General features: G+C 39.0%; 1 protein-coding gene across 1 annotated transcript; it reads right to left on the reverse strand.

Moving 5' to 3' along the window:
- Positions 1 to 8,392: 8,392 nt before the first annotated feature.
- LOC102389804 (histone H3.3-like) lies at positions 8,393 to 90,006 on the reverse strand. The gene is made up of 2 exons (XM_044934610.2): positions 89,931 to 90,006; positions 8,393 to 8,743 (listed from the first exon to the last, which is right to left on the reverse strand). The coding sequence occupies exons 1-2, from the start codon at positions 90,004 to 90,006 to the stop codon at positions 8,427 to 8,429; spliced, it is 393 nt and encodes a 130-aa protein (XP_044790545.2). The 3' UTR covers positions 8,393 to 8,426.
- Positions 90,007 to 144,179: the final 54,173 nt, after the last annotated feature.

Below are 144,179 nucleotides of genomic sequence, written 5' to 3' on the forward strand. Positions count from 1 at the left end.
AGCAGATCCCACCTGGACACAATTTCTTTTGGTATAAGGAATGAGGACAAGCCTACAAGTATCACTCATATTTGAGGACTTTGAGAACCTGGGCTTCCCTGGTAGCTCAGATGGTAAGGAAGCTACCTGCAATGCAGGAAACCTGGGTTCAATCCCTGGGTCAGGAAGATCCCCTGGGAAGTGAATGGCTACACACTCTGATATTCTCACCTGGAGGATTCCATGGACAGAAGAGCCTGACATGCTACCGTCCATGGGGTCACAAAGAGTCAGACATGACTAAATGACTAACACAATCATATCTTGAGAATCCAAGATGGAGATGACCTTATAAATGGGAATAAATGGAGACAACCTTATAAATTGTGGAATATGGTTGTCCATCATCCTTAGGGCACATGTCAGAGGTCACACTGTAAAAGTTCAATATATGTGTTAAAAATATAATGAATGTGTTCATTCCTCATCCATTACCAAACCTGTGGAAACTCCCAGTGGAGAGAAGCCTTATGAAAGTGTGGAAAGTGGGAATGGCTGTTCCTACAGACTTAGAGTGCCCATAAGAACACATACTGGAGAGAAGGCTTACGAAAGCAGGAGCTCTGGGGAAAGTTCTAAATGAACTATCAAACTTGCTATGTGTGTAACAAGAGAGAAACATGATATAAATAAGGTGTGTAAGAAAGTCCTGGCCCACGTTCTTTTGAAAATACGTGAGAAATTCACAACAAAAGAAAACATACAAAGATAAGTTATGTAGAAAAGCTTTCACTAATTATTCAAATTTCACTGTGTGTGTGTCTCACATTAGAGAGGTACCTGAAAAGTATAAGAAATGTGGGAACATCTACACATCTTTAAATTTTACTTTAAAATTCAACTAAGATTACTTGAGCTCACATCCAGCATAATACAGGAATTCAAGGATCATTCTTACATACAACAGCTCTGCCTATTCCCAAGGGGTTTATGTTTTCCTGGGAACCTATTAACCCTTATTTCTTTCTTCCAGGGAACCACCACCTTCTTCATTTTTTGTCTGCCATGGATGTCATTTTCTCTCTGTACTACTTTGAATCATGCTAATCACTGCCTCCCTTCCTGTATTCCACAAAACCAAAACTAACAGATAATAAGGAACAGATGTTTACTGATGGCTAAATTAATAGGGGTATTTTACAGTACAAGCCAGTAGAGAAAAGAAAGTTAAAATAGAAAGCTTCATTGCTGGTGGGTATGCAAAATAGTACCATTTTGGAAGCTACTTTGGAAGGCAGTTTGGCAGTTTCTTTACAAAACTAAACATATTTTACTATATGATCCAAATAATCATGCTCCTTGGTATTCACCCAAAGGAGCTAAAAATTTATGTTCAAGAAACTGCACACGAATGTTTATAGCAGCTTTATTCATGACAGTCAAAACATGGAAACCATCAAGACGCCCTTCAGTAGGTAAATGGATAAATAAATGGTAGTACATTCAGACAATGGAATATTCAGTTCAGTTCAGTCACTCAGTCATGTCCGACTCTTCGCGACCCCATGAATCGCAGCACGCCAGGCCTCCCTGTCCATCACCAACTCCTGGAGCTCACTCAGACTCATGTCCATCAATCAGTGATGCCATCCAGCCATCTCATACTCTGTCATCCCTTTCTCCTCCTGCCCCCAATCCCTCCCAGCATCAGAGTCTTTTCCAGTGAGTCAACTCTTCACATGAGGTGGCCAAAGTACTGGAGTTTCAGCTTTAGCATCATTCCTTCCAAAGAAATCCCAGGGCTGATCTCCTTCAGAATGGACTGGTTGGATCTCAAGAAATAAGTTATCCAGCCATGAAAAGATATGGAGGAACTTTAAATACTTATTACTAAGTAAAAGAAGACAATCTGAAAAGGCTACATTCTGTATGATTCTAACTAGATGACGTTCTGGAAAAAGCAAAACTCTGGTGACAATAAAAATGTGTTTTCCAGAAGCTGGAGGGAGAAAATATGAATAGGTATATGACAAAGTAATTTAGGAATAATGAAACTATTCTTAATGTTTCTAATATGGTGGATACATGTCATTATACATTTGCCCAAACCCTTAGAATCTGTAACACCAAGACTGAAATTTAATGAAAACCACAGACTCTGAGTAATAATGATGTGTTGGCATTCAACAATCATAACAAGTATACATGTCTGCTGGGAGGGAGGGTGCTGATAATGGGGGAGACTGAGGAGAGGGAATATATGGGAAATCTCTGCACTTTCCACTAAATATTTCTGTGAAAAATCTAAAATTTTCCTAAAAAATAAAAATTATGTAAAACAAAGTTGAATGCTACACATCAGATTTACTGAAGTTGCTTGGTCGTGTGACATTCTTTTTACTGCGATCATCTCCAAGACACCTAGTTGCCACAACTTGATTTGTCTCTCATCTCCTCCTTGTAGCATGATCCCTTAAAATCCAGGTGCACACAGGTAACCTCACATTGTGTAACAGTAAATTATGTCACCAAGCAAAAATCTAACCCGAACCCCAGAAGGGCTTCACCTTCTCAAATTCTGAAAGGTAAGCACTTAGTAAGACATCTTCTTTAGGTAAATTCCCAACTCTATAAGGACTGTGCTCTTGCCTTAGAAAAAATTGCTTCTCTTTTTCTTCAAAACAGCTTTAAGAACTAAATCCCATGACTACCTCTATCAGCAAAGGAATCCAGGTAAGTGCATGCATAAGCCTCCCAATATTTACCTTAAAATGAAGCCAAGCAAGAAAGAAGTCTTAGCTGGCTTTTGTGGGGTCAACCCTTTGGCAAACTTAGTAAAGCATTACATTCAGATTAATGGTTGTTTTTGTTCAGTCAATAAGTCATGTTCAACTTTTTGTGACCCCATGAGTGGGTTATGCTATGTAACCATCTCATTCTCTGCTGCCCCCTTTTATTTTATTTCAATCTTTCCCAGTATCAGGGTCTTTTGCAAATCAACGGGGAACACTGTAAATAATGGAATTTATGCAATTATCTGTTTATAGGCAAAATGTAAGGTTAACGTCACTCATCATGTCATTAAAAAGCATTCCAGATTAATTAAAAGAATCACAGAACAAAAATATAAAGATATAGGTAGTCATACTGAGTGAATAAATCAGGCAGAGAAAGACAAATATCATATGATATCATTTATTTATAGAATCTTAAAAAAAAGGGTACAAATGAATTTATTTACAAAACAGAGTCACAGGTATAGAAAACAAACTTACAGTCACCAGGGAATAAGGGAGGAGGGGGGGATAAATTCAGAGATTGGAGATGATATATACACACTACTACATTTTTATATAAAATAAGTCACTAATAAGGATCTACTGTAAAGCACAGGGAAATACCCAATATGCTGTGATGACCTATATGGGAAAAGGATCTTAAAATAGAGTGTGTGTGTGTATATATATATATATATATATATATATATATATATATGATTCACTTTGCTATACACTTGAAACTAACACAACATTGTTAATCAACTATAGTTGATTATAGTATACTCCAATTAAAATTTTAAAAGATAATAATAATATCACTTAAAATGGGTCAAAATTATTCTATAGGCATATCCATGCTCGCATAACATGTAAATACTATGATCTTCAGTTTTTGTGACAAACAGAAATATTAACAATTATGAGATTAAAAACAAAGGCATCTTTCCAACCGTCTACTTTGTATGATGATTTCTGAAGTATGCTAAAAAGTTTGTTTTTTTTTAAAGGATAAAGGATAAATGTTGCTGAAGCTACTCATTCTCTTCAAATTTTAAGTGAAGTAGAACTGGTTTAACTGAACACAGTTGCACATAATAGTTGGTTACAGTCACTTAAAATATCCACTGGGAATGCCCAGTGCTTATTTTAACACAGAGCGCTTTGGTTAATAGAAGACTGCTGCATCCTTCCCCCTTCATGTTTTTAACCTTTAAGGAAGTGCCATGTGGTTGAGGCTGTTGTGCTGCAGAGCTGGTCCTGTGGTCCCACCTGATGAGCGATCACCGCCATCGTTTGGTGTGGAAAATTCCTCCCACACCGGGACCACATGCCCTCTGTGACTCACAGGATTAAAACACTGCTGCCAAGTAAACTGCCAAAGTCCATATACCAAAATCTATATTATACTGGGTATTATAGCAGTGAACAAAACAGACAAAATTTCACGGAGTGCATATTCCACTGGCGGGGAAGACGATGAAAATGTGTGAGTAAACAACACAAGAACCGTAGACACTGAAAAGGGCTAAGCAGGAAAGTGGAATAGGGGGAATGGTGGTGTTAGTGACTGCATCCCTGTGAGGTCCTGAGAAATGCAGCCAGCCACGCCATAACCTGAGGTAACAATTGGTTGGGTGTTGTTTTCAGAAACTAAGCTTGGGGCTATTTGTCATGCGGAGAAGGCAATGGCACCCCACTCCAATACTCTTGCCTGGAAAATCCCACGGATGGAGGAGCCTGGTAGCCTGCAGTCCATGGGGTCGCTAAGAGTCAGACACGACTGAGCGACTTCACTTTCACTTTTCGCTTTCATGCATTGGAGAAGGAAATGGCAACCCACTCCAGTGTTCTTGCCTGGAGAATCCCAGGGATGGGGGAGCCTGGTGGGCTGCAGTCTATGGGGTCGCACAGAGTCGGACAGGACTGAAGCGACTTAGCGGCAGCAGCAGCAGCGGCTACCTAGTACACACATTCTTTTAGAGGACTTGCATATTCCAACTCCATTTTCCAGTTGAAATGCAGCATGGTTTCCCTTTTTCTTCAACCTGTTTCTCCAAATGACTATGCTTTAGTAAGATGGGAGCACAAGAAACAACAGATTTTCTTAAATGCATAGTTTCATCTATGTGAGGAGACGATAGAGAGATAGGTCTCTATATTGTTGTTGTTCACTCAGCTGTGTCCGGCTCTTTGAGACCAACTTTTGTCTGACTCTCTGCTTGGACTGCAGCATGCCAGGCTTCCCTGTCCTTCACTATCTCCCAGAGCTTGTTCAAACTCATGTCCATTGACTTGATGATGCCATCCAACCATCTCATCCTCTGTTGCACCCTTCTCCTGCCTTCAATCTTTCCAGCATCACAGTCTTTTTCAATGAGTCTGAATACATGTATGTTTTTTATTCTTCAGATTTTCTCTTCTAAATGAAAAATTATATGAATTGAATTTGGGCTTCTTTCAATAGCCTTGCTTATTTCTCCCCAAAGTTAGTTCACTTGAATTTTACAGCATTTTATCTCCTCCACGCACAATCCCAAATCTACTAGTGTTTTCTGTGCATCAGGCTGAAAATACACTCTTTCCTCGTTGAAGCAGTAGACCAAATCTGGTGAACATGTTTTCCTTTCTTCTGGAATGGTCTGAACACCATCTCATTTGGTACTTATCACATTACATCTTCATTGTGTTTACTGCCCTTATTTCTTTTTCCCCTTCTCAAATTTTACACACTTAAAAAATATTGTCATGACTTGTTGACCGCCTTTATCATGGGAGCCTCACTTTTATTTGGTGATGATGTAACACAGCCAGCTATCTTGCATTTCCCAGAAAGTTGGCTCTACTATCCTTTACCATGAACCCTAAAATGCATTGTCTCTTTTTCTAATGTTGCAAGTAACACAAAATTCCAGGAAAGGCTAAATTAAAAAGGCATATGTCCCCTTCTTGTCTTTCGTTTGTTTTGGCTGCACGGCCCGGCATGTGAGATAGTACTCTCTGACTAGGAATCAAACCCATACCCCAACAGTGGGAGCATGGAGTGTTAACTGCTGGACCACCAGGGAAGCCCTAGAAGTGTATATTTTTAATCTATTCTATTTTGTATTGACCATATCAAACCACAGTGAAATCTCTATTGTTGTTTAGTCGTTAAGTCATGTCAGACTCTTTTGTGACCCCATGGACTATAGTCCACCAGGCCCTTCTGTCCATGGGATTTCTCAGGAAAGAATACTGGTTGCCATTTCCTCCTCCAGGGGATCTTTCTCACCCAGGGATGGAATCTGCATCTCCTACATTACAGGCCTATTCTTTACCACTGAGCCACCTGGGAAGCCCCTAAATCTTTATGCTGGTGTTGCTGCTAAGTCACTTCAGTCGTGTCTGACTCTGTGTGACCCCATAGATGGCAGCCCACCAGGCTCCCCCGTCCCTGGGATTCTCCAGGCAAGAATACTGGAGTGGGTTGCCATTTCCTTCTCCAATGCATGAAAGTGAAAAGTGAAAGGGAAGTCACTCAGTCGTGTCCGACTCCTCGCGACCCCATGGACTGCAGCCCACCAGGCTCCTCCGTCCACGGGATCTTCCATAACAAGATTGAATATTTCAATATGAGATGAGACTCATCACTGCCAGTTGTCTCAGAATCATTTCACCATCATTAGTCTTTAAGTCCTTAACAATTTTTCCTTTACAATTGATGCTTCTTCTAGATTTGTTGCTTCCACCTAGACTTTTTCTATTTTCTTTTCATGAAGAGTTATTTAAAAGGAAGTCTTATGATGGCATTAATATCATAGACATCAAAAACAATGTCCAGAATTTATTGCCCTGTTTTGTGGTTTGAAGCGCACTGAATGATAACAACTAGAAGTAGTGTCTTTTAACTGGATTTACATTTTGTATTCAAGTATCTCTCAATACCTCTGTCCTCCTGGAGTCCCCACTTTGAAAGCTAGTTTCTTGCACCACCCCTGCCTACAGAGACTGAAGGTGACATTTAAGACAGAGAAAGCCTCCAAGGCCCACACGAGCATAACTAAAGGAAACTGGCTTTCAGGCCCTGAGAGAAGTTGTGCTGAGGGAACTGAAAGCAGGGTGCCTGAACTCTATGAATTGAGTGCAGCTCTGAGTCTGCTCAGTCAAACCTCCCTGTACCATAAGCCGACTGTGGGAATGAGCAGGTTCATTAACATCTCTGACGTTCAGTTGCTTCATCTACACAAGTAAATCTGTGATGTGTATACGTCATTATTATAGATTCAAAACAATTCTTTGAACATTTATTGATTCCCTGACAACTTCCAAAACTTTACATTTGCTTAAAAGAGGCATACAAAACTGAACAAATAAAAGTAAAAGCCCTGAAATAGAAATACATAAAATGATGGAAAGGAAGGAGGAAACAGTCTTAGGAAACAAAGAGGACCAAAAAATCAGTTTAATTTTGCTTTTCCAAGAAGATAAAACTGAAACATGATTTTAGGTAGATTTCATTCAAAAAAGAAATATGAAAGCCAGACTGTGTGTGAATATATACATATATGCAACATACTAAGTAGATACACATGGTATTCAATGTTTAAAAAATATATATATGGTATAAAGCCTTAAGAGACACTAACTACTGTACTGGGTAATGTCGATCTGCACTTTGCTGAAAATAAGATAATTTTCTCCATGTGGCTATTCCTTAAAATAATCTTTGATAAGAGACAAGGGCACAGCTAGCTGTCCATGGTAGTTCAATTAAGGCATTATTGGTGAGGCACCAAGCCAGTGAAGCCCAGACATGAGGTTTAACTGTATGTAGGAAAAGAGTGGCAACCCACTCCAGTGTTCTTGCCTGGAGAATCCCAGGGACGGCGGAGCCTGGTGGGCTGCCGTCTATGGGGTCGCACAGAGTCGGACATGACTGAAGCGACTTAGCAGCAGCAGCAGCAGCAGGAAAAGAGTTTAGAGGACCTATGTTATAGAGTGGGCTTTGCAGGTGATGATAGTGGTAAAGAATCTGCCTGTCAATGCAGGAGACACAAGAGATGCAAGTTTGATCTCTGGGTCGGAAAGACGCCCTATAAGAGGGAAAGGGCAACCCACTTCAGAATCCTTGCCTGAAAAATTCCAAGGACAAGGAGAGCCTGGTGGGTTCTAGTCCATGAGGTCACAGAGTTGGACATGACTGAAAGACTGAATACTCACACACACACACTCACACACACACAGACACACACACACATGCATGTCATAGAGTAACGTCCCATGATGTGTCTGCATCTCTTTGACAACAGAGCTTCTCTTTCTTCTCAGTTTCCATCCCAGTGAGCTGAGCAGAAAGAACAATTTCCTACTCCTGCATCTCTTACCAGCAAATGATTCATTTATACCATTTATTTCCTTCATGACAGTAAAAACCTTATTTTTTTTCATTTTCTTATAAATGTTTAAACAATCAACTACAAGATTATGGAATGCCCATATTTAAGACAAATAGTAAAACTTTGTGACTACAATCCTTGCAGATTTGGGGAATCAATAGTTTATATTAATACACCTGTTAACACCAAAACATGAGCAGCTATGTGATACTGACATATAGGTGGACAGGTGGGTACTAGAGTCTGCTGGTGAGGGAGGGGTTTACACTTCGCACTCAAATGGAAAACAAGTTTATGCCCTCTCCCCGCGGATGCGGCGGGCAAGCTGGATGTCCTTGGGCATGATGGTGACTCGCTTGGCGTGGATGGCGCACAGGTTGGTGTCCTCGAAGAGCCCCACCAGGTAGGCCTCGCATGCCTCCTGCAGCGCCATCACGGCCGAGCTCTGGAAACGCAGGTCGGTCTTGTACTGTGCCATCTCGCGCACCAGCCGCTGGAACGGTAGCTTGCGGATCAGCAGCTGTGTAGACTTCTGGTAGCAGCGGATCTCGCGCAGGGCCACGGTGTATATGTAAGCACTTTCTGGACCTAACAGTCTCACAGTTCCTGCTGCAAATACCTAGAAAGTTCATGTGTTAGTGACCTTCTTCCCCTGATGCCCCATGCCAAAGGGAACCCCTTTTCATACCATAATACAGAGGCAATTTCTTGATCCCCACCCCAGAATTTTGGAGAAGTAGAAAGAATTTAGGACTTCCCAGGTGGCTCAGTGGTAAAGAATCCACTTTCGAATGCAGGAGATGTGGAGGCGTGGGTTTGATCCCTGAGTGGGGAAGATCCCCTGAAAGAGGAAATGGCAACCCACTCTAGTCTTCTTGCCTGAAAAATCCCATGGACAGAGCATGGGCCACAGTCCATGGGGTCACAAAGAGTTGGACATGACTGAGTGAGTGAGCATGCAGAGAGAATTAAAGGAAGAAAGAAAAGTAAGCCCTTTCTTTCCATAGGAAATGAAGATGTCTTTCTTTCAATCCCTGATAGGCTTAATGAAGGCACATTTGAATTGTATACTCACTTAACTAACTTACTCTATGTATATAGAAGTCATCTGAACATATTTCCTTGGAGGCTGCTTGACAGCTTGTTCAAATGGTGACATTTTTCTGACCTTGGCTTTTATTTTTTCCATTTCGGAATCACTTGGGAGACACCATGAGACATTTTAATTTGGGCTATAAGTGTTCTCATTCTGTCACACCCCCGACACACAGCAGATGCACTGCTGAATGACCTAGCTTTTGGTTCAATCTTTTCAAGAAGAAAAAGTAAAAACTTTTACATTCACAGCTAATCTGTCAATAACAGAGAAGTCACATTATATTTTTTAAAGGATATTTTCAAGCAAGAAAGCCGACTTTATTTTTTTCATACACCTGAAATATTTTCTCAGTGAGAGATAGCTCTTTTTAAACTAGTTTAATATATGGTATATTAAAAATGTCATGAAGATATTATTAAGGTTAAAATCAAACAAGGCTTGGATTTCAAAATACTATTTATCTTTTGGAAATTTTTATTTAATAGCTACCATAAAAATTTTCCTCTGTATAATTTAAATTTTTTAAATTATTATGGATGGTGCTAACTACTGAATTCATGAGATTGGGTAAAATTGCTGAGCAGTTGAATCTAGTTTTTAGAGTTATTGCAATATGACAGAATAGTACCTTGACAGCCTTAGCATTTTCTCAATACAAGTAAATTTGGAGAAAGTATTCATGTGGTTTGGGAGCTCGATCTGGGTGGTTTTGAAATGGACCTTACAGGTTGGGTTATTGCTTGGAAATGGGAAGAATTTATTATGTGCTAGCAAGGCACAGAATGGTGTCCTGAAGGGTATCTTGATGATACCCTCTTAGCCTCCAATGTTTTAATATACTTCATACGTGTGTGTTTAGACCTTGTTGTTGTTCAGTTGCTCAGTCGTGTCTGACTCTTTGTGACCCCATGGATTGTAGCATGTTGGAAATTTACTATAGAAATATTAGATAAACCTTGTACCATTTTGGATGTTCAGTTCAGTTCAGTTGCTCAGTCGTGTCTGACTCTTTGCAACCCCATGAACTGCAGCACACCAAGCCTCCCTGTCCATCACCAACTCCCGGAGTTTACCCAAACTCATGTCCGTTGAGTCGATGATGCCATCCAACCATTTCATCCTCTGTCATCCCCTACTCTTCCTGCCCTCAACCTTTCCCAGCATCAGAGTCTTTTCCAGTGAGTTGGCTCTTTGCATCAGGTGGCCAAAGTATTGGAGTTTCAGCTTCAGCATCAGCATCAGTCCTTCCAGTGAATATTCAGGACTGATTTCCTTTAGGATGGACTGGTTGAATCCAGCACCACACTTCAAAAGTATCAATTCTTTGGCACTCAGCCTTCTTTACGGTCTAACTCTCACATCTGTACATGTCTACTGGAGGAACCATAGCTTTGATTATAGTTAAATTATAGTTAATATTTTGAGCTAAAGTTCCAAGTAAAATTCTCATCTAGTAGATATTTTTATATTATACTTGCGTAGGTTTTTAGACTTTGCATGTTAAATATGAGTGAGGGTCACTGATCTTACTACTTTAACAAATGGTAACAGTTTTTTACCAACCATATTGATTTTCATGTATACACATTCATAGCATGTAACTGCTATATCTAATATTGTTTTCACCATTAATTTTTTTTTCACCAACTTTAACCAAAGTATGCAACTTTTGTTTATATGGCCACAGAACAAAACTAGAAGGCAAGAAGCAGAAATTGTCTAGCTAATTGCTTTTTTATGAGCATATGTTTTCTATCACTTTAACTAATTTCAAGGCTACAGATAAACATATGTACACATCTCTGTGTGTGAGAAATGGGCTCTTTCCCCAAGCATAAGAGTGTTGACGCTAGTTCATCAGATGATCAAAAGTTTCCTTTGAGAAAAGGAATCTACTAAAAAGAAATGATACAAATGAACCTATTTATAAAAGAGAAACAGACCCACAGAGAACTAACTTATCATTGCCAGAGGGGAAGAACTGGGAGAAGGGTTAGTTAGGGAGATGGGATGGACATGTACACATTGCTATATTTAAAAATGGATGACCACCAAGGACCTACTCTAGAGCACTGGGAACTCCGCTCAATGTTATGTGACAGCCTGGATTGGAGGGGAGTTTAGGGGAGAATGGCTACATGTATATGTATGGCTGAGTCCCTTCACTGTTCACCCGAAACTATCACAATGTTATTAATCAGATATACTCCAATACAGAATAAAAAAAATTTTTTTTAAGACTAAATGAAGGCACTAATGAGGAAACAGGCAGATTTCCTTTGAGCATGTAAATTACAGGCTACTTTCTACCTGTTTAGATTACCCATTTGACCACATATCTTAACAGAAGGCATTCAGTATGCCCAAAGATAGGTGTCAATATGAGCGGAAGTGTAGTTGGCTACAGATACAGAAAGGGGAAAAGAGGCAAAGAGGAGATGCAGGAATATTGTCAAAGCAAACGTTGCACAGAGTAGATTTGAAGAGGCAAGGAAGACTTTATTCATGGTTACTGCAATAAAGAAGAGAGAACTCAGTCTGAGCTCAGATTTACTGCAAAAGGAAAGGGCTGGAGAATTTTTAAGAGCTAGGATTGGGAAGTGGGAATCTTAGGCCATCTGTGTTTCCTGATCAAAGGAGAAGCAAACTTTCCCGTCACCATCACAGAAGATAGGTTTACAAGTTGGCAAGTGAGGCCCATTAGAGGGAGAAGGCAATGGCACCCCACTCCAGTATTCTTGCCTGGAGAATCCCATGGGCAGAGGAGCCTGGTGGGCTGTAGTCCATGGGGTCGCTAAGAGTCGGACAGAACTGAGAGACTTCACTTTCACTTTTCACTTTCATGCATTGGAGAAGGAAATGGCAACCCACCCCAGTGTTCTTGCTTGGAGAATCCCAGGGACAGTGGAGTCTGGTGGGCTGCCATCTATGGGGTCCCACAGAGTCGGACATGACTGAAGCGACTTAGCAGCAGCAGCAGCCCATTAGAGGCCAATGTTCCCCATCCCACAGAGACTGAGATGGAGGTGGGGTCTTCTTTCCTAAGGATCACACCTCCTGGAGTGGATCCCAGGTCACTGAGAAAGGCATTCCCTGGGTCTTGAAACTGCCAAAAGATTTTCTTTAATAGATTTATATCTCAAAGAGGCAGAGAAAATTTAAAAGTTATCTGAAGTAAACGCTCTCAGAAAAGGGAGGTCTGGATCTTAGAATAAAGAAAGTGACAGTGAAAATGTGAGTCACTCAGTCGTGTCTGACTCTTTCTGACCCCATGGACTGTAGCCCACCAGGCTCTTTGGACTGTGGCATGTTCCAGGTAAGAATACTGGAGTGAGTTGTCATTTCCTTCTCCAGAAGAAACTTACCTAGTGAAGCTGAAAAAAACATGGAGGCTTGGATGTTGATGGGGAGATGGGAAGTTAAGTATGGGTGTGTTGGCGGGGAGGGGTCAGGAAACTGTGTATATACTTGTTCCGGGACAAACTGAGGATCACATCAACCTACTTCTCAAATTTTGTCCCTGTTGTCAATGGTGTTGGAAATAGTCCAGGTTATTAGAATAATTGATGCAAAAGCATTGATGACAGTTATTTCCTTTTCATATTTTTCCTTAATTGGTAGTCACGCTCCTTGAATTTGTCTTCAAGGACTATCCTGTAATATCTTGTCCAGAGGTAATGTAGTTAAAGATTTTATTTCTTGGCATTAATGGACAAAGTTGCATAAAATTTATGAGATAGTGTGTTAGAAATGTCTTTAAAAATCAATTATAGGAAAATAACATTATAAATTATCTAACAAATATATACAAAACAAATTATTTCATGGATAATAAGACATTATTTTGATTTAAGCTATGATCTCACCAGTTCTAACATCCTAAATGGTTCGAGGTTTATCTAATATTTCCATAGTAAATTTCCAAAGAAAACCCTGGATTCAAGATTCAGGTGGTATTATTGGTTTGTTTACAAATCAAACACACATAAAGAAGCCATGACTTGCTTTCATTTGAAAATATAGGACCTTGTAAAAATTATTCATAGTCTTATTACAATCCCTATCAAACAAGTATGTGAAAATATACAATATAATTACTACAGGTACTACTGAGATTGTAAAACTAACGTCTAAGCATAGAGAGTGGGGGCATGCACCAGACATGTATAATTTTGTCTAATCTTCATCAAAAATTGCAATAGGTTACTTTTAAGTGCCATGTCATAGCATGAAATAATGATACATGTTAGTCAGTGAGAAAATATAAGTTGTAAACTCATGCCACATAAACAGTGATGCCAGTGGGGTAATTACAGTCATTTATATCACTTTCAGGAAAATGAGTCATTCATATAAACACATGTTTACAAATGTAATTCATCTAATGAACACACAGATTGTGTTATCTCCTCACGCTGTTTTCAGAGACAAAGTATGATTAATTAACAGAAGCCTAAGACGCTATGAAGTCCCTCCATACAGAACAAAAATATGCATCCTTTATATCAATAAATACTTTAATATGATCTTATTGATTTGTCTCTTTTCAATGAAATTGATACAAAGCCAGGTTATCCCATTTGAAAATTATGAAATTAAAAAACACTAATGGATGACAGTAAGCTGATGCATTTAGTTAGAATATACAAAGCATTTTTTACTGTAAATTGAACAGCGAAACAACTGCATTGTACCTGATAAATTCTATAACAAGATCTTTAAGAAAATTATAAATAGCAAATGTATTGTTTCTTCAAGTTTCTATGATACATATTAGTTTATACAATCCCACTTAACTGTGGAAATAGCCTTAATAAATTGTAGTTGAAATGTGATTCTACTCCTCTTGTGAAATGACTGAAACCAAATGAAAATTAAAACAAAAAGTTAGCAACTCACAGCTTGCCCAGGTCAGTTAGGAAATGAAAAACAATCTTTCCAAACGAAGGTTAAAAGAAAGATTTATTTAGTTTTACTTTATTGTATTTTTAAAGTGGAACAGCTTCTATATTATAGCTAAAATATAGAAAAATAAAGTAGATATGGAAATGTGTTTAATGATCAAAATTACACAATAAAAATGAAAACTTGAAGGATGACATAACATTAGAATAATAATCTGGTGAAAATGTTATCAATTTTCTTAGCTTTAAAGGTAATAGCAGTTTGAAATAATTAATTAACTAAATTAATATAAGTAAAAGGGCAAAAATAATGACCATCATATTAAAAGTCAATAATTATTATCCATTATTCTTAACATCATCATTATATTTTTTAACAGTTATAACCTAAACTGAGTATTGTTCATAGAGTTGAATAAATGATAAAAAAAAAAAGTCACTTATCAGAATCTGCTGCTGCTGCTGCTAAGTTACTTCAGTCGTGTCCAACTCTGTGCAACCCCACAGACGGCAGCCCACCAGGCTCCCCTGTCCCTGGGATTCTCCAGGCAAGAGTACTGGAGTGGGTTGCCATTGCCTTCTCCAATGCAGGAAAGTGAAAAGTAAAAGTGAAGTTGCTCAGTCGTGTCCGACTCTTAGTGACCCCGTGGACTGCAGCCTACCAGGCTCCTCCATCCATGGGATTTTCCAGGCAAGAGTACTGGAGTGGGGTGCCATCGCCTTCTCCGTATCAGAGTCTACATACTCTTGCCTGGAAAATCCCATGCTTGGAGGAGCCTGGTAGGCTGCAATCCATGGGGTTGCCAAGAGTCGGACACAACTGAGCAACTTCACTTTGACTTTCCACTTTCATGCATTGGAGAAGGAAATGGCAACCCACTCCAGTGTTCTTGCCTAGAGAATCCCAGGGACGGGGGAGCCTGGTGGGCTTCCGTCTATGGGGTCACACAGAGTCAGACACGACTGAAGCAACCTAGCAGCAGCAGCAGCAGCTCTAAAATACAGGGAGTAATTAATTTACTTAAATACTTATGTGTTATTGCACCCCAGCCCTGGACATGAGCTCCACTAGGTGACCTGCAAAAAGGAACAAACAACAAAAAAATCATCTAAGCAAAACATAAAGTCAACCACACTACTGTCTCACATTAAGATAAATCTTTCTGTGGCAACAAATTTTCCATTTGGATGAGAAAGTTGCAAAATTATAACACTTTTTGTCCTGCTTTCCAATAACTTCTAAACTGCAATCCACACTTAAAAGTCCTACCTTGAGTGTCCACCCCAGCAAACATCCTCTCACAATGATCTAAATCCCTGTAAATGTGTCTCCCGCCGGTGCAGGTTTGAAGCACTGTTCCTTGACAATAGTACTATGACTATCCCCTCAACTAAATCACATGTTCCTAAAAAGGCACAGATGACTGTGTTTTATATCCCACATAACACCTGTATTCACATGTTTGATATTTTAATACAGATACAAATTATTTGGAGCTTCCCAGATGGTAATAGTGGCAAAGAATCCATTTGCCAATGCAGGAGACACAAGAGAGAAGGGTTCAATCCCTGGGTGGGGAAGATCCCCTGGAGAAGGAAATGGCACTCCACTCCAGTATCTTGCTTGGAAAACTCCATGAACAGAGGAGCCTGGTAGGCTACAGTCCATGGGGCTGCAAACACATGAGCCAGACACAAACACAGAGCCAGACACAATTAAGTGACTGAGCACACACATACAAATTAATTAATAAAAGTAAATCAATAGTTAAAGAGCAACAGTTATAGATACATTAAATTTTGTTCCAATTTATGCTCTATTTTTATAAGAAGGGGAGGAGGAATATGATATTTGGATGCTAGAGCCTATCGGTAGGTTAAGTTGATATCAACTCTAGGTAAGAAAAGGACGTACGTACACAAAAGAATTCAATGCAGGTGAAGGTGCACAGAGAAGCAGAGATAAAGGCTGTACATCAACAGTGCGCTTAACAGAAAGCTCCCCTCCAAACCCTGACTTCTGAATTCAGTGGATTTTAAGTAGCAGGTATATGTGAATCTTAGTTCTGTGGCTGAGAAAGGAACAAAGATATTTTAAAATAAAAACATCCCAAAAGACAGGCACAAGTAAAATGAGTCATCAATAGGGTATTTTTCCCCCACTAAGTGTATAAAAGACAAGATGCTGTTATGTCACACTTCTGGATCAGGAATGAAGTCACTCTTCACCACCCATGCCACAGCATCATCGTTTTGCTTCCTCCAAAACCATTTTGGAAACTCCCTCTCTCCCATTCTGAATCATTGTTTAGATGGGTCTGTTCTCACTCCCAAAGCCCCAAGGCTGAGCTCAGTCACTCCAGTGATTGGATCAGCAGTTGGTGGGTGACACCTTGTAGATCAAAGACAATTTTATAAGGGAATTTTGCAACTGATGTTTAGAAAAAGATGCTTTCTTGATTCTCTATTGCTTAATAAGAAGGCAGTAAGATGAGAACTGCCAGTGGCCGTTTTTCCACCACTCTGAAGGAAACTGAGAATAAAATGAAGTTCTTATGAGAGTGACAGAGGGAAGGAGGAAGGAGAGGGGAGAAGAGGGAGGAGGGAAGAGGAGGAGGGGGAGGAAGGAGAGGAGGAGGGGAGGAGGAGGGAAGAGGAGGATGGGAGGGAGAAGGAAGGAGAGAGAGAGAGTGTGGGAGAGTGGGTGAGTAGCAGAGAAAGAAGACAGTAGAGAGATGCATGGATGGATGGATAGGTGATGGGTGATACACAGATGATAGAAGATAGATAATAGATGACAGATGTGTGTGTGCATGTGTGCTCAGACATGTCCAACTCTTTGTGACCCACCCCATGGACTGTAGCCCACCAGGCTCCTCTCTCCATGGGGTTTTCTAGGCAAGAATAGCGGCTGCTGCTGCTGCTAAGTCGCTTCAGTCGTGTCCAGCTCTGTGGAGTGGGCTGCTATTTCCTACTCCAGGAGATCTTCCTGATCCAGGGATCCAACCCAAGTCTCTTGGGTCCCTTGCATTGGCAGGCAGATTTGTTACCACTAGTCCTACCTGGGAAGCCCAGAGTATAGATAGATAGAAAATAGATAATAGACAGATAGATAGATAGGTGACAGGTGGATAAATAGTAAATTTTTATAACATTGTACATTGTTTGCACCGCCTTGTTCAGGTCTTATTGAGTCAACCTTATCTTTGTATTTCTTGGTTTCATGAGTCAGTCGATCCTATTTGAGCAAGACTGGCCATCATTTGCAATTGAAAAGTTTTGGCTTTTATAGCAAGGCTCTATTTATATATGTGTATATTTATATATATGTGTGCTGGTCTTTTTATTAATGTACAAAGGGGTCAAAATTAATCTCACAAGAAGGGCACAATTTGAAAAGTTTAAATGGGACATCATTTATTTTAATTCTTCTCAGATTATTGGAAATGTTCTCTGCCTTAGAGGTTAAATACACTTGAATCATGCTATCTGCCCTTTACAAGATTGATATCTACAAAATAATGCCTTCAAAAATACGTTGCATTGATCCATTTAATGAGAAATCTTGGTCAAGGGGCTACTGTGTTGAGGCTTCACGAATACAAGTACACTGAGAGTCAAATGTTGATACGTCTTTTACCCTTACAGATTTCATAGTTTGGTAGATGGAATAAAATCATGTAAAGTAGATGAATAAAATCATGATATGTATTAATGAAAACTACAACTATGTTTAGGATATTAGGATTTAATGTAATCAAGAATCTTAAAAAAACTTGACTTTTCCTGACGGGTACATTTAAGCAAAGTGAAGTCCCTCAGTCATGTAGGACTCTCTGTGGTCCCATGGACTGGAGACTGCCAGGCTCCTCTGTTCATGGGATTTTCCAGGCAAGAACACTGGAGTGGGTTGCCATTTCCTTCTCCAAGGATCTTCCTGACCCAGGAATCGAATCCAGGTCTCCCACACTGCAGGCAGACTTTTAACCATCTAAGCCACCAGGGAAGCTCGGGATATGAGGATTTAATCTAATCATGAAAATCAGGAAAACTTGACTTTTCCTGATGGGTACATTTAAGAGATAATTATAACTGATCTGAAGAAAGAAACAGTGCAACATTCTCTCCGAGGACATAAAACTGTCAAAATATAAATATTCAATGCAGCAACTAAAGCATCAAGGATATAAAATTAAAACACTTCACTTAGCCATTGGTAAATACGCTCTACAGCAAAATCTATATGCTTGCAAGGCATCTGTGTTTATTTTCTTTACTTTTCTCAGCCTCATTGACCATGGTCAATATAAATAACTGAACTTATTTACATTAAAGCATTTTCACTAAGAAATCAAAACCTTTCTTAACAATGTTTCAGAAAGCATGTGTTGAGATAATTTGTTCAAAAATATGTTCTAGATTCAGAAGGAAAGCAAACTAAGATTCCCTGTTAATTCCCCAACTCTTAGAATCTATAGATTAGATACACACATATGCACATGCTTTTAAACACATTACTTACACCTAGAATATATTGTATGAATCTTATCAACCAGGAGTATGCATAAAAGAGGAAAGAATGAAGTTTATGGATTTCAAGCTTGAGCAAGAAATAAGTTCTCATTATAAAGGTTCAGATTTTATAAATCACAATATAACCAAACCTATCATAGTATCATGTACCTATGGCTGAAATAATCCTCGTTTGGGTGTCAAAAGTCTAGGCAAATTTGGAATTCATGGAATTAAATATAAGTGGAAAATATGAAAATAAATTAATTGAAAATTGCAAGTCTTTTGAAGCTTTAAATAGAGAGCAGTTCGGGGACCTCCCTGGTGGCCAGTGGTTAAGATTCGGCCCTCCAAGGCAGGGAGTGTGGTCTCCATCCCTGGTCAGGGGACAAGATCACACATGCCCTGGGGCCAAAACAGCCAACACATAAAACAGGAACAACACCGTCACAAATTCAATGCAGACTTTAAAAATGGTCCACATCAAAAAAAAAAAAAAAATTCTTTTTAAAGTAGAGTGTACCTCCCAGAATGAATGTTTGCACAATGTGGAGAACATGAGGTTGGAAGAAAGAGACTAAGAAAGCTGATAAGAGACAGGAAATTTGAGTAAAAACCATCTGGATTTCTGTCCTGCTAAGAATTATGTGTCAGAGGGATAGCCAGATGATTTTCTCTAGCAGTTTAGACTTTAAAAGGGTAAGACATTTATCTCACAATGTGGATTTTCTAAACACCTGCAAAGGGATCATCATTAAAGAAGGGATATTAGTCACTCAGTCCTGTCATGGACTGTAGCCCACCAGGTTCCTCTGTTCATGAGATTCTCCGGACAAGAATACTGGAGTGGGCAACCTTGCCTTCTTTGGGGGATCTTCCCAATCCAAGGATCAAAAAATGGGTGTCCTGCATTTAAGGCAGACTCTTTACCATCTGAGTCACCAGGGAAATCCTGAAGAAGGGTTGGAGGGAGGTATAACAGTGAGAGGGAGTATTTAAGAGGAGAGAACTCAGAAAATGGCAGGGAGGAGTCAGTGAGGCAGCAGGTGTGACCTCAGTGCATATCCATGGTCAGTCAGGTTGCAAGTGATACGAGTATGACTGAACAAGCAGCAAGCAAGTCAGTGCAATCAGGGGGACTGAACCCTGACAGTTAGACACGGAAGCTTTGCCCGATCCATCAGCTATCTTCAGGAAACCTCCAAACTGAAGCCCATGCTTCTGATGAAGGAAAACAGCACTCCAGTTGAAGCACAAGCACTAAATGCTTTAGGGGGAGGAGGAAAATTAGGTGATCGATGTGCAATTTTCAAGGATGCGGCTACTCTATTTTAACATGGGAGGGAGCTGTAACTGAACATCAACATACTTTTCAGGACAGAAACCGCCCACTCTAGAGTAGCCAATAATCCTTGAAGAAATTGTGAGGATGACAATTCCATCATGTAAAGAATTACAGCCAGGCCATCCTTTTAGAAGCTGTATTCACCTGTGCGTCTAGATCAATCTCACAAGGAAATTGCCTGTCTGGAGATATTTCTTATACAATAGCATGGTGATGCAGTAATCAATCAAAAATGCATAACTGCTGGCAGCCCAACACCTGTGTTTTTAAGGTCTGCATTCAAAATCATGGCACACGGCACAATAAAGATATCTTGAGTGGATTGCTCTTAACTCTTGAATTACTTTACATATATCTATGTTACTAGTCACAGAGTATGGCGTATGGAAATGCTTGCAAGCTATGGCATGGGGAATAAAAATGGAAGTCATCAAACATTCAACTCTATGTCATTTTATGCTTTGAATCTTATATAAATATAGTTTGAGATTTACTTGAAACTCATCATGAATTTTTCAGAACTGAGTAACTTACATAGACTTGTGCCATGGAAATATTTTAATAATATAAGATGACAATTAAAAGAAAGTTCAATTGTGCATGTCTAAGCCTCATCTTAAGTTAAAAATCAAGTCCAATTCTTTGTTACAGAAAAAGGATTGAGACTGTCAAAACACAGAAGCAACATTAGAATGAAATAAAACAACTTCCACTAGACATAATCAGAGAAAAAAAAGACAATATAAATGTGATAATTAGAATATGACTTTTCATGGGTGACAGCATTTCTAAATTGCAGCCAAATCTAATTTTGTGCACTTTAAAATCTCTGCTCTAGATTGTCTGTATGAAGCAGACAAAAATATTGGTGATTTGATAGAATTAAATATGAGCTAACCTGGTTTCTGAGAGTGTCAGAATTTACACACTCTATGAAATGACAAATACCTCTGAACATTGGTAATGTTGACTTAGATCTTCCCATTATAGCAAGCAATCATTGTGCTTAAGTAAAACATTTTTGTAAACATACATCTCCCCATCAGTAACAGGGAGCCTGACCCCTTATATTCAGTGAAAGAGTAATTGTGAGAGAGAGAGATACAGAGAAAGAGAAATTCCAAGTGGAACCTAGAGTCTACGGAGTCCAGCTACAGAGAACCTGTAACAGTCAAGGGTTCACATATTTGGACTTCCCCAAGCTTGTTGACTCTGCCTGGGTCTGACTACCCCTGAAACTAGGAAGAAAGAAGGAAGATGAATTTAGGCTTTTTAGGACAGAATGATGTCAACCACCAGTAATTATTCCAAAACATTGTCTTCAGTGCTAAATAATCAAGTAAGAATTTTAAATCATGCTTTATTGGAAGACAACCAGGATGGGTAATAGAAGCATCTATTAGTAAAAAAAAAAAAATGAGCCAAAATGTCCTTTCTCCCTATAGTAAATATTATTATTCCATTTACTAGACGAGGAATCCAAGGCTCGAATTGTTGATGCAGCATTCTGAAAATCAAAGAATAAACAACAGAATTGCATTCAGACGAAGACCTTTTTAACTCCTGCCTTTTCTGTGATTATGATGATAGATAGATAGAAATCATTAGATAGATATGCTCCTCACACACACACACGCCTGTGGGTGATAAAATTAAACCTGAAATGAACTGTCTTTGGACCAAATAACCGATTTCTTTTCATTCTTTCTGTTAACAGAATTAGCACTTGGAATCAGGAAAAAGATCTAATGAAACCAGGAAAAGAACTAGTGATAAGCAAGGCACCATAGAAGCTTTGCCAATATGAATTTTGTGTTTCCTTTCAGTTCAAAAAGAGAAAAAAATGTAAAAAGAAGAAACCTATTCTTTCTGCCCTCTCTTATTTCTACCAGTAAAGACTGACCCCATTCTTTAAGAAGAGAAATTCAATTTCGCATTTAAAAAATGTCTCAGAAAGGCTGTCACTGAAGGATGAGTGCTGCTACTGCTAAGTCACTTCAGTCGTGTCCGACTCTGTGCAACCCCACAGACGGCAGCCCACCAGGCTCCCCCGTCCCTGAAACTTATCTACAAGTGTCATGTCAGGCTCGCTGGCTTCAGGCCCCTGGTGGCTCAGAATCTGCCTGCAATTCAAGAGAGCAGAGTTCAATCCCTGGGTTGGGAAGATCCCCTGGAGAAGGAAATGGCAACCCACTCTGGTATTCTTGCCTGGGAAACCTGATGGACAGAGGAGCCTGGCCGGCTACAGTCCATGGGGTCTCAAAGAGTCAGACACGATTAAACAACAAACAACAATGACATGAGAAACCACACACAAGCGAGGAGGCGGGGCAGAGCGCTGGTGGATGGAAGGTCTACCCCGTCTAATACCACCTGGCAGGAGGCTTCACACATTTTGTGAGCAGCTGTTTCGATGGACCAAGAAGAGCTCTGTGGGCAGCTGATGGGTTGGCCCAGGAGTCCACCACACTTGTCCTGGCATCCTGGATCTTGGCAGGCTCCTCCTGTCCCTCCCTGGAGTTTCAGAGCCACTGAAAGCATCACTCCGTCTCACTGTTATTGTGGAGGTTGAGATCCTTGTGGTTGAAGTCCTTGCTAGCAGGATTTCTAGCGAGTCCTGCTGAATGGAATAATCTTCCTGCCTTGCATTACTGCCAAGAGGTTAAGATAGTAATGAGAATAAAAATATTATTGTGGGATAGGAACAGATAATTTTTTAAAAAAATTTTTGGCTGCACCACACAGCATATGCGATCTTAGTTGCCCAACCAGAAATGGAACCTGAGTCCCTTGCATTGGAAGCACAGAGTTTTAACCACTAGACCACAAGGAAAGTCCTGATAATTATAATTTTTTAAAATAAAATAGCAACTTATTGGCTTTTATGTCTTCACTGAAGAGCTGAAAACCCTAGAGAGCATCAAGTAAAATCTTGAAAATGGAAAGTGAATGTAATGAGGTAATTAGTAATAAAATTAATATGCAAAAATCAATAGTAAAAATGAAACAACCTTTAAAATAGAATTGAATTAAAAATCCCACTTACAACAGTAAAGAAAACACATTGAAAATCAAGATTGTCTTACAAAACGAAAAAATAAAAAACCCACAAAACTACCACATTAGCTAAATTTACTGAGCACTCATTGCCAGGAAATAGTCTATATAGAAACAACTTACACAAATAAAATTTTAAAACCTTTTGTTTGAATCAAAATAAAGATGTAAATAAATTTTAAAACATAGCTTGCTCTTGGAGCTGATGAAATGAAACTAACAATTATCTCCTAATTGTGCTTAAGGATAACAATTTAACTAAACAGGGTTTGTTTGTTTTGTTGTTGTTCTTTTTTTTCTTGAGGGTATTAAATTAATTTGCTTTTCTGGAAGAAAGAACAAATGAGAAGAGACAGAAAAAGTTCAAGAAATTTTCAGTAACAGAGAAACTTTTTTTCTACCATGTTTTATTTTTAAAAGGTAGAGTGACTTTAAAAAGGGCTTCCTTGTTGGCTCAGCAGTAAAGAATTTGCCTGCAAGGCAGGTTCAATCCCTGGGTGGGGAAAATCCCTGGAGAAGGAAATGGTAACCCACCCCAGTATTCTTGCCTAGGAAATCCCATGGACAGAGGAGCTGGCTGGGGCTACAGTCAGTGGAATCTCAAAAGAGTTGGACAGGACTAAACAACAGCATTTAAAAGCTGGTAAGTGTGGAGGGATAAAAGAATAGTGCATTATAGCAGCATAGATAAAATGGGAGCTAAGTGGGAATTATCCTATTTATTTATTGCTGTAAGACACTTCACCTCAAAAGTTCCAGCAACAAATTTGCAATTGGGGCAGGGCTCCAAGGGGCAGCTGCCTTCTCTCTGCTCCTTCTGGTATCCTGGGGATGTTACTAGCCTGGTGGCTGCAGCCACCTAATGGTGTTCCTGCTCAGTGTCTGGCCTCGCACTGGGGAGACTCAGACTGCTGGAGCTGGAACACCTGAGTGCCCTCACACATTTCTCTCTCTTTGTCTATGATCTCACCACTTATCTTCTCCACTGATGGCTGTAGGATGCTTGGGCTGACTTTGGAGTGCGTGACTCCCAGGGTACATTAGCCCAGGAAGAAGCTCTATTGCATATTGAGACTGAACTGCAGAAGCCACTCAGTGCCACTCCTGCCATCTTCTACCAGCCATGCTGGATACACGGGTGTTCCCAGTTTGAAGGGGAGGATACACAGACCCATCTCTCAATGGAGGAGAGTCACTGCCATGTAGAAAGAAGACGTTAGAGAGTGGGATTATATTGGTGTGGTTACCATTGAAACATAAAATCTGTCATGGACATGTGTGAGCAATTTGATCATTTCAGATCAGTGAAGAAAGGTATACAATAACTAGTGTGTCTAGCTACAGAAAAAAAAAAAAGGAAGAAGAAGCTCCTTGTTCATAAATAAGTGTAAAGACTCACAGCAAAATAATGTTCACATCAAATAGCTAAAATTAAATAAAAGGAAATCTTCAACATACAAGAAGTAATTTAGATACATTTATTTCTAGTTCTGAAGTGCCCATGACTTTTCTAAGAAGACATGAAATCCATAAAAAGACTAAATTGCCTCCATATCAATTAAATCTTATATAAAGAAAGTTAAAATAGCTAAAACAAAATGAAACAAGACACTGAGAGAGGTTTTTAAAAAAGTAAGACAAAGGATTTATATCCTTACTTTACAAAAAAGTTTACAAAAAGATTTTTTTTAAATGTACAAAGTAAAAAGTTTTGTAAGGGATACAAGCAATAGATAGAAAAAAATTGGATAGAAAAAAATTGGAAAATAGATAGGTTTTTATAAATCGCCAGAAAATATAGAGAAAGTACGGAAACCACTCATAATCTAAGAAATGCATATCAAAATCAAAGACTGCATTTTGCTACAAAGACGTTTTCAAGTGTATCCACGTATTTTTTAAAGAGCAGAAGTAATTTCAGGGTGGTTGTATAGTATTTGTTCATCTATTTATAAGACCAAACCTTTGCTTTCTTGCTCTTTTGCCCAGGTGAAATATTATTTCACACTGAAAGGACACTGAATATTGCCACATTTGACATGTGAATTGAAGGCTATTTAGATACTAGGGGAGGAAGTCATGAATATTTACATGGAAAATTCTAGTTTGAATAATCTGAGAATAAAATCTGGGTGCTATAGAAAATGTTCAGGCGGACAGAAAATTCAGGCAGTTTCAAATCTCGAGACTTCAAAGTTTTAGTTCCTGGAACAATCAATGGAAAGCACAGAGAAGAATAAAGCTGAGTTTGTTCGTGAGACTAAAATGCTGTGATAGTAAATGTAGATTACCAATAAGAGAAGCTGAGGTTGAAAACATCTGTTTCATTGTTAACTCTGAGCAGCTGGTATTGAAGAGCTTCTTTTGTTATTCATTTCTGTAGTGTGCACATCCTTAGATTTAAATAACAAAAATAGATTATTATGATGATGCTGCTAAGTCACTTCAGTCGTGTCCGACTCTGTGCGACCCCATAGATGGCAGCCCACCAGGCTCCCCCGTCCCTGGGATTCTCCAGGCAAGAACACTGGAGTGGGTTGCCATTTCCTTCTCCAATGCATGAAAGTGAAAAGTGAAAGTGAAGTCGCTCAGTCGTGTCCGACTCTTAGCGACCCCATGGACTGCAGCCCACCAGGCTCCTCCATCCATGGGATTTTCCAGGCAAGAGTACTGGAGTGGGGTGCCATTGCCTTCTCCGATTATGGTGATAGATAGATAAATATGCCCCTCCCATATGCATGCCTGTGGGTGATAAAATTAAACCAGAAATGAACTATCTTTGGATCAAATAATCAATTCCTTTTCATTCTTTCTGTTAACAGAATTAGCACTTGGAATCAGGTAAAGATCTAATGAAACCAGGAAAAGATTTAGTGATAAACAAGGCACCACAGAAGCTTTTGTGTTTTGAATTTTGTGTTTCCTTTCAGTTCAAAAGGAGAAAAAAAAATGTAAAAAGAAGAAACCCATTCTTTCTGCCCTCTCTTATTTCTGCCAGTAAAGACTGACCCAATTCTTTAAGGAGAGAAATTCAATTTTGCATTTTAAAAATATCTTAGAAAGCCTGCCATTGAAGGATGATTAAACTTATCTAAAAGTGTCATACCAGGCTCACTGGCTTCAGCTCCCAGGTGACTCAGATGGTAAAGAATCTGCATGAGCTGCGGGAGAGCAGGGTTCAATTCCTGAGTTAGGAAGATCCCCTAGAGAAGGAAATGGCTAACCACTCCAGTATTCTTGCCTGGAGAATCCCATGGACAGAGGAGCCTGATGGACTAAAATCCATGGGGTCACAAAGAGTCAGACATGAGTTAGCAACTAATGTTTCCTTGTAAAAGTAAAACTGTCTACTTATAGGGCATTTTTACTTGCATAGGGTCATCTCTTGAACATCTCTATTATATCTTGATTTCTAATGCATTTCTTTTTTGTCATTTACTTCATTTCCTATGAGCATATTCTGTATCTTTTGCATCTTTCCCTGACTTCTTCATTTGGATGTTTGCATAATAATTTTTAAACTTGAGTGATTATTTATTTAACTTATACACCTAAAACTCTAAATTTCCACAGTATCTTAAACTACATCTCTGAAGTTTTGATTGGTAGCATTTTTGTTACCTTTCAGTGCTATCTTGTGGAAGAAAGGTTTGAGCTCCTCGTCTTGTAAGTAAGCAGAAAAATGTTAGCCATGTGGCTCTTATTCAGCCCAATTCAGTGAAAACACAGAAATCCAGGTCTTAGATAATGCTCATCTATTAAGATGCCTTAATGTAATTCCAGAGGAAATGCCTTCTGTCAGATGCTGACTCCCCAGAAGCCTTCAAAAACATGTTAATCAAGAAAAACTGAGCTTATTAGATTTGTTGCAGTAAGGGAGAACACTACTTGACAGAATCTAAATAGTGTCTCATACTGAGGAAATTAAAGAAGAAAATTTGCAAGGATTCAGGATCTAGGCTGGACAATTCTTTACAGACACATCTAGTTGGGTTTGGGCAGAGTTTATAACACCCTGTAACTTCAATGTTATTTCTTACTTATTTTGTGAGACAGTCTGAAGTTTGGTTTTCTTTTGGAGTTCAAGTGTAACCTTAACTTTCAGTTATTGATTTCTGGCCAATTGCACTCTAATCAAAGAAGCTAACTTCTTGTGTGACGCTTATTTCATAAAAACAGCTTAAGATTTGTGGCCTATTGGGTAGGCAATTTCTGTCATTTGATGCTTGGGGAAAATTTACATCCTCTAACTTGGCAATATACAATCAAGTTGCATGTTGTTTAAACAGTCTTTAACCTTAAGTACTTTTTGCCAGTTTAAAAAATTATCTGCAATAATGGTGAATTTGTCAGTCTCTCCTTATGGAGATGATAGCCCTCTGTATTTTGATACAATGATACCTCTATGTATTTTTGTCATTATTTTTTATTTTGTCTTTATTTTCATTAGTTCCTCAATTTCTCATTTTTTCCTCATAATGTTTTATATACTTTTTTATGTTTCCCAACAATGCTTGTAACTTATAAATTCTACCTTGATTATTAATGGACTTAATCTTGAAATTTTGCTATGCATGCTTAAATTATTGAGGACTAAAATGATTCATTATTTCTACTCTCCTTTTTTAAATTTATTTTTTAATTGGAGGAAAATAATTTTACAATATTGTGTTGGTTTCTGCCATATAACACAAATCTGTCATAATTATATATATACATATCCTCTCTCTGTGTATGTATATATATATATACATATATATATATAGATAGATAGATATAGATATAGATCCTTTCCTCTTTACTCTCCTTTTAAATAAATCAAGAATATTTAAGTTATCTTACTCTAAATTTCTCATTCCAGTTTACCTACCTTAAAATTAGGATGCTGTTGTTCAGTCGCTAAGTCATGTCCAACTCTTTGCAAACCCATGGACTGCAACATGCCAGGCTTCCCTGTCCTTCACTATCTCCCAGAATTTGCTCAAACTCATGTTCATTGAGTCAGTGATGCCATCCAATTGTCTCATCCTCTGTCATCCCCTTCTCCTCTTGTCCTCAGTCTTTCCCAGCATCAGGGTCTTTCCAATAAGTGGGCTCTTTGCATCACGTGGTCAAAGCACCAGAACTTCAGCTTCAGCATCAATCCTTCTGATGAATATTCAAGGTTGATTTCCTTTGGGATTGACTGATTTGATCTCCTTGCTGTATGAGGGACTCTTAAGAGTCTTCTCCAGCATCTAAAAAAAATGGGATGAAGTCTTTATAAATTCTATGTCTTATTATTAATGTAATGTTTGATATTATAATGTATTTCCTTCCTTTCATTTTTTTTTTAACATGTATTATAGGAGCCAATTGGGAGAAACCTCATTTGGGAATGTCAACTAGTTCTCATCTTGAAATAAATCACTAATTTAAAATCTTTCTCCTTGTCTCCAACGATGCAGCATCATAAGTGTCTGTGTCCCTTGGCGTATCGTAGGTGTGATGTGGTAGGAATTGATACCAAGTCCAGATAAGAACAGGACTTGTTGTCTTTAAGACCTCAAATCTGTATAGCCACATTTTTTCATTTGAGTTTACAATTTTAAAGAGTGTGAAATGTGAGGTGTAATGATTTCTACTTTGTACAAATTATATACAATCTTTGAATATTTTCTAACTTGAAATTTATTTTTCTAGTTTAATTTTGAGTTGCTGTCTTTAAAACAAATTAATGACTCAAAACATAAACATTAATGGACCAATGTATTAGCTGTCAAACGTATAACTTTTGCCAATATTTTGCTTTTAGTATTTGTCTGTTGTTTTTGTCACTAGGTCGTGTCTGACTCTTGGCCACCCCGTGGACTGTAGCCCACCAGGCTTCTCTGTCCACGGGATTTCCCAGGCAAGAATACTGGAGTGGGTTGCCGTTTTCTTCTTCATGGGACCTTCCTGACCCAGGGATCAAACCTGTGTCTCTTATATTTCAGGCAGATTCTTTACCACTGAGCCACCAGGGAAGCTCAAAGACTGGTAACCTGTCCTTTTATTCCTTGATAAAGTAACCCATTCCTATCCAAATGTAAATATTTTGGTTGTTATTTCAGTATGTGCAGTAACCAGAGTTTAATAAAATATAATGTCAAGGCATGAGTTATTCTTCATCAAATATGTACCTCCCCTTCAATCCCTCTGGCTTCATGGGAAACCATAAGGAGTTCAAAAAACAAAACAGACAAGTAGATCAAGGAATAAAAGCCAAGAAAATATGAGGACAGACTGTCATTCAGTCAAGATTCAAGGACAGAACTCAAGTCTAAATAGAAAAGCGATGTTGCCTCAAAAATCAAGGAGTTAGTTGCCATTTAACTATGTAAACCAATGTAATAGCTCCAAGAAACCAAAGAATCAAAATTCAAAAGTCTAGGCAGATATAGAACTGTTGGTTAAAAAGGGCATACTTCTTATCCTGCAGGAATTTGGAGAAACTTGCAGTTATCTCAGTGAAAGCAGCCACTAGCTTCTGATTATTCTGAATTCAATAAGAATTTCATGTGAGAGGCCCTTGTCAACATGGAAAATATTGATCTAGTGGAATTTAATTAATTAATAGGGCAAAAGTGGAGATAATTGAAGCGACACCTGTAGCTCTTTGAAATACATGAAAACATTTTATGATCATTACCTAAATAAGTTTGTCATACAGAGCAGAAGATATTCAAAGTAACCTGTTCTTGATGTCAACAGGCTAAGTTTGCTTTTGCTGGGCTTCAAAATAAGACATCTAGTGATTTTATTTTTCCCAAGCATGATTAGCTTCACAAATGTCAGCTGTTAGGAATTATAGAGTTATCTGATATCCAGTTGTAACCTGGCAACACATTCTAGAAATTAACAAAAATTTTCACTTAGATTAAAAAGAAACTTTTGGAACAATGTTTGAAGGCCCAAAGGTTTTAATACAACAGATGGACTGAGAATATGTTTCTGTGTCAGAAGATTATTTACTCATTGTGTGTTGACCTTTTCATTAATTAGTGGTTTAAATGGTTTTACTTCATGAAGTAAATAAACTCAAGGGTGAGTGTTATTTTGTTACAGTAAAGTCTTAAAAATATGTTAACTGTTGGAACTAGTGTTTGAGAATTGAGTATTTCGGACACAACTGAGCGACTTCACTTTACATGCATTGGAGAGGAAATGGCAACCCACTCCAGTGTTATTGCCTGGAGAATCCCAGGGATGGGGGAGCCTGGTGGGCTGCCGTCTATGGGGTCGCACAGAATCAGACACGACTGAAGCAACTTAGCAGCAGCAGCAGCAATAAGACACGTAACATATTTTTCTCTTAAAATTATCACAATACTAATGAGATAATTTTACTCAGACTGAGCACAGTACTTACATTCATGTTAATGTAAAGCAAAATGCAGATGCTTTATATTTCATCATGGAAATTAATCCATTTTTAACAAATGCTTTAAAAGTCTCCAGAAAATGTGTAGCTACATAACACCTTTGATGTTCTTTGGTCGCTAAGTTGTGTCCGACTCTTCTGCAACCCCACTGACTGGAGCCTGTCAGGCTCCCCTGACTCCGTGGGATTTCCCAGGCAAGAATACTGGAGTGGGTTGCTATTTCCTTCTCCAGGGGATCTTCCCAACCCAAGGAAGGAACCTGAGTCTCCCACACTGGCAGGTAGATTCTTTATCACTGAGCCACCAGGAAAGCCCACAGAACACCTTTAGGTCTTCTCTGCTTGTCATATATAAACACCTGCTGCTGCTCCTGCTGCTACTGCTAAGTCGCTTCAGTCGTGTCCAACTCTGTGTGACCCCATAGACGGAAGCCCACCAGGCTCCCCTGTTCCTGGGATTCTCCAGGCAGGAACACTGGGGTGGGTTTCCATTTCCTTCTCCAGTGCATGAAAGTGAAAAGTGAAAGTGAAGCCACTCAGTCCTGTCCGACTCTTAGCGACCCCATAGACTGCAGCCTACTAGGCTCCTCCATCCATGGGATTTTCCAGGCAAGAGTACTGGAGTGGGGTGCCATTGCCTTCTCCATATAAACACCTACTATTAATGAATTAGGGCTTCCCTGGTGGTTCAGAAGGCAAAGAATCTGCCTACAATGTGGAAGACTTGGGTTTGATCACTGGGTTGGGAAGATTCCCTGGAGGAGGGCAGGGCAACCCATTCCAGTGTTCTTGCCTGGAGAATCCCATGGGTGGAGGAGCTTGGTGGGCGGCAGTCCCTGGGGTTGCAGAGAGTCGGACATGACTGAGCAACTAAGCACACAAGCACAATGTATCATATGTGCAGAACACTGAGCCCAGGGCTCAGCACAGTACTCCGTTCATAATTTAGCTGACACAATTATAATTACAGTCAAGACTCTGCCTTCCAGAAAGGATAAAATAAATGTGCCTCATATTATAATACAAATCAGCTTTTAAAAATTTTACAGTAAAGAATTTCAATGATGCAGTCTCTAGAGATCACCATCCTGGGATATAGACTAAGGCACAGAAGGTTAGCTCAATCGAGTTCAGTGCAGTTGCTCGGTCGTGTCTGAGTCTTTGCAACTCCATGGACTGCAGCACACCAGGCTTCCCTGTCGATCACCAACTCCCGGAGTTTACCCAAACTCATGTCCATTGCATCCATGATGCCATCCAACCATCTCATCTTCTGTCATCCCCTTCTCCCAACTTCAGTCTTTCCCAACATCAGGGTCTTTTCCAATGAGTCGATTCTTCACATCAGGTGGCCAAAGTATTGGAGTTTTCAGCTTTTGCATCAGTCCTTCCAATGAATATTCAGGACTGATTTCCTTTAGGATGGACTGGTTGGATCTCCTTGCAGTCTAAGGGACTCTTGAGAGTCTTCTTCAACACCACAGTTCAAAAGCATCGATTCTTTGGTGCTGAGATTTCTTTATATTCCAACTCTCACATGCATATGTGACTACAGGAAAAACCATAGCTTTGACTAGATGGACCTTTGTTGGTAAAGTAATGTCTCTGCTTTTTAAGATGTCTCTCTCTCTTTTTTTTTTAATAGGCAGCTCCCCTGGTGGATCAGATGGTAAACTGTCTGCCTGCAATGCGGGAGACCTGGGTTCAATCCCTAGGTCTGGAAGATCCCCTGGAGAAGGAAATGGCAAGCCATTCCAATATTCTTGCCTGGAAAATTCCATGGACTGAGGAGCCTGGTAGGCTACTATCCATGGGGATGCAAAGAGTCGGACACGACTGAGCAAGTTCACTTTCTGCTTTTTAATATGCTGTCTAGGTTGGTCATACCTTTTCTTCCAAGGATCAAGTGTCTTTTAATTTCATGGCTGCAATCACCATCTGCAGTGATTTTGGAGGTTAAGAAAGCCATAAAGAAATATGAGAAAGCTGAGTGCCAAAGAATTGATGCTTTTGAACTAGGGTGTTGGAGAAGACTCTTGAGAGTCCCTTGGACTGCAAGGAGATTCAACTAGTCCATCCTAAAGGAAATCAGTCCTGAATATTCATTGGAAGAACTGATGCTAAAGCTGAAAAACCAGTACTTTGGCCACCTGATGTGAAGAACTGACTCATTGGAAAATACCCTGATGCTGAGAAAGATTAAAGCAGAAGAAGAGGATGAGAGAGGATAAGATGGTTGGATGGCATCACCGACTTGATTCACATGAGTTTGAGTCTATGAAGGGCAGGGAAGCCTGGTGTGCAGCAGTCCATGGGGTCACAAGAGTCAGACATGACTGAGTGACTGAACTGAACTGAACATTGACTTGATCTAAGATATAATCAATGTTTGTATGCTGAATTTGGTTTTTATGTTTGGCTATTTAGTGAGTCTTAACTACAAAATTCACCCAATGTTTTCCCTGACAATATATTTTGAAAGGCAAGGTTATTCTAAATTGTTAATTTTATTCTAGTGTTCTGGGTGTGTTTGTCTCTCACGACTGGGTTTCAGACCAACAAGAATTCCTCAACAATACTGGGTAATTGTTTGCTGTTTTTAAGTAGTACATAAAGAAGTCTATCATCTGGAAAATGTTGGCCATGCGAAGTTTGCTCACTTGGTTACCATGGTGGTCACAGGCTCTCCCCAAATACAGGTAAATGTTTCCCTTTGTTATTAATGACTAAAACCTTGTAGGTAATTGGGTCCCACTTGAATAACTTTTTCAACCATCTCTCTTCCTGTCTTTTACTATCTGTTGATGGTTTTCACCAGAATCAGTTTTTGTATTGGTGGCCCTGTGATGATTTTTCTAATCTATCTTTACTTCTACATTAAATAGATGAAATTATTTTTATGGATCTGAAATTATTTATATATTTTAAATTATATTTTAAAGGAGAAAAGGAAAGATATACCCATTTGAATGCAGAGTTCCAAAGAATAGCAAGGAGAGATAAGAAAGCCTTCCTCAGTGATCAATGCAAAGAAACAGAGGAAAACAATAGAATGAGAAAGACTAGAGATCTCTTCAAGAAAATTAGAGATACCAAGGGAATATTTCATGCAAAGATGGGCTCAATAAAGGACAGAAATGGTATGGACTTAACAGAAGCAGAAGATATTAAGAAGAGGTGGCAAGAATTCACAGACTAACTGTACAAAGAAGATTTTCATGACCCAGATAATCACAATGGTGTGATCACTCACCTAGAGCCAGACATCCTGGAATGTGAAGTCAAGTGGGCCTTAGAAAGCATCACTATGAACAAAGCTAGTGGAGGTGATGGAATTCCAGTTGAGCTATTTGAAATCCTGAAAGATGATGCTGTGAAAGTGCTGCATTCAATATGCCAGCAAATTTGGAAAACTCAGCAGTGGCCACAGGACTGGAAAAGGTCAGTTTTCATTCCAATCCCAAAGAAAGGCAATGCCAAAGAATGCTCAAACTACTGCACAATTGCACTCATCTCACATACTAGTAATGCTTAAAATTCCCCAAGCCAGGCTTCAGCAATATGTGAACCGTGAACTTCCAGATGTTCAAGCTGGTTTTAGAAAAGGCAGAGGAACCAGAGATCAAATTGCCAACATCTGCTGGATCATGGAAAAAGCAAGAGAGTTCCAGAAAAGCATCTATTTCTGCTTTATTGACTATGCCAAAGCCTTTGACTGTGTGAATCACAACAAACTGTGGAAAATTCTGAAAGAGAGGGGAATACCAGACCACCTGATCTGCCTCTTGAGAAACCTGTATGCCTGTCAGGAAGCAACAGAACTGGACATGGAACAACAGACTGGTTCCAAATAGGAAAATGAATACGTCAAGGCTGTAAATTGTCAGCCTGCTTTTTTAACTTATATGCAGAGTACATCATGAGAAACCCTGGGCTGGAAGAAGCACAAGCTGGAATCAAGATTGCCAGGAGAAATATCAATAACCTCAGATATGCAGATGACACCACCTTTATGGCAAAAAGTGAAGAAGAACTAAAGAGCCTCTTGATGAAAGTGAAAGAGGAGAGTGTTAAAGTTGGCTTAAAGCTCAACATCTGGTCCCATCACTTCATGGCAGATAAATGGTGACACAGTGGAAACAGTGGCTGACTATTTTTGGGGGGCTCCAAAATCACTGCAGATGACAATTGCAGCAATGAAATTAAAAGACGTTTACTCCTTGGAGGGAAAGCTATGGCCAACCTAGATAGCATATTGAAAAGCAGAGACATTACTTTGCCAACAAAGGTCTGTCTAGTCAAGGCTGTGGTTTTTCCACTGGTCATGTATGGATGTGAGAGTTGGACTATAAAGAAAGCTGAGCACTGAAGAACTGATGCTTTTGAACTGTGGTGTTGGAGAAGACTCTCAAGAATCCCTCGAACTGCAAGGAAATCCAACCAGTCCATCCTAAAGGAGATCAGTCCTGGGTGTTCATTGGAAGGACTGATGTTGAGGCTGAAACTCCAATACTTTGGCCACCTGATGTGAAGAGCTGACTCATTGGAAAAGAGCCTGATGCTGGGAAAATTGAGGGCAGGAGGAGAACGGGACATCAGAGGATGAGATGGTTGGATGGCATCATTGACTCAATGGACATGGGTTTGGGTGTACTCCGGGAGTTGATGATGAACAGGGATGCCTGGCGTGCTGCGGTTCATGGGGTTGCAAAGAGTTGGACACAACTGAGGGACTGAACTGAACTGAATTTTTATAGAGAATTGTTTTCCTTTTCTCGTCTTCTCTTTTTTTTGTGTGGCATTAATTTCATGAATAATCTAAATTGCATGCTGCTCTGAATAAACATGCTTTTTATTGTTCCAGAACAAAGAGTAAGGTTTTTCAGTACTTAAGTGATTTTACTTGAAATTTCCCCACTGAAGTGACCATGAAGTACTTGACAGTGTGACTCAGGGGAACCAGCTTTTTAAAAAAAAAAATCACAAATTACTGGTTGTGTATAGTAATTTAAGGGAAATTTTTAAACAGACTTACTCAGACAAACAGATCCTTTTAAAGGATTGTGAATCATGAGCTGCTAAAATTCAGACAAACATTACTTAAACTATTCAAAATGTTCAGTTTATTTCTTGTTGTGTTTACATATATTTATAGGGACATCTCACCCACTGAGTTACCTCAGTTGTTTTCAACAATCAACTTCCTGAATTTGAGTTTTCCAAATTAATGGTACAAAGTCCTGATAGTTTCTGAAAGCTTCAAATAGAAAAAGTTGTGAACACTGAAGTGATGTCTATACATTTAGCCACAAAATTGATAGAATAAAAGTACATGAAAACTCTTTATTTCACTGTTTAATTTGTATTTTTGCTCTTGCAATAATTTTAAAATAAATTTTAATTATTTTGATAAAAATAATACATTCTAGTGGCACAAAATTAGATAGGAAATCTCCTTCTCACCTCCTTCCACAGACATTTGACCATTCAGTTATCTTTCCCAGGACCTTGGATATCTTGAGTATTGACTATGTACACAAATATAAATGTATTTGTATGAATATGTATAAATACATGGACACACATGCTCCTGTTATTTTTCACAAATTATAGCAAACAACTGAGTGACTAACACTGACGCTGATAGCAAACTGTACATAATTATCTGTGTCTCACTTGTTTAGTTATCAGTATATTTTAGAAATTCTATGAGAGAATATGCATGAAGCTGAGAATTTTTAGCAGCTGCATGGCATTTTATCAAAGCATCATAATTCACTTAAGCCGTTTTTATGAGATATTTTGATATTTATAGCACTCCTAATCTTTAATATTTTAAAGAACACTTCAACAAACATTCAAAAAATAAATTCTTAGAAATGGCATTTCTGAGTGAAAGAATTTACATTTAATTGTGCTGAGTCTCTTCAAATTCCCTTCCCATGGAAGCTCTGTCATGTCATCCTTTCACCATTAGCCATGAATCTCCTTGCTAATAGTTTTTATATGTTACACTTCTCTCCTTCAAACAGCTATTAAATTACGATCTGTGTTAACTCATTGTTGTTGCTTAGTCACTCAGTCATGTCCAACTCTTTTGCGACCCCATGGACAGTATCCTGCCAGGCTCCTCTGTCCCTAGTATTTCCCAGGGAAGAATATTGGAGTGAGTTGCCATTTCCTTTTCCAAGGGATCTTCCCAATCCAGGGACCAAACATACATCTCCTGCATTGGCAAGCAGATTTTTTTACCTCTCAGCCATGAGGGAAGCCCTATGCTTACTAAAAGCATACATTAAAGGTTATTCAAATTTTACCAAATATCATTTGACTATTACCTGGTGCCTGGCATTGAGGAAGGTGCTCACAACACTGTTAACTTCCTCCATTAATCAGACACATGTTGGTGTTATGAGAAGAACCCAAAGACCGTGTTAATGTTATGATTGACCCCGTCCGTTTCTATGTCAGAGTGACAGCTGTGAAACTGGGCAACAGTAGTGGGTGGAGACGAAAGGGTCTCACTGACAAACAACTCTAATAGAAGCGCTTGTTGCCATGAGTGCAATGGACACTGCTCAAATCCCCCTATATTAATTTTGTTCCTTTCCAGCCAGAATAGAAGAGCTATGTTTGTGTTCCCCATTCTTCTCTGACCCCCGGAGACATCTCTTGGGAAATCATACAAAATTTCATGAAAGGTTTAATGAATCTCTGTCACTACCAAGCAATTTTCCTGTACAAACAAAAACTCTTTGCTCCCTAGAGCCAACCCCACTATTTCGTAGTAAGGTTGCAATATCTCAGTTTTCATTTCTGTGGCAGAATGTCTGCCAGCTGATCTTACAACTGGGCTTACAAGATTTTAAATTCCTCAATGTATGTAATGTTCCCTGATAGCTTGATAATTAGCAAATACTATTTTTTGAATTATTGAACACCATCTCTGAAATAATGTATAATATTAAATACTGCTGTGCTTGCATATACTCTGTAGTCATTGCTAATAAGAAATAATTGTGGAAGATAACAAATTGGTTCAGTTGTAGACTACTGGGAAAAATTCCAAGCATCACACAGTGCATACTATATTCTTTATTTATGTATGATGACCTGAAAAATGGGGGAAAATAACTAAGCAATTAAAAACAAACACATATCCTGTGCTAATCAGTAAATTTTCTTCCACAGAACAGAATGTAAAGTTTATAAGGCCTGTAACAACATCTAAGTACACACGTATCTCCAAATAAAACAAAAATAAAATACATATACATATTTTGAAATTAACTTTTCTGCTTGACCTCAACTCACTTCTTATACTGATGAAAAGAAAAAAATGATACCCATAATTGAGTGGTTTTTTTTTTTTTTTTTTTTTGTCATTTGAGCACAAGTCTTTGAAAGTTTCGAAAACTTAAAACTGAATAATAATGCCATGGTTTCTAGAAATTATCGTTTCCTTATTCTGTTTCAGTTTGACTCAGCTCTCAAGTGATGATGGAAAAATATAGACTCAAGTTTGGACCGTTTTATGACCAAAATATTTATCTATTTCTCAAATTTTCAATGTATTGTAAGTCAATTCTGTGCCATGACCACTCTCTCAGGAAGAAGTTAGAAATGCATACAAAACCTGTGGATTCAAAAGTGCTATTTTAAAGTGGGAATTCTGTGACTGCAATTCAACAGTAGGATAATAGTATGAATGCTTAAGATAACAGAACATAAAAAATTAAAGTCAATTAGTTCTTTGAAGAATATTTGGAAAGCCAAAGAAAACACGCAGAAAATGCATCTGTCTGGACATTTGACTAACAGACTCTGAAATTCAAGGCTGATAGTGATAATCCCCACCTCCCCCGCAAAAAACAACAAGAGAATGCTATCCATTATAACATTCTCCCAGCAATAGTTGTCACATTGGTTATATGATTTTTTCACATTGTCTCCCCTCTTAAAGTAAAATACAGAATGGAGACCATACTTGAGAATTCCCTGAGCAGACAAAACCATTCAAGCTATGTAAGCAAAAGTCAATCTAGCTTGATTCATGAACTTAGCATTATTTCTTAAATGCCTCTGATCATCAGAAAAGAAATGTAAGTCATCTTCATAAAATGGTATAAAATAACCACTTTTAACCAATCCCATTCCAGCTGAAAGCCCCCACTGGAATAACCAGTCATGGTAGATATTAAACAGCCTCCTCATTTTCACTTTATAATTCATCTTGTGACATTCTTCCCTTGTGGCTCAGCTGGTAAAGAATCTGCCCAAAATGTGGGAAACCTGGATTCAATTCCTAGGTTGGGAAGATCCCCTGGAGAAGGGAAAGGCTACCCACTCCAGTATTCTGGCCTGGAGAATTCCATGGACTCTATAGTCCATGGGATCACAAAGAGTCAGACACCAACTTGAGCAACTTTCACTTTCATGACATTCTGCCTCTGAACTTCATAGCAGGTTGGGTTCTAGAGCTCTCAATTCTTTAAACTGTTCTTTTATGCCCAGTAAAACAAACCCACTTTTACTGCTCTGGTGATATTAATTTTGCTACTTCTAGATTTTTGGCACACCTATGCAGGCCAATAGTTACGAAGCAGTTTATGGTCAGTTAAACTTTTATATAAAGACATTTTTGTGCTTCAAACCTATGAAAATACAGTTATTGTCATTATTCATAGATTCAGTGATTATTTACCAATCTGCCTGTCAACAAAATGCATTTTAGCCTCAAATAATGTATGCGCCACTTTTCAGATCATTTGCAGACATGTGCAGAGGGGTAAGAGATTTGAATAGTCCCACATGATCTTTCCCACTTCACGTTTCAGCTCATACTGTACATGTCCCTTTCTTGGTGTCTTTTGTGCCAGTGTTTTTTTTTTTTTTTTTTTCCCATTTTTGTGGTTTCTGTTGGGGATTCATGATTTTAAATGGCCCATGAGTGTCCTGATGAAGTGTTGTGTGGGATTCCTAACCACAAGAAAAATACGATGAACCTTAGGGAGAAAACACTTGGATTTGGATTAGTTAAGCTCCCTCTGGGCATGAGTTACTGTTCTGCTGTCTGAGAATTCAGTGTTCATGAATCAACAATAAGTACTAAATAAGGTGTCTTTAAACAGAAGCACACATAAAGCAAGGTTATGTATTGAATTGATTTGTTGTCAAAAAATATTGTGACCAGAGGCTGAAGGAAACCTGATTCCTTCTCCTTGAGGAGCAATAGTTCAATATTCACGAATTCAGTGTTTAAGGTGACTTCATAGACCAGAAGAATAGTGGATAACAAGAATCATTATATTTAGATATAGTCAGATTATTTTTCAGGTTTTATACAGAAAGTCCTTACACTCTTTATTCTTTTAAATTTGTTTTCCATCTGAATTTCTCTAGGATTTTAAGCTTTGTCTAGAGGATATTGAAGTCTTTTTTCTCTCCTTTCTCATGTCTACCTTAGTGTCTGACATGTAGGGCTATGGGCTGAATGATGAATGTCTTAAAAGCACAAAGCTTTAAAAATATTAGCAGCATGCCCACAAAACATACACAGATACCAATAAGGTTGGCTATTTTCACTTGCAATCAATGTAATTCTTAGTTTGAATCAAGGGACAAAGTTGAATCTTATGTAAAATTATGACATACACAAAATGTATACTTCCATCTCAATAAATTGATATGTGTCCCACCTTACTCTTAGAATGTTAATCATTTTGAAAATCCTACTTGAGCTAAAATACTCATGATGAGTACCTCTTTCAAGGTCACATATTTATGATTTAATCATAAGCTCAAATTTTAAAGAAATCATATAGGAATATTTAGTTCAGGAGTTGAAGGCAACTTTGGATATCAACTAGAACCTAGGGCCAAAAGTATTTCTTCATCAGGTATTTCCCAGAAAAGGATTTATAAAGGGCCAGTGATTATAGAACTCCAGGCTCTCTACCAATGGAAGAAATGTCAATAAAATAAAATCATTGGCTATGTTTTATTGATTAATCTGACTGTTTAGAGTATTTTAAAAATAAACATCAATAAGTACATTAAATACTCTTTTGAATATATGAAATATTTCATAATTAAAACATTAAAGAAATTCAGGAAGAGAAACCATTCTTTAGAAAAAACAACTTCTGTAGGAAGCTTAATTGTTTTGTAACTCCATATTTCACATAAATGAATAGCTATGTGATTTTCCTCCTAATATTCCAAGAAGCTGGAGAATAGAGATGGAAAATCTAATTTTAGTACATAAGTCACACAACTGTATGACAAGAGAGGAAGTGGAAATCGGAGCCTGCTATTTCTAAAAGAAATTAGAAATAAAGCCTAAACATCTCAAGGCAATATTTTCTAAACTTCTTACTTGTGCCTTTTTCTTTTCTTTTCCTTGAATGATTCACACCCTATCTCTGTGAATGATAGAGATCTATTATAGATACTTCTTAAATTAAATTAAAATTGCAGAGTGGCATACAGTGACTTACCTGCTGAAGATTACTTAATTTTGTCAATAACATTTAAGAAAGAAAAAAGAAAAGGAAGAGGGTAGAAAGGAAGGAAGCAGGGGAGGAATGAGGGGAGAAAAGGAAAGATGACAGAAGGGGTGGCCATGCCCAGCGAAGGATCGGGCATCTCTCCAGTGAAGGGTTTCCAGTAATAATCCATCAGTGACTCTACTATGAACCATGGACAATAATAGGCAAAGACAAAGGCACTTAGTGGTTCTTGGCCTTGACTAGGCGTTAGCATCTCCTCAGGAGCTTTGAACCTATCTCCACTCAGTTAAATCAGTCTTTGGATGTCAGGCTGAGGAACCAGTGTTTTGGTTACAGCCCTCATTGTGCTAAGTTGCTTCAGTCATGTGTGACTCTTTGAGACCCCATGGACTGTAGCCTAAGAGGCTCCCCTGTCCATGGAATTCTCCAGGCAAGAATACTGGAATGGGTTCCATCTTCCCAACCCAGGGATGGAATTCGCATCTCCTGCATTGCTGGTGGTGTTTTTTTTTTTTTTACCACTAGCACCCCATGGGAAGACCATAAAGCCCTAAAATTGATGCTAATTTGCTAAAAGGCTTGAGAAATGCTTTAGAAGAATAGCTGAAAGAATACACACAATTAAAAATAAAATTAGGGCAGTCCTAAGATGGTGGAGGAATAGGATGGGGAGACCACTTTCTCCCCCAAAAATTCATCAAAAGAACATTTAAACACTGAGTAAATTCCACAAAACAACTTATGAATGCTGGCAGAGGACATCAGGCATCCAGAAAAGCAGCCCAGTGTCTTTGAAAGGAGGTAGGAAAAAATATAAAAGACAAAAGCGAGACAAAAGAGGTAGGGACGGAGCTCCATCCAGGGAAGGGAGTCTTAAAAAGAGAGAAGTTTCCAAACACCAGGAAACACTCTCACTGCTGAGTCTGTGGTGAGCCTTGGAACTACAGGCGGCAACATAACTGGGAGGAAAAATAAATAAATAATTAAAACCCACAGATTACATGCCCAATGGTAACTCTCCTAGCGGAGAAGCAGTGCAGATGCCTGCACCCGCCACTAGCAAGTGGGGGCTGGGCAGGGAGGCTCGGGCTGCATTGCTAAGAGTAAGGACCAGGCCTGAATGCCCCAAGGGCAATCTGAGGGAACTAACTTGGGCTAGCAAACCAGATTGTGAGATAACTACCACACAAAAAGCCCTAACTGAAGACACCGCCAGGCCCCCTCACAGAACAAATGACTGAACAGAGCTAGCCTGAGGCAGACCATCCCCCTCTGGTGACAGGCAGCCAGAGCCGGAAGTAGGCAATTGCAGCCCCAGAGAGACATTATCTACCAAAATGCAAGCAGGCTTCTTTCCTAACTAAGACTTCTTGGGGTTCTGGACGGTCAACATCCGCCTGAGAAGGTGCACTGGTTGTACACCCAGAAAACCGAGAGGCAGGAATGAGGGAGGCGCATGCAGCCCAGGGCCAGCCTCGGACGGTTCCCGGAGCAACCTAGAGCCTGAGCTGTGTGGGCAGGGAGGGTACATGTGTGGTGAGTGGGGGCAGGCCCAGTGTGGCTGAGACACTGCGAGCACACGCCAGTGTTATTTGTTTGCAGCATCCCTGCCTCCCTACAGTGCGACTGAACAAGTGAGCCTAAAAAAGTATCCACCACCGCCCCCTTGTGTCAGGGTAGAAATCAGACACTGAAGAGACCAACAAACAGAAGAAGCTAAAACAGAGGGAACCACCTTGGAAGTGACAGGTGCAACAGATTAAAACCGTGTAGTTAGTACTGACTACATAGGAAGGGGCCTATAGATCTTGAGAAATATAACCCAGACCAAGGAACTATCCAAAAATGAACTGACCCCACACTGCCCACAACAATACCAGAGAAAGTCCTAGATATATTTTTACTATTTTCACTATCATTCTTATTTTTCAATTAAAAAAAATTTTAAGTCCTCTATTACTCCTTTAATTTTCATTTTTAAAACCTACTATTACTTTGCAAAAAAAAAGAGACCCTATTTTTTAAAGCAAACTTCATATATATATATATATACACACACACACACACACATATTTTTTAATAATTTTTGTGACCTTTTTTTCTTTTCTTTAATTTTGTAGTTTTGAAAGTCCAACCTCTACTCTAGATTTTTAATCTTTGCTTTTTGGTATTTGTTATCAATTTTGTACCTTTAAGAACCCAATCTTCAGTACCCATTTTTACTTGGGAGTAAGATCACTGGCCTGATTGCTCTCTCCCCCTTTGGACTCTCCTTTTTCTCCACCAGGTCGCCTCTATCTCCTCCCTCCCCCTTCTCTTCTCTACCCAACTCTGTGAATCTCTTTGTGTGTTCCAGAAGGTGGAGAACACTTAAGGAACTGATTACTGGCTGGTTCTGTCTCTCTCCTTTTGACTCCCCCCTTTATCCTCCTGGCCACCTCTGTCCCCTTCCTCCCTCTTCTCTTCTCTGTGTAACTCCGTGAATATCTCTAAGTGGTCCAGGCTGTGGAGCACACATAAGGAAGTGATTACTGGCTACCTTGCTCTCTCCTCTTTTGATTCCACCTCATCTCATTCAGGTCACCTCTAACTCCCTCTTCCCTCTTCTCTTCTCCATGTAACTCTGTGAACCTCTCTGGGTGTCCCTCACTGTGGAGAAACTTTTCATCTTTAACTTAGATGTTTTATCAATGGTTGCTGTATAGATGGAGAAGTCTTGAGACTACTGTAAAAATAAGACTGAAAACCAGAAGCAGGAGGCTTAAGTCCAAATCCTGAGAACACCATAGAACTCCTGACTCCAGGGAACTCCTGAGCTCCAGGGAGCTCATCAAACACCTCCATACCTACACTGAAACCAAGCATCACCCAAGGGCCAACAAGTTCCAGAGCAAGACATACCACACAATTTCTCCAGCAACAGAGGAACACGGCCCTGAGCTTCAATATACAGGCTGCCCAAAGTCACTCCAAACCCATTGACATCTCATAACTCATTACTTGACACTTCATTGCGATCCAGAGAGAAGAAATCCAGCTCCACACACAAAAACACCAACACAAACTTCCCTAACCAGGAAACATTGACAAGCCACCCGTACAACCCCACCCACAGTGAGGAAACTCCACAATAAAGAGAACTCCACAAACTGCCAGAATACAGAAAGGACACCCCAAATCCAGCAATATAAACAAGATGAAGAGACAGAGGAATACCCAGCAGATAAAGGAACAGGATAAATGCCCACCAAACCAAACAAAAGAGGAAGAGATAGGGAATCTACCTGATAAAGAATTCCGAATAATGATAGTGAAAATGATCCAAAATCTTGAAATCAAAATGGAATCACAGATAATAGCCTGGAGACAAGGATTGAGAAGATGCAAGAAAGGTTTAACAAGGACCTAGAAGAAATAAAAAAGAGTCAATATATAATGAATAATGCAATAAACGAGATCAAAAACACTCTGGAGGCAACAAATAGTAGAATAATGGAGGCAGAAAATAGGATTAATGAAATAGAAGATAGAATGGTAGAAATAAATGAATCAGAGAGGAAAAAAGAAAAACGAATTAAATGAAATGAGGACAATCTCAGAGACCTCCAGGACAATGTTAAATGCCCCAACATTCAAATCATAGGAGTCCCAGAAAAAGAAGACAGAAAGACCATGAGAAAATACTTGAGGAGATAATAGTTGAAAACTTACCTAAAATGGGGAAGGAAATAATCACCCAAGTTCAAGAAACCCAGAGAATCCCAAACAGGATAAACCCAAGGTGAAACACCCCAAGACACATATTTAATCAAATTAACAAAGATCAAACACAAAGAACAAATATTAAAAGCAGCAAGGGAAAAACAACAAATAACACACAAGGGGATTCCCATAAGGATAACAGCTGATCTTTCAATAGGAACTCTTCAGGCCAGGAGGGAATGGCAGGACATACTTAAAGTGGTGAAAGAAAATAACCTACAGCCCAGATTACTGTACCCAGCAAGGATCTCATTCAAATACAAAGGAGAAATCAAAAGCTTTACAGACAAGCAAAAGCTGAAAGAATTCAGCACCACCAAACCAGCTCTCCAACAAATGCTAAAGGAGACAGGAAACATAAAAAGGGTGTATAAACTCGAAGCCAAAACAATAAAGTAAATGGCAATGGGATCATACTTATCAATAATTACCTTGAACGTAAATGGGTTGAATGCCCCAACCAAAAGACAAAGACTGGCTGAATGGATACAAAAACAAGACCCCTACATATGCTGTCTACAAGAGACCCACCTCAAAACAGGGGACACATACAGAATGAAAGTGAAGGGCTGAAAAAAGATATTCCATGCAAATAGAGACCAAAAGAAAGCAGGAGTAGCAATACTCATATCAGATAAAATAGACTTTAAAACAAAGGCTGTGAAAAGAGACAAAGAAGGACACTACATAATGATCAAAGGATCAGTCCAAGAAGAAGATATAACAATTATATATGCACCCAACATAGGGGCACCAGAATATATAAGACAAATGCTAACAAGTATGAAAGGAGAAATTAACAATAACACAATAATAGTGGGAGACTTTAATACCCCACTCACACCTATGGATAGATCAACTAAACAGAAAATTAACAAGGAAACACAAACTTTAAATGATACAATAGACCAGTTAGACCTAATTGATATCTATAGGACATTTCACCCAAAAACAATGAATTTCACCTTTTTCTCAAGCGCACACAGAACCTTCTCTAGGATAGATCACATCCTGGGCCATAAATCTAGCCTTGGTAAATTCAAAAAAATTGAAATCATTCCAAGCATCTTTTCTGACCACAATGCAGTAAGATTAGATCTCAATTACAGGAGGAAAACTATTAAAAATTCCAACATATGGAGGCTGAACAACACATTGCTGAATAACCAACAAATCACAGAAGAAATCAAAAAAGAAATGAAAATATGCATAGAAACGAATGAAAATGAAAACACAACATCCCCAAACCTGTGGGATACTGTAAAAGCAGTGCTAAGTGGAAAGTTCATAGCAATACAGGCATACCTCAAGAAACAAGAAAAAAGTCAAATAAATAACCTAACTCTACACCTAAAGCCACTAGAAAAGGGATAAATGAAGAACCTCAGGGTTAGTAGAAGGAAAGAAATCTTAAAAATTAGGGCAGAAATAAATGCAAAAGAAAAAAAAGAGACCATCGCAAAAATCAACAAAGCCAAAAGCTGGTTCTTTGAAAGGATAAATAAAATTGACAAACGATTAGCCAGACTCATCAAGAAACTAAGGGAGAAAAATAAATAAAATGAAAATCAATAAAGTCAATAAGATTAGAAATGAAAATGGAGAGATCACAACAGACAACACAGAAATACAAAGGATCATAAGAAGACTATTATCAGCAATTATATGGCAATAAAATGGACAATGTGGAAGAAATGGAAAAATTCTTAGAAAAGTACAACTTTCCAAAACTGAACCAGGAAGAAACAGAAAATCTTAACAGACCCATCACAAGCACTGAAATTGAAACTGTAATCAGAAATCTTTCAGCAAACAAAAGCCCAGGACCAGACAGCTTCACAGCTGAATTCTACCAAAAATTTAGAGAAGAGCTAACACCTATCCTACCCAAAATCTTCCAGAAAATTGCAGAGGAAGGTAAATTTCCAAACTGATTCTATGAGGCCACCATCACCCTAATACCAAAACCTGACAAAGATCCTACAAAAAAAAGAGAACTACAGGCCAATATCACTGATGAACATAGAGGCAAAAAATCCTTAACAAAATTCTAGCAATCAGAATCCAACAACACATTAAAAAGATCATACACCATGACCAAGTGGGCTTTATCCCAGGGATGCAAGGATTCTTCAATATCCACAAATCAATCAACGTAATACATCACATTAACAAATTGAAAAATAAAAGCCATATGATTATCTCAATAGATGCAGAGAAAGCCTTTGACAAAATTCAACATCCATTTATGATTAAAAACTCTCCAGAAAGCAGGACTAGAAGGAACATACCTCAACATAATAAAAGCTATATATGACAAACCCACAGCAAACATTATCCTCAATGGTGAAAAATAGAAAGCATTTCCCCTAAAGTCAAGAACAAGACAATGGTGCCCACTTTCACCACTACTATTCAACATAGTTTTGGAAGTTTTGGCCACAGCAATCAGAACAGAAAAAGAAATAAAAGGAATCCAAATTGGAAAAGAAGAAGTAAAACTCTCACTGTTTGCAGATGACATGATCCTCTACATAGAAAACCATAAAGACTCCACCAGAAAATTACTAGAGCTAATCAATGAATATAAAGTTGCAGGATATAAAATCAACACACAGAAATCACTTGCATTCCTATACACTAATAATGAGAAAACAGAAAGATAAATTAAGGAAACAATTCCATTCACCATTGCAATGGAAAGAATAAAATACTTAGGAATATATCTACCCAAAGAAACAAAGACCTATATATAGAAAACTATAAAACACTGGTGAAAGAAATCAAAGAGGACACTAACAGATGGAGAAATATACCATGTTCATGGATTGGAAGAATCAGTATAGTGAAAATGAGTATACTACCCAAAGCAATCTATAGATTCAATGCAATCCCTATCAAGCTACCAACAATATTTTTCACAGAGCTAGAACAAATAATTTCACAATTTGTATGGAAATACAAAAAACCTCGAATAGCCAAAGCTATCTTGAGAAAGAAGAATGGAACTGGAGGAATCAATCTGCCTGACTTCAGGCTCTACTACAAAGCCACAGTCATCAAGGCAGTATGGTACTGGCACAAAGACAGAAATATAGATCAATGGAACAAAATAGAAAGCCCAGAGATAAATCCAAGCACCTATGGACACCTTATCTTTGACAAAGGAGGCAAGAATATACAATGGAGAAAAGACAATCTCTTTAACAAGTGGTGCTGGGAAAACTGGTCAACCACTTGTAAAAGAATGAAACTAGAACACTTTCTAACACCATACACAAAAATAAACTCAAAATGGATTAAAGATCTAAATGTAAGACCAGAAACTATAAAACTCGTAGAGGAGAACATAGGCAAAACACTCTCTGACATAAATCACAGCAGGATCCTCTATGACCCACTTCCCAGAATATTGGAAATAAAAGCAAAAATAAACAAATGGGACCTAATTAAAATTAAAAGCTTTCGCACAACAAAGGAAACTATACACAAGGTGAAAAGACAGCCTTCAGAATGGGAGAAAATAATAGCAAATGAAGCAACTGACAAACAACTAACCTCAAAAATATACAAGCAACTCCTGCTGCTCAATTCCAGAAAAATAAATGACCCAGTCAAAAAATGGGCCAAAAACTAAACAGACATTTCTCCAAAGAAGACATACAGATGGCTAACAAACACATGAAAAGATGGTCAACATCACTCATTATCAGAGAACTGCAAATCAAAACCACAATGAGGTACCATTTCATGCCAGTCAGAATGGCTGCTATCCAAAAGTCTACAAGCAATAAATGCTGGAGAGGGTGCGGAGAAAAGGGAACCCTCTTACACTGTTGGTGGGAATGCAAACTAGTACAGCCACTATGGAGGACAGTGTGGAGATTCCTTAAAAAACTGAAAATTGAACTGCCTTATGACCCAGCAATCCCACTACTGGGCATACACACCGAGGAAACCAGAAGTGAAAGAGACACGTGTACCCCAATGTTCATCGCAGCACTGTTTATAATAGACAGGACATGGAAGCAACCTAGATGTCTATCAGCAGATGAATGGATAAGAAAGCAGTGGTACATATACACAATGGAGTATTACTCAGCCATTAAAAAGAATACATTTGAATCAGTTCTAATGAGGTGGATGAAACTGGAGCCTATTATACAGAGTGAAGTAAGCCAGAAAGAAAAACACCAATACAGTATACCAATGCATATTATGGAATTTAGAAAGATGGTAACAATAACCCCGTATGTGAGACAGCAAAAGAGACACAGTCTTTTGGACTCTGTGAGAGATGGAGAGGGTGGGACGATTTGGGGGAATGACACTGAAACATGTATAATATCATATAAGAAATGAATTACCAGTCCAGGTTCGATACAGGATGCTTGGGGCTGGTGCACTGGGATGACTTGGAGGGATGGTACAGGGAAGGAGGTGGGAGGGGGGTTCAGGATGGGGAACATGTGTACTCCTGTGGCAAATTCATGTTGATGTGTGGCAGAACCAATACAATATTGTAAAGTAATTAGCCTCCAATTAAAATAAATAAATTTAAATTAAAAAAATTAAATTAAAATGATACAACACCTAACTGGAAGAAATTAAAGAGAGATTGACATACTTTCAACCTCACATTTCAAATTTGCATTTTTCTGACCTAATTTAGTCTTGATATATTAGTAGGGTTTTGATATTAACTTGGGTAAAGACAGAAGAGGGATTTGGGGGTAATTTGATCAGATGTGGTGTTCTTTGGTCCCAGGGAATGTGGCTGAATGTATTTTGAGAAATTTTAGTTAAATCGTTCTCCTGCTTTTTTTTTTCTCCTGGCAGAAAGAAAATCTGAATATAGAAGTTAAGAGCAGAGGAGAAATGCAATTTTCCACTCACCTTGCAGTAGTATGTTTTATGGGATTTAGAATGACTAATTCTACATCCCAGGTTTTATCAACATGTGGTATAATTTTCCTCATGATTATAGTGATTTTTTCTAAATCAGTAAGCTTTTTACTTGAATAATTCTATAGCTTAAGTGTTGCCCACATAACCATGGGTCTACTGAAAACAAAACAAAACAAAACAAAACAAAAAACCTTGGTCATTCTAAGTAAAATCACCCTGGTTTTGGACACCACATTTACATCCAAGGCTGTCACAGCACAGGGACAGAAAAGAAAAGCTTGTGATTAACAAAGAAAGTGAACTTCTGCTGCTGTCTGCCATTTGTAAGCAATTTACTGGTTGAATTGTGCTCAGACGATCATGACTCTATTGTACATGTTCCAGCCAGCAAAGGGGAGATAAACTGTATTGCTGGGACACGGAGGTACCACAGGTTCCTGGGTTCATGGATAAGCTCATTTTCTATTACAGTGATGGGCTGTTATTAATTAAAAATCAGGGGCGTATTAATATTTTGTTTTCAAACCTAAAAAAAATAGGCAGACTTTTTAATCAAAAATTAGTATGTGTAGTAAGATTTGTAATTTAAAACAAAATATATTATTTTGCATAGAATCCAGTGAATATTTGTGAACCTCTTAGTTATGTCATTTTTTTCCCTTTGAATGATTCACACCCTCCGTCTATGAATATGTGTCTATTATAGAAACTTCTTTGAAATAAATGAAAATTTCAGAGTGTGGCATCAGTGTACAAGTGACCTAACTGCTGAATATTAATGTAGTTTCCTCAATAACAATGAAGAGAAGAAACAGAAGTAAGAAAAGTTGAGAAAGAGGGAGAAAAAAAGGGGTAGGAATTTTTGCACAGATCTTTTAAAAACTCAGGGTAAAAAAAAGGACATAATTTCTGTGGCTCTAGTAAACAGTTAAAGAAAATTCCTGTTTTCTCTGCTTCTTAGAGAGTTAAGGGGAGTCACTGGGTAGTTATTCATCCAAGATCAAACTCACAAGATCAAACTTCACACATGCTCGAAATGCCTAAGAGTCAAATATGTTCAAATAGACAATGACCTAGACACATATGATGAGAACAAGCTACTGAATGAGCTGACATCCAGTTAAATTACTGGAACCTGAAGCTGATAACTTATCTGTGAATCAGAAACAATTGATTATAGTTTAGAAATAAAAGATTTTCATGAGTGATTTACACAAATCCTTAAGGGCATGATTGTACTGTTTACTTCTATAAATGCTACAAGGAGAGTTGAAATTGATCTGCATCACTGCAGGCATACTATAATGTGAGACCGGTTTTATTCATTTTTATTTTGTTATTCAGTTGCTCAGTCATGTCTGACTCTTTGCGACCCCATGGACTGCAGCGTGCCAGGCTTCCCCATCCTTCACTATCTCCTGGAGTCTGAAAAACTCATGCCCATTGAGTTGGTGATGCTTTCCAATCATCACCTCTGTTGCACCCTTCTCCTCCTGACTTCAATCTTTCCTAGCATCAGGGGCTTTTTGAATGAGCTGACTCTTCACATCAGGCACCCAAAGTATTGGTGTTTCTCTTCAGCATCATTCCTTTTCAATGAATATTCAAGGTTGATTTCCTTTAGGATTGACTGGTTGGATCTCCTTGCAGTCCAAGAGACTCTCAAGAGTCTTCTCCAGCACCTCAATTCAGAAGAATCAATTCTTTGGTGCTCAGCCTTCTTTTGGTCCAATTCTCATATCTGTATATGACTACTGGAAAAACCCTAGCTTTGACTATATGGACCTTTGTCAGCAAAGTGATATCTCTGCTTTTTAAGAAATGTTAATATTATGATGTGTTCATTGGAAGAACTGATGCTAAAGCTGAAACTCCAATACTTTGGCCACCTCATGCGAAGAGTTGACTCATTGGAAAAGACCCTGATGCTGGGAGGTAATGGGGGCAGGAGGAGAAGGGGATGACAGAGGATGAGATGGCTGGATGGCATCACTGACTCGATGGACATGAGTTTGAGTAAACTCCGGGAGTTGGTGATGGACAGGGAGGCCTGGTGTGCTGCGATTCATGGGGTCGCAAAGAGTCGGACATGACTGAGCTGAACTGAACTGAATATATTATGATGAGCTAAGTTATAGAAAAACATGCCCAGTGATCACAACATCCAACTTCCTTCCTCAGGGAATCAGGTTATTTATGCAAAACTGGAAACCTGCATTCAAAATGACTTCTGAAGATTTCCATTTTTGAGTCCAAACATATGGTAAAATAGACCCTTTCCTCAAAAGATGTGGCCGAAGGTACCTGGGACTGCAACTGCCATTTGCTGTACTGGTTGGCATTTCAGGAGAGCACAGGAGTAGAAACCAGACACCAAAGAGATTTTAGAGGAATCACGTTATACAACTGTCGCTGTGACACTTGGTGACAAGGAGCTGTGAGGGATGGAAGCTGTGCCCTTACATTCCTGCATTGGCAGGCGGCTCTTTAACATTAGTGCCACCTGGGAAGCCTCAAACATTACGGAAACTCATAAAAGGACATGGTTAATTATTGACCCTAGGTAACCACCAAGGTCAAATGCAAGCACTAATTATCCTCCTAAGTATCACAAATTAGCATATTCATTGCATACAACTGTGTTCATTTAGTTGTGAGACAGACTACAGAGTTTTGATTCTGGCTGTACCATGGGACTGTGCCACGTGACTGTGTCGATCACAATAAACTGTGGAAAATTCTTCAAGAGCTGGGAATACCAGACCACCTGACCTGCCTCCTGAGAAATCTGTATGCAGGTCAAGAAGCAAAGTTGGAACAGCAGACTGGTTCCAAATCAGGAAAGGAGTATGTCAAGGCCATATATTATCACCCTGCTTATTTAACTTATTTGCAGAGTACATCATGCAAAATGCCTAGCTGGATGAAGCACAAACTGGAATCAAGATTGCAGAGAGAAATATCAATAACCTCAGATATGCAGATGGCACCACCCTTATGGCAGAAAGCAAAGAAAAACTAAAGAGCCTCTTGATGAAATGAAAGAGGAGAGTAAAAAAGTTGGCTTCAAACTCAACATTCAGAAAACTAAGATCATGGCATCTGGTCCCATCTCTTCATGGCAAATAGATAGGGAAATAATAGAAGTAGCTATAGACTTTATTTTCTTGGTCTGCAAAATCACTGCAGATGGTGACTGCAAGCCATGAAATTAAAAGACTCATGCTCCTTGGAGGAAAAGCTATGAACATCCTAGACAGCATATTAAAAAGCAGCAACATTACTTTGCCAACAAAGGTCCATCTAGTCAAAGCTATGGTTTTTCCAGTAGTCATGTATGGATGTGAGAGTTGGACTATAAAGAAAGCTGAGCGCCAAAGAACTGATGCTTTTGAGCTGTGGTGTTGGAAAAGACTCTTGAGAGTCCCTTGGACAGCAAGATCAAACCAGTCCATCCTAAAGGAAATCAGTCCTGAATATTCATTGGAAGAACTGATGCTGAAGCTGAATCTCCATACTTTGGCCACCTGATGTGAAGAACTGTCTCATTGAAAAAGACCCCGATGATAGGAAAGATTGAAGATGGGAGAAGGGGATGACAGAGGATGAGATGGTTGGATTGCATCACGGACTCGATGGACACGAGTCTGAGCACACTCCGGGAGTTGATGATGGACAGCGAAGCCTAGTGTGCTGCAGTCCATGGGGTTGCAAAGAGTCGGACACAACTGAGCAACTGAACTGAACTGTGCCACCTGACCTTTGAGCAAGTTGCCAGACCTGTTAAAGGATTAAAGTCTAATTCCCTTGTTGCTGTTGTTGTTGTTGTTGTTGCTGTTGTTCAGTTGCTCAGTCATGTCTGACTCTTTGCGACCCCATGGACTGCAGCACACCAGACTTTCCTCAAGAGTCTTCCTCAGCACCGTAGTAATGACACTTTCAGAAGATTAAATAAGACCAAGGCATATAAATCACCTAGCACTAATATGCTCATAGTAAGCACTCACAATATTATAGTGTAGTTTACCTGCTTAACCATATATCTGATTTCATTACTGATACCAGGCTTGCTACATTCCCAGCACCACTGTAAGACATGAAGACCTCATTGATCAACCAGATAGTGACCCCCATCATCACGGAGTTTAAAATGAGGTTGGGAAGACAGCCAACAAGGTGTTATAATTCAGAACGCTAAGTACCATAACCCAGTAGTGTGTGCTGTGCTGTGCTTAGCTGCTCAGTTGTGTCCAACTCTGTGCCCCTATGGACTGTAGCCTGCCAGACTCAACACAGACATATAGGATGATATAAAATTTTACAGCAGAGGCATCAAACTTAACCTAAATGTGTCAAAAAAGACAACAGTAGCAGGTGAAGTTAACAAGAAAACTGAAGGACCAGAGAAGGGTAAAAATTTCCTAATGCAAAAGGAATGTGTGCTCCTAGAGAAAAGAACTGCCTCAGGAGAGGAGAATTCTTATTCAAGGAATTTTAGAAGTTCAGAAAAACAGGGACATACTGTATAGTTAGAGAAATGGCATTGGTCATGTCTTGGTGCTAAATTTTATTAATAATATTTCACCTACTGCAGTGAATAGGGAGAAGGAAATGGCAACCCACTCCGGTATTCTTGCCTGGAGAATCCCAGGGACAGGGGAGCCTAGTGGGCTGCTGTCTATGGGGTCACACAGAGTCAGACACAACTGAAGCGACTTAGCAGCAGTAGCAGTGAATAGAGTCAGTGTAGTACATAGATTAAGAAATGACAACTTAAAATTATAATTAAAAATATAAAGAGCATTCATGCTTAAAAAGATATCAATAATATCATTATTATTTTTATAATATAAGCAATATTGAGTTGATGGACAAATAGAATGTCTATTATCGTTTAATAGCCACTTTGCATTATAAAATGTTAAATTCTATTTCTCGCTTTCACGACTTTCCTAAGAGTGGTGATTTTGTTAATTATCTTTAAATTTCCAGAAACTATGTGGAGGCATTTATTTCATATTTTAGTTCTTAAATAAGTAAATGGATGATGACTTTTAATTAATCTGCATGTAGTAATCATAATAGCGTTCTGTAAGGCTATATGTGTTTAAGTTTGATTATTGAATGTGTTATGAACACTGGAAATCATTTCAATAGAGAATATGTAATGAGTGGTTACAAAATGGTTTCCATTTCCACCTTTCAATTTTAACACAAAATCCTCCGAACGAGACACAAGTGTCATTCACCCAATATAAGAACTAACCGTAATAGGATCATGCATGAAATTGACAAGGCTGGCCAAATATTTAAACATGTAAGTGGTCACAGTTCAGAGGTAGCCAAAATATAATGCAAGAATTTCCAATTATTTATATTTTTAAGGACAGGATTTTGAAAAGTCAGGTAAAAGGAATCTTATTTTCTACCTCCCTTGAAGCTGTCTGTGATCAAGAGAAAGACTGTTTATTCTCCCCTAACGCTGTTCTGACGGAAACAACCCAACCTGGGAGCCAGCCAAAAGAAACACAAATGCTAAAGGACGCAGAGTCTACAGACACTATTGCAAATTGAGTAAATAAATGATTTACCAGAGAGGAAAAACTTCATGTCAGACATGTGATTTATTAATGAATGCTTAATGATATAAAGCAGAAAATTGTTTATCATTGTAATACAAGTAGTTTGACTTCCTAGGGCATCTTAAGGAACTGAACTCTGTTAGAAATAATATCTATCATCCTTAAAAATTAATTTTAAAGTATTTGAATATGTCTAGTTTGGGGATCATTCAATAATTTCACAATTTATTTAAAGCAGAAGGCCTAGTTGTAAATCCAGTTAATTTCCAACAAGCAGCTTAGAGTAGAAACGCATACAATAATAAAACATATGTGAAAGTAATTAGGAGATTGTGTCTCAGGGTAAAGAATCTGCCTACCTACTGAGGAGACATAAGAGATGCAGGTTCAACCCCTCAGTCAGGAAGATCCCCTGGAGAAGGAAATGGCAACCCAATCCAGTATTCTTGCCTCGGAAATCACATGGACAGAGGAGACTGGTGAGCTACAGTCCATGGGGTCACAAAGAGTAGGACACAACTGAGAGACTAGCATTTTGATCATAAATTCTATACTTTTACTCAATCATATATTACTTTGATAAAGAAATCAACTAATTTAAAAAAACAAAGCATATTGTCCTCTACAAATTTTTCTCCATATTTTTGGTCTGACAATATCTATTGCTTACCAACTTTAAAAGATAAACATTTCATAAAAAGCATAAGCAATTTAAAATTTTTAAAGCATTTTAACCTATTTGTGTCAGAACACAAATTCAGCTTTTTAGATTGAAGCTCTTTGTTGAGCGATCTTCTTGAATCCAAGTAATCTTTGCCCTCATTTCATTGCATAATGTCCTTTGCATTGTCTTTTTTATATTCCTCTCCTAGCAAAATACAGAAGAAGAGGCCGAGGTAATTAAAATAAACAGAAATGGAGAAACAAACAAAGCAGCAGCTGAGACTGTGGTGCCCTCAGGGGTTGGAAGGATTTTTATGCCAAGGCTGGACTAGGACCAGTGCCTGCATTCAGACCTCAAAGACTGGTAGATTTGCACACATAATGTGAATAATCAAAGAAATAATCTGAGCCAATCAGCCTCAAAGCTTGGTTTGGTTTAGAACTTGTTTCTGCTTTGTTGATTTTTATTATTATTATTACATTGAAAATGACTTTGGAAAAAAAGAGAACAATCCGAAGATGCATTCAGCAAACATTCATTTAAGATGACTATGTGGTCAGGCATTCTTCCATGCACTGGGGATACTTCAGTGAACACAACAGGTTAAGATCCTGACTTTGTAATTAATCAGAAAGAATGAAGACAGTCCTCTGATTATTTGAAGAGAAGGGTCAAATTTTTACACTTAAATCGTTTCGTTTTTATTGGATTTATCACAGATATGTGTTCATGAACTATGCAGATATAATGTGAAAGAAAGAACTAACAGCGCTTAAAAAGGATAAGCCACAATTGATAAAACCTGAATGTAAAGGTAGCATACAACTGTCAAAAGATTAAGAATGAAATACGATCTGTTGTAAATAGGAGCCAAAACAGCTGCTTCCTATAAACTGAGGTAAGAACAGAATGAGAAATACATATATAGAGAGAGAGATAGATATAGATATAGATGTTCTATCAAAATAGGAAATGGTTCAACCTCCTAGGTATTAAGGAAACACAGGCTTCCCCAGTAGCTCAGCGGTAAAGAATCACCTGCAGTGCAGGAGATGGGGGTTCGATCCCTGGATCGGGAAGCTCCCCTGGAGGAGGAAATGGCAACCTTGCCTGGAGAACCCCATGGACAGAGGAGCCTCGAGCTACCATCCACGGGGTCGCAAAGAGTCGGACACGACTGAATCGACTAAGCACAGGAGCACACATATTTGAAAGGTAATTAGACGGCAAAATTTCACATTTACAGTTTTACAATTTCTTTAACGAACAGATCTCTCAGGCGATGCAGGTACAATGTAGGTCCTTCATCAATATTACTGCATTAATCCTCATAACATTCTGAGGATGAGACACTATTAGTGTCCCCAGGTTACACATGAGAGAGTTTAGACCCAGAGCTTAGAAAACTTAACCGAAGCACACATCGAGTGAGCGCAGGAGCTGACATTTGAACCCAGGTAGTTTAGTCCCAGCCTGTTCTAGGTTCTACCCTGTGTTAGGAAGAAAACTAGACAGATGCTTGTTGTTAGGAGAATAAAATGCTACACTTTCAGAAAGGAACCTCACTGTATATATTGACATTTCAAATGCACAGATCTTTTGGTCTTGAAATGTTCTTAGATACAGGAGTTTATTTTGACAGAAATTATAGCCCATTGATAACGGTATTTATGCAACATTGACTGTAGTGGCAAAAGTATCAAGAAAAAAAAAGCTATGGGGCTTTCCTCCTGGCTCAGTCCATAAAGAGTCCACCTGCAATGCAGGAGACGTGGGTTCGATCCCTGGATCAGGAAGATCCCTTGAAGAAGGGAATGGCAACTCATCCAGGAGTCTTGCCTGGAGAATTCCATGGACTGGTGGGCTACAGTCCAAGGGGTTGCAAGAGTTGGACAGGCCTTAGCAAAGAAACCACCACCACCTCCTTCCCTTCTTCCCCTTCCCCTTCTCCCTCCCCTTCCCCATCATTCCTTTTTTCACCCTCCTTCCCCACCCCCCTCCTCCTCTCCTTCTTCCTTAATTTCCCCCTCAGCCCATCACCTTCACCATCCCAATCTTTCTGAAGACTCACTCACCAAGGAGGAAATCCTTCTTTCAGAGTCCCCTACTCCTGCAAGTGACTTGGCTGCCATCTCTTCTACTTGGATCCTAAGATAAAACAAAACATAGAAAGTTCAGAAATAGACACAGAAAGTTGATAACAAAGGCCCGGGGAACCTGAGCTCTCATGGAGGGGCTCAAGCTGGAGGAAGCAGTCTGTCCTTTCTTTTCCAATGCTTCAGTTTCCCAAACTGCAAACCTTAAAGTCAGGCTGCCCTTCTCAATTTAGTTTTAGAGCACAAGAAATAATGGCCCAGATTTGTTTGTTTTTCACTTGGGAAACAGGACCATCTAGGACATTGCTTGTGGGAAAGATTCTGTCTTTTCTTGAATTTTGAGTAACAGAAGACAGTTCTCGCTTCTAAGGAGAGAAAAGAGAAAAATGACAGGCTTGGGCAGGCCCACTGCAGAGTATTTTTATTTCTAAAGGGGTCATACCTTAGATGAGCCTCATGCTTAAATAGAACAGAAGTAGCAAGACAAAAGATAGCCTAGAAAACCAAACAGAAAAATGGGACCTTCTTTACAAAATCATAAAGTGAGAGCCTGTGCAATACTGAGTGATATATATATGTATATAATTAAATTCTAGCTTTGTAGCAAAGCTAGAATTAAAACCTATTAAATTCTACATTAGCACTAAAGTCTGCATACTTCTGTTATAGAAATGTTCTTCAGACTAAGCATCTATTAAATAAGATGTAAATCAGTGCATCCATAGTCTGTATTGATATTTTTATGTACATATGTGTATACCTCTGTGTATGTGCCTATTATAAAAATAGATCTTCTTTCACCAGAGTGGACTCCATGGAAAATTTGAAACAGGTTAAATGATTTTTCTTTGTTTGAAATTTTCATTGTAGTTGAATATCATTAATTTTACAGCATTTCATATTTTTGGAATAAGATACTAATCCAAGATTAATTTGCTTTTATATTTAATCATTTAACTTATACATCATATCATAAATAACTAAGAAGTTTAAAATAAGAGCTAATAATAATGATATCATATAGTTGGTCATTTGTCTATATTTACAGCATGGGACATCCTGGACATCCTGGAATGCGAAGACAAGTGGGCCTTAGGAAGCCTCACTATGAACAAAGCTAGTGGCAGTGATGGAATTTCAGCTGAGCCACTTCAAATCCTAAAAGATGATGCTGTGAAAGTGCTGCACTCAATATGTCAGCAAATCTGGAAAACTCAACAGTGGTCACAGGGCTGGAAAATGTCAGTTTTCATTCCAATCCCAAAGAAAGGCAATGCCAAAGAATGCTCACACTACCACACAATTGCACTCATCTCACACACTAGCAAAGTAATGCTCAAAATTCTCCAAGCCAGGCTTCAACAGTATGTGAGCCATGAACTTCCAGATGTTCAAGCTGGATTTAGAAAAGGCAGAGGAACCAGAGATCAAATTGCCAACATCCACTGGATCATTGAAAAAAGCAAGAGAGTTCCAGAGAAACATCTACTCCTGCTTTATTGACTACGCCAAAGACTGACTGTGTAGGTTACAATAAACTGTGGAAAATTCTTCAAGAATGGGAATGCCAGACCACCTGACCTGCCTCCTGAGAAATCTGTATGCAGGTCAAGAAGCAACAGTTAGAACTGGACATGGAACAACAGACTGGTTCCAAATTGGGAAAGGAGTACGTCAAGGCTGTATATTGTCACCCTGCTTATTTAACTTATATGCAGAGTACATCATGAGAAATGCCAGGCTGGATGAAGCACAAGCTGGAATCAAGATTTCTGGGAGAAATATCAATAACCTCAGATATGCAGATGGTACCACCCTTATGGCAGAATGCAAAGAAGAACTAAAGAGCCTCTTGATGAAGTGAAAGAGGAGAGTGAAAAAGTTGGCTTCAAACTCAACATTCAGAAAACTAAGATCATGGCATCTGGTCCCATCACTTCATGGCAAATAGATGGGGAAACAATGGAAACAGTGACAGACTTTATTTTCTTGGACTCAAAAATCACTGCAGATGGTGACTGCAAGCCATGAAATTAAAAGACACTTGCTCCTTGGAAGAAAACCTATGACCAACTCAGACAGCATCTTGAAAAGCAGAGACATTACTTTGATGACAAAGGTCCGTCTAGTCAAAGCTATGGTTTTTCTAGTAGTCATGTATGGATGTGAGAGTTGGACTATAAAGAAAGCTGAGTGCCAAAGAGTTGATGCTTTTGAACTGTGGTGTTGGAGAAGACTCTTGAGAGTCCCTTGGACTCCAAGGAGATCCAACCAGTCCTTCCTAAAGGAAATCAGTCCTGAATATTCATTGGAAGGATTGATGCTGAAGCTGAAACTCCAATACTTTGGCACCTGATGTGAAGAGCTGACTCATTTGAAAAGACCCTGATGCTGGGAAAGATTGAAGGTGGGAGGAGAAGGGGGCAACAGAGGATGAGATGGTTGGATGGTGTCACTGACTCAATGGACGTGAATTTGAGTAAGCTCCAGGAGTTGGTGATGGACAGAGAAGCCTGACATGCTGCAGTCCATGGGGTAACAAAGAGTCAGACATGACTGAGCAATTGAACTGAACTGAACTGAACTGAACTGACAACATGGGAATTGAGTAGATTGGGACGTTGACTTTTTAAATTTTATTATTATTGGGAAATAATTGCTTTACAGTGTTGTTAGTTTCTGCTGTATAACCATGTGAATTAGCTATATCTATACATATATCCACTCCATCTTGTGCCTCCCTCTCACCCTCTGAATCCCCAATCTAGGTCATCACAGAGCACTGAGCTGAGCTCCCTGCAGGATACAGTGGCTTCCCACTAGCTGCCTATTAAACACGTAGTAGTGTATGTCACTTTTCACTTTCATGCATTGGAGAAGGAAATGGCAACCCACTCCAGTGTTCTTGCCTGGAGAATCCCAGGGACAAGGGAGCCGGGTGGGCTGCCGTCTATGGGGTCGCACAGAGTCGGACACGACTGACACGACTTGGCAGCAGCAGCAGCGGTGTATGTCAGTGCTGCTCTCCATTCATCCCACCCTCTCCTTTCCACCTGGCCCACATGTTTGTGCTCTACTTTGGCGTCTCATTCCTGACTGGAAAGTAGGTTTGATTAATGCGTCCCTGATAGCTCAGTTGATAAAGAATCCATAGGCATTTCAGGAGATGCCAATTTGATTCCTGGCTTGGGAAGATCCCCTGTAGAAGGGAAAGGTTACCCACTCTAGTATCCTGGGCTGGAGAATTCCATGAACTGCATAGTCCATGGGGTCTCAAAGAGTCAGACATAACTGAGCAATACTCAAAAAAAAGAGAAATCAAGAATTAATCAGCTCTGTGCAGAAATACAACAAAATTATCTGCTTTCTTTTGGCTAGTAATTCTTTTTTTTTTAATCCTCCATTTCTTTCTTTCAAAATACTCTACCTTTTCATTTCCATTAGGAACGCCCCCACAAGTGACGATCTATTTAATAGGCTCTCACAGACTATTTACGGAGGATCATCAGCAACTAACAAGTTTTCCTAAAACAATCACAATTTAGCATGAACATTTTTTTAAATAGAAAACTTATGAGGAAAAGCGTAAATTTATAAACCCTTAAGTAACTTTTTCCTTTTTTGCCAAAAAGAGAAATTCCACTGTGAATAATCACTAAGGTGGTTAAGACTATAACCCTATTCGAGTAAGATGGAAAGTGTTTTTCTAAATGCAAAATATTCACTCAAAACAAATGCTGATTTTATACAAAACTGGATAATTTCTTCTTCCAAGACGTTGCATATACAATTATTCCCAAATGAAATGTATGTTCTTTTCATTCAGTTTAGGTTTCTTTGTTTGTAACTTTACTCAAACAACCCATTAAAAAAGAAAAAAAGCTGCCCATCACTCACTCTGAATTTTATTACTCTTTTGCTCACCTTCCCCTCAACGTTATTAACGTCCTCTTTTTGGCGTTTTACATTAGTACTAACTTGGAATTTTGGTGTTCAATAAATACTTTCTGAAAGAATGAAGGAAAGGACATAGGATGTTTTGTGCATGTGTAACTATGTTCTGCCTCATTTTTCAAATCAAGAGGGTAACTGTCTTACACTGTTACTTTCTAAGCTGACTGATGAATTTATAAGCCACATGGCTTTGTTTGGCACCAAATGGTGTAGCTACCTTCATTTCTCCTACCAGCTGCCTCCTGGAGTCACTGCCCTGTTAACAGGCTCTACAGGAATCAAATCTGTTATGCGATGAAGCCCAGGACAACTATCTTAATTTGCTACACCCATGAGAGCTGAGAGATTTTAGCACAAATAAAGTGAATTTAACTTAGAGCTTCAAATTATATGCCCACATAATGAAAGCACTTTAGTCAAGATTTTGTAATTACACTGAAATCTCTTTAATGGAGGTATTCAAGATTGAATAATTCTTAGGCATTTTGTATTTAATTTCTTCCAACCTTCAAATATGACTTCTGAAACTTTTCAGAACATCTTAGTGTGATTCTAATATTGTGTATGCTACCGCAGGCCTTTATTAATTTTCTTTGTGAAAACTGAAGTTAATCCTGAAGCTTGTTCTTTAAATGTCTTACAAAATGGCACTTTCCATACAAAATTAAAATTAAGTGATCAAGATGCCGGCAACAAACCATTTATACAGTCTTTACTTTCATTCTTTATTTCTCATAATCTTTCCTAATTTAAACTGGCAGTAATTCTGCTTCTCTTGAGCATAATCTTTTAACTCCTGCTTATAACATTTCCCAATAGACATGTTCTTGCAGAAATACCAATGACTAATAACTCTGAAGGTTATGTTGCTAGGATAGATTTGATCAAGATACCAATTCTGAATGTTGTAGTAAGCAGCAGTAATTTTTTCTAATTCTGACAAATGAAAAAGAAAGTAAAAGAGGGATTAACTGTGCCAAATTCATTGATTTCTGTTTAAAAACTGACCACAAATATGAGCATTTCTGGGCTGATTAAACAGCCTTTCTGTGATAGCAGAATGAGATTCTCCTCAGGACAAGAGCTCTTATATTTTAGTTCCATATTATCTGCTTAAATACAAAACCTTGAGGAAACGTATAATTTAGTACTAAAAGAAGCTTAACCACAAATGTTGAATAAATTATAGATATGAACTTGATTGTTGAAAAACTAGGATAATAAATCATTAAAGCAGAGTTCACACTTTCGGCCTTTACATTCTTTCTCTTGGATGCCCTATATGCTCTGCAAGGTGCATGCCAGCTCAGTTGTGTCTGACTCTTTTTGACCCTATGGACTGTAGCCTACCAGGCTCTCTGTCCATGGGATTCTCTAGGAAAGAATTCTTTACCATCTGAGACACCAGAGTAACACCTAAACTGAAAGTCTATAGCAGCCTACAGTGCTTAATTAAATCCACGAAATATTGTGTTTTCTAGGTTCTAGCTTTCTCTTCCACTTCCCCCTACATGACTTATGCATGTGTTACCAAACATCCAAATGGCCAGAGTTGCTTTCCTTGCCTCTAGCCTCCTGCTAAGGCTGATCTCTCCTCTCATGACAAATTCTGTGCCCTTGCTGGTCTTGTTCATCATCATCATAGTAATAACTTAATAATAAGAATTAGTGTCAAATCATACCAAAAATTCATTTGTGCAACCCTTCCTTCCTGGCCCCTTTCTTAACTACCCCCCAAAAGGTATCTAGAAAAGGAAATGGCAACCCATTCCAGTATTCTTGCCGGGAGAACCCCATGGACAGAGGAGCCTGGCGGGCTACAGTCTGCGGGCTTGCAAAGAGTCTTACACAACTTAACAACTGAACAATAACAAAAAGTATCATGCAGTTCTTGTCTGAGCTCACATAAATATATTGGCTAAACATTTTAGGACTCTGTTATTTTTACTCACTTATGTTACGCATTAGACTCTAAAATCTGAGACTTTGGCTTACCCATTTTAAGCAATGTCTTTCATGCATCCAATGTAGGTCACCATATATAACATCTGTTGTTACGTTACTAAATACATATTGAATGCTTTGAATTGATATCTAATCAATAGTCCATGCAAAAGCCTGCTCTTGTATTTTCTTAAAGAACTGTTTTCTAGATTTTTGGTACTGTGTTTAGGATTCCTTTAAGATTTAGTTTAAGTGACCTCTAAGAAAAAGAATTAAAAAGAAAACAAGAGGCAAAGATAATGCCAGCATGTGATTTTTAAACAGATTTATTACATAACAAGTTTAATGGTACACATGCATGCACACAATACACTGTATAAATGATGTTATATATATGTGCATGTATGCATGCATGTGTATGTATGAATGTACACATCTATACCTGTATTTTTAGAGAGTAAAAAAATCAATCTAATTGCCTTAGATTTGCTGGGTAATCATAAATGATTGAAATGAGCAGATAATTGTTTCATCAAACACTGAAAGCCCTGCAGCACTTTATCAGCTAAATTATGTTATGCTTGTGGAATGCAGAAGCAGCTCTTTTGTGAACACTAATTTCATCCTATCATTGGAAATACCCCAGGATGATCAATGCTGAAATGTGCACTGTCCACTCTTGATCGCACTACCTAAGTAGATTTAACTCAGGTTAGAAGAGGAGTGGACTTTCTCAAATTCAAATTATAGCGGGTAGTTTGCAGATAAGCATGGAAGGATTTGTTTATCAGAATCTTGCAGTATACTTATGAAAAGAGGAAGGAATGGGCTATATTTATGTTGTAAGGGTCATTAGTCATTCTGAGAAGTCACACAGACCCTTCTGATGCTTCTCAGACACATTTGAGAATTTTTCCTCCATAAACTTTCAGATGCTCCATTTTTCAGTCATTTTCAGCAGGATGTTATATAGCTGAGAAAACAAGAACGGGAAGGAGAAAGTGGGAAAAGGGAGGCATTGACAGATGAGAAGAGTGCTGCAAGTATAATTTAGTAAGAATCTCTGTCTTCAGGAGACCTGCTGAATTCTCAGTAACAGGTTTTTTATGACTAACAGGGGGAATGAAATATCTCTATCATCACCACTATCTCACTCACCAGCCCAAATATATAAAACCCCTTAGCCCAGCCTTACTAAACTTCAGACAGAGACGGCAGAGCAGATTACCTGCAGCACAATGATCAGGTGATTGCATCATATTGGCAGCAAACCGCTTTTCTCTTACTGACAGAAGAAATAAACAAATACCTAAATAACAGGAGAGCTAGGCCATTTCTATGGAAAGGAAGACCCAATATTTGTTAGGAAATTTACTCTAACCACTTAATCTATGGACTTATCACCCTCCCAGGAAAAAAAAAATCTCAAAAAGTTTCTTTTTGTAAACATTAATGAGCTGATTTTAAAATATACTCTCAAGACAAATGAACAAGAAAAATCAAAATAATACTAAAAAAGAACAAATTTGGCACCCTCACAATACATAATTTCAAGACATACTATATAAAAGGGCAGAAAGGTATTGAGAATAGTTGCATGTAATAAATGGAAAAGAATATAAATCTCAGAAATAGACCTCTAAAGCATTTTCAACTAATACTGACATGTGCACAAAGGTAACTTATTACAAAAAGGACAATCCTTCAACAAATGACACTTGAAAAATTATACATCCATTTGCAAAAATAAAAATAAAACAGACACATACCTCAGACCTGCTGCCACAAAATCTAAATTTAAATGGATTATAAACCAGAATATAAAACATAAACATAAACTATAAAACTTCTGGTAATAAGAAAATCTGTTGGGTTTGGTAATGCATTTTTATATATAAAACTAAAATCAAGAAATCAAGAACCATAAAAAAGCAGACTGATAAATAGGGCTGCCCCAAATGCAAAACTTTGCTTTAAAAAAAAAACAAAGACCTACTGGTAAGAGTTTAGAAATAGAAGCCTTCTATTGCACGAAAAATCTTTGAAAACCACATATCTGATGAAAGACTTGAATCCAGATGCATAAAGAAATCTAAAAAGTCAATAATATGAAAGAAAAACCCCAATCAATGAATAAGCCAAGAATATGAAACAACCTTTCTTCAAAGAAGATATGTAAATGGTAAATGAGTATAGAAAAAAAAATGCTTCACATTATTTGTTTTTATGGAAACTATACATTCTTAATAGTATCTCTTGAGCCTACAGCCTTCAGCAAGAATTTTTTATACTGGTTTTCATTTAAATTCATATTTATTTTTGGTCACTTTATCTATAATAGCTAACAAAAAACCCAAGTGAGGCGCATGTGTCCTTCAAAACCAGATAACCACCTAAGGCATTGCACATCTTTCTTATTGGTAGGATTTAGCAAAGACAAACATTTATCCTGTGCTGTCTGTGGAATGTCTCTTGGCTCTTTAACTCAAGTTACATCCAAGAATTTAACTGATTAGGCTGACCCTATATATTATCTGACCAAATAAACCAACCCCACCTAGTAATACGTCCTAGAGCAGTTCTCACAAATTCTTTGGCTTTGCTATGATATCACCAATGTAATAAATTAAATTGCTTGAATGATGAATCATAACTAAATCTTATGTCACCGGGTGACAGCGGTACACTAGAGAATTTAAATATTCTCAAGAGAGACATTGAACCTTTTCCTGTAGTCTTGCCTGTCTTCCTTCCATATTTACAATAGCAGAGAAAGAATTATCCAAATCTCTCAAAGCTCACAAGTCACTGTTAGCCAACTGGATTTTTTGTGCAGTGAAAGCTTCATGTCTTAGCAGAGCCATCAATGAAACCACTTTATTTGTACAGATGTACCCTGATGCTGGGAAAGATTGAGGGCAGGAGGAAAAGCGGTCAACAGAGGATGAGATGGTTGGATGGCATTACTGACTCAATAGACATGAGGTTTGAGCAAACTGCGGGAGATCGCGAAGGACAGGGAAGCCTGGCATGCTGCAGTCCATGGAGTCACAAAGAGTCGGGCACAACTTGGCAACTGAACAATGAAAACATATTTTTTAAGATATTCTTTAAAGCATTATGTTAAATAATAATCTGAAAACTGAATATTTGTCATTGCTGCTGCTACTGTTGCTAAGTCGCTTCAGTTGTGTCTGACTCTGTGCGACCCCATAGATGGCAGCCCCCCAGGCTCCCCCGTCCCTGGGATTCTCCAGGCAAGAACACTGGAGTGGGTTGCCATTTCCTTCTCCAATGCATGAAAGGAAAAGTGAAAGTGAAGTCATTCAGTTGTGTCCGACCCTCAGCGACCCCATGGACTGCAGCCTACCAGGCTCCTCTGTCCATGGGATTTTCCAGGCAAGAGTACCGGAGTGGGGTGCCATCACCTTCTCCCATTTGTCATTGAGCAAAGGCTAAATATATTGTAGTATATCATGCTATGGGCTTCTCTGGTGGCTCAGATGGTAAAGAATCCTCCCACAATGTGGGAGACCTGGATTCAATCCCTGGGTTGGGAAGAGCCCCTGGAGTGGGGCATGGCAACCCACTCCAGTATTCTTGCCTGGAGAATCCCATGGACAGAGGAGCCTGGTGGGCTACAGTCCATGGGGTCACAAAGAGTCAGACACAGCTGAACGACTAAGAACACATATCATGTTAAAAATACAAAGTAGCTATAAAATGAATAGGTTAAAATATATTAATGAATATATATATATATATGGAAACTCTCTAACTGCTAAAAGAAAACACAACAGCATATTTAATCCCACTCATAAAAGATGATATAAAAATATGTGTACATATGCATATATGAATATAAAAGCACTAAAGGATTTTTTAAGTTTATTTTTAATTGGAGGATAATTGTTTTATAACAATGTGTTGGTTTCTGCTGTACAATAGTGTGAATCAGCCATAAGTGTACATATATCCCCTTCCTCTTGAGCCTCCCACTCCCCCACCATCCCATCCCTCTAGGTCATCACAGAGCACCAGGCTGAACTTGCTGTGTTATGCAGCAGGTCCCCACTGCTGCTGCTGCCACCGCTAAGTCACTTCAGTCGTGTCTGACTCTGTGCGACCCCATAGATGGCAGCCCCCCAGGCTCCCCTGTCCCTGGGATTCTCCAGGCAAGAACACTGGAGTGGGTTGCCATTTCCTTCTCCAATGCATGAAAGTGAAAAGTGAAAGTGAAGTCGCTCAGTCGTGTTCGACCCTCAGCGACCCCATGGACTGCAGCCTACTAGGCTCCTCCATCCATGGGATTTTCCAGGCAGGAGTACTGGAGTGGGGTGCCATTGCCTTCTCTGCAGGTCCCCACTAGTTGGCTATTTACACACGTTAGTGTATATATGTTAATGCTGTTCTCTCTGTTCCTCCCACCCTCCCCTTTCCCCTGTGTCCACAGTCTGTTCTCTATGCCTGCAGAGTCAATAGTAGCACTGAGGATTTGAAATTAGGCACACTTCACTCTTGACAGAGGGCAGCCAGAAGACAAGACTGGGATCCTGGGCATGGGAAGAATAGATAAGAGCAATTTCTACCTTTGTATTGTGTTCTTTTACAGTTGGATTTCATTAAAATGTATTAAATTCAATTTTAATGAATGTGTTTAATAAAATGCAATCAAACCTTTTCCTACTATTATTTGAGTAAAATTTTACTTGAGTATATATGTTTGTGGTATTTCAAAATGTTAACAGAAAAAAAAATGTTAACAGAAGCACCATTTTTTCTACCATCTTTTAGAACATTATATTAATTGGTGTAAGGCATTGCCCTGTAGGATGTTCTATATTCATATGCTCTTTGTAAATGATGAGGTGAAGAAACTAGCTACTTATTTCTGAATCACACATTTTACCTATATCTAGATAATCTTTATATGTATTCAAAATTCAAGAAAACTGAATATTATCATTCAGACTTCTATCTCAGGTGTTATGATTGTTTCACCTACAGTGAATGAATTTAAGTATTACATCTGAAGGAATGGCTTACAGTATAAACTGTATTTCTCTACAAAATTACAAAATAATGCTCTTACTACTGGGAAAGCTACATCTTAAACACTCCATTTTTTAGGAGACAACCTTTGTTGTTAACCACAAACGGATGATACCTGCCATAGATCTGTTTGTATTTATATTGTATTCAGTTAATCTGCAGACATCTGAGCATCTACTATGCCATGCACTCTTCAATTTGAGCTCCAAGCTTACAACTCTGAAGAGGAAAATACATCCTGGGTGCAGTGTCTATACTTCTGTAGGGGTGGGAGAGATAACAAAAAATAATAACACTGGAAATTTGTATTTTCTGTGATGTGTGAGGCCTTCCCTGGCAGTTCAGTGGTAAAGCATCCACCTGGCAATGCAGGAGAGGTGGGTTTGATCCCTGTGTTGGGAAGATCCCTTGGAGGAGTAAATTGCAACCCACTCCAGGATTCTTGCCTGGGAAATACCATGGACAGAGGAACCTGGCAGGCTACCATTGTGGGGTTGCATAGAGTTGGACACGACTGAGCTAGCACATAATGCAAAACAAAAACATGAATATATATGGAAACAGCAATTAAACAAGCCATTCTGAATTGTATGAAGAATAGCAAGTAAAATTTTAAATTAATTGCACATCATAGATTTGTCAGGCATGATAATTACAGCATTGTCATTAGCCTTTCCAGTTCCTTCTGTCCTGAATAAGTAGCTTCAGGCTTCCCCAGAATGAAGTGGATTTTTATGGAAATAAATGGATTCCAGTGGGGAGGTTATTAATCAAAATTCTCCAGAAAAACAGAACCAGTAGGATAATATGAGTGTGTGTGTGTGTGTGTGTGTGTGTGTGCGCATGCATATAATCACTAAATTGTGTCTGACTCTTTGAGACCCCCGGGACTGTAGCCCACCAAACTCCTCTGTTTGAGGGATTTTTCAGGCAAGAATACTGGAGCGGATTGCCATTTCCTACTCCAGGGAGTCTTCCCAATCCTGGGATCAAACCCACATTCCTGTGACTCTCGCATTAGCAGGCAGACACTTTACCACTGAGCCGCTGGTACATATCATAATAGGATACATTGTATCAAGATATCTTGTCTGGAGGATTTTACATGAGGATCATATTGTTTTGACACCTACCAAGCTATGCTCTGGCATTTTTCTGTCAGTTCAAAAAAAGGAAGATTCTAAGAAAAAAATTCTAGGGCACACATTACTTTTCTTCAAGTAAGGATAAAAGTTATTATTGATGATGTTATTTACAGATCACTAAGATTCCTCTTGATGTGAACTCTTGGGAGCATTTTCTTTTGGATTTCAGTGACAGAAATAGGTGTGCTTCTCCTGGCCAGTCTTCTCTTATGGTAGTTCAGATCTTGCAATGAATTAGGCAGCTGGATTATTTAATGCCTTCACTGGCTTCTAAGAAACTAAGTAAATTTCTACAGGCCATTTGGATGCTAAACTTACAAATGGTTTTATCCTATTTTTTTAACCTTAATATTTTCTTTCCCAAGCTTGCTCATCTGCTTATTTTAAACTTGTTCTATTATATACAAAGTCCCTTGGACTACAAGGAGTCAAACCAGTCAGTTCTAAAGCAATCAATTCAGAATACTCATTGGAAGGACTCATGCTGAAGCTGCAGCTCCAATATTTTGACCACTTGATGTGAAGAGCCGACTCACTGGAAAAGACCCTGATGTTGGGGAAGATTGAGGGCAGGAGGAGAAGGGGGCGACAGAGGATGAGATGGTTGGATATCATCACTGACTCAATGGACATGAATTTGAGCAATCTCTAAGGGGTAGTGAAGGACAAGGGAGCCTGGAGTCCTGCAGTCCATGGGGTTGCAGAGTCAGACATGACTTAGTGACTGAACAACAACAAATTATATACAGAAATATACACTTCCAAAGACCCCTTTGAAACAGGGCTGTTTGGCCAGTTATAATAATTAGCCTGAAAGAATAATTACTGTGGTCATGTTTTAGTTATTGAATAAAGGAGGAAAGGAAATTCCCACATCACTAGTCAGTATGCACGAACAGCACACTCGACATTCAGGGTGTGGTCGTCACATCGTATGCAGCAGCTGTGATGGGTGATTTGGTCCTAGGATGGAAAATGCTTCATGTCCTGGAGGGCTGTCCACCACACAGTGAAAAATATAAGCTTTTCATAATTTTAATTTACTTGTGAAAGTTGGGATTTTATCATTTGTAACAAATGCTTCTTGAAAAAGTGGCAGGCTCACTTGGTTCATTTTTGAGAAAATGTCTGCCAAGCACTCAAGGCTAAAAAAAACATAGTCTGCCAGTCATTCCTTCAGATGAAAATGGTGTCCAGGAAACAAGTGGCTGCCTAAAACTCAAAGAACCACATAGATGCTCTTCCAAAGGCAATGGTGGAATTGCCTTTCGAGGCAGGTGTTCTTTGGGACACTGCCCATTTCATGTGCTATGAAGACACCAGGCTCAAGGTTTGTTCACACAGCACACACTGCCTCACCAAGTGTGTTCTTATGTAAAAATTGGCCTTTTTCCTTCCCCTGTGAGTGGCGCTGTGGAGAAATAAAATGACAGACGTATAGTTCGTCACCACTCACTTGTTCAGGCTAATGTTCCAATGATTCACTCACCATGGCTTTTGCAATATCAGTGTTTAACTGTCAACACAGTGAAAAGGGTAAATATTCTCATAATTGTTCTGAAAATAGTTTCAACCTCACGGACATCCTGAAAGTCTCTTGAGAACCCAAAGGGATCAGCAGACCACCCCTTGGTAATGTTTGTGTACAAAATGATACCCCAGTATGCAAATTTCCTTCTCAGTTATCTGTAAGTATCTTTTACTTGATAAGGTTTTTATCTAAATTTTTTAGTTGCAAATTTTAATGAACTTAAATGGATAAACTTTTTCTCTTACTTATTTTTGTGTTCTGTTTTACAGACTATTGTCTACCCAAATTCACAGAGATATCAATTCATGTCCTCTTATAAGAGCACTGTAATTTGAGCTTGCACATTTATGATTATGATCTACCTCAAATTAGTGTGGGCTTTGAGATATCTAATATGGATATACATTAGTTTCAGCATAATTTATTGAATAGGATGTATTTCTTCCCCCTGAATTACATAGCACCAGGTTTTGTAAATCAGATAACCATGTATGTATGCACAGGTGTATCTCTGGATTGTCATCTGGTCCATTTGTCTTTCAAAATGCCGTTAGTTCATGGTCTTAATTATTGTCACTCGATTGTTGTTGTTGTTTAGTTACTAAGTTGTGTCTGACTCTTTTGTGACCCCTTGGACTGTAGCCCTACCAGGTTCCTCTGTCCATGGGATTCTCCAGGCAAGAATACTGGAGTGGGTTGCCTTTTACTTCTCCAGAGGATCTTCCTGACCCAGGGATCAAACCCTCATCTCCTGCACTGGCAGGAGGATTCTTTACCACTGAGCCACCTGGGAAGCCCTGTCACTCCACAGCATTCCTTAATATCAATTAGAGGATATCTTTCATCTTTATTCTTCAAGATGGTTTTGCTGTTTATGGCCCCTTAAATTACCAAGTTGCAGAAAATAATTTTCCATACATCCCATGCCTCCCATGCATATGAATTCCCAAGTTCATATGAATCTTTTTGAGGCAACAGATATGGTATAGTAAGAAAGATTGTTAGTTAAGAGGGCAAAATTTCTGGCAGAATGTTAAAATAGATAATATCTGAATTTCATTCATTTAATTTTCTTCTATAAGTCACAATTTTAAAATATACATGCATTAAACTTGAAATAAGGAAAAAGTAGTGAAAAAGGAGCCATATTTCCCTTTCTAAAAACATCCCTCGTGGAGACATAATCCTTGATTTCTAAACAGCTGTGGATAAAGCTCCATTATGCCTTTTTCATTCCTGGCACTAAGTTCCTAGAAGTGATTAGCTCTATGATATGGCATACAGAAATAAATTGTAAATGACTCTGCAGTTGAGATCATGTATCCAAACATGCATTGTGCTTTTTGGCAAGGAAACCATAAATGTTAATCATCACATGGAGTGTGCCAAGCAAATAGATCAAAATAGCAAGAATATAATCACATATTTGTGAGCTAGATAACACCATCACCATCCTCTCTAGGTTGGTGGAGGTGAGTGTATCCAACCCGTGCTCATCCTTGCCAATGTTTACTTAATCATTGATTGATTCTCTGGCAGTCAGCAGGTAATTGGCATATAATCAGGAAAAAAGATAAATATTCCAAAACCCAACTCTCTTGCCTGCCTAGTGAAGTTAAAACACCTGATAAACAAAAACAATCTGAGAAAAGTAAGAGGAAAAACCAACTGGCTGTGTTCCATATGTTCCATGAAAGAAATACTTGCCATGGACACCAGGTGCCAGGTTGCCTACCTGTTCATCATACTCCTTGGTTCTTATTGCCTGGCTGTCTTGGCACCCACAACAGCCTCAACTTCCCATGAAGCAAGAATGCCCTCATCTGTCTGGTCAAGCCCATCCGGAAATGGAGTCAATAACAGGATACTTAGGTAATCCTAGTTGTTGGTGAGTGTGGCTGATGGATGTCTGGACACCTACATGGTGACTGAAATAGCTGTGAAAGCAAAGGAGAATTCACAATATGTGCAATGAGAAAGGGAAGAAAAGATGGCCACCTCTTGCAAGTCCTAGTGGCTCAGATGGTAAAAAAAAAAAAAAAAAAAAAAAAAATCACCTGCAATGCGGGAGACCCAGGTTCAATCCCTGGATTGGGAAGATTTCCTGGAGGAGGGAATGGCTACCCACTCCAGTATTCTTCCCTGGAGAATTCCATGGAGACAGGAGTCCGACGGCTGAGTTCGCAAAGAGTCAGACCCGAGGATGTGATGGAGTGACTAACATTTTCACTTTGCAAGCCCAACCCTTTGACAGGGCTCACCTCTGTCAGAAGCTGTGTGAATAGTGAAAGCAAATTGTGGCATTTAATCATTGCACATGTCCTCTCACGAAAAAACAAAACAAATCTCCTTTGTTGGAGCCAGAAGGACATTATGCAACCAGTAGGTGTCGGAAATCCTAAATGCAACCTGGGAGATACCTAAATGCCAGCTTTATAGTAACTGCATTTTATCTAACACAGTGTCACACTTGTAAACTGAAGACTCTGGGGAAAGATTACAATAGTCCTCTCTACCTATGTCAAAAGACTCTGAGGTTTGGACTCGATGGAAAATCAGTCTAAATGAAACTGAAATAAAACTAGGTCCTCTCTTTCTCTATTAGATCTGTCTTTCTAAGTCAGTTTGAATTGTCAAACAGATAAACTGATGCAGAAAGATAAGTATGAAAAGGAACACTTAAACCTGTTTTTGATATTCTGCTTTGGTGTACAGCAAACTCCAAATAAATAAATAAATAAAACACACACCTTCTTGAAGTAATATGCAATATAATATATGCTATTTGGTTGAATAGGAGGCTTCCCTGATGGCTCAGCAGGTAAAGAATCCATTTGCAATGCAGGAGACACAGGAGACGGAGGTTCGATCCCTCGATAAGGAGGATTCCCTGCCTGAAAGAGGAAATGGCAACCCTCTCCAGTACTCCTGCCTGGAGAATCCCATGGACAGAGGAACCTGGTGGGCTACAGTCCATGGGGTCCCACAAAGTCAGACAGGACTGAGTGAGCATGATACCTCTCCCTCTCTCTCTCTAAAAATATTACTTACATGCCACACTTGAAAATCATACAGGCCTCTGTTAAAGAATAAAATATATACCTCAAATATCCTAGAGGGCTTACAGGGGTCATGCTTCATTCCCTAGTTTGAGAAACACTGACCCAAAAATCTAAAATATTATTTGAAAAAATAAATTCCCATAGGAAATTGTTATTAAAAATAAAACATAAAATATCTTTTTTTAATTAAAACCAACTTACAAAATATTCTAAAAGACTTTAAGATCCATCTCTGAATCTCCATGAAACTAAGCTTAAGAAAATGGGTTTGTCTGATTTTCCATTTGACTTTCTTCAGCAAACAGCATGAGGTAACCAATCTCTTTTTAGGGACCTAGGATAGCAAGGACTACAGACACTAATCCAGACAAGTCAGACCTACTTTCCATCTACTGCACAGGTGAGTATTTCAACCTATAACTGCTTCATCATAAATTAAAGGATATATTTTGGGTATCAAATGAAAGGCTCAATTTTAATTCACCTAATAGTCTCCTTTAATGATATCTAATTAGGACATCTGTTCAGGGTTCACAATGTTACATCCTTCATTTGGCTTTTCCCATTAAGTTAGCATTATGGTGATTTAACTTTTCTATTAAAAGTTCATTATTAATGGAAATATATAGATAAATGAATATGTAGTTCACATATATATATATGTATATATGTAACTTACAATACTAGAATTTGCTTCCTAAGTAGGTTGAATGAACTCATTCTTTTTTTAGCTAATAACTGGATTAATCTTATTAAGGATTTAGAATCCCCTTTTACCCCTTCTCAGAAAATCTCTAAATTCAAGTTCCTCCATAGAAGTTCTAGCATTAACTACATGTATCAGTCGACAATGACTGGAAGATTAAAATGATGATGTAGTGAAGACACAAGTATCTGATGCTTTTCTTTTAAGATTCTGTTCTGCAGCAGTGCACTTTGAAATATCTTCTTAAATGAAAACAAAAATAGAAATAATTTTTATCTCCAACTTATAAAGTTTATAGGGTCTAAAGTCTTGTTATTAACTACACAAGTTGGATCTTTGAAAACATCGATGGAAAAATATTCTTTTAGGTAATATATTTTCAGTTCTTATAGTGATTTTTTTAGTCTTACAGATCATTACCAAATGAAAAGATTCAAATTAAAGTTCTGATTTTTCTTCACATGAAACTGCCACAAAGTATTTTCACTTCTAAAGATATATCTAACTTCAATGTATATCTGATTTTACTATGGAACATTGGTTATAAATTCAGCATTAATCCATTCTACATTTCTATTTAATTCTCCCCATTAGTTTTATAGACATTCTGAATTATTATATTCTATTAATTATACTCTAGTATTTAAGTTCATTGGGCAACTGTTTAACTCATCCTGGTCACTTATCGTGTTCTTGGGTTTAATATCATTATTCATAGGTCACATAATCTTATATTATCAGTTTCTATATGTCTATAGAAACAAAACAGAATCTCAAAGAAAATGATGCTAGAAATGGAATTTTTGAGACATCTGTGGCATATCATTTTTGTATATAAAACATGACAATTAAACCTGGAAAATAAATTATCATATTTCAGAGAATCCAAACACAGAGACCACTCATAGATTACTCAGGAAATATGTTGATTACATCTAAATTACTGATAATATAAACTACTCAAAATAATCAGGAAGGAATTATTACACTTTCTAAAATAATGGCTTCAAGCCGATTCAAGTAATAATGGTGTTCCTGTTGGTATGCATTTAGAGAAAGTGTTTTAAAATGAGAAACTGCAAAAGTGTACATTCATTTTCATTAATAGTATTAGCAATAATGCTGATTTTTTATGGAAGTACAACCACTCTGACTTTAAATTTTAACTCAAAGCTTTAATTTTTTAAATCATAAGTATAAATGGTGGATGCTTTATGAAAATACTTCAGACTTGTGGCTGGGAATGATGGCTGCAATTTCTTTGACACTCCTCCTATTGAAAAGCAGAATCTATTTCCACTCTCCCTGAAACTGGGTTAGTCCGTGACTTCTTTGATGTAAGAAGTACAGTGGAAGAGGTGATACAGCATTTATGGAAATATTAATAGCTTTTACGAGGAGCACCAGCTCCCCCCTTGCCCTCTCGTGTCCAGTGGTGACAGGTCAGAAGTATGACTGCTCTATCAGAAAACCCTCATGAAGTGGCCCGGGACCACATGGAAGGGACACAGGAGCCCATTAAGCCCCTCCTTTCACATGCCCCCCACCAAGGTACCAGTCATCTTAGACAACCTGGCCCAGCTGCACAGCTATCAGCTAAAACCCTTCAACATCAGATGAACCAGAGACTTTCCCAGACCTGCCTGAAAGTCAAACCCACGATATCATGAGATTTAATACATTGGTCATTATTTTTAACCTCTAAACTCAGGATAGTCTGATAAGTGGTAAGAGATAACTGGAACAAAAGCTTTCTTTAAAGGTAGGATTTTCTTTTTAATGAAATGATGCCCGCTGTTAGTTTCCATTCAAATTGTTAATTATGACAAATCTGCTACAGAAAATAATTAGCAAGAATTTTCATGCAGGAGATCTTTGAGCCACATAAATAGCTCAGTGGGTAAAGGATCAGCCTGCAATGCAGGAGACACGGGAGATGCGGGTTTGATCCCTGGATCAGGAAGATCCCTTGGAGAAGAAAATGGCAACCACCCCAGTACTCTTGCCTGGGAAATCCCATGGACATTGGAGCCTAGAGGGCTACAGCTCACACGGTTGCAGAGTTGGATACAGGTGAGTGAACACACACGCACACTTTCAGAAGAACTGCTAGTGCTAGATTGTTCTCAAGGGGATAGAGTTATTGAGAACCAGACCTAACAAACCAAGATCCAATATACAGTAGACTTTAATTATTCATTATTGTGTAAAACATCTATGTCAGTGATCTGTGCTATTTCTTATCAATTTTTCTTGGCAAAGGATTTTTTTTCCTATTGAAGATTACAGCTATCAAAACATTTCTGAGAAGTATAAAGATTCACTCCACTAGAAATTTATCATAAAAATATGGTGAGGGCTCTAAAGAAACTAATTATAAAGGAATACATCTTCTACAGCAGGCAGAATACCAAGCAGAGTAATAAATATTTTGCAACCATAGAATATAATCTCTTGTACCTAAGATTTCATAAGATTCCAAGATAAATGAAACATTTCAAAAAATCAATGAACTTGACGAATTTTGAAGACTTTCCAAGAAACAATATTTTTCACATTGACAGACTGTTTTCTTACAAAGTGGGGAAATTAGCAAATTTCTAGCCATATGCATGTCTCCTGTATGAGTCCTGAGAAATATATGTAAATAATGATTCTTAAGGGAGCAATTATTTTAATTCTCTTTATGCTCTGAATGTTGATGTAATACAGAAAGCTCCAACTCAGAGTATTCATATTAATTTTCTTTATGAAACTGAGAACTACATTTTTACAAAAGAAGCTGAAACAAGAAAAGCTGATCAGTGATATTAGGCAGTGATATCGTGTTAGAAAGACAAAAATTAGTCTCCTCAGGCATTTAGCACTGAGAATCCAGGTGCCAGAGTTGGTAAGTACTCTGCTTCTGCTTTTCCCTCAATGTATTTATGAATTCCTAGAGCCTAAGAAGCTGAGAAGTCTAGCACAAAAGCAGCAGGTAAGAGCTAGAGAAGATATCCAGAATTTTCAGTCTGCTCATGATGTACAGAAAGGAAAAAAAAAAAGTTCAATATATTTGAAAAAGAGTAAATGATGTAGCATAGAGAAGAAAGAAAAAGACAGAGAGATAATGTGGAACAGAGTGTAAATTTGGAGTTCAGTAAAGGAAGATGGAACATAAATATTATCTGAAGAGATCTTAATCAATAATTTTCTAAAATTCATGCACATCATGCTTCAGATTCAAGAAGTGCCACAAACTTAAAGCAGAGCCAGAAAATCTATAGGAATGAAAGGTTGCTGGCTGCTTGGAATTGGGGACAAGATTCTCTATTTTTTTTTTTTTTTGGCCCTGCCTCAGAGCATGTGGGATCTTAGCTCCCCCTGCAGGGGAAGCAAGGGTCTTAACCATGGGGCCCCTCAACCACGGGACCCTTAACCGCAGGGCCCTTAAGCGCGGGACCACCAAGGGAATCCCAGAGATTTCTCTGACGTGATGACAAAGTTCTAAAACCAAACAGTGCTAATGGTTGCCCAACTCCATGAGTTTACTAAATAGCATTGAATTGTACAGAAAAATCAGTGAATCGTGTCATATAAATTATACATCAGAAAACCTGGTAAAATAACCAAAAGCAAGATTCGATATGAAGAAAACTACACCTAGAAATAAGAGGGGGTGTGCAAAAGAACAGTGAAAAAGAGTAGGTATCAAAAGCACTCAGATAAAAGACATAATACCTTTGACTTTTTAAAAGTAACATTTGGTCTCCTGGTCCATAGAGCATATTTTCAGTATTCTGTAACAAAATATTTTAAAATAAATAGAGAAATCTGGAATGTCATTCATCCGGTGGTTAACAGTGATTATTTTTTTAAGGGTAAGATTAAGATTAGAACCAGACATCCTGGAACGTGAAGTCAAGTGGGCCTTAGGAAGCATCACTACGAACAAAGCTAGTGGAGGTGATGGAATTCCAGTTGAGCTATTTCAAATCCTAAAAGATGATGTTGTGAAAGTGCTGCACTCAATATGCCAGTGGCCACAGGACTGGAAAAGGTCAGTTTTCATTCCAATCCCAAAGAAAGCAATGTCAAAGAATGCTCAAACTACCGCACAACGGCACTCTTCTCACACTCAGCAAAGTAATGCTCAAAATTCTCCAAGCCAGGCTTCAACAGTATGTGAACCATGAACTTCCTGATGTTCAAGCTGGATTTAGAAAAGGCAGAGGAACCAGAGATTAAATTGCCAAAATCCTCTGGATCATAGAAAAAGCAAGAGAGTTCCAGAAAAATACCTACTTTTGCTTTACTGACTACACCAAAACCTTTGACTGTGTGGATCACAACAAACTGTGGAGAATTCTTCAAGAGTTGGGAATACCAGACCATCTGACCTGTGTCCTGAGAAATCTGTATGCAGGTCAAGAAGCAACAGTTAGATCTGGACATGGAACAACATACTGGTTCCAAATCAGGAAAGGAGTATATCAAGGCTATATATTGTCACCCTGCTTATTTAACTTATATGCAGAGTACATCATGTGAAATGCCAAGCTTGATAAAGCACAAGCTGGAATCAAGATTGCCAGGAGAAATATCAATAACCTCAGATATGCAGATGACACCACTCTTATGGCAAAAAGTGAATAAGAACTAAAGAACTGAAGAGCCACTTTAAAGAGCCTTTAAAGTGAAAGAAGAGAGTGAAAAAGTTGGCTTAAGACTCGATATTCAGAAAACTAAGATCATGGTCCATTTCCATCACTTCACGGCAAATAGAACAATGGAAATAGTGAGAGACTTTATTTGGGGGGGGGGCTCCAAAAATCACTGCAGATGGTGACTGAAGCCATGAAATTAAAAGAAGCTTGCTCCTTGGAAGAAAAGCTATGACCGACCTGGAAAGCATGTTAAAAAGCAGAGACATTACTTTGCCAACAAAGGTCCATCTAGTCAAAGCTATGGTTTTTCCAGTAGTCATGTATGGGTGTGAGAGTTGGACTATAAAGAAAGCTAAGCACAGAAGAATTGATGCTTTTGAACTGTGGTGTTGGAGAAGGCTCTTGAGAGTCCCTTGGACTGCAAGGAGATCCAATCAGCCCATCCTAAAGGAAAGCAGTCTTGAGTATTCACTGGAAGGGCTGATGCTGTAGCTGAAACTCTCATACTTTGTCCACCTGATGCGAAGAACTGACTCATTGGACAAGACCCTGATGCTGGGCAAGATTGAAGGCGGGAGGAGGAGGGGACAACAGAGGATGATATGGTTGGATGGCATCACTGACTCAATGGACATGAGTTTGAATAAGCCATGGGAGTTGGTGATGGATAGGGAAGCCTGGCGTGCTGCAATCCATGGGGTTGCAAAGAGTCAGACACAACTGAGTGACTGAACTGAACTGAAGATTAAGAGTGATGATAACATTTATCTCACAATTAGTAGCTGAATATTTCACAATGATAGCTATTGGAAAAAAATGTCTTAAAATATATTAGAAAAATATAGTGAAGTGGAATTTATTCAATAAATACATAGTAAAATAGAATCTGTGCCACAAAACTACTTTTTAAGTATCAAAATAATTTGAAATGCCAAGGATATTTTGTATATAGCAAATTCTTAGAGATGGCATGAATTGCATTTTAGGAATGATGTATTCGATCCAATTTATATGCACTTGTTAGATAACCCTGAGTCCTTTTTTCCAATCTGTAAAATAGCATTGTATTTGAAGCCACTGGCAGGATTACAGTTAAAGTCTCTGTATAATGAAGTGCTTGAGAATTGAGAAGTCTGTCTGAGAGCATTCTATTATTCTTAAAGGATCTATCGTATCACAAGTGTTCCCATCCTCTAATACAAGAGACTGTGTCTCACTGAGATCTACAGTGATTGAGCCTACATATCAGAACCTGGATAGATTCTGTAGCAAAATTAGAAATGAACTGCCCAAACCTAATTCCATGCTGTCTCAGTGGTAAAGCACCCGACTGCCAATGCAGGAGACATGGGTTGGGGCCTTGAGTCAGAAAGATTTCCTGGAGAAGGGAATGGCAGCCCACTCCAGTATTCTTGTCTGGAAAATTCCATGAACAGAAGAGACTGGCAGGCTACAGTCAATGAGCTTACCAAAGAAGTGAACACAACTTAACAACTGAACAATAGCAACAAAAGAATCCAAGAAGCAAAATGTTTGATCAAGACCTTGGCCAGAAATGAAGCTTAAATAATTTCAAGGGGAACCCAGGACTCAAAGGATAGTTTCATATTGGTACTGGTAGGAAAGGGAATCCCATTTGCTGCATAATACCAGAAAACAACCCTGTAAAGACCAGGTGAGATGGAGTTTCATGGCAACAGTAAGGCCTGGAAAAGTAGTCAAGAATTTATAATTATACAAGGGTGCTGTGTGTTCAGTTGCTCAGTCGTGTCTAACTTTTTGTGACCCATGAACTGTAGCCCACCAGGCTTCACTGTCCATGGGATTTTCCAGACAAGAAAGCTGTAGTGGGTTACCATTTCCTCCTCCAGGGGATCATTCCAACCCAGGGATTGGATCCACGTCTCCTACATTGGCATGTGGATTCTTCACCATGGGAAGCCCCATAATTACATGATCTCTGGAAAATCAATGAAGCCTATCCAAGTTACAAAAATCAGCTTTTCTGACTCTTTGTGTTCATCAATTCACAAATAAATTTTGAAGTTATACTGACTTTCGCATCTGACACCCAACTTCAGGTAACTTTGGTATTTGTTTGTTTTCTCTATAACATTGCAACGAGTCACAAATAACACACCTTGCCCTGCATGATTGCCGATGGTTAAAATGGAAGACAAACCATCTAACTTTGCAAAATAAAAAGAAAAATTAGGAATGGGTACAAAAGTCCTAGTGGTTTGCTTCCACCATGATGATACTGCCTCAGTTTCTCATGGGAGGATAAGGTAAGGTTTCTCTGAATCATGCTCCTCAAACAGCAAAGTCTGAATTCTTTTCATTAATGTCAGTGGACAGAAAAGTCACCCTTGTCTGAACCTATTGTGTTAATGTAAGAAACTCAAACATAAAATTTTTCAAATTAAGCAGATTTTTTTAAACTATAAGGCAATTAAATGCCTTATTTTAAATACATTTGTCAATGAAATTACCTATGATTTTAAAAAGTAATGGACATGAATTTGCGCAAACTCCAGGAGATAATGAAGGACAGGGAAGCCTGGTGTGCTGCAGTCCATGGGGTCACAAAGATTTGGACACAACTTAGCAACTGAACAACATCAACAACAGCAAAGTATCTCAAGCTAACTCAGACAAAAATAAAGCCTCACATTAAATTTTAATAAAATGAGTATCAATCTTGAGCTATTCGGAAATTTTGACTAAGCTATACATTGCTTAAAAACATAAGTTAACATGGAATGTGTTGATTGAATATTGCTGGCTGCCCATAATTTATCCCACAAATAGTGAGTCAAGCCACAGACTTAGGCAGTAAAGATTTGTTCCAGTTTATGCTCACAAATGTTGGAGACTATAAAATTCAAGGCACAGTGTTAAGTATTTGGCCACTGGCCATGTCAACAATATGTTATATACACTGCTTTTAACATCCAGTGAGAAAGTAAACTATCGGGCAGATAGCAAGACAGGATTCAAATCGCCATGCTACAGTAAATCTGTAACTCTATGAATTTCTATGAAGATGTACAAAACCTTCTAGAACTAACACCCCCAAAAGATGTCCTCTTCATTATAGGGGACTGGACTGCAAAAGTAGGAAGTCAAGAGATAACAGGCAAATTTGGCCTTGGAGTACAAAACGAAGCAGGTGAAAGGCTAACAGAGTTTTGCCAAGAGAACACACTGGCCATAGCAACACCCTCTTCTGAGGACAACACTCTACACATGGATGTCACCAGATGGTCAATACTGAAATCAGATTGATCATATTCTTTGCAGCCAAAGATGGAGAAGTTCTATGCAGTCAGCAAAAACAAGACTGGGAGCTGACTGTGGCTCACATCATGAAGTCCTTATTGCCAAATTCAGACTGAAATTGAAGAAAGTAGGGAAAATCACTAGACCATCCAGGTATGACCTAAATCAAATCCCTTCCAATTATACAGTGGAAATGAGAAATGGATTTAAGATTAGATCTGATGGACAGAGTGCCTGAAGAACTATGAATGGAGGTTCATGACATTGTACAGAAGCCAGTGATCATGACCATCCCCGTGGAAAAGAAATGCAAAAAGGCAAAATGATTGTCTGACAAGGCTTTACAAACAGCTGAGAAAAAAGAGAAGTGAAAGTCAAAGGAGAAAAGGAAAGATATAAGCATCTGAATGCAGAGTTCCAAAGAATAGCAAGGAGAGACAAGAAAGCCTTCCTCAGCGATCAATGCAAAGAAACAGAGGAAAAAAACAGAATGAGAAAGACTAGAGATCTCTTCAAGAAAATTAGAGATACCAAGGGAACATTTCATGCAAAGATTGGCTCGATAAAGGACAGAAATGGTATGGACCTAACAGAAGCAGAAGATATTAAGAAGAGATGGCAAGAATACACAGAAGAACTGTACAAAAAAGATCTTCATGACCCAGATAATCACGATGGTGTGATCACTGACCCAGAGCCAGACATCCTAGAATGTGAAGTCAAGTGGGCCTTAGAAAGCATCACTACGAACAAAGCTAGTGGAGGTGATGGAATTCCAGTTGAGCTATTTCAAATCCTGAAAGATGATGCTGTGAAAGTGCTGCACTCAATATGCCAGCAAATTTGGAAAAGTCAGCAGTAGCCACAGGACTGGAAAAGGTCAGTTTTCATTCCAATTCCTAAGAAAGGCAATGCCAAAGAATGCTCAAACTACCGCACAATTGCACTCATCTCACACGCTAGTAAAGTAATGCTCAAAATTCTCCAAGCCAGGCTTCAGCACTATGTGAACCGTGAACTTCCTGATGTTCAAGCTGGTTTTAGAAAAGGCAGAGGAACCAGAGATCAAATTGCCAACATCCTCTGGATCATGGAAAAAGCAAGAGAGTTCCAGAAAAACACCTACTTTTGTTTTATTGACAACGCCAAAGCCTTTGACTGTGTGGATCACAATAAACTGTGGAAAATTCTTCAAGAGATGGGAAGACCAGACTACCTGACCTGCATCCTGAGAAATATGTATGCAGGTCAAGAAGCAACAGTTAGAACTTTACATGGAAACACAGACTGGTTCCAAATCAGGAAAGGAGTACTTCAAGGCTGTATATTGTCACCCTGCTTATTTAACTTATATGCAAAGTACATCATGTGAAATGCCAGGCTGGATAAAGCACAAGCTGGAATCAAAATTTCCAGGAGAAATATCAATAACCTCAGATATGAAGATGACACCACCCTTATGGCAGGAAGCAAAGAAGAACTAAAGAGCCTCTTGATGAAAGTGAAAGAGGAGAGTGAAAAAAGTTGGCTTCAAACTCAACATTCAGAAAATAAAGATCATGGCATCCAGTTCCATCACTTCATGGCAAATAGATGGGGGAACAATGGAAACAGTGACAAACTTTATTTTTGGGGGGCTCCAAAGTCACCGCAGATAGAGACTGAAGCTGTGAAATTAAAAGACACCTGCTCCTTGGAAGAAAAGCTATGACCAACCTAAACAGCCATATTAAAAAGCAAAGACATTACTTTACCAACAAAAGTCTGTCTAGTCAAAGCTATGGTTTTTCCAGTAGTCATGTATGGATGTGAGAGTTGGACTATAAAGAAAGCTGAGCACTGAAGAATTGATGCTTTTGAACTGTGGTGTTGAAGAAGACTCGTGAGAGTCCCTTGGACAGCAAGGAGATCAAACCAGTCCATCCTAAAGGAAATCAGTCCTGAATATTCATTGGAAGGACTGATGCTGAAGCTGAATCTCTAGTACTTTGGCCACCTAATGCAAAGAACTGACTCATTGGAAAAGACCCTGATGCTGGGAAAGATTGAAGGCAGGAGGAGAAGGGGATGACAGAGGATGAGATGTTTGGATGACATCATCGATGCAATGGACATGAGTTTGAGTAGACTCCGGTTCTTGGTGATGGAGAGGGAAGCCTGGTGTGCTGCAGTCCATGAGGTTGCAAAGAGTCAAACAGGACCACGCGAATGAACTGAACTGAACCATGTATTTCAGGAGTGTACTTTTAGCTAAAGTCTTGTTAGAAGAAAAAAGAATGAACTACTTTTCAGAACAACAACATGCTTTTCAGAACAACAACAAGAAACATGCTTTTGCAGTTGGAAAAAAAAATATCTGTCTGTTTGTTTGTCAACATTGTTTCATTATATGGGACTACAGGTGGCATGTTTATATGCTAAAAGGAATATACCAGTGAGGAAGAGAAAATTATTGATGTAGAAAAAAGAATATATAAAACTAGAACATTATTTTGTAATTTTTATTGTGGTAATTTGAAGCATAATAGAGAGAATATTATTTCATAAACCTCCACATATTTAGCAACCAGCTTTACGAATTATGGACATATTGTCAGTCTTGTATACTGGTCACCACCCTTGTATTTTTCTTGTGTAGTATTTGTTCAGGATTTATTTATTTTAATTAATCTTTGCTAGAGTGTTTAAAGCAAATTCTACACATCATATCATTTCTACACTGAAACTTCTGTATGCATTTTAATTGAAAAAATATTAAATTTTACACCACAACATGCCATTAATCTACCTAACAAATTTGACCTTAAATCACTTAGTATTATTTGAATCTTATTTAATATTTTGTGCATGTTCAGATGTTTCCAGTTGATGCACCAATTGTTTTTATTAGTATAGATATTTAATTCTGAATTTAAATAAGGCCTATGTGTTCATTTTGATTACTGTATCTCCTAAATCTAATTTATGCTCCAGCATTTCTCCTTTTCTCTTTCTCTTTTACCATTAGCAGTTTAGAAAATCAGTTTAAGGTGGTCTGGACCCAAACTCACAGTGTCTCTGAGGTCTGCCTGTAACAGCAATTCAGACACACAGATTGACATTTCTAGTTGCCCATGTATATCCCCCGGAGAAGGCAATGGCACCCCACTCCAGTACTTCTGCCTAGAAAATTCCACGGATGGAGGAGCCTGGTGGGCTGCAGTCCATGGGGTCGCTAGAGTCGGACAGGACTGAGCAACTTCACTTTCACTTTTCACTTTCATGCATTGGAGAAGGAAATGCAACCCACTCCAGTGTTCTTGCCTGGAGAATCCCAGGGATGGGAAGCCTGGTGGGCTGCCGTCTCCGGGGTCGCGCAGAGTCGGACACAACTAAAGCGACGCAGCAGCAGCAGCAGCATGTATATCCCAGCTTATTCTGCACAAAGATAAGCATGCTGGTGGTTTAGCTGCTCAGTCAAGTCTGACTCTTGCAGCACCATGAACTGTATGTAGCCTGCCAGGCTCCTCTGTCCATGGAATTATGGACAAGAATACTGGAGTAGGTTGCCATTTCCTTCTCCATGATTAAGCATATTGCATTCCAATTCTGCCTTGTTTCTTTTTTTAATTATTATTAGCTTCAAACTCTTCATTCCATGGATTCAAATCACTGTGTCTTACATGCCTGCTACCTACAAAATGGGAAGCATCTGCTTAGCTTAAAACTATCCTAAGCCATTTGTTTCTAACCTTATATGTTTCCCTTTGTCACAGAGAAGCATAACTAAACTCTCTAAGTCCTGAACAAGATAGATTCAAATATCACAGAATGTAAGTCTCGACTATAAACAACATGATCAGAAAATATGACCATATATCACACAAGTATCTTAAGCTTGTCGCTATTTCCTTTTCACAACAAAATATGTGAGTTTATTTTTATACTATCTTTAAAGCTACATGGATAATTAATACAGAAAATGTCTGATGCATTTTATACATATGGAAAATGAGTTATAAATGAACATGTTGCTAGATAATGTGGGCAATTTCCATGCCTATTTCCACAGGAGTTTAAAAACTACATTCGTTTGGGACTTTCCTGGCATTCCAGTGGTTAAGACTCCCCTCCACTCTCCCAGTGCAGGGGACATGAGTTCAGTCCCTCATTTGGGAACTAAGATCTCATAGGCTGCACTATGCAACCAAAAAAAAAAAACCCTCAACCCCTCCCCCCAAAAAATTATGATTATGTTTGGTTGAAAGAGGCTAGCTTATCAGAGAAGGCAATGGCACCCCACTCCAGTACTCTTGCCTGGAAAATCCCATGGATGGAGGAGCCTAGAGGGCTGCAGTCCATGGGGTCACTGAGGGTCGGACACGACTGAGCGACTTCACTTTCACTTTTCACTTTCATGCATTGGAGAAGGAAATGGCAACCCACTCCACTGTTCTTGCCTGGAGACTCCCAGGGACGGGGAGCCTGGTGGGCTGCCGTCTCTGGGGTCGCACAGAGTCGGACATGACTGAAGTGACTTAGCAGCAGCAGCAGCTTATCACTTGAATCACACTCTAAATTTTCCATGGAAGAGCCTCAGTTTAGAGTTTTAAAACTCGTCTTCTGAAATTCTATATTCAGGATGGTTGGGGTCTCACCATTTCTGGAATGACAAGATATATGCAGATAGCACATGAAGCATCTGGTCTTTTTTCCTAATTCTTAATTCATTCCGTATTCTCAAGCAGAGCCATAAAAGTTGCAAATTAGTGCCAAAAACGTACCTCCTGAAATAACCATTTTGCTTCCAGAATATATTAAATACCTGTAAGAATTTGACTTTACAGTTCCTCAGATGGCTAAAGTTGACATTATAAATATGGTAGGTATTTAGAGAGTATATCAAACTTTTAAATTTCATTTAAAAATTTTAAAGAACAGTGATTTATAACTATCATCCCAGTCAGTTGCCACCATGATTGGTTCAAGGACGGGCAGGAATCTGAGGTCTCCCCCTCACCTCTCATCCATGGAAAAATTGTCTTCCACAAAACTGGTCCCTGGTGCCAAAAATGTAGGGGACCGCTGTCTTAGATCCCTGACCAATCCTTTGATGGGCCTGGAAATCCCACAAAGAAATGTTTTGGAGTTGCCCAGTCTGATCTGAAACACAAAAAGTTTATTCACTGTCCACCCACCTCCATCCCAGGCCAGACTATCCTGGGGAGGGAGGAAAAAACCAAGAACAGACAAATAAGACATAGGTAATGTCCATACTATATCATCAATGACCTACTTATGGCTTTGCTGCCCAAAGAGAGCTTTGTAGGCAACCGCTGGTTAATCTAAAGGCCTCAGTTCCTGTCAGGAATAGTTCACATGTTAGAGGAACCTGGAAATTTATGAGGCCGAATTCTTGGGGAAACAGGAATTTGGGGGTCATCAGCATGTCCATGTGGGGGGGTGGGAGGTGCCAGAGGACCAACAAACCATGACGTGATTTCCAGGCATTCAGGGCTGAACATTTGAAAGCATCCCAACTTTGAACACATCCCAGATTGGTGGTGGTGGAGGGGAGCAGAGAATTAGTGGGAAATGATAGTTTAGATGTTGGTTAAATAAACCCTAGATTGTTCAGTGGAATCTCCAAATATAAAATATCTCTTAGGCAAACTTACATGAAATATTGGAATATCAACAATATTGATATTAGAGTATCAGGGCTTCCCTGGTGGCTTAGCTGATAAAGAACCCACCTGCCAATGCAGGAGACTCAAGAGACACAAGTTCAATTCCTGGGTCAGGGAGATCCTCTGGAGAAAGATATGGCAACCTGCTCCAGTATTCTTGACTGAAAAATTCCATGAACAGAGCAGTGGGCTACAGTCCATGGGGTTGCTACAGTCCTTGGACACAACTGAGCATGTGTGCTGAATAAAGGAGTATCAATAGTGAAGTGGAAACCTGAGGACCCAGTAGAATCAGAGACATGGAAGGTGACATGACCACTGCTTAATTAACAGTGTACATTAGAATAGTCCAGGGGACCTAGGGAACTCTGGCTTGTGGAGTTCCAAATAGCTGTGGAACCTGGAGATTTCAGTCTGGTAGGGGGCATGGGAACACAATTGTCCATTAGCAATAAGACTGACATCAAAGAAGTGAGGGAGCACGTTGCTCAGCTAGGTTGCTGTGGAGATGCCAGAGGCCGCATTCAATTATGCTCTCAGAACAATATGATTAATTCCAGAGAAGGAGAAACTTGAAGTGTAACAAAGCTTGGTGAACTGGGAGAAGCTGAATGAGCCACCAAGGTAACCAGAACCTGTAGCCTGAAGGAAACCAGTTATGATGACAACTTTCTATAACCAGTTGACAGACAAAATATATCAAACCAATAATAAATTATGGGCAAATGCATATACTACCTCAAAGTACATAGCTATGAGTTTACGTGAATTGTCCCCCCACTTGAAGCTAGCATTCCCTGGGGAATTGCCCTTGAGGGTTTGCCTATTTGGAATGCACAAGCTTTATTTTAAGCTTCCTGGTCCACTGAAAGGCCTCAATGACGAGAGTAATTACACTGCATGTCCATTTGTTGAAAGGATTGTCAAGCGAAACCTCAATACAACTGTGATTACATTCCTTACCTCCAAAAATCTCAAGCTTGTTGATCAGATTAATAATGAAAGGCGGCAGCTTCACCAAAGAAATCTCCTGACTCATGGGCACGAAATAAATCACCATCCAGAGCAGCTCAGATTCTCGAGACAATAAAGGAAGGGAAGAGACGGTTTTTTTAAGCTATGTGAACACACTTTTACTCCTCCTTTTCTATGTCCTCCATAGTTTTGAACTTTCTTTTGTTGTCTGAAAATATGGGGGGAAACATGTTTCTCCTTTGTTGTTGCTGTTGCATTAATAGTTAAGTCGTGTCCGACTCTTTTGTGACCCCATGGTCTATAACCCGCCAGGTTCGTCTGTCCAGGAAAGAATACTGGAATGGGGTGCCATTTCCTTCCCCAGGGGGTCTTCCCACCCCAGGGATCTAACTGAATCTCCCACATCTCCTGCATTGGCAGGTGGATTCTTTACCACTGAGCCATCTGGAAAACCATCCAAAGCAACGGAGATTCTCAGGAGAACAATAAAGGAAGGTAGAAGATGATTTTTAAGCTGTTTGAGTATACTTTTACTCTTTTTTCACATTCTCCATAATTTTGAATTTTCTTTGTGTGTGTGTGTGTGTGTGTGTGTGTGTGTGTGTTGGAATATCTTAGACACTTTTTATTTTATTTTTTGTTGTTGTCTAAAAATAGGGGGGGAAACATTTTTATCCTTTAGATTTTTTTAAAAACAATTTATCTCTTTAATGTTGATTTAAAAGACATTTATCAAGAATGTTCTCTGTGCCAGGCCTGTCTTAGATATATTTACCAGGAAAATCTGAACCAAATTAGGAATCATTTCTGAGCCATCTGGGATCATCTGCCCCCCTCACTTGGGGTGTGAGGGATAAACCTCAGTCAAGGGCTGAGTACACCCAAGAATGAACCTCAGTCAAGGTACACCCAAGAATGAGCAAAATTGCAATTACACAGGAGAAATCACAGACTATGAATTCAGATTAACAAAAGGTCACAGAGGTCACCAAGAACAAGGACAATGGAAATTGAAGTGTGAAAGGGCCTCTTTGGAAGTGACACAATGGGGTGACATTGGAGCCTGTCAATACAAATGTTTTCAGACATCAGCCTCAGATACTTCAAAATCCCCCCTGGATGTTCTCTGCACGTGTTAGGGTTTCTCTGATTCTGTTCATGCTCACCTCCAGAAGCAGGTGTCCAGTGACCCAGTCCAAAGAACACTGGAGGAGTAAAAGGAAAAATAGCTGCTCAGAAGAAGGTAGCTAACTACGAGTTGTGACCTGACCGATCTACAACTGCCCCAATTTGCTGAAATTCTGCAAGCCAAAGAGAGGCCCCTTTTCTCAGTTTTGATATTCGTTCTTTGGTTGAATGCCACAATCATCTTGAGAGATTTTTAACAAATAGGCAGCTGAACCTCACCCCAGAACTGCTAGAATAAACTAGAACTGATATCAGAGAAATATGCTGAAAAGCAAGAGATAATGTCTGTTATCAGAGAGCCAAGGTAGTAAACTGTCTAGTTGTTCTGTAATTTCCACTGTTGCCACTGCTGCTGCTAAGTCGCTTCAGTCGTGTCCGACTCTGTGTGACCCCATAGAAGGCAGCCCACCAGGCTCCCCTGTCCCTGGGATTCTCCAGGCAAGAACACTGGAGTGGGTTGCCATTTCCTTCTCCAATGCATGAAAGTGAAAAGTGAAAGTGAAGTCTCTCAGTCGTGTCTGACTCTTAGTGACTCCATGGACTGCAGCCTACCAGGCTCCTCCATCCATGGAATTTTCCAGGCAAGAGTACTGGAGTGGGTTGATTGGATCCATATAGCCCAGTGTTTTGCTGCTTCCTGATGCAACAACCACATTATTCACCTCTGGATTTGCCATGATCCTGATCTTTAGCAAACAGAAGATGTACGTGGAATAATTAACAACAAAGATGGGAAAACTAAGTAAAATCTTCATTGACCAATACATTCCCCCACCAATAACTATTAGGAGTAGCCAATTAAGACCAGTAATTAAACTACATTAGTCTTTATCAAATGCTTTTAATAGCCTTCTCAATGAGCACAAGCATTCATACAGTTCAGTTTGGAAAATCTAGTTACACAGTTAGTGAGGTTATTCATTTTTGTCAGATCAATGACTTGGGCCCCTTATTTGCTTAAAAGGGATTGAACAATCTATTAACTCCAAGAACGTTTCTAACAAGGAAATGTGCAATTGAAATCTAGCTTCGTTTATATATAGTGTCTCAACAGGCAGAAATCTATAGTGAATAAAGTTGAGGAGCAGCAAAGCACAAACTTAATTGGAAGGAGAAACAAAATTGCCAAGAAAGTGAAATGTCCATTAATCAAGAGTGGTTCTAGATGCTGAATGGTCTTGATTTCTAGATTGATTTTGAGGTAGAGAAGACTTGGCTTCATACTAAGGCATCCATCCATGAAGGCTTCTTCTTCTGAAAATGATGTAATTAGAGCTGTGGTTTGGAAACTCTAGTCTGGTTTGGTCAAAGAATAAAGAAGAAAAAAGGAGACAAGGGATTGGTTAAGAAATTATTGCAGAAATGCAGTCACACTTAAAAATGTTAGAATAACAGGAAAAAGGATGATGAACTGCATACCCTGTATAAAGCCATTCTTGGGGATCTTTTTATGGTAATGATAAGAGAAACAGATTGCTCAATCTTTAAATTAATTTAATTTAAGTAAATTTAAATTAAGTAAATTTCTTTTTGAGGTAATCTTATTGATAAAGAAATTAAGGGAGAAAACCATGAGATGTCTGATCCATGTTTGATTTTTTTTATGTTTCTGAAAATCATATTTCTTCTCCTATATAGGAATCATAAACATATTTTAAAAATAAATATCCTCCTTATTATTTGTGTAATGGCTTATCTCAAAAAATTAACTACTCTTTGCTATTAACTACTTTTGTAACCTTTGTTACAATTTTTATTTATTACACTAATCATGTAATGCAAATGAAAGATAGTACATACATACAAGTTTTACAAAAAGACTAAATAATTAATCCTCAGGAATCCTGAGACATGCTGTGTGATCTTCATTTCATCTATTCATTGTGCCGTTGATACTAAAGTCTTTGAAGTAAAATTTAAAGATATATCCTTAAATTTTATTAATTGCTTGATAAAATACATGTCCATATAAAATTTTTCTATAAAAACTAAATATATAACTAAAATATAACAAGGTTTTGTTTATTCTTTATATTCTAATAAAGGCTCTTTCAGAATGCAGTCAAAAGGGGGAAGTTAGTTTCTTCTGTAAAGAAGTGATAAACTTAACTAAGAGACAGTGTGATCCATGAGAAACTTACCTGTCTTTCTGCCTTTGTCAAAGCTACTGAAAAGTAGGAGTAAGTGACTTCATTCAATAGAGGAGACTTTTAAAGTGTACTTTCTGGTAAAATGATCTCTGTTGATTCCCCAACTTTCCTTACTTTGAGGGAACCCTTCATCTACTTTCTAATTTTAATGGCAGCTGCCCTATTGCCTGTGTATTCTAAATGTGTGATGACTTGCTTATTTGAAAGAGTCAGGAACAGGCAGGAATGAGAGGAGAGGGGGGGTTTCGATGTCAGACATTCCAAATATAAAGAGTATTGTGATCTTTAGGGCAGGAGAGAGATGAAATTCTGAAAAATGAAAATTCTGAAAAATAAAACTTTGAACTATATTGCTGGAAGTAGCAAAACTATAAAGTATGAATATATGGAATTTGAATAATACATCAAGTGAATAAACTCCTTTGGGAGGGTTACATAGGTTACAAAGGGTTTCACTTTCACTTTCACTTCGTTGCACCTTCTCTATTCCACACAGTGTAAGGCACTTTACAAGTTCAATGTCTTGTTAAGTAACTGAAGGAAACATTAGCACATGCCTTTGTATTAAGTTAAATTTATTTAGGACCATCCACTTCCAGTAATATCAAAACATATATTCTGTTATGTCTGTTAACATTTTCTTTTCACTGTCCAAGAAAGAAGGTTTATATTGATTAGGTTTCATAAATATCCTGTTAACTCTAATTTCAAAGCATGCAAACTATATGAACTGGAAGTATTAATCTTATTACTTACAAATTCCTATGTCTTGCATTATCAATTCAATTCTTATTCTTGAGGGCTCCAAAAAATTTAGAACAATGGTGTTGTTTAATATTATAACTTCTTACCTTTCTTTGAATAAAAAGAATGACACGCAGATGCTAATTTTTTTTTCTCTTATTAAAAGCTAATTAAGAAATCCCTACTGAAAGTTTTATATTTAAATGCCTAGTTCTTTGGAGAGGCATATGAGTCACCCAGAAATAAGAAATGAAGAACAGCATCGATAGCCCTAAGACCTAGGCAAATGTTCCTAAATCTGTGATTACTAGAAAATATAATAATTCTCTAAGGAGAAGAAATCATTCAAAACCAATGTTTAATTCCCTAAGTGTGCTACTCAAGAAAGACTCAATGAGCCATGTGGAATACTTAATTATTTTATCATAAAGTACACAGTTTATGATACATTCTGAGATAATTCAGAAGAGACTTTTACCTTTCAGAAGGAATAAAATTTCCATTCATTTATCCTCTAGCTGAGTGAACAGCATTATTAAGTCAATTTATCAAGTGATTAAATAGTATCATGTGTGATGGTGTGATAAATGGAAAAATTAAATATAAAGAGTAAAAGTATGCCTTAAACCTTAAACATATTATTCCCTTTGGGCTGGTGTAATTAAAGTCTATGGCCAAAAATAAATAAATAACTAATTCTGGTAAAAGCCTGATAGAAGCTAAGTTCAGAAGTCATGTTTCCAATCATTTTTGCCCTTATTTTTAAAGGGAGGATCTACTTTATTTACATAGAGTAGCTGTATCATAAAATATCCCTTCTCTAATAGAGGCTTATTAAAAGAGCTAATGATCTCTGCAGTGCATTTGTGAAAAAAGTTAAGTTAAGTGGCGTGTTCAGTGTAGACGCACAACTAGCACTCAGCCGGCAGCCACTGGTCTAACAGTAATGCTTGTCCAAGCCTCCAATCTGCTCTTGCTTAGTTGCACACTCTATGAAACATTTTGATTATTATCCTTGTGTACTAGCATTTTGAGATAAGTATCTTCTCCAAAGCACTTTTATAGCATGAAATGGTTCACACAAAAACATTTTCTCCCAAAGACTTTATTTACACAACTGCTCTAAGTTCAAAAATCAAAAAATGGGCCAAAGAACTAAATAGACATTTCTCCAAAGAAGACATACAGATGGCTAACAAACACATGAAAAGATGCTCAACATCACTCATTATCAGAGAAATGCAAATCAAAACCACTATGAGGTACCATTTCACACCAGTCAGAATGGCTGCGATCCAAAAGTCTACAAGTAATAAATGCTGGAGAGGGTGTGGAGAAAAGGGAACCCTTTTACACTGTTGGTGGGAATGCAAACTAGTACAGCCACTATGGAGAACAGTGTGGAGATTCCTTAAAAAACTGGAAATAGAACTGCCTTATGATCCAGCAATCCCACTGCTGGGCATACACACTGAGGAAACCAGAAGGGAAAGAGACACGTGTACCCCAATGTTCATCGCAGCACTGTTTATAATAGCCAGGACATGGAAGCAACCTAGATGTCCATCAGCAGATGAATGGATAAGAAAGCTGTGGTACATATACACAATGGAGTATTACTCAGCCATTAAAAAGAATACATTTGAATCAGTTCTAATGAGGTGGATGAAACTGGAGCCTATTATACAGAGTGAAGTAAGCCAGAAAGAAAAACAGCAATACAGTATACTAACGCATATATATGGAATTTAGAAAGATGGTAACAATAACCCTGTGTACGAGACAGCAAAAGAGACACTGATGTATAGAACAGTCTTATGGAATCTGTGGGAGAGGGAGAGGGTGAGAAGATTTGGGAGAATGGCATTGACACATGTAAAATATCATGTATGAAACGAGTTGCCAGTCTAGGTTCGATGCACGATACTGGATGCTTGGGGCTGGTGCACTGGGACGACCCAGAGGGATGGAATGGGGAGGGAAGAGGGAGGAGGGTTCAGGATGGGGAACACATGTATACCTGTGGCGGATTCATTTTGATGTTTGGCAAAACTAATACAATTATGTAAAGTTTAAAAATAAAAATTAAAAAATCAATAAATCTTTACTGAAATATCTGTGTGAACGATCCACTAGATACAGGTAATAAAGGCAAATAAGACATCTGCTCTGCCATCAAAAATGACTTTATAATCTAGTACAGAGTTTCTCAAAGCAGCACAACTGACATTCTTTGTCATAGAGGTCTGCCCTATTTTGTGTAGGATGTCTAGCATCTGGAGGAGGAAATGATAATCCACTCCAGTATTCTTGCCTGGAAAATCCCATGGACAGAGGAGCCTAGCAGGCTATAGTTCATGGTGTTGCAGGGTTGGACATGACCGAGTGATTGAGAATGGGCATATATCTGGCAGCATCCATGGCCTCTACCCACCCATGCCAGGAATATACCTCATCTCCAACTCAGATCAGATCAGATCAGATCAGTCGCTCAGTCGTGTTCGAATCTGTGACCCCATGAATCGCACCACGCCAGGCCTCCCTGTCCATCACCAACTCCCGGAGTTCACTGAGACTCACGTCCATTGAGTCAGCCATGCCATCCAGCCATCTCATCCTCTGTCGTCCCCTTCTCCTCCTGCCCCCAATCCCTCCCAGCATCAGAGTCTTTTCCAATGAGTCAGCTCTTCGCATGAGGTGGCCAAAGTACTGGAGTTTCAGCTTTAGCATCATTCCTTCCAAAGAAATCCCAGGGCTCATCTCCTTCAGAATGGACTGGCTGGATCTCTTTGCAGTCCAAGGGACTCTCCAGAGTCTTCTCCAACACCACAGTTCAAAAGCATCAATTCTTTGGCACTCAGCCTTCTTCACAGTCCAACTCCCACATCCATACATGACCACAGGAAAAACCATAGCCTTGACTAGACGAACCTTTGTTGGCAAAGTAATGTCTCTGCTTTTCAATATGCTATCTAGGTTGGTCATAACTTTCCTTCCAAGGAGTAAGCGTCTTTTAATTTCATGGCTGCAGTCACCATCTGCAGTGATTTTGGAGCCCCAAAAAATAAAGTCTGACACTGTTTCCACTGTTTCCCCATCTATTTCCCATGAAGTGATGGGACCGGATGCCATGATCTTCGTTTTCTGAATGTTGAGCTGTAAGCCAACTTTTTCACTCTCCACTTTCACTTTCTTCAAGAGGCTTTTGAGTTCCTCTTCATTTTCTGCCATAAGGGTGGTGTCATCTGCATATCTGAGGTTATTGATATTTCTCCCGGCAATCTTGATTCCAGCTTGTGTTTCTTCCAGTCCAGCGTTTCTCATGATGTACTCTGCATAGAAGTTAAATAAACAGGGTGACAATATACAGCCTTGACATACTCCTTTTCCTATTTGGAACCAGTCTGTTGTTCCATGTCCAGTTCTAACTGTTGCTTCCTGACCTGCATACAAATTTCTCAAGAGCAGATCAGGTGTTCTGGTATTCCCATTTCTTTCAGAATTCTCCACAGTTTATTGTGATCCACACAGTCAAAGGCTTTGGCATAGTCAATAAAGTAGAAAGAGATGTTTTTCTGGAACTCTCTTGCTTTTTCCATGATCCAGCGGATGTTGGCTATTTGATCTCTGGTTCCTCTGCCTTTTCTAAAACCAGCTTGAACATCTGGAAGTTCACGGTTCACATATTGCTGAAGCCTGGCTTGGAGAATTTTGAGCATTACTTTACTAGCATGTGGGATGAGTGCAATTGTGCGGTAGTTTGAACATTCTTTGGCATTGCCTTTCTTAGGAATTGGAATGAAAACTGACCTTTTCCAGTCCTGTGGCCACTGCTGAGTTTTCCAAATTTGCTGGCATATTGAGTGCAGCACTTTCACAGCATCATCTTTCAGGATTTGAAATAGCTCAACTGGAATTCCATCACCTCCACTAGCTTTGTTCGTAGTGATGCTTTCTAAGGCCCACTTGACTTCACATTCCAGGATGTCTGGCTCTAGGTCAGTGACCACACCATCGTGATTATCTAACTCGTGAAGATCTTTTTTGTGCAGTTCTTCTGTGTATTCTTGCCACCTCTTTTTAATATCTTCTGCTTCTGTTAGGTCCATACCATTTCTGTCCTTTATCGAGCCCATCTTTGCATGAAATGTTCCCTTGGTATCTCTGATTTTCCTGAAGAGATCCCTAGTCTTTCCCATTCTGTTATTTTCCTCTATTTCTTTGCATTGATCGCTGAGGAAGGCTTTCTTATCTCTTCTTGCTATTCTTTGAAATTCTGCATTCAGATGCTTATATCTTTCCTTTTATCCTTTGCTTTTCGCTTCTTTTCATTTCACAGCTATTTGTAAGGCCTCCCCAGACAGCCATTTTGCTTTTTTGCATTTCTTTTCCATGGGGATGGTCTTGATCCCTGTCTCCTGTACAATGTCATGAACCTCAGTCCATAGTTCATCAGGCACTCTATCAGATCTAGGCCCTTAAATCTATTTCTCACTTCCACTGTATAATCATAAGGGATTTGATTTAGGTCATACCTGAATGGCCTAGTGGTTTTCCCTACTTTCTTAAATTCCAGTCTGAATTTGGCAATAAGGAGTTCATGGTCTGAGCCACAGTCAGCTCCAGGTCTTGTTTTTACTGACTGATTAGAGCTTCTCCATCTTTGGCTGCAAAGAATATAATCAATCTGATTTCGGTGTTGACCATCTGGTGATGGTCCATGTGTAGAGTCTTCTCTTGTGTTGTTGGAAGAGGGTGTTTGCTATGACCAGTGCATTTTCTTGGCAAAACTCTATTAGTCTTTGCCCTGCTTCATTCCGTATTCCAAGGCCAAATTTGCCTGTTACTTCAGGTGTTTCTTGACTTCCTACTTTTGCATTCCAGTCCCCTATAATGAAAAGGACATCTTTTTTGGGTGTTAGTTCTAAAAGGTCTTGTAGGTCTTTACAGAACTGTTCAACTTCAGCTTCTTCAGCGTTACTGGTTGGGGCATAGACTTGGATCACTGTGATATTGAATGGTTTGCCTTGGAAATGAACAGAGATCATTCTGTCATTTTTGAGATTGCATCCAAGTACTGCATTTCGGACTCTTTTGTTGACCGTGATGGCCACTCCATTTCTTCTGAGGGATTCCTGCCCACAGTAGTAGATATAATGGTCATCTGAGTTAAATTCACCCATTTCAGTCCATTTGAGTTCGCTGATTCCTAGAATGTCGACATTCACTCTTGCCATCTCTTGTTTGACCACTTCCAATTTGCCTTGATTCATGGAGCTGACATTCCACTTTCCTATGCAATATTGCTCTTTACAGCATCGGACCTTGCTTCTATCACCAGTCACATCCACAACTGGGTATTCTTTTTGCTTTGGCTCCATCCCTTCATTCTTTCTGGAGTTATTTCTCCACTGATCTCTAGTAGCATATTGGGCACCTACTGACCTGGGGAGTTTCTCTTTCAGTATCCTATCATTTTGCCATTTCATACTGTTCATGGGGTTCTCAAGGCAAGAATACTGAAGTGGTTTGCCATTCCCTTCTCCAGTGACCACATTCTGTCAGATCTCTCCACCATGACCCGCCCGTCTTGGGTTGCCCCACGGGCATGGTTTAGTTTCATTGAGTTAGACAAGGCTGTGGTCCTAGTGTGATTAGATTGACTAGTTTTCTGTTAGTATGGTTTCAGTGTGTTTGCCCTCTGATGCCCTCTTGCAACACCTACCATCTTACTTGGGTTTCTCTTACCTTGGACATGGGGAGTCTCTTCACGGCTGCTCCAGCAAAGCGCAGCCATTGCTCCTTACCTTGGACGAGGGGTATCTCCTCACTGCCGCAGTTCCTGACCTTCAACGTGGGATAGCTCCTCTAGGCCCTCCTGCGCCTGTGCAGCCACAGGTCTTTGGACGTGGGGTTGCTCCCCCCGGCCGCCGCCCTTGGCCTCGGGCTTGGGCCGTGGGGTATCTCCTCCCAGCCGCCGCCCCTGACCTCAGACGCAGGGTAACTCCTCTCGTCGCCGCCCCTGACCTCGGACGCTGGGTATCTCCTCCCGGCCGCTGCCCCTGACCTCGGACGCGGGGTAACTCCTCTCGTCGTCTCCCCTGACCTCCGGACGCTGGGTATCTCCTCTCGGCTGCCCCCCCTGACCTCGGACGCGGGGTAGCTCCTCTCATCGCCACCCCTGACCTCTGACGCTGGGTATCTCCTCTCGGCCCTCCCCCTGACCTAGGACGCGGGGTATCTCCTCTTGGCTGTTCCTGTGCCCTCACAGTCTGGTACTCTCAGCTGCTGCCCCTGACCTCTGACGTTGGGTAACTCCTCTTGGCCGCCGCCCTTCAGGCATCTCCAACTATGATAACCAACTATGATAACCCAAAACATCTTATCAATGTTCCCTGAGAGTCATTATAGCCTACACTTGTGAACCTCTAGTCTATCACATGAGACAAGGAAGAAATAAACTATTAAAATTCAAAAACTGTAAATGTTCAAAAGAGAAATTCTAAGTGCTGCTGGAAGAAAGGTGTGGGTACAGAGAGGAAGTGTTCTGTTCAGTTACTGAGAACCACAAAGTGGACTGAAAAAATGGTTGGAATTTTTACAGGTAGAGAGGGGGTACCTAGGGCATCAAAGTTGCTTTAAAACTTCCAGTGAGGAAGTCATTCAGTCTAAGTCCATCTTTGTCACAGAGAGTCTTAAAGTACAATTCAGAAAGGACCCCGATGCTGGGAAAGATTGAAGGCAGGCGGAGAAGGGGATGACATGGTTGGATGTCATCACTGACAAAATGCACATGAGTTTGATAGTGAAGGTCAGGCAAGCCTGGCCTGCTGCAGTCCATGGAGTCACAAACAGTTGGACAGGACTGAGCAACTGCACAACAAACAGCAACAACAATTTAAAGGTTTTATCCTACATTTTACTTCACTATGCTGCCAGTTCTGTCTTACCTTTTATAACCATCATAGGAGCATTTCTTAAACTTAAATTTGTGCTTCCCAATCCAACTCTAGTCCTGTATCCCGCATTGTAGGCAGACACTTTATCATCTGAGCCACCAGGGAAGATCCAGTCCTGTATTTAGCATTGCTATTTATCATGTAATAGCAATATTAACTGTGCATCTATCATAGTTTTAAGTATTCTATGTGATATAATACTTATAATAACTGTATGTGTAAAGTATTCATATTATCTTCATTTTACCAATAAGGAAAATGAATTACCAAATGTCTCATTCAAATTGCCCACTTAGGTAACAAACCCTGAGTTGGGATTTGAACCCAGGCCACTGGGCTCCATCACATATCTTTAATCACTTTGATACCCAAGTAAATAAATGTTCCTACTTTCTTCGGTGTCATCACTGATCAAGGCACAGCTCAATCCAGCCTCAAAATCACCCCCTAGAGTGGCTTACAATGTGTGACTTGAATATCCTATGAAATCAATTTGTGAAGACAAATGCATTTCAAACAATATTATTTAAAGTCATTAAGACTAACTTACTAGCCTAAAATCACCTGTATAATATTGTATTAACCTTGGTAATAATTTTGTGCCTCGGGACATGACAAGCACCACTGACCTCATTTTGCATGCTGTCAACCTAGAGAAATGGGAATGTGAGTGACTGTCTGAATTTTCAGACACCAGGTGTGAAAGGAGGATTAGGACACAAATTTTCTAAAATTTCTGTGATCAGCTTAACACTGCACTGCCTCCTACACTTACCCAACAGAATTCTGTGGTTTCAAGACTTTAGCACCCAAGGTAAACTTTATTTATCTATCTTTTCTCATTGTCATCTTTTCCTCTTTCACTGCAGTTTTCTTTAGTCACTCAACTTTGTTTCAGAGCCTTATAAATTCCTTCCTCAGCAAAAAGCCTCCTTTCAGCACATTTTAACTTCCCAACCAGGCTTTCCTTTCCCGATTTTCCTGTGGTTTCTTTGAAGGACACTATCTTTAAAGACCTACCCCACTATTTGTGCATGTGTGTGTGTGTGCACATGCTAAGTTGCTTCAGTTGTGTCCCACTCTATAAGATCCTGTGGGCTGTAGCCCACCAGGCTCCTCTGTCCATAGGATTCTCCATGCAAGAATACTGGAGTGGATTGCCATGCCCTCCTCCAGGGGATCTTCCTGACCTAGGGGCTAAACCTGAGTCTCTTATGTCACGTGGATTGGCAGGCAAGTTCTTTACCACTGGCACCACCTGGGAAGCCCCCATACCTTTGGAGAAACCTTATATACCAAACGTTTTAAAGAGCTATAGATTTTATTTCTATTTTTGTTGACAATATATTATGTAATCACCATACTTAAAGTGGTAAAAATGCCAGCAATGCTGAACTTGCTTAAGTAATACTTGAAGTTCCATTTTTCACATTCCTGATTTTATTTTTTCGCTTATAGAAACCTGAGGTAGAGGAACAAGTCTCCTTAAATTTTTCCACAATTTTGCCCCAAAATCCAAGAATTATTTTCACTGATGTGGTGTGAAAACACACATCTGCTGTTACTATAAGTATTTGTGTCTAAATGTATGTAATATTACATTTTATTTACAATGAAATTATTTTCATAAATATATATATTTCCTGGAGAAAGAAATGGCAACCCACTCCAGTATTCTTGCCTGGAGAATCCCATGGACAGAGGAGCCTGGTGGGCTATAGTCCATGGGGTCACAAAGAGTCAGACACTACTGAGTGAGTAATACTTATTTTCATAAAACTGTTTAAAGTTAACTTGTGTGCTTTAAACTATTTTTTAATTTATCAATAAAATTGCTATTTGTGAGGAGGTTATGTCTATCAATACGGCAGGCAAGATAACTTTCACTTCACTTCACCTTGTGGAGAAGTCTCATCTTTATAATATAGGTTTCTCCCATCACAAACATGGTTCTATCTCTCCTTTCATTCACATTTTATTTTATATTTTTGAGCTATTTTTCCATGAATAATTTGCACATATATTTGTTGGTTTATTCATACCTCAGTCGTGTCCAACTCTTTGCAACCCTATGGATTGTAGCCTGCCAGCCTCCTCTTTCCATACGATTCTCCAGGCAAGAATACTGGAGTAGGTTGCCATGTCCTCCTCCAGGGGATTTTCCTTACCCAGGGATGGAACCCGCATCTCTATGTCTCCTTCATTAGCAGGTGGGTTCATGGCAGCCCACCCTGGTACTCTTGCCTGGAAAATCCCATGGAGGGAGGATCCTGGTAGGCTACAGTCCATGGGGTGGCAGAGTCGAGTAATGAGCGACTTCACTTTCACTTTTTTTTCTTTACACTAGCACCACCTGGGAAACTCCTTATTCATACAAAAGAACCTTATAGTTTGAGTAGCTCCTAGAGATATGAATATGATTTATCCTGATTTCCTATTTGGCCATTGCTGTGGTTGAAAATCCTAGTTATTTGATGAATTTTCTATTCACCAAAAATTAGCAAATTATTTTCGATTTTTCCATTGTTTTCATATGAAAAAAGTGAAAGTGAAAGTTGCTCAGTCGTGTCTGATTCTTTGTGACCCCATGGACTATACAGTCCATGGGATTCTCCAGGCCAGAATACTGGAGTGGGTACCCTTTCCCTTCTCCAGGGGATCTTCCCAACCCAGGTCTCCCGCATTACAGGTGGATTCTTTAGCAACTGAGCCACAAGGGAAGTCCAAGAACACTGGAGTGGGTAGCCTATCCCTTCTCCATCAGATCTTCCCAACCCAGGAATTGAACTGGGGTCTCCTGCATTGCAGATGGATTCTTTACCAGCTGAACTACCAGGGAAGCCCCAATATGACATGATAAAATTAATTTTAAATTCTCCCTTCTCATCTTCATTTCTTGGTGATTTCTGTATGCCTTGCAAAGGGCCCTGCTGGGGACCCCAGACCTCTGAAACCAGCTGCATCTCCCCCTGCTCCTCTCCCTCAGTCAGCATGGATAGAGCATCACTGAAGAGTAAGATCAGGACACGTCCCCTCCACCACATCCTCTATTTATGAACCAAGGGGTGTGGCAGGTGACACCATGTGATCTTATATATTCATCTTGAATGTACAGATGTGTTCTTTTTCATTAGGCACAACCACAAGTTACCTGAAATCTGGCAGATCAACCAATCTGAGACCTGCTTTGTAATCTGAGTGATGGCTCTTGAATAGAAGTGAAGACATGGAGTCACATCCATACCCAGCCCTTTTCTTGGTGTTAGAAGTGTGGGGAGCAGAGAATCAAGGCTTGCAGAGGACAGAGGATAACCATGGTTACCTCAGTCAGTTCAGTTCAGTTGCTCAGTCATGTCCGACTCTTTGCGACCCCATGGACTTCAGCACACCAGCCCATGGTTACATGAAGTGTCCCAAATTAAAGCATGTATGGAAACATAAAAGTGAGATGAAAGGAAGAATTTAAAAACCACCACAATGTTGTAAAGTAATTAGCCACCAATTAAAATAAATAAATAAAATGTAAAAAATAATAAATAAATACAATGTCAAAACAGATATGTTAATAACAAAACCTGATATGAGGGGAATGGAAGAAAAACAGAAGTATGGGCAAGTGGACCAGAGCGTTGTGAAATATATGATAGACTAATTCCCTTAGAGCAAAACAGAGTAGTAATTTTGTTTAATTAATTCTGGTGACCATGATTAATTTGTGTTTGTATTGAAAGTCACCTCCAGTCTGTTTAGAAGTAGATTATTATATGTCATGAAAAAATAAAAGGCCATCATTAACAATAAAGTCCTCCTTGGTGGTGTTTTTTAACAACCAATTTTTGACAAGTTTAACCGCCCCACCAAAAGGGCCCTGACACATTACAGAAAATTGCAGGCACAGTATGTAATATAAATCTTCTCTTTAAATAGTAAACAGAGACCTTGTGCTTGGAGGGTCAGCAAAATCAGAAAGTGCATGATCCATTGTATCCTTGGATCAGTCAAGATTAACCAGTCTCCACTCAGGCAGCTCAAGGTTTTCTGGAACACAGCTCAAAGATTTCACAAAGGGGAAAAGATGCTGCATAAGAAAAGGTCAGTGCAAATTAGAATGAATATTCACCCTTATAAAATTTCCATGGACCAGATGACAAGTCCAATATTTATTGCTCATATAACTTTTGAAAAACTGTTCGGTGGCATTTGTTACATTCACCATATGGTGTAAACACCACTCTATTTAGTTTCACAGTGTTCTTGTCAGCCTCAAAGAAAACCACAAGCCAACTAAGCAATCACTCCCTTCCCCCTCTTTCAGCCCCTGGCAGCCACCAGTCTACTTTCTCCTCTGAATTTGCCTGTTTGAAGAGTTTCATAAAAATGAGATCATATAGCACCTGACCTTCTGTATCTGACTTCTATCATTTAGCATAGTATTTTAAACATCCTTCCACATTGCAGAATGTATGGGCCCTCCCACCATCTTTACAGCTGACTAGTATTCTATTGCATGTTTCTTAATTCTTAATGTATGCTCAGTGGTATCCAACTCCTTGTGACCCCATGGAGTGTAGTCCATCAGGCTACTCTGTCCATGGGATTTCCCAGGCAAGAATAGTGGAGTAGATTGCCATTTCCTACTTCATCTATCTATGTGTATTTTGTTTATCCATTAATCCATTGATGGATATTAAAATATTTCCACATTTTGGCTACTAGAAATGTGCTGCTATAAACAAATGTGTATAAATATTTGTTTGAGTATCTGTTTTCAATTCTTCAGCATATATACCTAAAAGTAGAGCTGTGCTAATTCTGTTTAACATTTTGAGGTAACACCAATGTATTTTCCAGAGCTATATCATTTTACAATCCAAGAATTTATGAGAGTTTCATTTTGTCCACATCCTTACACAATTTGTTTTAATAATAATAATAATAGCTATCCAGTGGGGGTAAGGGGGCTTCCCTGGTGGCTCAGACAGTAAAGAATCTGCCTGCAATGCAGGAGACCTGAGTCTGATCCCGGGGTCGGGACGATCCCCTGGAGAAGGGAATGGCAACCCACTCTAGTATTCTTGCTTGGCAAATCCCAGGAAAAGAGGGGACTGGTGGACTATAGTCCACAGGATTGGAAAGATTTAGACATGACTGAGTGGCTAACACTAATAAGTGTGAAATTGAAACAGAAGAGAATCCTTTTGTCCTTGTCCCCCCATCCCCTGCCTGCCTTTTGTCTGTAGAAAAACATTAGCCAAAGAATAAGTTTAATCAGAGAAATGAGAAAATGCAGAAACAAAAGAAAACAGCCTAAGAAGACTAAATAATAATAGTTTAGTCATTAAGTAAACATTTAGTGCCTCTTCATGGGACATAGATAATATTCTGAGTCATATCCTGTGAGCAGGATCCTTATGGATCCTTTAGTATCCTTATGGATACTAAAACCTCTCCCCAACAAGTGGAAGAAGCTAACTATATGTTGACCACACTGTAGCCATGACATAACCTGCTACAACTCTGAGAATTGACCCAAAGAAACGGGAACAAACTGATCCAACCCTGGAACTGAAACTGTACCTAAAACAATCAAGAGGATGCTTTTCAGACCACTGATGACCAATTTCAAGATGACCTTCAGAGCTGACTGTGCTGTTTCTGCATGGAAGCCCCTCCCTCCATCTATAAAAGCTCTTGCCCACGGATTGTCATTGGCAGGTCAGCGGGTCAGGGGGAGAGGGACTCTATCCTTGGACAGCAGTCCACCCCACTGCCCCAGTTGTCAGCCTCCAACATAAAAAGCAAACTTTCCTTTCGACCAACTTGTCTCTTTTTTGGCTTTTGAGGAGTGAGCAGCTGGACCCCTACTTTTGACAACAAAGACTCTGATGCTGGGAGGGATTGGGGGCAGGAGGAGAAGGGGACGAGAGAGGATGAGATGGCTGGATGGCATCATGACTGACTCAATGGATGTGAGTCTGAGTGAACTCCGGGAGTTGGTGATGGACAGGGAGGCCTGGCGTGCTGTGATTCATGGGGTCGCAAAGAGTCGGACATGACTGAGCGACTGAACTGAACTGAACTTTCTAATTTTAATGAAGATGAGCACCTTTTCATACACTGAACAACTGTATTTTTTTTTAAGAGTTGTCTATTTCACTTACATATAAATGAATTACTGATAAGGAAGAACTTATCAATGTTTCTTCCACTTCACTATTTGTTTTCTATATATCTTATGCCCCTCATGGTTTCCATTTCCTCCAGTACTTCCTTCTTTTGTGTCTAATTGTTTTGTTGTGTGTGTGTATGTATTGCACCATTTTGATTCCCTTTTCATATTCTTTTCTGAATTATCTTCAGATATTTTTCTAGAGTTTCTCATGGAGTTTCCTTTAATATCCTAAATTTACAACAATCTAGTCTTAATTGATACCAAGTTAGCTTCAACAATGTGTAAAAATCTGTTCCTATACAAATCTGGTTTCCCATTACGTTGTTATTGCCACAAACTATATCTTTATATATTGCACACCCATTAACATAGACATACAATTATTATTTGATGCACTTGTTTCTTTAAATCATATAGATAACAGAATGAGGAATTAGAAGCCAAAAAATCAACAGTGTTGGTTTTATATTTTGCAGTTATCTGTATAGCAGAGCTCTTTATTTTTTCATATAGCTTTGAGTTACTGTTTTTGTCATAGTTCACTTCAAGGTGATGGACTGACTCCTTTTAGCATTACTCATAGGGTAAGTCTACTAATGATGAACTCCCTCAGCTTTTATTTATCTGAAACTGTCTCTTTTTTTTCCTCCATTTTTAAAGAATTTTGATGGATATAAAATCTTTGGTTAACAGGTTTGTTTGTTTGTTTTTCCTTTAAGCACTTCAAAAATGTCATGCCACTTTCTTCAAGCCTCGGTGGTTTCTGATGAGAAATTGCCTGTTGATCCTATTGGAAATCTCTTGTATATGAGTTATTTCTCTCTTGATGCTTTCAAAATTCTCTTTGTCTTTTGACAAGTTGATCATATGTCTCAGTAAGTGTCTCTTTGTGTTCATCCTTATTAGAATTCATTGAGATTTTTTGATGTGTAATTTCATGCATTTGTAAAATTTGGGAGGTTTCAGCCTTTAGTTCTTCAAAGATTCTTATTGCCCAATTCTCTCTTTCCTCTCCTTCTAGGACTCCAATTATGAATACATTCATATTCTTGTTGGTGTTTCATAGACTCTGTTCATTTTCTCATTCTTTTCTTTCAGTTCCTCGTACTGGATCATCCAATTGATCTATTTCAGGTTCATGGATTCCTTCTTCTGCCTGCTCAAACATTTAGTCAAAAATCTCTATTGATGTTTTCTCTCTTTTTTTTAGTTATTGTAATTTGGGGTCTTCTTGGATGGTGCTAGTGGTAAAGAACCTGTCTGCCAAGTCAGGAAACACAAGATACATGGGTGCGATCCCTGGGTAGGGAAGATGCCCTGGAGAAAGAAATGACAACCCACTTCAGTATTCTTTCCTGGGAAATCCCATAGAGAGAGGAGCCTGGTGGGCTATAGTCCATGGGGCTGCAAAGAGTCAGATATGACTGACTGACTAAGCACATTGTATTAATAAATTTCAGCTCCAGAATTTCTATTTTGTTCTTTTTTAATAATTTCTATCTCTACTGATATTTTCTATTTGATCATTTATTTTTGTCCTTATTTTTTCTCTTGTCTCTGAGAATATTTAAAGTAATTGATTTAAAGTTTTTGCTTAGTAAGTCCAACATCTGTATTTATTCAGGAACAGATTCTATTATTGCTTTGTAATTGCATCATATCTTCTTGTTCTTTCACCTGCTACCTGATTTTGATGGAAAACTGGACATTTTGAATATTATGGTAACTCTGAAAATCACATTCTTCTCTTTCCTAAGGGTTTGGAAGCTTTGTTGTTGTTGTTTCACTTCAGTTCTTTGCTTTCTGTGGGCTGTATGCTTGTTTAGTGAATTTGCCAAACTAATTTTGTAAGGTCTGTATTCTTTGTCATATGTGATCTGTGAAGTCTCTATTCCTTTACTTATGTCTAGCTAGTGTTTTGACAGAAATTTCATTGAGTACTAGGAAAAGAAAGGAAGCAGGGAAGGATAGAAAGAAGGAAGGGAGGGAGGGAGGAGGAGGAAATAAAGAAGAAATAAATAAAAAGAAAAAGGAAAAATCCTCCAGTCTTTGTGAGTTGGCTTTGTTTGGGGCACTCCATCAGCCAGCACCTGGCCAGGCTTTTTACAGTTCTGCTTCTGTCTTCACATTCTGCTTGCATCATGCAGGTGGAAGCTTAGAGTCTTTGAAGGTCTTATCTGAGCCTGCACCCTCTGTACAGACATGAACATGCTCTCCAAACTCCCCAGTGTACACGGACATTTTTCAGGGCCTTAATTCACCAAAGAATGCTTTCCCCAGATTTTTCTCACAGATTTTCAGTTAATCTATTGTTCATTTCAACTATAATCTTTCACTCCAGGAATCTGCGTGTTTTTCATTCATTGTATAATGTTCTCAAAGAATGCCCACGAGTTTTACATCCTAAGTTGCTGGTTAGCTGAAACAAAGGTTAGTGGCTTGCATCTTTTCTTCAGATCACCCCGGACAGACTAGAACAGACAAACAAACTCCATGGGTGAGGTTTGTTCTGCTCTCCCTGGACCCAGGAATCAGGATCCCACACTGGGAAGGAGGGATGCCATCTTTAAGAATGACCCCACACCAGGAAAGGGTTGAGTTAAGCACAAACAAAACAGCCATGGGACTTTCCTACCATTTGCAAGTTGCTTTTTTTTTTTTTTATTCAGCACTTGCTTTGTTCCTATAATCCCTTGGTTATTTCCCAGAGTTCTGAAAACTGATGCTGTCAAACTTCCCCCCAATATTTTGGTGCTCTGTACCAGGCTAAGCCCTGGGAAGTTTCCTCTGCTCTTTTCACTTGGTGTAACTGGCTTCTCTGACTTAAGCCTACAGTCAAGAGACTAGAGTCAACACTCCCTATATAGTAAGATGACCCAGTACACTGCATTATTTGAAGATAAAAAATACTGTTCAATGGACATCAGTTCTGATATCTCAATAAAATAGATGTCACACTATTTCAAAGACCCTTTGATTATACTATATGAGGATTTAAAGGACTAAGTAGAGAAATCTTCCCCACAGAGCCTTTGTGAAGACACAGCATGCCTCCTGCAGAGAAGTCTTCATCCACAGTCACTAATGGAACACGGAAAACTAAGAATTAGTGAACTTATTCTAATAAATAAAAGCTGTGTTCAAGGCATGCAAAGACCAAGACAGAGACCAGAGCAACTCTCAATGAGATATTTTCAGGTAAGCAGTGAAATTGATGACAAAAAAATCTGATATTATTCCATCTCTACTCTGCTTTTCTCCAATGCACACAGTTGTTGATAACTTTTACATGAGCAACTTAATTAGGTGGCCACAGAGTAAACTGAGGTTCAAAGAGGCTGATGACTCCTCAGTAAGACAAAGACCATTGATGTAATCCCAGGTCAAATGACTCTAAAGCCTATTTCTATTACATTTTGATGATCCTTCATATCTATGAAATTACCTTTTCCCTTAAGAAACAAAATTTATGAAGACTTCAGGTATTTCCTTGCACTAGGTGCTTTCAAGCCAACTACATCCTTGCAGGAGGCTGCACCACTCCCCTGCTGACTCACTTCTTTGGTGACTGCAGTCTCATTGTGATTCATGCCCTTTGGCTGTATCCCAGCCCAGGACCAGCCCCAGCCTCCCTGCCCTTGTGGGGTGAAGGTCCAGGCAGAGTTTGACCTTGACTCAGCTCATGTACCATCGATCATGGATGATGTTGCCTAGTTGCTAGAACAGTCATCACTCACTGACAAATGGTCTAAGTCATGTGTCTTTGGTTCAGAATTTCTATTGTCACTGGAAATTTCCAATGATTCATTGAAAATCATGTTCTTCTGAATGCCAGGAATGGTATCATTTTTCAGTTAAATCTCATCATTGGGATTGGTAAGAAATGACCTCTCAGAAATATTTCAGAAACTTTTGGATGACTTCAAAAATTTAAATAACTAAGTAAAAAAGAAAGATGGAAATATAGATCAAGAAGTCTTCAGTGTTCACATTTTTTTAACAAGCCATTCAAATTTTATTAAGAGCATATTACACATCAAGATTTGTATATTTGAATTATATGATGGCATTTTGAAATAGTTACCACTTGAATGATTGGAATAGTTCTCCTTACTCATGGAATACTATATTTGACTTTTTCATGAGGAATTAGCTACATGATCTAAATTCATTTCTTCATCATATATAATCAGCAGTCAGTAGATATTTCAAATGAATTAACATATAGTTGGAGGAACTACAAACTTCTCAGAAATGACTTTCAACATATCATTTTCAACTTTCTTAAAATAACATGAAATGCTATCACCCCTTTACAGAGTGACAAAGTAAGGATGAGAGTGACAACAAGTGAGAGAGAGAGAGAATCTGATAGAAATACTGATTATATCTTCTAAAATAAGAGGATTCTTAGACTGTAAGTCTCCTCTGTTTCCTGCAGGTCTTAAAAGGCCAAGACCACCAAGTTGAGGTTGACTAGGCCAATCAGGTTTTTAGCTACCTTCTGCTAGAATAAACTAATGAACTTTTGGTAGATGCATGTTTATTTGAAATTCAGGAATCCCAGAAACAGTGTATGTGCTGCCTCTATGCAGGAGACCTGGGTTCCATCCCTGGGTTGGGAAGAGCCCCTGGAGAAAGGAAATACTACTCACTCCAGTATTCTGGCCTGGAGAATTCCATGAACTATATAGTCCATGGGGTCACAAAGAGTCGGACATGAATGAGCGACTTTCACTTTCACTTTGATAAATATGTGTTTATTTGAAATTCAGGAATCCCACAAAAAGTGACTGCGCTGCCTCTATCCTTATACAGAACTAAAATTATATATTAAAATGTAAATATATGTGTACTAAAATTTTAAAACAAAACAAATAATCCAATAAAAATTAGACAAGATATTTCACCAGAGCATTCACAAAATATATAAATGGCCATTAGCACATGGAAAGAGCATAATTCATCAGGGAAATGAAAACTAAATCTGTAATGAGCTATAAATATATACACTAGTATGGCAAAAAGCATTGACAAGGAAGTTGAGGGGTATCATGGCTTTATAAGATTTTTTTTTAAGTCCATGGTGAACTATTTAATCATACTCATAAGTGACAATATATTTCTTTATATTCTCTGATAAAATTATAAATTAATTCTGTCTTTGAATCTGTGCTCTTATGTAAATTAAATATTTAAATTCAACTGTTTTCATCAAAAGAAAGGTGATCAGAAACTGCAAACAGACATTTGTGGTTTTTTGCATAATGATTACATATTGAATCAAAATATTATACAAGGTTCTTTGGGTACTTAACAGTAATGGAGAAAGAAAGGAGAATTCAGAAATCTGCCATAAATCAGTGATACACCTCCATACATTTTCTACAAAAGAATATGGTAAGACTATTATAAAAGCATTGGTTTGATATTAAATGCAATTTGAGGGCAAAGGGATATAAAATTGTCTATAACTTTGAGAACCATGTTAAGATTCAAAAATGTCTGCATCTATCACTGCTGAGTTTTTATTATATGTTCAGTTATATACTTCACTGTAAAAACTATCTAAGCTCACTTTAGTCTTTGAAAATTTGACATTTATTATCAGAAAAGGAAGAACAAGGAAATGGAAGGAATAGAAAAAGTTTTCTCCAAAAAAGACTTTTAGTTGAAAATAAGAAAAAATATGTTCTTTTTTTCCCTTAGGAGAGTTAAACAGCAGAAAGTGAGGAGATGGTTGATAATTAAATATCTTTCTGTTATACATCATCCTTTGGGCTGTTTAATTCTGAAAATGACAATGCAATTTTAAGCTGATATCAATGAGTTTTTGCTTAGAATGGTAAAGATGTGAAAAAATTATTTCTTCCATCTTGCATGTAAAATTTTAATTTACATGACATTTGTGTATGCCAAATGATAAGCCAGATATGAATTATTGTGCAACATAGCCAGAGAGGAGGACAGTAAATCAGTAGCAGCTCCAGAAATTTCTATGATAGTGGGAATATTCTAAACCATTCACCATCCAATAAGAGAGTTATTCACATTTGGTTACTGAGCATCAGAAAAAGTTGCTAGTGCAAATGAAAAGCTGAAGTTTTAGTTTAATTTTAATTTAAATAGCTATGTGTGGCTAACATATGCCTTATTGATTGAGTAGACAACTGAAGTGCAATACTTTCATTTTAGATACAAAGACGTTGAAAAGCAGAGATATCTTGCTCAAAAATACAACAAAGTTGGCAGAAACAATAGCAGACATGCCATCATATTATTGGCTCCCTAATTGGATCAACTGATAAAGAATCTGCCTGCCATTGCAGGAGATGCAGACAGGAGACATGGGTTCAATCCCTGGATTGAGAAGATCCCCTGAAGGAGGAAATGGCAACCCACTCCAGTACTCTTGCCTGGGAAATTCCATGGACAGAGGAGCCTGGTGGGTTACACTTCAAAGCTGCAAAGAGTTAGACATGACTGAGCAGGCACATAAGTAATGAGAAGTAAACACAGGCACTAAGCAAGGGTGAACAAGCATGTCAAACTGTTCTAGATGCAAACAAGGGTGTGTGTGTGTGTGTGTGAGTGTGTGTATGCATGTGCACTCAGTCATATCCGATTCTTTGTGATGCCATAGACTGTAGCCCAGCAGTTTCTTCAGTCCATGGGATTTTCCAGGCAAGAATACTGGAGTGGGTTGCCATTTCCTTCTCTAGGGGGTCTTCCTGACCCAAGGATTGAACCCAAGTCTCTCGTGTCCCCTGCGTTGGCAGGCAGATTCTTCATCATTGCTGCCACCTAGAAAGCCCATAGCAAGGATACAAGCACTGTAACTCAGTACCTGCCTACTCTACAGGGTGACGTCACCACAGGTCTAGTTACCATCTATCACCCTGTCATTGATCCCCTTCACCCATTTTGCCCACCCGAAACACCCTTCCCCCTGGTAATCACTAATCTGATCTCTGAATCCCTGAGTTTTTAACAAGACTACTTAGATATCACTCACTCTGATTCCTTTTACAAAACTTTGAAGTTCTGATGGTCTCATATTCAGAGACAATTAATTCAGAAAGCACTTTAGAAGAGAGAAAAGGGAGATGGGGAGAAAGATATTAAATGTTCTTCTTGGAGAATTAGGTTTGAGGTTATTTTACTAAGGGCAAAAGCATATTTAATAGGTAATAATAGCCCACATGAGGTTATGATATTATGATTGAGTTTGCTCTATAATTAAATGCTTAAATCATTATCATTGTGTGATAAGATTTCCCAAAATGCCCAAATACCTAACCTTAGCTCAACAAACATTTGTGTGAAGACCTGATTGATACGACTCTGAGACGTTTACAGAACAGTAATCTGAAACGCCACAAGCTACAGCACAGATACTGCGTGACCAAGAAACAGAGAATGCAAGTCGGCAGAGACAGAAACTGAGACTTCTGTGCAGAGACTACAGGAGAAATGTAAGAGGTGGTGCAAGATACACCCTGGGTCTTGAAATACATTCTAGTTCTCTAACTCAGAAAATCCCTGGGGTATTTGAATTTGATGAGACATTGCTACTTTGCATAAGCATAATAAAAAATAAGTAATTTATTTTCTTATTCATTTAAGTGAAATGTATTTGTTTAGTTTACACAAATTTATTTTCAATTAAATACTCCTAATTAATTCATGACAATAATGCCCTTTCTCATGTCCTCAGGCAATGAAAACCCTCAGTGTCCTCCATTACTTTTCTGACCCCATTTCTTCTATGATGCTTTCCGCAATACTAGGTTCTCATGCATATCTTGTTCCTCTGCACATCAGAAGAGTTACTGGCTTCATTACTGATTTTGACACTGAATTTTCTTCCCTTTTAATGGAGTATGTTTTAATTCTGTATCAGGCTACGCTTTGGTCTCTTCAGTTGGATTACAGTAAAAATAGTGGTATTTCTACCAATAACAGTAGCAGAGCTATTAGAAAAATGTTGCTGCTCCTTAAACAGGAACATGTAATAGTCCCCCAGAGGATTACTGAATACACATCTTACGAAAAGTAGAATGTAAAACCCTGAACTTGGAATTTATCAGATTATCCTAGCACACATGAATGTTAAAATTATTTGTAGCACAACTGGGTACCTAATGCAACCACCTAGATCTGAATCCCTTTATATATCTTCCAAAAAAACATGTTAGAGAATACAATAACAAGTAAATCATGTCTTCAGGTCAACAGGAACACAGAGGACACTATTAAAAAACTGTGAGTAGAAAAATACACCTTAATTTTCACTAGCATCCTCTCTCAATCTTTCAAAACACTCTTTGCAAAGGATTAGGTCAGTCATCTGGCAAATTTGCATGGAGAGAATTAAACAGCCTAAGTGTGGGTTAAAATGACCTGCCAGAAAATGTGAAGTTTTGTGTAGATAAGATCACCAACTAAAGAGAAGGAACTGGAAGCCTGCTCAAAAGTCCTGTAAAGTGAAAATTATGGGAGAGAAAGGAGTTATTAATGAAAGGACAGAAGAGGCCTCCTTTGAATGCTTGAATATACAGGAGGGAGAATAGAAAGAGAGGAACTTCCTTAGTGATCCAGTGGCTAAGAACCCACCTGGCAATGCAGGTGACAAGTGTTTGATACCTGACTGGGGCACTAGATAGCCTATGCTTGTTGGGGGACTAAGCCCACACATCTCAACTAGAGAGTCTGTGTGCCCTGATGAAAGACCCCACAGACGAAGGTGGGAAGGTGAGGCAATGAAGATGTAGCCAAATGAATATTTTAAAAAGAGAGAGAAAGGGTAATGTTAGCCAAATGCAGAGTAAGCAGCTGACAGTATCTATTGAAGCTACATGTGAATTACTCAGCAATTTTTCTTCCAAAAGTTTATACTGAAGATACGTATACATACAACACACTAGCATTCAGCTGTAGAAAAAATTTTCTATGAACTGAAAGAGTAATTTCTAGGGTATATTGTTCAATGGAAAGAAACAAAGTGCAAAATCATATCTACATTGCAAAAGGAAAAAAAAAGAGGAAGAGAATATGAATGTGCTTTGAGAAAGGGAAAGAGAGACGGGAAGGTGATCCAGAAACTAATGACACCAATTACCTGGAAAAAGTGGATGGACCTTGGGGGAAGGGAGGGGGTGAAAGGTTGTTGTTGAACCACGCAAAGACACTGGGATCCTTGGCCTCTGGAGGAGAAGAATTCAATCCGGGGCCAGAGGCGAGGCTTGGTCACTCAGAGCTTTTGTGTAATAAAATTTTATTAAAGTGTGAAGGAGATAGAGAAAGCTTCGGATGTAGACATCAGAAGCGAGTAGAAAGAGTACCCGCTTGCTTAGTGTTAGCAATGGAGTTATATACTCTCCAAAGAATGTCTGGAGGTTGTAGAGACCTCAACAGACCTACTCCCATAATTTACATTTTAAGATAACAGGACTAGCCAGAAGGTTTAATCCAGAGACTGTCCTCAGTCAGGATACATTGTTATATAATCCTAAGGAATGTAGAGGAAAAAAAAGTTTGTCCTTTCTTCCTCCATGAGAATTCCAGACCCCTCTCTCCTTGGGTACCCCTAGACCTGCCTAGGAAATGACTCTCTCAGGGGGCAGGTGGGTGATATTTTCCTGAGAATTAATTTTCCCAAAGTTTTGACATTTGGAACATTGCTCACATTGTACATACACAAAAATAATAAAACAAAAGAGGATAGGGATAAAATCTGAAATGGAGTTCAAGCAGAAATATATGAGTCTAATTGATTTTCTAAAAAATAACAAAACTAAATTTAAGGGGAAAGCACTAAAAGAAAACCAAAAACGTAACTCAAATAACTTTTGAATGTAGTATATTAACTTTATGCCCTCAAGGTAAATACTAAAATAACTTTCAAAATGCTGAACCTTGGTGCATCATTTTTCCACAGAAGTATGAGACAAGAATTCTAAAACTACGTACTGTGCTTTCTAGGAGTAAACAAGCAAGTATATGTGAAGGATAATTGGAAATCGGAGTTTTATTGGGGGGCTTGTTTTGTGTTTTTACTATTTTAGAAATAAGTTTACAAAGAAAATCCACTGGACAGAGGAGCCTGGCAGGCTATAGTCCATGGGGTTGCAAAGAGAGTCAGTCTCAACTCAAACAACAACAAATATCGAAAGGGAAGATTAGAATAAACCTGGTGGTTTGAATTGGAATTTTATGAATTAGAGTAAATCCTTGTTTTGTAAAGTTGTAGCTTAATAGAGTGCTATTAATAAATGAATTCTTTTTTCCAATTTTTGCTTGTTGAGATTTTTTTACCTTTCCCAGAAATAAACTTTTATTATTACCAGATTTTTACTGTTGAATCTCCTCACTTATCAACTTTCAGCATGATTAATTGTATAGTTGCAGCTGAGAAACCAAGATTAAAATGAAAATTCAGCCCCCACGTTGGTAAGTAGTCTAAATGTTCAAGTTTTTTCCCTTTATATCTATATATTTAACATGTCTAGGTGTTTAAAACTTACTCTAGTGCACATTATATGACAGTATATGCGAATATATGATTCCATTGAAACAACTAAAGTGTTTTCACATTTTTTTATTTTTCATTTGTCTTATTGTAGGGGAAGAAAATCTCCCTCTCTCTTTTTGAGTTATTAGCTGAGATCCCTGTAATAAAAACCAGGCTAACAAGAGAAAAACAAGCACGTTTGTTAGCATGTCTGCCTTGTGTTCCTATGGGAGATACACAGAGCAGAATGAGTGACTCCCCAGGCCGCCAAGCATTCAGGGTCAAACACTATCTTAGTAAGGATATAGACCTCTTTGTGGTTGTCTAGTTGCTAAGTTGTGTCCAACTCCTTGCGACTCCATGGACTGTAGCCCACCAGGTTCCTCTTTCCATGGAATTTTCTAGGCAAGAATACTGGAGTGGGCTGCTGTTTCCTTCTTCAGGGGATCTTCCCAACCCTTGGATTGAACCCAGGTGTCCTGCATTGGCAGGCAGATTCTTTACTGATGAATCACCTAGGAAGCCCTTTTTGGTTGTTGTTCAGTCGCTAAATCAAGTCCAACTCTTTGCAACCCCATGAACTACAGCAGGCCCTATAGTTTCGAATTCACTATCTCCCTGAGTTTGCTCAAACTTATGGCTACTGAGTCAGTGATGCCATCCAATCATCTCATCCCTTGTTGCCCCATTCTCCTCTTTCCTTCAGTTTTTCTCAGCATCAGAATCTTTTCCAATAAGTGGGCTCTTTGCATCAGGTGCCCAAAGTATTGGAGCATCAGCTTCAGCATCAGATATTCCAGTGAATATTCAGGATTGATTTCCTTTAGGATTGACTGATTTGATCTCTTGCAGTCCAAGGGAATCTCAAGAGTCTCCAGAACCACAGTTCGAAAGCATCAATTCTTTGGTGCTCAGCTTTCCTTATAGTCCAGCTCTCACATATGTACATGACTACTGAAAAAACCATAGCTTTGACTATATGGACCTTTGTTGGCAAAGTGATGTCTCTGATTTTTTTTTTTTTTTTTGGCAAAGTGATGTCACACTGTCTAGGTTTGTCATAGCTATTCTTTCAAGGAGCAAGCATCTTTTGACTTCAAGTGACTACAGTCACTGTCTCCATTGATTTTGGAGCCTAAGAAAATGAAATCTGACACTGTTTCCACATTTCCCCCATCTATTTGCCATGAAGTGATAGGACCAGATGCCATGATTTTGGTTTTTTGAATGCTGAGTTTTAGGCCAGCTTTTTCACTCTCCTCTTTCACCTTCATCAAGAGGCACTTTAGTTCTTCTTTGCTTTCTGCCATTAAAGTGGTACCATCTGCATATCTAAGGTTGTTGGTATTTCGCCCGGCAATCTTGATTCCAGCTTGTGATTCATCCAGCCCAGCATTTTGCATGATTCCAGCTTGTGATTCATCCACCCCAGCATTTCGCAGAATGTACTCTGCATACAAGTTAAATAAATAAAGTGACAACATACAGCCTTGACGTACTCCTTTCCCAATTTGGAACCAGTCCTTTTTTTCATGTCTGGTTCTAACTGCTGCTTCTTGTCCTGAATACAGGTTTCTCAGGAGGCAGGTAAAGTGGTCTGATATTTTCATCTCTTTAAGAATATTTCACAATTTGTTGTGATCCACATGGTCATAGGTTTTAGCATAGTCAACGAAGTGGAAATAGATTTTTTTTTTAATTCCCTTGCTTTTCTATGATCCGATGTATGTTGGCAATTTGGTCTCTGGTTCCTCTGTCTTTTCTAAATCCACCCTGTACATCTGGAAGTTCTTGATTCACATCCTGCTGAAGCCCTTTTAAGAGGAGAGCCAATGAATTTGAGACAAGATGAACAGGCCCTTAGATTAAATAGGAGGTGTGATTTTTATGGATTTGTAAGTTGTGAATTTGTCTAGGTGTGGTGCCCACTTCCAATCTCCTCTCCAGGGATAAAATCTTCCCTGGTTGATGAAACTCATCAGTGGTATTGCACTTGGTCCAGTTCGTCCAGGACATCAGGTCACTGAGACTTTCCTGGAGGCTAGCAGTCTGGCATCCTTAAAAAAATATGTTTCTTAAAGACCTTATACTTTAATATCCCCCATTTTAGTTTTCCTGACATTTATAAATGTGTAATTCTGATGTAACAAAGACATAGGAGAGAAAGAGTGAGTATATGCATGTGTGTGAGAGAGACAGAGACAATGAAGAAGGTGAAGATTTTCCTAAGCTCATTTTCTAAGTGGATCAAGGAACTGATAACTTCAGAATCTGCTATAAAGAAAAATGAGACTATTCACTTCCAGGTCAGTAGTTTGAATTCAGCTCAGCTCAGTATTACCTCTAAGTATGAAATATGTGTTATTTAGGTTGGTGCCAGAATAAAAATAGGATAGCTGCCCTATTAAGAGCTGAAAGCCATCCATATTCTCCAAATCAACAGCACATCACTCATGGCAAGTGAGGTTCGATGTAACAGGGTTCAGTAGGTGGCTTAATACAGCACCTTACTCAGGCAATATGTAAATGTATTCTAAACCTTTCCAAGACTCTTTTTACTCAAAGTAAGAATTCGGCTCCATTTTCATGTCACGTCCAAAGTGGGATGTATGAGTTTATGCTTTACTAAGACTACAGAATTAGGGGCAAGACTTTATTTAGACTGTTAAACTGTGCTGTTTAAGCAGGAAGCTTTCTTTGTGGATGGATAATACACCCTAAAATTCAGTGTATTTTTTTTTTGCTTTAATTTTCTATAATTATATTCTACTCTGGCATAATTCCTAGGCTCACTGTGGATGCTCCTTAATATTTTTGTAATGGATAGAAAATGGATGGATAAGGAGTCCGTCAGGTAAAAATGGAAACCGAATTCATGCTATATCCAGTTATCTTTATATAGCTTGAAAATGTATCCAAAAAAGGCTGAATTAAAAAGGACACAGTTTCTTGGACACCACCTGGTAGAGAAAGCAAAAAGGAAAAAGCAATATGATACAGGTCATCCAAAGTCTTCCTCTGAAAAGGCTGAATCCTCGCTTTTATTCTGTGTATAGAAGCCAAAGCAATATGTTTTGTGTAAATCAGATTCATCATTTCCTTCTTCTTTGCTTCACCTTCCTTTGCAAAGTTTTATATATATCCATTTGCTCCTAAGTCAGGAAGCACTGAGTGCTTTCATGTGCAGAAAGGTAGTGCCATGCTGGGTAAATGCTGATTGAAATTAGTTGAATAAGCTGGTCCTATTTTCCATTTTGGGCTTCCCAGGTGGCTCAGCAGTAAAGAATCTGCCTGCCAATGCAGAAGAGGCAGATGTGATCCCTGGGTCAGGAAGATCCCCAGGAGAAGGAAAGGCAACCCATTCCAGTTTTCTTGCCTGGGAAATCCCATGGACAGAGGAATCTAGTGGGCTGTAGTCCAAGGGGTTGCAAAAGAGTATAGGACAGGACTTGGTGACTAAACAGCAACAACAAATCGTAGGAAATGAGCAGGAAAGTTATGAGGCAGTGGTCAGAAGGTGAGACAGTGGGAACTGAGATTAAGGAGGATCAAGGGTATCAGGACTGATGTGACTGTGGAGCTGAGTGACAGAGAGAAAGAAAAAAAATCCTTCAGGGAGAGCAAGTCACCACCCAGAAGCCAGATGATTAGAGAGCTGAGCTATGTGGATGCTGAAATAAACAATTATGGCAAAAACCATGTAAGTATTCAACAAAGGAGTATGTTCCAGCATGCAGAAGTATCTTTAAGCTTTCAAATCATTAGCCTAGTGTTGGCACATTACAGGCTTTTAATAAAAGTTTGAGGACTAAATTTCCTAACACTCATTTGTGTGTGCAGAATAAAGACAGGGGCGATGACCAAATCCCTCTCACTTTGAGTTTGCTATGCTATGCTATGCTAAGTCACTTCAGTCGTGTCCGACTCTGTGCGACTCCATAGACGGTAGCCTACCAGGCTCCGCCATCCCTGGGATTCTCCAGGCAAGAACACTGGAGTGGGTTGCCATTTCCTTCTCCAATGCATGAAAGTGAAAAGTGAAAGTGAAATTGCCTAGTCGTGTCCGACTCTTCACGACCCCATGGACTGCAGCCTACCAGTGTCCTCCGCCCATGGGATTTTCCAGGGGTTCTGTTATATCACATAAGGCTTCTCTAGTGGCTCAAATGGTAAAGAATCTGCCTACAATGCAGGAGACCTGAGTTCCATCCCTGGGTGGGTCAGGAAGACCCCAGGTAAAAGGAAATAACTACCCACTCCACCATTCTTGCCTGGAGAATTTCATGGACAGACGAGCCTGTCAGGCTAGAGTCCATGGGGTCACAGAGTTGGACACGACTGAGCAACTAACACTTTCACTTTTTCTTTTTTATGTCACATAAGAAAATGTGACTCCTGTGTTTTTGTGTCTTCCTGGAGGCTATTCCTGGGTCTTCCTGGCTGTTATACTAGAACCTTCTAAACTAGCCTTATAGCATGCTAATCGTACTTTTTCCCTAAGTATTTCTGGTCAGGAGAATCTATAGTTCTAACTGTTAGACAGTTATACTTCCTAACTGCACTGACTCTTAGATAAACAAACACCTATAAAGACTTGGGGAGGTGTGCTACAATTAAGGCATTAAGATTCATCAAGGAGAGTAGACTGATTGGTGCTCAAAAAATGAAATTAGAGAATTGTGTACATGTGTACACAATCATCTCTATCTTATTTTAAAATGCATTTACTCAACATTACATATCATATACAATGACCAAAGTCTTAATTAAAGCACTCTATAACAGATGAGCAATGAAATCATATTTTACTAATATGTGTACCTTGTGTTCCCATAGAGACTGAGACAGAACTGTGTTTGAGTGTCTCCTGTGGAGGTGCAGGTCAGCAGTGGCCTGCTGCAGGGGCAGGGGCTCTGGGTGCAGCAGACCTGGGTGTGGCATAAGCCCTCTTGGAGGTGGTCACCATTAACCCCACCAGAGAGCCACCAGAACTTACACAGGACTGGGAAAATAGACTCTCGGAGGGCACAAACAAAACCTTGTGTGCACCAGGACCAGGAGAAAGGAGCAGTGACCATACAAGAGACTGCCCCGGACTTGCCTGTGGGTGTCTGGGAGTTTCTGGCAGAGGCGTGGGCCGGCGGTGGCCTGCTGCAGGGTCGGGGGGCACTGAGTGTAGCAGTGCATGCATGGGATCTTTTGAAGGAGGTCGCCATTATCTTCATGACCTCCATCATAGTTTGCTGCTACTGCTGCTAAGTCACTTCAGTCGTTTCCGACTCTGTGTGACCCCATAGAAGGCAGCCCACCAGGCTCCCCTGTCCCTGGGATTCTCCAGGCAAGAACACTGGAGTGGGTTGCCATTTCCTTCTCCAATGCATGAAAGTGAAAAGCGAAAGTGAAGTCGCTCAGTCGTGTCCAACTCTTAGCGACCCCATGGACTGCAGCCTACCAGGCTCCTCCGTCCATGGGATTTTCCAGGCAAGAGTACTGGAGTGGGGTGCCATTGCCTTCTCCGCCATAGTTTGGCCTGAGGCAAATAACAGGGAGGGAAGACAGCTCCACCCATCAACAGAAAATCTGATTAAAGATTTACTGAGCATGGCCCCACCTATCAGAACAAGATGCAGTTTCCCCCTCAGTCAGTCTCTCCCATCAGGAAGCTTCCATAAGCCTCTTATCTTTCTACATCAGAGGGCAGACAGAGTGAAAACCACAGTCACAGAAAATGAACCAATCTGATCACACAGCCTTGTCTAACTCAATGAAACTATGAGCCATGCCCTATAGGGCCAGAAAAGACAAACGGGTCATGGTGGAGAGTTCTGACAAAACGTGGTCCACTGGAGAAGGGAATGGCAAGCCACTTCAGTATTCTTGCCTTGAGAACACCAGTATGAAAAGCAAAAGGACAGGACACTGAAAGAGGAACTCCCCAGATCAGTAGGTGCCCAATATGCTACTGGAGACCAGTGGAGAAATAACTCCAGAAAGAATGAAGGGATGGAGGCAAAGCAAAAACAACACCCAGTCGTGCATGTGACTGGTGATAGAAGTAAAGTCTGATACTGTAAACAGCAATGTTGCATAAGAAGAATCAAGGCAAACTGGACGTGGTCAAATAGGAGATGGCAAGAGTTAACATTGATATTTTAGGAATCAGTGAACTAAAATGGACTGGAATGGGTGAATTTAACTCAGAAGACCATTATATCTACTACTGTGGGCAAGAATCCCTTAAAAGAAATGGAGTAGCCATCATAGTCAACAAAAGACTCCAAAATACATTGGATGCAATCTCAAAAACAATAAAATGATCTCTGTTCATTTCCAAGGCAAACCAATATCACAATAATCCAAGCCTATGTCCCGACCAGTAATGCTGAAGAAACTGAAGCTGAACAGTTCTATGAAGACCTACAAGACCTTTTAGAACTAACACCCACAAAAGATGCCCTTTTCATTATAGGGAACTGGAATGCAAAAAATAGGAAGTCAAGAAACACCTGGAGTAACAGGCAAATTTGGCCTTGGAATACAGAATGAAGCAAGGCAAAGGCTAACAGAGTTTTGCCAAGACAACGCACTGGTCATAGTAAACACCCTCTTCCAACAACACAAGACAAGACTCTACACATGGACATAACCAGATGGTCAATACCGAAATTAGATTGATTATATTCTTTGCAGACAAAGATAGAGAAGCTCTATACAGTCAGCAAAAACAAGACCGGGAGCTAACTGTGGCTTAGATCATGAGCTCTTTATTGTCAAATTCAGACTGAAATTGAAGAAAGTAGGGAAAACCACTAGACCATTCAGGTTATGACCTAAATCAAATTTCTTATGATTATACAGTGGAAATGACAAACAGATTCAGGGATTAGATCTGATAGACACAATGCCTGAAGAACTATGGCCAGAGGTTCGTGACATTGTACAGGAGGCAGGGATCATGACCATCCCCAAGAAAAAGAAATGCATAAAGGCATAATGGTTTTCTGGAGAGGCCTTACAAATCGCTGTGAAAAGAAGAGAAGCAAAAGGCAAAGGAGAAAAGGAAAGATAAAACAATTTGAATGCAGAGTTCCAAAAAATAGCAGGGAGAGATAAGAAAGCCTTCCTCAGTGATCAATGCAAAGAAATAGAGGAAAACAATAGAATGGGAAAGACCAGAGATCTCAAGAAAATTAGAGATACCAAGGGAACATTTCATGCAAAGATGAGCACAAAAAAGGAAAGAAATGGTATGGACCTAACAGAAGCAGAAGATATTAAGTGGCGGCAAGAATACACAGAAGAACTATACAAAAAACATTTTCACAAACCATATGATCACGATGGCATTATCACTCACTAGAGCCAGACATCCTGAAATGTGAAGCCAAGTGGGCCTTAAGAAGCATCACTATGAACAAAGCTAGTGGAGGTGATAGAATTCCAGTTGAGCTATTTCAAATCCTAATAGATGTTTCTGTGAAAGTGCTGCACTCAATATGCCAGCAAATTTGGAAAACGCTGCAGTGGCCACAGGACTAGAAAAGATCAGTTTTCATTCCAATCCCAAAGAAAGGCAATGCCAAAGAATGCTCAAACTACTGCACAATTGCACTCATCTCACACACTAGTAAGGTAATGCTCAAAATTTTCCAAGCTAGGCTTCAACAATATGTGAACCGTGAACTTTCAGATGTTCTAGCTGGTTTTAGAAAAGGCAGAGGAACCAAAGATCAAATTTCCAACATTTTCTGGATCATAAAAAAAGCAAAGAGTTCCAGAAAAACATCTATTTCTGCTTTATTGACTACGCCAAAGCCTTTGACTGTGTGGATCACAATAAACTGTGGAAAATTCTGAAAGAGATGGGAATACCAGACCATCTTTACATGCCTCTTAAGAAACCTGTATGTAGGTCAGGAAGTAACATTTGGAACTGGACATGGAACTGGTTCCAAATAGGAAAAGGAGTATGTCAAGACTCTATATTGTCACCCTGCTTATTTAACTTCTATGCAGAGTACATCATGAGAAACGCTGGGCTGGAAAAAGCACAAGCTGGAATCAAGATTGCCAGGAGAAATATCAGTAACCTCAGATATGCAGATCACACCACCCTTATGGCAGAAAAAGAAGAAGAACTGAAGAGCCTCTTGATGAAAGTGAAAGAGCAGAGTGAAAAAGTTGGCTTAAAACTCAACATTCAGAAAACTAAGATCATGGCATCTGGTCCATCACTTCATGGCAAATATAGATGGGGAAAGAGTGGAAACAGTGACAGAAAATTTTGGGGCTCCAAAGTCAATCACTGCAGATGGTGACTGCAGCCATGAAATTAAAAGAAGCTTGCTGTTTGGCAGAAAAGCTATGACCAACCTAGATAGCATATTAAAAGGCAGAGACATTACCTGCCAACAAAGTTCCATCTAAGTCAAAGTTATCATTTTTCCAATGGTCATGTATGGATGTGTGAGTTGGGACTATAAAAAAAGCTGAGTGCCGAAGAATTGATGCTTTTGAACTGTGGTGTTGGAAAAGACTCTTGAGAGTCCCTTGGACTGCAAGGGGATCCAACCAGTCCATCCTAAAGGAAATCAGTCCTGAATATTCATTGGAAGGACTGATGCTGAAGCTGAAACTCCAAAACTTTGGCTACCTCATGCAAAGAATTGACTCATTTGAAAAAAACCCTGTTGCTGGGAAAGATTGAGGGCAGGAGGAGAAAGGGATGACAGAGGATGAGATGGTTGGATGACATCACCAAATGAGTGGACATGAGTTTGTGTAAACTCTGAGAGTTGGTGATGGACAGGGAGGCCTGCCGTGCTGTAGTCCATGGGTTCACAAAGAGTTGGACACAACTGAGTGACTGAACTGAACCTAACTGAAGTGTATTCCCAGAGGGTGCAGTTGGTAAAGACTATGCTTGCTAATTCAGGAGATGCAAGAGACGCAGGTCAATCCCTGGGTCAGGAAGATCCTCTGGAGTAAGGAAATGGAAAACCACACCAATACTCTTGCCTAAAAATTCCATGAACACCGAAGCCTGGTGGGTAACATTTCATGGGGTAGAGTTGCAAAGAGTCAGACTTGACTGAGTACGAGCACCCATGTACTTTGTATTCAGTATAGAGTGTAGTGTTTAACATAGTATGTTTACGATAGAGCTTTCACAGTTTATTTTGATTAAAAAGATGTATTTAAAGAACTTAGAACAGTGCTTAAAACGTGTTCAGTAGGTATTAAGCAAGAAATAAACTGTATGGATAATCTTCTAAACATATGTTTTAAAATAAGTAAACTTTTTTTTAATGTATAAAAAGTTGAATCTGCAAGCTGTTTCTTGGTTATTTTTATTCCATCCAGTTATGTAGCATCCAAAGCATAGAAAGCAGTGGTCAATTTCAGGAGAGAATTACCAGGCAACAAATGAAACAATTCATGTCTTCATATCTGAAGTCAAAAAAAGGGCAAAACCCAGAAACATGAAAAGAGCTGAACTATTGATGTAAAAACGAGAGCTTGACAAAATTGTCATTTAAGTGGTCCAGGTCCTTTGTCTGATTTAAGAAACCTCCAACCAACAGAAAGAGATCTGCAAAAGTTCTCGCTATAGTCAGATTATCACAGTTGGGCACCTTAATGAGACAGTTGCAAGAGCTGAAGAAAAAATTACATTTTCTTCTTGCTGTGAAGCCGGAAGGTCAAGGAAGACTTCTGAAAGGAGTTGTAAATTGCAGATTAGGCTAAAACCCCTTATCAAGTTTTCTTTGATGAATCCTTTGCTATCAGCTTTTAAGTGCTACTGTATTTAGAGGCTCTTTAAAAAAGAGATATTTTTTCTGATTGCTACAGAAAATGTTGGGAAAAAATACCCAGCAATCATTGACTTTAGCTTGGTTCTTCTGAAAAATAGACTTTTCATTGTAAAGTGGAGTGATCACTTTATAATGAAGCACTCACTCACGTCTCTCAGCCACTGTCTAGTAATGAGTAAGGTGTGACTTACAACCACACTTCTCCAATCACAACACCTACTTTTGCATGAGAATTAAGTATGGGCCATGACTGCTTTCCAAACTGAATAAGTAGATGGAAGATCAAGACAAGATTATTGCATGGGAAAAGGAAGAAGTAGGCAGAGATGATGGGGAAGGGGCAAACCACTGTTCTGAGCAATAATAGTGCTTCATTTTCAAGATCACTTACTTTATCATTGCCTTTATCCACGTCTATCTAATGTGCACATGTAATTCTTGACAGTTTTATAAAAGAACCCTACTGGCACAATAATACAGGAAGCAGAAAGATGTAAACAGTCATATTGTCTTGTTATATACATACTATTTTGAGACTATATTTTTTTTTATTGTTGCTGTAACAAATGACCACAAATTCACTGGCTTAAAACCACACAAATTGATTATCTTACAGTTCCAGAGGTCAGAATTCTAAGTCTTGTGAGGCTGCAATCCAGGTGTCGGTGGGGCTGCGTTCCCTTTTAGAGGCTCCAGGGAAATCTTCTCTTGCCGTTTCCAGCTCATAGGGGCTGGCTGCCTTGTCTCATGGCCATGACCATGAGTCTTTATCAGATTACAATAGTGTGAGGGAAGGGTTCTTAGGCTTCCCTCTTCCCCCTTTAAAACCCTTGTGATTTACTAGCCCTTCTTGGATAAACCAAGAAAACCTCCTTAAGGCCAGCTGATTGTTAATGTTTAGTCACTCCGTCATGACTGAGTCTTTGCTACCCCATGGACTTATCCCATCTCTGTCCATGAAATTCTAGCTGATAAACAACCTTAACTCCATCTGCAATTTTAATTCTTTCTTGCTAAGTAAACTAATCTAATCACAGGTTCTCAGGATCAGTACATGACATTTTTAGAAGCCCATTATTCTGTGACCCACCCCTGTCCTACACCACCACCCACCCGCAGGATCATAGCAAGCCATTTCTATTTCTAGCTCTCAGATTCTTTGACTCTAGCACTGTTTTCTATATAACATTAAAAATTTCCCCTTAACATTGATTGTGGCAGTGGTAACTCAAAAACAAATGATGAATAAAGAATGAATCCCTGATTCAAGAGAGGATCATATCCCAAACCTTATGTATGTATTAATGATGATGTTGTCAAATTAGATGTGGTGGTGAGTTTCAAAAAATCTAGAGAATTACTTTGAATATGTACATTTGCTACATGAAATTAGTGTATTTTCAAAGGATAGCTTTTGTTTGATATGTCTCATTTAAATGATCCCCCCAAAAAATTTTCTAAAATTCTCTGGATACTAATAAAGTTTTTCTAAAATATTTAGTTTGGATAATCTTAAGATTTTGGTAATAATCAACATATCAGTATTAAAAGTTTACTACTGTCAAATTAGTTTTAGATATATATGTTAAATAAAATATTAAAACTATTTTAAATATTATATATATACTTTACATTAGATTATTATATTGAAAAGCAGAGACATTACTTTGTCAACAAAGGTCCATCTAGTCAAGGCTATGGTTTGTTCAGTGGTCATGTATGGATGTGAGAGTTGGACTATAAAGAAAGTTGAGTGCTTAAGAATTGATGCTTTGAACTGTGGTGTTGGAGAAGACTTGAGAGTCCCTTGGACTGCAAGGAGATCCAACCAGTCAATCCTAAAGGAAATCAGTCCTGAATATTCATTGGAAGGACTGATGCTGAAGCTGAAACTCCAATACTTTGGCCAGCTGATGCGAAGAGCTGACCCATTTGAAAAGCCCCTGATGCTGGGAAAGATTGAGGGTAGGAAGAGAAGGGGACAACAGAGGATGAGATGGTTGGATGGTATCACCGACTCAAGGGACATGGGTTTGGGTTAACTCCAGGAGTTGGTGATGTACAGGGAGGCATGGTATGCTGTGGTTCATGGGGTCTCAAAGAGTTGGACACAACTGAGTGACTGAACTGAATCTTTATTTATACTAAATTTTTGATAGTTTTGAAAAGATATATTATTCTGAAAAAAACATTCATATGGTAATCAGAGTACATGGATCCCCTTTTTCAATACCAGTGCATACTTCTAAATCAAGTCACTTAATTATAAAGACCTCAGTTTACTAAATCATAAAATGAAGACATTGAACTAGAATTGTGTTACAATCTAAGTACAATTCTATGCTATTGAACAAAATTTTTCGAAGTATGACCATGTCAATTTCAATGAAAACGTTCAGAAAAACCATCATTGTGGTTATCTCAGAGAATCAAAAAAATCACTATGTGTTAAAACCCCTGAAAACTCTTAATGAAATCACTGTTTATCATTACTTAACCCAGAAACTTGTATCTTGACCCTTGGAATAAACATTGGGAATTGCTGATTTAGAATACCATGTGTGTATGAGAGATCCTCAGTCATGTCAGATTCCTTACGACTCAGTGGACTGTTGCCCACCAAGTTCCTCTGTCCATGGACTTTTCCAGGCAAGAGTACTGAAGTGGGTTGCCATTCACTTCTCCAGGGGATCTTCCTGACTCAGAAATCAAACTCAGATCTCCCACATTGCAGACAGATTCTATACCATCTGAGCCACCCAGGAAGCCCTAGAATACCGTAGCACTATTTTAAATAATTGAACAAGTAGAGTATGGTCCATCTTTGTCCTTATGACATCACTTTACTTCCTTTCACTTCCACTATCATTATTTTGTCTCCCGACCTCCCCACCCCCCCCAGGGTCTATTCCAACCTTCCCATTTTATTAACAGTTAGGTTCAGTCGCTCAGTCGTGTCCGACTCTTTGCGACTCCATGAATCGCAGCACGCCAGGCTTCCCTGTCCATCACCAACTCCCGGAGTTCACTCAGACTCACATCCATCGAGTCAGTGATGCCATCCAGCCATCTCATCCTCTGTCGTCCCCTTCTCCTCCTGCCCCCAATCCCTCCCAGCATCAGAGTCTTTTCCAATGAGTCAACTCTTCGCATGAGGTGGCCAAAGTACTGGAGTTTCAGCTTCAGCATCATTCCCTCCAAAGAAATCCCAGGGCTGATCTCCTTCAGAATGGACTGGTTGGATCTGCTTGCAGTCCAAGGGACTCTCAAGAGTCTTCTCCAACACCACACTTCAAAAGCATCAGTTCTTCGGTGCTCAGCCTTCTTCACAGTCCAACTCTCACATCCATACATGACCACAAGAAAAACCATAGCCTTGACTAGATGAACCTTTGTTGGCAAAGTAATGTCTCTGCTTTTGAATATGCTATCTAGGTTGGTCAAAACTTTCCTTCCAAGGAGTAAGCGTCTTTTAATTTCATGGCTGCAGTCACCATCTGCAGTGATTTTGGAGCCCCCAAAAATAAAGTCTGACACTGTTTCCACTATTTCCCCATCTATTTCCCATGAAGTGATGGGACCGGATGCCATGATCTTCGTTTTCTGAATGTTGAGCTTTAAGCCAACTTTTTCACTCTCCACTTTCATCAAGAGGCTTTTTAGTTCCTCTTCATTTTCTGCCATAAGGGTGGTGTCATCTGCATATCTGAGGTTATTGATATTTCTCCCTGAAATCTTGATTCCAGCTTGTGTTTCTTCCAGCCCAGCATTTCTCATGATGTACTCTGCATATAAGTTAAATAAGCAGGGTGATAATATACAGCCTTGATGTACTCCTTTTCCTATTTGGAACCAGTCTATTGTTCCATGTCCAGTTCTAACTGTTGCTTCCTGAGCTGCCTATAGGTTTCTCAAGAGGCAGGTCAGGTGGTCTGGTATTCCCATCTCTTTCAGAATTTTCCACAGTTTATTGTGATCCACACAGTCAAAGGCTTTGGCATAGTCAATTAACAGTAGTTCTCCTCCAATTCTGAATTGTGTCTGGTCACCCAGAGACTATATTTCCAGCTTTCTTTTTTCCAGAACTGTGACTATCTGAGGTATAACTTTGCTTGAAAGCTAGAAGGTTAGTCGGGACTGAAGCTGGAAAAAAAATTGAGTCTCCTAGGTCAGTGAAAAAAGATGTTTTTACTCACACCATTAGCAGGATCAAAATTTTTTTTGCTTAGTTTTGTTTTTTTAGGAATGCTATAGCAAAGGACCACAGACTAGGTATCTTAAACAACAGAAATGTATTTTCTTACAGTTAAGGTGGCTAAAAGTCCAAGATCAATATGTCAGTAAGATGGGTTTCTTTTGAAGCATCTCTCCTTAGTTTGCAGGTGAACAAATTCTCCCTGTGTCTTCACGTGGTCTCTGTGTTTGTCTGTGTTCTAATCCTCTCTTTCTATAAGGATACCAGTCATATTGGGGGCTTCTCAGGTGGCACAGTGGTATAGAATTCACCTGCTAATGCAGAAGACTCAAGAGACATGGGTTCAATCCCTGGGTTGGGAAGATCCCCTGGAGGAGGAAATAGCAACCCACTCCAGTGATATTGCCTGGAAAATTCCATGGACAGAACAGCCTGGTGGACTACAGTCCATGGGGTCACAAAGAGTCAGACACAGACCCAACCGAGCAACTGAGCAAATGTACACTAGTCATATTGGATGACTAGAGCACCCACCTTGTGCTCCCATTTTAATATAATTCCCTCCTTAAAAGCTTTATCCCCAAATACAGTAGAGGCACTGGTTAATGTTTCAAAAGATGAATTTAAGGGAACACCATTCAGTCTGTAACAACCAAGTATAAGAGTTTTCTTGCTCCAGTTCTTACAAAGAGCCATGAGAAGGATCAGATGCCAGCTGTCCACAAAATGGGCTGTGTTACAGAAAAGGAGCCTGCAGCTTAGGAGAGAAGAATTTGTATAAAAGCAGGAAGCTCCTTACCTTGCATTCTGGAAAAGACTCTTCTTCCTTCTGAAGCTGTTCTTTAAACCAGCATCCTTAAGAGACAGTCCTGAGAAAAGGCAGCTGGTAACACATACTGCTTGCAAGATGCTCAGAAACAAGAGAGTTCAGGAGAATCCCACAAGAATATTCAACTCTAATTGAACCCCATTGACTCAACAAAAGCTGATACCAAACCCCCTAAATTTCGCTCATTTGAAATTTTAGAACTACTGTCGCTAGAACTCCGAGCAGCTCAGTGAGGCCACCTTGACTTCAACTCTGTCCTTAGGGTCCCAGACCTAACTCGCTGGAAAAATCCCATACTCTAATTTTCCCTTAGAAAGCCAGACAACTTTCTCCTTAAGTTTCTGCATTGGATATTACACTTGGCCTGAGACATCAATCAGATAATGTTAGAATATTATGTAATATTACTAATCAATAAGGAGTATAAGAGATTGCACAAACCTGGACTTAGCTGGCAAGGACCAAAGCTTGCACAATTCCATGCTCAAAACCACCCTGACCAGTGAGTTGTAGCTGACATGAACTTCAAGACTGAGGTGGTGTCATTTCAGTTAAAGTTAGGTACAAATTCCATGTCATCTCTTCCAACTGGATGCTCGCCATCATAGGTAAAACTGGGATACAGGAAGGATGAGTCAGTTTCTTCTCTGGGATACTCCTGGAACATCTAAGAATGGCCTCATTTTGGCGAGATCTCTGCCATCATCAATCACAGTAACCTTATCTTTTCTCTTCCAGAAAGCCCCATCCTGTCATCTTCTCCAAAATAGTCAAGAACTCCAAAAGGGGCTGGGTTCAACTCTGCTTTCAGCTAACAAGTGAGTCTGCCACAGCTCCACAGATGCTGGGAGTGTGGAGTCAGCCACTAGACCACGAGGGAAGTCCTTGTTTTTAATTTTAATAGTTGTAGGAGGCACCAGGCATTTTATATTCAATGTTAGTGGTTGTCAAACACTGGTCCCCAACCAGAAGTTTGTTAGAAACGCAAGTTCTCAGTCCTCACCTCAGAACTACTGCAGCAGAATTTCTGGGAATGAGAAAAGAGACTGACATCTGAAATTTAATAATTCCATCTGTGAATCTGACATGACAGCTACTGGGCTAAGATGTGTATGTGATAGATAAAAGGAGATAAATGGCATTTATTTATCTACTCTGATAAGTTATGTGATGTTCTTGCAACTTAATTGGTCAACTGGTACTAAAGTGTTTTTCAAAATGAAAAAAAGGGATCCAAGTTATCATTACTGTCACATTCAAATCATTTGTTCCAGCTCAGCTCCAACTTTGCAGAAATATAAAAGCCTAAGTTATACATTTATCCTGTATAATCTCAAAAGGTTTACTTTCAGGGGAAATTTGGAGGAATTTTAAATTTCAAAAAAAAAATTATTAACATTGATTTGGGTTCAAAGATTCCTATACATATATTATTTTTTTTAATATATTGAGTAGTTGTAATGAATTAGCATCAATTGGTTTCCTGTCTAATGTATATTTTTACATATATATAAAATTTCTCAGAAAACTATAAAGAAATGAATGCTTTTTTTTTTTTTTCAATTAAATTCACAGTGGGTGATTCTAAATTTGACCTTTTTAATGACTCTATAAATTTTGTATATTGAATTGTCTTGTATTTATTGTAATCATTTTCCTTTCACTCTTGTCTTTAGCAAATTAATTTTTTCAGAAGCTAATCTCAAACACAGTTGCTGGCAAGATTCTTTCTTTGGTTCAGTAGTTTGCTAGCTCAAAATATTAACAAAAAGCCTAGGGAGTTCTTCTTAATCTAAAACAAAACAAACAAAAAAAGTGGTATGGAAAAAATAGACTGTTATGCTTTGATGGTTGCTATGGATACTAAGCTCCTTCACAGTTTTGAACTGTGTGTAGGAGCATAAATACTTGCTATTTGATTAACTTGTGATTTTATTCAGAATTGCTACAATTCATGTGCCATATATGTACTATCTCAGATTAATGTCACTCACAGATAAGACAACTTTGAAAAGAAAACTCTCCCTCTCTGTTTCACAATTTATTTGGAAGAATGATTAGAAACACATCAAGAATATGTGAAACTTTAAATAATAAATCCCGTTCATGAAAACTTACGTAGCCAGCATCGTTTTTCCTTACTGTTTTGAAGTGGGAAATAAAGAATAAGGTTAAAGAAATCTTACAATATCCTTTAGCAAAACAGTTTGGATATAATAGTTTAAGTAAGAACTGTAAATAACAGCATTCTTAGCAGAATTATTTATAGTACACAATTTTACCTTTAAGAAGTTTCATTTGCGTTTCATCTTTCAATCATATTGCCATCGAGATATTTGCAATTTTCTCTTTTCAATTCCAGACAACATCTTTTTTATCCTTCATTTATTTAAAAAATACAATCAAATGTGCAATTATATTTAACAACAACAGAACGCACTGAGTTTCGACTATTTTAAGCACCTAATGACAGACATAAATGAGTCATTACGTTGATGTCTGACACCACTGTTGTCTGTCGCTCCTGAGATCGTCTTATATTAGACTTCTAATTTCCATGACAGAGAGACACGTGCCACCTAATAGATTTCAAACTTTAAAAACAGATTGATAACCAACTTAAATCTCCTCCTCCATCTCTGCTCCATGCTAACTGTAGATTACGATATAGCTCACAGCTGTCCAGTTAAATGTTTACAATGGTCCTTCCTTACTTAATCACTTTAGTTATCGCCTCCATCATTTTCAACCTCTTTTTTCTTCTTTAGCTCTATAATATTCCAATCAATTTATGCCATTTTAGATCAAAACACATTATCTGTATATCTTAGCAAATTATGGTAGCTCTTGCTCATTTTGTGTTTAGGAAATTGCTAAATGAAAGAAACTTTTTTTCTATTACTGCTTTTTTACTTTTCTAAATGTATCCTTTAAAAGTGTATTTTTTAATTTTAAAAATTGAAATCTTTGCAGATGGATCTCAGAACCAAGGAGATAGAAAAAAGTAGCTTGGAAGAAAAATAAATTATTTAGACTACTTTTCTTTTTTAGTATTAAATAATTTTGTACATTATAAATATATTAAGTGAATATTTTAAAATAAGCTTTTCTCTTATTTTCACATATTTTAGTGGCACATAGAACATATAAGAAAGCAATATATTGAGTGTGGTATAACATTTAAATTATTTAAGGCTAGTTGTTTATGTTCAATTTGAAGTGCTGTTTCAAACAAAAAAGAAAAAAAATCTTTGGGTAAATAATTGTTTTTCTAACTTCTAAGGAAATCTGTATTTTTTTATACAAATGTTTAGAAATAAACATTATGAGAATTGGAAGGGAATAAGATAATTTACTGTTTTGAAATAGCATCTTATAGCTAGAACATTAAAAATATATATAGCCAATTTTAAGAACAAATAAGCTTACAAAAATATTAGGTACAAGATCTATATGCAAGTATTAATCATATTTCCATAAATCAACAACAAAATTTGGACCATGACAAACAAAGGTACCATTTACAAGAGAATTGCAACTACTATGTGCCCAATGCAGAGTTCCAAAGAATAGCAAGAAGAGATAAGAAAGCCTTCCTCAGCGATCAATGCAAAGAAATAGAGGAAAATAACAGAATGGGAAAGACTAGGGATCTCTTCAAGAAAATTAGAGATACCAAGGGAACATTTCATGCAAAGATGGGCTCGATAAAGGACAGAAATGGTATGGACCTAACAGAAGTAGAAGATATTAAGAAGAGGTGGCAAGAATACACAGAGGAACTGTACAAAAAAATCTGCATGACCCAGATTATCATGATGGTGTGATCACTGACCTAGAGCCAGACATGCTGGAATGTGAAGTCAAGTGGGCCTTAGAAAGCATCACTATGAACAAAGCTAGTGGAGGTGATGGAATTGCAGTTGAGCTATTTCAAATCCTGAAAGATGATGCTGTGAAAGTGCTGCACTCAATATGCCAGCAAATTTGGAAAACTCAGCAGTGGTCACAGGACTGGAAAAGGTCAGTTTTCATTCCAGTCCCAAAGAAAGGCAATGCCAAAGAATGCTCAAACTGCCGCACAATTGCACTCATCTCACACACTAGTAAAGTAATGTTCAAAATTCTCCAAGCCAGGACTCAGCAATACGTGAACTGTGAAATTCTTGATGTTCAAGCTGGTTTTAGAGAAGGCAGAGGAACCAGAGATCAAATTGCCAACATCCGCTGGATCATGGAAAAAGCAAGAGAGTTCCAGAAAAACATCTATTTCTGCTTTCTTGACTACTCCAAGCCCTTTGACCGTGTGGATCACAATAAACTGTGGAAAATTCTGAAAGAGATGGGAATACCAGACCACCTGATCTGCCTCTTGAGAAACCTGTATGTGGGTCAGGAAGCAACAGTTAGAACTGAATATGGAACAACAGACTGGTTCCAAATAGGAAAAGGAGTTCGTCAAGGCTGTATATTGTCACCCTGCTTGTTTAACTTATATGCAGAGTACATCATGAGAAACACTGGACTGGAAGAAACACAAGCTGGAATCAAGATTGCCGGGGGAAATATCAATAACCTCAGATATGCAGATGACACCACCCTTATGGCAGAAAGTGAAGAGGAATTAAAAAGCCTCTTTATAAAAGTGAAAGTGGAGAGTGAAAAAGTTGGCCTAAAGCTCAACATTCAGAAAACGAAGATCATGGCATCCAGTCCCACCACTTCATGGCAAATAGATGGGGAAACAGTGGCAGACTTTATTTTTCTGGGCTCCAAAATCACTGCAGATGGTGACTGCAGCCATGAAATTAAAAGACGCTTACTCCATGGAAGGAAAGTTATGACTAACCTAGATAGCATATTGAAAAGCAGAGACATTACTTTGCCAAGAAAGGTTCGTCTAGTCAAGGCTATGGTTTTTCCAGTGGTCATGTGAGAGTTGGATTGTGAAGAAGGCTGAGCACTGAAGAATTGATGCTTTTGAACTGTGGTGTTGGAGAAGACTCTTGACAGTCCCTTGGACTGCAAGGAGATCCAACCAGTCCATTCTGAAGAAGATCAGCCCTGGTATTTCTCTGGAAGGAATGATGCTAAAGCTGAAACTCCAGTACTTTGGCCACTTCATGCAAAGGGTTGACTCATTGGAAAAGACTCTGATGCTGGGAGGGATTGGGGGCAGGAGGAGAAGGGGATGACAGAGGATGAGATGGCTGGATGGCATCACTAACTTGATGGATGTGAGTCTGAGTGAACTTCGGGAGCTGGTGATGGACAGAGAGGCCTGGTGCTGCGATTCATGGGGTCGCAAAGAGTCGGACATGACTGAGCAACTGAACTGAACTGAACTGAACTGATGTGCCCAGAAGTGAATCTAACAAATGATGCTCAAGATCTCTACATAGCAAGCCATAATACATGACTGAGGACAATTAAAGATTCTCTAAATAAGTGGATCACAACACGTTACATCATGTTACCATAACATCCGGTCCCATCACTTCATGGCAAATAGATGGGAAATAGTGGAAACAGTGGCTAATTTTATATTTGGGAGTCCATGGCTGCAGATGGTGACTGCAGCCATGAAATTAAAGGACGCTTACTCATTGGAAGGAAAGTTTTGTCCAACCTAGACAGCATATTAAAAAGCAGAGACATTACTTTGCCAACAAAGGTCCGTCTAGGCAAGGCTATGGTTTTTCCAGTGGTCATGTGTGGATGTGAGAGTTGGACTATAAAGAAAGCTGAGCACCGAAGAATTGATGCTTTTGAACTGTGGTGTTGGAGAAGACTCTTGAGAGTCCCCTGGACAGCAAGGAGATCCAACCAGTCCATCCCAAAGGAAATCAGTCCTGAAGATTCATTGGAAGGACTGATTTGAAGCTGAAACTCCAATACTTTGGCCACCTGATGCGAAGAGCTGACTCATTGGAAAAGACCCTGATGCTAGGAAAGATTGAGGGCAGGAGGAGAAGGGAACAGCAGAGGATGAGATGGTTGGATGGTATCACTGACTCAATGGACATGAGTTTGGGTAAAGTCTGACAGTTGGTGATGGACAGGGAGGCCTGGCATGCTGTGGTTCATGGGGTCACAAAGAGTTGGAAACAACTGAGCAACTGAACTGAACTGAACTAAGTGGAGGAAACAAAAGTTCAAAGATGTTGAAACATGCATGATTATGGTTACATTGTAATGTATCAATTTGTATTGGGTGACACATCAGTTCTTCAGAATTCTTTTCCTTATATGGTTTCCAGTTAGCATTGGCAGTAGGAAACATGCTGCATGAGACACAGGGGTTAGAATTAAAGATGCTACTATACATCTCTATGGGCTTCCCAGGTGACTCAATGGGAAAGAGCCTGCCTGCAAAGCAGGAAACACAGGGGTCGAGTTGAGAGTTCAGTCACCAAGACAGGGAGATCCCCTGGAGGAGGGCATGGCAACCCCCTCCAGTGTTCTTGCTGGAGAATACCACGGAAAGAGGAGCCTGGCCAGCTACGGTCCATGGGGTCACAAAGACTTGAACACAACTGCAGTGACTGAGCACGTACACACATCTCTATGTATCTGTCAATCTGCCTGTCAGTCTGTCTGTCTACCTATCTACTAAAGATCCATACAAGATTGCAGGCTCTGTAGTAGTTCCTGCTCACTGTGGCTTATTTGCTCCATGAAACATCACCCAGACTCACTGCTTTAATGAAACTGCCTAAGTGATAAAGTCCAATTTTTCACCCATATTATGGAGTGTCTGTGTTACAAACAGCCACACTCATAGGCAGGTTATAATAAAAAAAAAAAAAAAGAAAAGAAAAGCAACTGATATTTCCTCTTGTTTTCTTATGATGCCTGTGTGTGTTGCTAAGTCACTTCAGTTGTGTCCAACTCTTTGCCACGCTATGGACTGTAATTTTATTATGATAACTACATTTAAAGATAATATTCGAGAAGGAAAATACATAGATGCAGTATACAGGGTTCTCCACTGGACTGTTAAAAGGATAAGGGCTGGGAAGTTTTGCATTTCAGAGAGTTTTAGTTAAATTTTTCACAAAGCAAAATATGCTGAAAATTAGATATAGTTTCCAAAGGTGAATATACCATACTGAGACTTTGCCACTTCAGCAGAGCAGATAATTAAACAATTGCATTAATTAAAATTGATAGCACAAAGAAACCTGATTACTACAGGTTATGAATGTAGCAAAAACAAATTTAGTAAAATTCATTTTCAGAACAGTAGTAATATATTGGAATTTCTACCAAATCCTATGAAAATAATAAATTTTGCATTTAATGTATCTCACAATCCCTCTGAAAGCTGTGAGAAAGTATCTTTTTAGAAAATTATAAACCTATGATATGGGACATATTTTTAGTATGAGTTTCCCTGATGACTCAGGCAGTCAAGAACCCACCTGCAATGCAGGAGACCCAGGTTCAATCCCTGGGCTGAGAAGATCTCCTGGGAAGGGAATGGATACCCACTTCCTTCAGTGTCCTTGCCTGAAGAATCCCATGGGCAGAGGAGCCTGGTGAGCTACAGTCCATGGGGTCACAAAGAGTCAGACATGACTGAGCAACTAACGCCTTCAAAGTATGAAGAAACAGAGTTTTCAAGTGCTTTCTCAAAGTTGTTTTCATATAATTAATTGTTCGGCCAGTATACACGTGGTGCCATTCAATGCATTCAACCAAAAATGAAGACTCTAGGTGACTATCTGCTAGTCACAGCAGCTCTGCTAAATTCTCAGCCCTTTTGGCTGTCCAAACGCCTTTGGAATTGTCACGGAAAGAAAGCTTCCTGTAAGGTTTTAAGTTTTGGGACATTTCTTTTCCAGGACTTAATGACAAAGTTAAAGTCGCTCAGTCATGCCCAACTCTTTGGGACCCCATGGACTATACAGTCCATGGAATTCTCCAGGCCAGATACTGGAGTGGGTAGCCTTTCCCTTCTCCAGGGGAACTTTTCAACCCAGGGATCGAACCCAGGTCTCCCACAGGGCAGGTGGATTCTTTACCAGCTGAGCCACCAGGGAAACCCAAGAATACTGGAGTGGGTAGCCTATCCCTTCTCCAGCGGATCTTCCTGACCCAGGAATTGAACCAGGGTCTTCTGCATTACAGGCAGATTCTTTACCAACTGAGCTATGAGGGAAGCCACTTAATGATGATTCTGAAGCAAAAACATGGCACCCTTGCATCTGAATCTTTCATAAAGTTAGACATCTGCAATATCTCTCCATTTTCTTCACCCAAACAGCCTCAATTTTTCCTAAAATGTTAACATATTCCATAACAACATATGGAAAAGCCTGAACAAACATTTTAGACAACCCAATATTGCATTCAGGATCATTTTCACGATTAAGAAAAAGTACAGTGGAAGAGGGAATGGCAAACCACTCCAGTATTCTGGCTGTGAGAACATCATAGACTGTAGAAAAAGGCAAAAGTACTCCAGATAACATTAAATCCTGATTTCCATGTAAATTCCCCTCCATCCTTCATTTTTCTAAAAACCCAGAAACTTCAAAAAATGAACATTCTGAAGATGGGACAATCATGAATAAAGCAGTGCAGGACTCATAGTCATGTTGAGTATGCTGGGATTCAGGGTTCTACTTTCTCATAGTAGGCTTTTCCTAACTAATTCAGGAAACCATTTGTTCATTCATCTAACTGAAGTGTGAACACCCTTAAGGAGGGTCAAATCAGTAAAAGTGATAAAGATGCAATTTGATTTGTGGTAAGAAGAATTCAATAAACTCTAATCTACATCAGCTACTCTAAAAAATAAAAGCTAGTTGGTGAAAAAAAAAAATATATATATAAACAAACACACACATATATGGGGTTTCCCTGTTGGCTCAGGCAATAAAGAATCTGCCTGCTAATACAGGACACCTGGGTTCAATCCCTCAGTTGGGAAGATCCCTGTAGAAGGGAATGGCAACCTACTCCAGGATTCTTGTCTGGAGAATTCCACCGATAGAGGAACCTGGTGGGCACAGTCCATGAGGTCTCAGAGTCAGACACAACTGAGCAACTAACACTCACTTTTCATGTGTGTATAAATATGTGTGTGTGTGTGTGTGTGTGTGTGTGTATGTCATGCCATGTTACAGAGAAGGCAATGGCACCCCACTCCGGTACTCTTGCCTGGGAAACCCCATGGACGGAGGAGCCTGGTAGGGTGCAGTCCATGCGGTCACGAAGAGTCGGGCACGACTGAGAGACTTCACTTTCACTTTTCACTTTCATGCATTGGAGAAGGAAATGGCAACCCACTCCAGCGTTCTTGCCTGGAGAATCTCAGGGATGGGGGAGCCTGTGGGCTGCTGTCTATGGGGTCACTCAGAGTCAGACACTAAGTGTCCAACTGAAGCGACTTAGCAGCAGCAGCAGCATGCCATGTTAAGTCACTTTAGTAGTGTTTGATTCTGTACGACCATATGAACTGTAACCAGCCAGGTTCCTCTGTCCATGGGGATTCTTCAGGCAGAATACTGGAGTGGGCTGCCATGCTCTCCTCCAGATATATGTATATATGTACACATATATTTATGTATATTTGTGTGTATATATATATGTAATAAAAAGAGGAACATTATATCTGTGAGGGTAACCTAGTTAAAATTAGTCAAATTTTGATGGAATTTTATATTAAATAAGAATTAGAAGTATGTATCATCCTAGTCATAAAATAGCTGATGATTCTGGCTCTCAAGGGACTTGACATCTTCTGATCTTACCATGCTCATATTATAACTGATCCAATTTTTCTTCTCAAAATCAATCAGTGAAGCAAGAATATCATAAAACTAATGTTTTGTGAATGTTTATTATGTAAAGGCAGTTTATTTAAATTATCACAATCTCTATAGTACCCTGTGAGATTGGTATGAGCTCCAATTTGTATATGCAAACAAACTCAAAAAAGTTCAGTGACATCAATTTCAAATAAAGACATTATGACTTAATGTACCTCTCTAACACTGCTCATCCCAACATTTTCCTCTTTATGACTTTACTTCTTCAATGTCAAGGTCACTGGTGTCATTTATACTCTATTCCATAAATAAACCACTAAATAATGATTTTCTACTCAATTATTTGTCCCTGAAATGTCTAAAATTTTAATATTTAAATCATTGTTATAAACAATTACTAAGGAAATATTTGTCAGTTTTTGAGGCACGTAGTAAGTTAAAATATTTTTATTACATTTTAAGTATTTTATTATATTGTCATGTTATCTTTAATCACATTTTTTACCACCACTGTACCATACAAGTAAATCTGTTTATTGAATCAAGAAGAGGCCTGCCAGGTGTCTCTAGTGGTAAAGAACCCTCCCGCCAATACAGGAGACATAAGAGATGCAGGTTTGATTCCTGGGTCGAGAAGATCCCCCGAAGGAGGGCATAGCAACCCACTCTAGTGTTCTTGCCTAGAGAATCCCATGGACAGAGGAACCTGGTGGGCTATGGGCCACAGGGTCACGAAGAATCAGATCAGGGAAAAGAATATTGTCACTTAACATTTCCTAATTGCTGAAAGTCATACCACATTTAATTTTGCATTTGCTAGAAGAGAATAAGACTGGTAGAAAAAGAATTATAGGCTACCTCATAGTACAATGACCAATATCAAAGATAACACCAAAAATATTATATTAAGAAGACGATGAAAATTAATGCTTGCAGCAACTCCTTGAAGTAGATATCAATATTGCTGTTATAAGGGCTGAAAAACTTGTAGACTCATCACAGAAGCATAACTAAAGATGATAAAGCTGAGATTTGCAGGTTTATCTTTAATATACCCTTCCACCTTTAAATTATGAGCTCCTTGAAGAGACCATAATTTACACTGTATTTTTTGCCCAATAATCAACACAATGCATAAAAGGTAATGATAATTTACTGAATTTATCTTTTCACTGGTAGCATGTCTTATTTTCATAGAATTGATGGTATTATAATGATACAACATAAAACTAGATACAAAAAATCATTAAAATGATAGTGTGGCTATTCATTAGACTATTCAGTTTATTTTATAATTTATTGATATTTATTCAAGGAGCAGTGAATGTAACAGAGCTCATATTTTCAAGGACCTCACCGTCTAATGGAGAATTGATAAGCTAATAAATTCAGTATCACATAACACACACACAATAATAGACGACCGCCAAGGAACAGAAGACATACGAGAGTCCAGGGAAGACCTTAGAGAGGAGGTTGTCCTGAGAGTGAAGGGTAAATGACAGTGGTTCTGTCTGTCTAGGGAAAGCAGTGTGTTTCAGGAAAAAGAAGCAGTATGTGCAAAAGCAGATTCGAGAACAATGGGGTACGTTTAAATATCTCCTGACAAAGCCAGGGACCCGAGGGAGCTATAGGAGATTATGCCACGCTGTGAATGTGGTGGGCCGCCTCTAAGATAACCCTGCTGGTGTTAATGCCTTTTAGACTCCCCACTCTTTACTGTGGCTGGGGCTTCCCAGGGGGCGCTAGTGGTAAAGAACCTCCTGCCAAGGCAGGAGACAGTGGTTTGATCCCTGGGTCAGACACTAAGAGACACAGGTGTGATCCCTGGGTCAGGAAGATCCCCTGGAGGAGAAAATGGCAACCTATTCCATTATTCTTGCCTGGGAGATT

Source organism: Bubalus bubalis, chromosome 22, assembly GCF_019923935.1.
Source record: "Bubalus bubalis isolate 160015118507 breed Murrah chromosome 22, NDDB_SH_1, whole genome shotgun sequence".
Taxonomy (NCBI): Eukaryota; Metazoa; Chordata; class Mammalia; order Artiodactyla; family Bovidae; genus Bubalus; species Bubalus bubalis.

Excerpts from the sequence above, each read along its gene's own strand:
- LOC102389804 (XM_044934610.2), bottom strand. The coding sequence starts at position 90,006 with ATGAGTCAGGAGATTTCTTTGGTGAAGCTGCCGCCTTTCATTATTAAT. Across the intron at positions 8,744-89,930 it reads CAAGCTTGAGATTTTTGGAG|CAGGAACTGTGAGACTGTTA; the intron begins GTAAGGAATGTA and ends AGGTATTTGCAG.